The sequence below is a fragment of the Dioscorea cayenensis genome, chromosome 15, assembly GCF_009730915.1.
Source record: "Dioscorea cayenensis subsp. rotundata cultivar TDr96_F1 chromosome 15, TDr96_F1_v2_PseudoChromosome.rev07_lg8_w22 25.fasta, whole genome shotgun sequence".
Taxonomy (NCBI): Eukaryota; Viridiplantae; Streptophyta; class Magnoliopsida; order Dioscoreales; family Dioscoreaceae; genus Dioscorea; species Dioscorea cayenensis.
The window spans coordinates 12850354-12986077 of NC_052485.1; the positions used below are offsets into that span (position 1 = coordinate 12850354).

The following is a 135724-nucleotide window of genomic DNA, read 5'->3' on the forward strand; positions in this document are numbered from 1 at the left end:
ATGTTGGATGGATGAATATCTCTAGCCATAATTTCAATTTGTAAGTCAATATTAAAAATGTGACTAGCTTTAGATTGGTGAGAATCTATTGAATTGAAACCACATCTTGCACTTGTGAATTCTATATATTGGCTATGTAGGAATATTATTAAAACCATGATATAAAAAATTCCACAATTTAAATAAAAAAATCTAATAATTTTTAAGTCAATTTAAAGCTCATTTTAAAAGCATTAGTTACTATATATAAGTAAAATAAAATTTATATTTGAAAAAAAACAATATTTTAAACTATATATTTCACTGAAAATAGTTATAACAACAACAACAACAACAACAATATTTAATAATGATAATTGTTATTATTACTATTATAACTATTTGAGAAAATTATAGTTTTTTAAATTACTATTATTATTTACTTCTCTCAGTTTCGTGGAAAGAAACATGATGTGGAAGTCAATCCTAAAGTGGCCTCACTTCCTATCAAATGAACATATGAAGCGGGAAAGTGGGCACTTCAGAAAAGTGCCACTTCCTCCAAAATGAATACATGAAGTGGGTGGAAGTGATATTACTTCCACCCACTTCACATCCCCCCACTTCCTCCCATTTCCCCACAAGTGAACATGCACTTAGAGTAAGTCACTTCAGAAGGTACCTATTGCATTTGATATCTTTTGCAAGACTCATATTAGTAAAGAAGAAAAAGGTGTTGATTCACAAACACGGGCTGTTTATGTAATTTTCTATCTTTATTTGATATTATTTGATTTACTCACATGTTATATTGTACATATTCTAATTAGCATTATAAGTAATTGTAGGACGCCATACAGAAGATGGTTGAGACTACTTCACAAACATTATTAGATGGTTCATAGCCTTTCCCACCTAATATGGATGCTATATACTTCAAGGCTATTGGTGGAGAACAAAAAATGAGACTTGATGGTCTTGGATCTCAAGCATTCGCTTATATCTAGAGTCATTTTGTGGTGATGCTACATCAACTCCCTCACCACCTTCAGTAGCTACTATTCCCCCAGAGATCATGTCTAAGATGGAGGGTATGAAAAAGAAGATGGTCAAGTTAGAGTAGCAAAATCAGAATTTGATCCAACAGAACCAGAATATGCTCAAATAGATGGGCCGTGAGTGGAGGCATACGAGAATGATGATGCAATATGGATTGCCACCTGATGGACAAGGTCAGAGTTCTCAACATCAAGAGGAGGAGAAGGAGAAGCAGGATTTGGAGGAGGATGATGATGACCTAGACTTATAAATCTACTTTGTCATTTGTATTTGTACATACTGCTATTGTTATTGCCATGTGAGTTATATTTTGTTAAATATAGTAAATTTTTATTTTTATATCTAGATTTTACTTTGTACAAAATTAGAATATCAACATTTAATGTAGCAGGATAAATATTGAAATATTTGAAAATTAATTTTAATATTAAAAACATTGTAAGAGATTTACAACGGACTTTGCAATTGATTCGTTGCAAATTTACAATGTCTTTGCAACAAATATGGAACAGAATGGTTATGAGACTTTGGAATAACAAAGCAATGGATTTGTCACATACAATGTTGCAAATTCATTGTAAAGTTGCAATGAATCTGTCATTGAATTTGCAACGGAGTTGTCACAGATTAAAAAAAACTATTGCAAAGATGTTGTAAATTTGCAACGGATGTGAGACTGATATGTCATAGATCTACAAATTCCGTTACAAAAACATTGCAAATTTACAAAGGTTGTTGCAACAGATTTTGTAATAGATCCGTTGCAACATTTGTTACAAAGACATTACAAGTTAACAACGGATTTGCAATAGAATTGTTCCTAATCTGTTGCAAACTTGATCCGTCACAAAAAAAAATTGCAACGAAGGAAAAATTGGAGGTCGTAGGCCATCACAAAAGTGATTTTGCAATGGATTTGCAACTAATTTTGCGGTTGTAAATCTCTAAAATTTTTGTAGTGTTTAGTAGATGGGCTAAGTAGCAACTTAGTTACAATAGACTTGTAATGCTATATTGGGAAGATGCTAAATTTGGATAATGTAGAAAATCAAGACAGAAGTGAAAGGTTTCAAGAGGAGATTCTTGTGGAGAACTATATAAGTCCCTTCTTAAGAATTTGGGATGGATGATAGAGAGGCCTAAGGAGTAAGCATGGAAGCATCGGTTAGTCTCCTAAAATGGAACTTATTGTCCATGATGATCTTGGCGGAGATCTTAGCGAAGCCATGTCACGTCAATGGGAGGTCTTAATTAATGGTAGGAAGTGGGTTTTCTGAGTGAAGATCTTAGATCGCCACTTACCTCGTGGTGAGGATAATTGTACGAGATCATTTGTACTTGTGTTAACTTTTCTAATAGATTTGATTCTCCAAGCTTGTTCCATAGAAGTAGACATATGTTGCTAAAGTGCATTACCAAACCTCTTATCTTCTTCTCTCTCATTGGTTACGGTGTGTGTGAATTGATAATTGAAAATTTACTAACTAACAATTCCTAATGGAACTAACATTTTGAGGCACCTTGATGGCATCATATACGAGCCATTTTTGGATACGATAAGAAGTGCGGCCTAGTTGTGGTTCATAGCCTACAATTATAGTCTGTAACTTCTTTTAAAAAAAAACTAAGATCTTTAGTAAGTATTTTTTTTTGTCAACAACAAGAAGCAAAATAAAGCTTTCATTAAGCTAATGAATGTGAAGCAGCAAGAGCAAGAGTTTCCGCATTTACATACACAGCTTCTATCTTGAGACCCTTGAGATTATAGAGTCAATTAGACTTTCATTGTGGTTATTGTTATATAAGTAATTCATCAATAATTGATGCTTCTTTTGCTAACTAACTAGTCGAGGGCTAGCAAGTGCACTAGTCATACAATAATATAGTAAATGAATAAGGTTATTGATTCTATTAGAACTGAAAAATACTAGGGCTAACTATTTTTCTATGATCTTACCGATCAATATGAAGGTAAAAACTAAAGAAAAACTAAATTAAGAACTAAAGAAATCAACGGATGCTAGCAGGGTAGCAATCAATCATAAAAAGGAGGTAACAGGATGTGAACTCCCCTAGGATTACAATTGTAAGTAAACTTATACATTGCATTAATTTCAACAGCGTATTGGACCATGGAGACACCTAATTTATGCCCATATCTTTTGCAAGGCCATAGACACCTAATTCCATATGAAGCTAGGTTGGAACCTCGTCCTAGCCTTATTCTTTGTAGGATTGCATTAAACACTTTATGATAAGTGCTCTAATATGCATGTTTTTGTATATTATTTTGGAGCACTTAGCTTGTTCTCAATTCTTTATTTTGTTGTTTTAGTGCTTAGTTTGGTTCTTTTTGTGTGTAGGCCCATATAAGAGCAACATGTATGGAAAAAACGAGTTCAATGCAATTTGGAGGCTAAACTCAAGATAAAAATGATGATCTTTAGAAAGCAACAAGACTCCAAATCAAAGGGTAGCAAAGGTGGAGTTGGTGGAATGAAAAGAAGAAGAAATTACCTAATTCTAAGCTAGGCACACCTCATGTTGTGCCAGGCAAATCTCGTGCTGAACCTATGTTGACCTGTAGACACACTCTGTTCAGAAGCCATGCACATCTACACGCAGATCCCATATCTAGCCTTTTACCCTATATTGAATTATTTTGTCTCTCGAGAACATGACTTATGCAGCCCCTATGTCTACACCCGTGCTTGGGATCAATTAGGGCTAGTGTTTAAGGTTCAAGCTTGACTTTTGGAGGATCTTTTCGAGGGTTTTAGTAACCACCACCAGGATTGATGGCTGGAGAAGTTATTTTCACAAGGTTATGGGAGAGTATCAAAGAAAAGCTTGTAAATATTGGAGGAATTGTTGGAGAAGAGATTCAAGGCGGTAAATCCTTGGTTTACCATTAAGCTTGGACAATTTTCACGAGTCTCATTGTGAAGTTGGAGGGAGCATTTTATGATGTTCCATAGCAACGTTCTAGCATTCTTTATTTGTGTTTTGAACTTATATTTCATGAGTAGCTAAACTTTCCTAGGGTCTCCAATTTGAAGAGCCCTAGGATTAATTTTGTATCACGAATATTAACCTTTCCAAACTAAATAGAGGTGAATTTGTGTGCCATCTATATGTTGTGCAATGAATGCATGGATTCCTAATAGAGGGAGGTAGGATCTATAATTTATTTTTAATTGTTATTGAGAAATCCTTGTGAATAAATCTCCATAGACAAAAGAGGACTGAAAGTGTGGTTATAGATAGATCATCTTCCTCTTTCATTATAGGGTTAATTTTAGGTTAAAAGCCGAGTGCTCATCTTTGAATAAGAAGCCTTGTGCTCACTCTTAGCAAGAAATTCATAGAACATCATGCTTTCATGCTCGATTAGGGCTAGAGAGAGATCTAACCCAATCTTGTATTGATATAGATGCTAGTAGTTTCAAGAGAAGTAATGGCATGATTTTAGAATCTTCATGGCTTAATTTAACCTCGATTTAAGTCCAGAGTTAAGATTTCAATGCTTAAGAAGTCCAAGGGGGAATCAATTCTGGGATGCTAACGATATCTTGATTACCCTCATAACTTTCACACTCATATTTTCTTCTCTTTGATTTCTTAATTAATTCACCTTTGATAAAAACTCATTTAACCTTTGGCTACACAATAGGAAATTAGGTAGTACTAGTTGTTTATATAAAAAAATTAATTAATTGATTATTATGAATAAAAGATACACATATATCAAATACATGCCCTAATTCAAATAAAAATCAAAATTTTAAAATAAGTTTATCTTAACCACATGCAACCGAATCATAATTGAATTAAGATAATATATATGGTTAAGATAAACAAATTTGATGTATTCCAAGATTGCTTAAGAGCACAAATCTCAAAGAGATCTAAAATATTCAAATCTTAGGATCAGCCAAGAGCACAGATCTCGAGGCGATCTAAAATACACAAATCTCAAGATTAGCCAAGAGCACAAATCTCAAGGCAATCTAAAATTTACAAATCATAAGATCAGCTAAGTGCACAAATTTCAAGGTGATCTAAAATATTCAAATCTCAAGATTAGCCAAGAGCACAAATCTCAAGTTAATCTAAAATATACAAATCCTAAGATTGGCTAAAAGCACAGATCACGTAGCGAGCTAAAATATTTAAATCTCAAGATTAGCCAAGAGCACAGATCTCGAGGCAATCTAAAATACACAAATCTCAGGATAAGCCAAGAGCACAAATCTCAAGGTGATTTAAAATATTTAAATCTCAAGATTAGTGAAGAGCACAGATTTGGAGGTAATCTAAAAGACACAAATCTCAAGATCAGCCAAGAGTACAGATCTCAAAATGATTTAAAATACACAAAGCACCAGATAAGTTAAGAGTACAGATCTCAAGGCGATCTAAACTATTCAAATCCCAAGATCAGCCGAAAGCACAGATCTCGAGGTGATAAAAATATTTAAATATTAAGATCAGCCAGTAGCACAGATCTCGAGGTGATCTAAAATATTCAAATCTCAAGATCAACCAAAAGCACAGATCTCAAGGTGGTCTAAAATATATAAATCTCATGATTATCCAAGAGCACAAATCTCAAGGTTATCTGATGTCCTAGATCTCAAGATTACTTGTGAATAGAAATCACGAGGCAAATAAATATACATATATATATATATATATATATATATATATATATATATATATATATATTTATAACCAAATTAGATAAAAAAAAAGTAAACTACCTAGATAGTCCCTAAACTATTGGGTTGTTCCTATTTTGGTCACTAAAGTTTAAAAAATTTCAATTGCATCCCTAAACTATCTATTTTTTTTTCAATCAAGTCCTCTTGACAAATGGCGTTAACGACAAGCTGTCATGGCTCACCATGCCACTAGCAACTTACCAGGTCAGCTTGCCTGAAATGCCACACAGTTTCATCTTTTTAACCTCTACGATGAACCTTTTTACTTTTCCTTTCATCTCACTTTCCCTTTCATTCATCCACGAAGGAAGGACTTGATGAGCATGGAGCTTGGGAAGAGACAGAGCAATTGTCAGAATGGTGTGATGGAGGAGAATAATATTGAGTTAGGTGCCTTTTCCCGAAGCTAGCCCATCATCTTCTCTTTCCCTGCCCTAAAATAACATTGTTGTCTGATTTTGGTGTTGATTTCTGTCAAGTTGTTTTGAAAACCTAAAGAATAAGGTGATTTAAGTATTGATTTTTGTCTCAAGAAATCAAGTTTGGAGGTGACCATTACATGCCTTTTTTTTAGGTCTCTGGGTGATGTAATAGAAATCTAGTTATTTTTATAAGAGTCCTGCAGTCAAATTTAGAGACAATTTTTATTGTGGAAAGAAATTTCTAATCTAGTTGTCTATATTTCCTATGTATTCTCAATATTACTGGGGATATGGTAATTGTTTGGTGAATGGCATTGAATCAAGATAGCTCATCGGTCAACTAGTGAAACTCATTTTAATCTTATTTTAAGGAACATTTAAATACTGGCAGTTTTTAGTTCATCCATTAGTCTATCAAAATCTTACTCGAATAATTTTGATTTTAATCCTTATTAGATCCATGACTCTAGTGTGGCTTGTTCAAATACTACCTGATCTTGCTACTAATTCATACTTAAAAAGTGATTGGGAATGTTAATAATCTATGTCTCAAAGTGCCACCTAACTTTATGTATTATCAAATAAAAAAAATAATGAGGGTGCCTTAATTACATACTTGATTACGTACTTTTAACTAATTAAAGTTACTAAATTTTTGATAAATCAAAGTTATATGACTGTAGCATAACCTTACTTTGTTCTTATACTATTGTGTTTTAAACAAAACAAAAATAATAATCCATGAACACAAGTACTTTTCACATGTACTTATATTCTTAAATTGCCAAATTGTTATTCTTCTATGTTATTTAACTTGGTTTGACAATTGCAAAATTGTTATGAGAGCATTTTCTAAATTAAGTTGTTAAGTTCCTCCTAGTTTTGGTTCCTCTAGAATGACTTGGAGACTAGTTAGAAAGTAAAGTACCAAGGAAGGAATATTTGTATCATTAGTTGTAATTTCTTTCAGTGCATGATAGTGGCATGTGATTAAAAAAAATTACAGGTTGATGCTAGCTGTCTGATTGTGAAGAAGATGAGTGTAATGTAGGTTCTGATCAAGAGATTGGGTCTCACATTGATAGTTTTGACTCTGAATTTCATGAAAGTGATTTTGACATGGAGCATGATGATGACCAAGTGTTTGATATTAATGTTGATCTTGGGATAGAGAAGGATATGGGTGATGTGCAAGAAAATGACAAATCAGATTCCTTACTTGGTGCTATGACAGAAGGACTGCATGAAATTGAAAATTCAGAGGATGATAGTTCACATTCCTTGCATAGTGTGGATGATCCTGATGATGTAGGTTTCTGTTAAAAAAAAAGATGGCCGGAGTTTAACAATGACACTGATATGGAACTAGAAAAATTAAAAAAAAAGGATGATTTTTTCTAGTAGAGAGACACTAAAAGAAGCAATGAGGCAGTATGGTAGAAGGAATGGATCTAATGTCAAGTTTGTTAAGAATGATAAAGACAGAATCAAAGCTATATGTAAGCAGGATTGTCCATGGCCAGTTTGGGGATCAAAAAATGAATCCAAGAGATAATTTGGATAGCACTTGGAAAATAAAAACCTATGTTAGTGAGCACACATGCTCCAAGGTTACGAAGAATAGGAATGTCACCTCAAAATGGATGGCCTCTCACTGGCTACACAAATTTACTAGTTATCAAAATTATTCCATCAGCTCACTACAACAAGATGTGAGAAGAGATTTTAATTTGCTGGTCCCATTGAGTAAATGTTACCTGGCTAAAATAATGGCACTAGAAAAGGTCTGTGAGAATGCAATAGAGCAATATGCAAAGATTTATGACTACTTGCAAGAGCTTAGGAAAACCAATATAGGAACTACAACAATTTGCCACTTGGATTGTAGGTTATTCTTAAGGATGTATGTTTGGTTGCAAGCATGGAAAGATGGGTTTAAATCTGGCTGTAGACAAATCATTAGTCTTGATGCATGTTTTTTGAAAGGTTATTATGGAGGACATCTTATGGTGGCAGTTGGCATTGATGCTAATGATTGCATGTATCCCCCCTAGCCTTTACTACTGTTGAAAGTGAAAATTTTCAATCATGGTGTTGGTTCATTAAGTTGTTGATACAGGATTTTGAGATAGTGAATTCTTACCATTGGTCTTTCATGTCCCGCAAACAGAAGGTATTTTCTTTTGCTTATGTTTTAATTATTATGTAACCTTAACTTGGATATTGGTGATTCTACTACTTATTCAAACTGAAACTCTGGAGGGACTTGTGGATGGTTTAATGGAGTTGGTGACTGATGCTGAACACATGAATTGTGTGAAGCATTTATATAGCAACTTCAAGTCCCAACCAACCAAAAAAAGGAAAGCATTGAAGGATTGTCTGTGGAAATCTACTAGAGCTACATACCTGCAAGAGTATGAAGATGAAATGAAGGAGGTAAGGAGTTTATCTGAGGTTGCCTACAAATGGTCAGAAGGGAAAGACCAAAAGCATTGTTCCAATGCACATTTCTCTACAATGTGTAAGTGTGATATGTTGTTGAACAATCTATGTGAGTGCTTCAACAATATATTTTGGAGGCAAGGGAGATGGTTGTGTTAACTATGATGGAGACTATAAGAACCAAACTAATGGAGAAGTACACAGGAATTCTATGCCCTAAAATTCAAAGGAAGCTTGACAAGATCATTGAAGAGTCTAATAAACATTGGGCAAAGCATGCTAGCAGTGCAAAGTACCAAGTCAGTTGTGGACCAATAGACCAACATGATTTGGAGGCCCATAGTTACTCTTGTAGAAAATGGGATCTCACTGGCATTCCTTGTATTCATGCTGTGGCAGCAATGGTCAATATAGAAGAGAGACCTGAGAAATTTTTCAACTCATGTTACTACAAGGAAACACTTTTGCAAATTTATTCTCATTATATCCAACCAATCAAAGGGGCCAAACAGTGGAGTCATGTGGAGAATATGGAGCCTATTCTATCTCCCATGTTGAGAAGTCCTCCAGGCAGGCAACAAAAGAACAAAAGGAAGGAAGTAGATGAAACAAGTGGAAGCCAATCCAAGATATCTCAACGAGAGTGCAACTAACATGTAGAAAACGTGGGAAAGCAGGGCACAATGTCAGGACATGCAAGGGTGAAGTTGTTGCTAATAGCAGACTTAAAAAATTGGCTGTAAGTATTTTATACTTCATGTTTAGAGCAACTGCAATGTGGATTATGTTATACTAATTGCTAGAGCATTGATATGTTGCTATGAATTCTTTGTAGAATAGGAGAGCTAGTAGAAGCAATGCAAGGCAGACTATAACTACTATTAGGTGGATGCCTGATGCGCATTTGTTGTTTTGGGCCCTTTATGTTTTTTGTTTTATTGATTCTTAAATTAGTGATTTGTGATTTTTGGGCTTCTCTACAGGGTTCTTCACAAACAATAACTGAAGGTGAATTTCGAAGGGTTTAACTAAGTGCAAGTCAAGAGGTATGCCTGCCACTCTATGAAAATAAAGTCTCATGGGATAATAATAGGATATTCTCAAGCTGTGTAATTAATTTATAGGGTTATTCTCAAGCTTCAGTCCAAGAGAGATCTGAAATGTTACATCAGGTTGATGTGCAAGAAGTAAAATTAGTCTTGTTTCATGGTTCACATTTGTCATACACTAATTTTTTTTTTTCTCAATCAAGGTCTTTGTCCACATGTACAAAATAGCTCATCTCAGCTAAAAAATAACTCATTTCAACCACAAAGTCAGAATATTAATCATGAGGTAAAAAATCTGTATTGCTTTCATAGAGTTTTTTTTTAAAATTGTGTAAGATACTAATTCTGATTTCAACAAGTCAGATGCTAAATCCAGCTAGGCAAAATATGTCCACTCAAGCTCATATAGTAATTGTAAGATGGATGTCTGATGTAAGTCTGGTTTGTTATTAATCATTAACAAGTTTTCCTTTCAATGTCTTTTCTACTTTGATGATTTGTGATATTTGGGGTTATATAGGGCACTTCTCAAACTATGAATACACAATAAAGCCAGGTTATAGAAGTTGGTTTTACACATCCAACTAGGCAACAACAAAATCTGCAAGGAAGACAAGTGCCTTCAAGATGTATGGGAGGGTTATCTCAAACAACAAAGTTGAGGCTGGGAAAAAGAAAGATGTGTCAATCTATTGAAAATGCTCAACAACAGACCAAGAAAGACTTATCCAAGGGTGCACATGAGCAAAAGGACTGCTACTAGGGAGGTTGTGCATGATGTGGAAGCTTTGGTTAAGCTTATTTTTTGGATTACAATGCCTAAGTGTTTTTGTTGTTTTTTGTTTGTTTTTGAATCAAACTACAGTTACAAAGGTTCTGTATTAAATAGTTGGAAACAGATCACATGATACTATCACTTTTTGTATGAATGGTTGAAGTTATGTTTAGCTAATATAGATATACATTTTCAAACAAAAACCTATGCTATTAGCCTATGACTTGTGTTGGCCACTAAAGTTTAGAAAATCTCAATTTCATCCCTAAACTATGGGGTTGTTCCTATTTTGGTCACTCAAGTTTATAAAATTGCCAATGAATAAACTATGGGCAAGCTGACGTGGAACGTTTCCGGTGACGTGGCGAGCCACGTCAGCTTGCCGTTAATGCCGTTTGTTAGGACTTGATTGAAAGGAAATAGATAGTTTAGGGATGCAATTGAATTTTTTTTTTAACTTTAGTAACCAAAATAGGAACAACCCCATAGTTTAGAGACTATCTAGGTAGTTTATCCAAAAAAATAATTAAAAATAAAAAATAGTTAGTAAAGTAAAATAATAATAAAATAAAAAGAATCGATAAAGATAATATATATATATTATAGTTAAATAATAATAATAATAATAAAATAATAAAAAATAAAAAATAAAAATTAAGCGTGTTCATTATGGTCACCCTACGATTAATACAATCACCCATGATCAGTAACTACCGACGATTAACCATGACGATGGGAGAAAGGTTTTAAAAAGAAAAGAAAACTAGCCAGAAGGAGGGAGGATTAGCCAGAGAAGAAAAATTTTTGGAGAAGAAAGAAGAAATGAAGGTTTTCTCTCCCTACCAAACGTGTATATATATATATATATAAAAGGTTGTTGCCATTGCTATTACCGCTGCCACTGTCAGTGCCGTTTTCATCGCTGCTTTTCTCCTTGTCCTTGCTTCCAAGACTTTCACCATCATCACCACTGCCATCGTTGCTGCCGAAGCCATGCGCTCCACTTTGCAGAAGCCTGTCTTCCCTATCATTGCCTTTGAAGCTCTCCTCCCGACCTTGCGATGCTGGAGGTTGTGAGGCTTAACTGTGCGGATGGTTCTGGAGAAGGAGAATATGAAAACACCAAATAAGGATGAAGACTTGACAAATTTTCTCAATTCAATCCAATGAAGAAGAAGAAGAAAAAGAAGAAGAAGAAGAAGAAGAAGAAGAAGAAGAAGAAAATGGGAGGCCAACGAGGAAGCCATAGTTGCACACAAGCATTCCTTCTTGGATTTCATGGATCAAGATGTAGGTATTAAAAGATGAGGATGTGTGTGATAGCCAGCTAAGCATAAATTTTGTGGGCTTTCTATTTTTATCATGCTACTACGCAGGCACAATGTACTGGCCCTTGTTCAGCAGGTTTTCAGTCAACATGCCACTCAAGGGCTTTGTAAAAGTTGCAAAACCAAGAAAGTTATCTGTATATAAAAGAAAGAAGTGGCTATAAGATTAAAATATCTTCTCCAACAAAAAGCTTGCTTCCTCCTCTGTCCAAATGTAACCATTTTACATTCCCTGATATTTTTCTCATTTGATCATTCTGCTTTTATATTTAGCTTTACATTTTGTGACATGGTATCAGAGCTATGATGGATCAACTTGATTCAAACCAAACTTCCAACTCAAACAACACTGTTAATTCAAATGCAAATTCTCTTGATCTAACTCATCCAAATAGCCCTTACTATTTTTGAGCAAATGAAAACTCTGGAGCACTCCATGTCATTTAGTTGTTAGATTCAACCAACTACCATGCATGGGCAAGATCAACGAAGAAAGCATAAGGCATCACAAAAACAAACTAGGGCTATGTTGTAATGATATTGTCATCACATAGTCGCAAAATGCTCTTTTGATTAACATAAAATGTGGCACATTTTATGCTGAGACTACCCACCAGCTATGGGTTGAGCTTGAACATCACTACGCTCAACAAAATGCACCAAGAATCTATAAAGTCAAACAAGGAATAGCCAGCATAATGCAGAACAATGCCACTTTAAGTGTTTACTTCTCAAAGTTAAAAGTTCTTTTTGATGAGCTACTGAATTACGAAGCAATCCCATATTATACTTGCGAAGGTTTGAAAGTAGTGGTGGAATACCAGCAAAGTGATTAGGTGCTGAAGTTTCTTATGGGACTCAATGAATCTTACATATAACTCAAAGCACAAATTCTGTTGATCAAGCCTTTCCACACTCTTAATGAGGTGTCTTCTATTGTAAAACAAGAATAACAGCATAGAGATATATCTACAAACACTCAAAATAGTGAAGCTATGGTACTATTGGTGAAGGAACCATACAAGCACATTCATATGCAAGCTTCAATTCCAAACAAAACCAAGTATTATTGTTCTCACTAAAAGAAGCCTGGCTATTCACTTGAGTGTTGCTTTAAGGCAAATACAAATGAACCCATCTGCTCACATTGTCGTGTTTCTGGACACACTAGCGAAGTTTGTTACAAATTGCATGGATATCCAAAGGGACATAGAATCCATAATAAAGCCAAGTTTTCAAGACCATATGCCCACCAAGTATCATCTTCAGCCACACCTAAAAGGGAACAGAGCATCAATACAACTCAAAATATGATAACACAAGAATAATATTCTCATCTGATTAATTTACTGCCACAAAATCAACCTTCAACCCACTCTATGGAATCATCTATCGTGACTACAACAAATATGCAAATTCCAAGATTTTATGGTATGTCTACATGCCTCTCTATTTACTCAAACAAAAAGGAAAACATGGAGGAGACTCCATGGATCATTGACACTGGAGCTTTAGATTACATAATATGTGATGCTTCTTTATATAACTCTATTAGTGCCCAAGTTCATCATTTTCTTAGTTTGCCAAATGATAAAAGGATCAAGGTGACACACACTGGAACTATACAATTGATAGAAAGATTGATTATATATGAAGCTTTGTGTGTACCATCCTTTTCTTTCAATCTTATATCATCCCAAAGACTTGCACAAACACTAAATCACTGCCTTGTCTTCTTACCTAATTCTTGTTTTATTCATGACCTTTTGACTTGGTGGATGATTGCAGCCAGTGAAGTGATGCATGGATTATATCATCTTTTGAAGAAGAAAGTCTCCCCAACAGCATTATCTGAAGTTTTATCTCCATTCATCCAAACACCTCTGCTGTAGCCACAATCACACACAATGAACCTTTTGATCTTTAGCATCATTACCTAGGCCACCCTTCTCTATATAGCTTAAATTTCTTGAATGGTGTTGATGAATCAAAACTCTTTCAAAACAAACCTCGTTTCATTTTTCATTAGCAAAACTGCATAGACTTTCGTTTCCTATCAGTAAACACAAGGCCTTAACTTGTTTTGATCATGTACATTGTGATGTCTGGGTCCATGTAGTTTCATATGATGGTTTTAGATTTTTTTTCTTACCTTAGTTGATGATTTCAGTAGATGTACCTGGGTATATTTACTTAAACATAAGTCAAATGTGAAGATAATACTCCAAAGTATCACACCATGGTTGAAACACAATTTGGTACCAAAATCAAGATAATCCGAATTGATAATGGTGAAGAATTTGAACTTAAGGAATTCTATATCAGGAATGGAATCATCCATCATAGAACTTGTGTTGAAACCCCATAACAGAATGCAATTAGGAAGAGAAAATACCAACATATTCTTAATGTTGCTTGAGCATTAAGGTTTCAAAGTGGATTAGAATTAAAATATTGGAGTGACTGCATCCTAACTACCATGTACCTAATAAATAGAACATCTAGTCTAAAAACCAAAACTCCTTTTGAATTACTTTTTAAGTCTAAGCCTCTCTACAATCGGTTTAGAGTTTTTGGATGTCTTGAATTCAACTCCATCCTCACCCACAACAGACACAAGTTTGATGCCCGAGCTAGAAGATGTTTATTTTTGGGATATTCATTTGGTATAAAAGGATATAAGTTGCTTGAACTAGAGACCAAAAAAATATTTATCTCAAGAAATGTAATCTTTCATGAAATAGTCTTCCCCTGCAAAGCCAACACTAAAAATGTCAACTACATAGATTTTATTAAATTGCTCTTTGTTCAAGGAGTTCCTTTAGATCAAACCATTGTGATACCAAAAACCACACTCCAAAACACCAACCGCCAGAACGTTCAACCTAATAACATAGTTTCTCCCCTTGAAAACCATCATCAACCACACGAAGGTGATTCAGCAAATTAAGTCACAAGGTCACAAGATCAAAGAAATAGCATAAGAATCCCTACTCACTCACAAAGAAGATCCAACAGAAATAGGAAACCACCTTCTTTATCTTGATGATTTCATTTGCCAACATGCCAAGGCTTCACTCATTCACTCATAGAAGTTTGCCAAGAAGAAAGATTATAAAAAACTAGGTAGTCCTCATCCTCTTTGTCATACTTTATCCTATGATAACCTTACTTCCAAATATAAGAGCTTTGTTTCATCAATCACTGCTCAAATTGAACCAAGTTCTTATCATGAGGCATATGAGAACCCCGAATGGAAAAAGGCTATGCAAGATGAGATAAAGGCCTTGGAACAAAATATAACTTGGGTCCTTTGTGATTTGCCGGCAGAGACAATGGTATGTAAAGCTTTCAAAGTTTATTACTCACTATGGGTTTGTTTAATCTAAGGCTGATTATAGTCTATTCACCAAGTTTGAAAATGGTATCTTCACTGCTCTGCTTGTTTATATAGTTGACATTATAGTTGCAAGCAATAGCACAACATCTATCAATCATTTAAAGTCTGTTTTAAATGCTAAGTTCAAGATCAAAGACCTTGGTGATTTGAAATTTTTCTTGGGTTTGGAAGTCCCTAGATCAGAAAAAGCTAACGTATTTGACCTTAACAAGGAATGCTACTTATGGATCAAAATCTCAGGTTGTCAAAGGAAGATGGAGAATTGATAACTAATCCATCCATTTATAGAAGTCTTATAGGAAAGCTAATGTATTTGACCTTAACAAGGCCAGCCTTGTCTTACTTAATGCAATTGTGGAGCAATTTATGGACAATCCACGAGCTACTTACTTAAATGTAACACATAAAGTACTGAGGTATATCAAAATAGCACTTGGTCAAGGTTTATTCTATCCCTCCAATTCATTTATACAACTTAAAGCTTACAGTGACAGTGATTGGGTGCTTATCCAGACACACGAAGATCTGTGATGGGGTACTTGATAACTGCATGTGTATAAGTATTACTAAGTATACTTTTCTTACATTGAGCATTAATTTTATTAGATTATATGGTTCATTCATGTGTATTTGTGTTCTTTTGTGCATTTAGGGTTGTGAAAACAAATTTGGAAGAAAGGAAGCAAAAATAGATCATGGACGTAAATGTTGAGGAAACTCTTGGGCCGAACAAGGATCAAGGCACAAGTTGTGCTCATAGACATGTGGGTGTGTGCCAACCTCCAAAATGTTCAAGTGAATACACAAATTGGAGGAGCACAAAGGCAATCATACTCATATGTGTGCCCAATCATGCGGTCTCGATGAAGAAATTGAAGTCAGGAGTACTGCACCGAAAGTACTGTAGCAAATTACTATAGCAAATCATTGTAGAAAAATTACTATAGCAGCTACTGTTCATAGCACGCAGGAAATGAGAAGCCTGGAAATCCACACGCCCATGTGAAATTTTCACAGGGGCGTCTGGATGTCCGATTTCAGCCATTTAAATACTTCTTCGCAAGTATGGTTAGGGGATCTTTTTCCTATCTTTTGCCAATCTTTTGGGGAGAGTGCGACAAGGGTTTTGAGAGGTTTTTGCTGGGATTTGAGAGAGTTCTTACAGCATTCGACATTGATTTCTTTTGGAAGAGAGTTATTGGGGGGGAGATTTCAACAGCTTTAATTCAGCCGGGTGTGCCCTAGGCTTCACGGAAGAGTATTTGGATAAGACGAGGTGGCTCTTGAAGACTATCGATACAGACAAAAAAGGGTTATCTCTATGGATTGCTTGCACTTATTTTTGATTTCATCTTTAACTTTGTATTGCTCCATGGAGAGCTAAACCCATAGTGGGTGCTTGGACTTGTAAACACTAGGATGATTTTGTTTTATTGACTTCTATTATGTTTCCATAATTGATGTCTTAATTGAGTTTTAATCTTGCATGCTTAGTGTTGTGATTTTCCCTTAGAGTGACATTAGGGTTTAGAATCCATCTAGGTAATCCTTTAAAGGGGTGGCAACTTCACTAGGGTTAGACTTAGCGAGATTGAAGAGGGTTGTGAGGGTGAGTCGAGAGGTAGCGGAACATCCCCTTTCCCTTCCGACGTGATTTATATAACCTCCATGTTCCAAGAGTTCTTTGTGATCATGATAGAGTGAAGTGCTAATATACCTTCTCCATTGGGGCTTAGTTGCATGAGTGATAGAGTGAAGTGTTGAGTTATCCTTAGTGATGGGGCTTAATTATGATTAGGGATCTTTCGCTTGGACCAAAGGGTTAGATCTAAATTAGGAAATAGGGTTTATCACTTGGAGTCTCTCAAACCTCAAGTAGCCCCACACAGTGTGAGGTGTTGAGAGTATCCCTTTCTGCCAGGGCATAGTATAGATGGCTAGTCACGGTTGACCTTAGGTTTGGGACTGTGTGTCTTTGGATATCCATGACTCCGTTAAACTTCAATTAGGAGGCATAATATTAGTTTTGCACTTCAAAACAATAGTCCTAGGGTAAGCATTGTCTGAGTACCCCATTTTACTATCGATAACCTCTCTTTTATTCCTCTTTTTTTCTCTTTTCTCTTTTATTCTATTTTTATTAATCGTTTGAATCACAATCACGAATTGGTTTTCACTCTAGCTAAATAGCAATACTTCTTATTTCTGAACAACTATTCCCTGTGGATTTGACTGCCCACTCACCGGGGTATTTTATTACTTCGATGACCCGTGCACTTGCAGTACACACACACAAGGGGTGCGTCATGTTTTTGGCACCGTTGCCAGGGAATAGGCATTTTAGAAGCATTTGTACTTTGCTATTTTAGCTATTCATCACTTGTTTTATTTCACACTTTCTTATTCTTCCATCATTCTAATTTGTTTTTCTTTCTTTAATTACAGCTCCAAGTTATGACCTGATAAGCGCTTGTGTATTAGAAATACGAAGTATTCTTTTCTTACTATGAGTATTACTTTTCTCAAATTTTATCTCTTATACATGTGTATTTGTATTCTTTTGTGCATGTAGGGTTATGGAGACAAGTTTGAAAGAAAAAAATTGAAGTAGATTGCGAATGCACTTTGTTGATAAAATCTTGAAGAGAACACACGTGAAGACACAAGTCGTGCTCAGAGACATGTGAGTGTGTGCCGGCCTCCATTATATTCAAGGGAATATGCAAATTGGAGGGGCACAAAGGCAGCCACACTCATGTGTTCTGACTTGTGCAACGCTAGCAAGATTATCATCAAATGTGTTTTTATTTGAAGATGCAACGCGATCTACCACATGGAAGTGTGCCCGTTCATGTTGCCTCGATGAAAAGTGTGGATTCGGGAGTATTTTGGAGGAGTACTATAGCAGGTATTGTAGCAAATCACTGTAGCAAATTCTTGCAGATTTACACGGGCGTGTGGAAATTCCACACGCCCATGTGGATGCCCGATTCCAATCTATATAAAGCCATGATTTCAGCCCGTTTAAAGGATCCTTTTTCCCTATCTTTTTCTGATCTTTTCTCCATCTTTGGAGGCGCTCGCGGCTAGGGTATGGAGAGTCTTTGGCAAGGTTTTTGGAGTGGTTCTACGGCCTTCAACGCCACGTTCCGTAGGAAGATAGTTATTGGGGAAGCTTTCGTCGGCATCGATTCGGAGAGGTGTGCTCTAGGCTTGACGAGGGAACCCTTGGAGAAGACGAGGCTGCTCCACAAAACCATCGATATGGACTACAAGGGGGTTTTACTTATGGATAGCATGCTTTTACTTTCGATTTCATTATTGATTATATCTTGCTCCATGGAGAGCTAAATTTCTAGTGTACTTGGACTTGTAAACCCTAGGATGATATTGTTCCTTTGACCTTTCTATTATGCTTCTTTAATTGATGTATTTAATTGAGTTCTAATCTTGAATGCTTGTTGAATGGGTTTTCCCTTAAAGTGACACTAGGGTTGAGAGCCTACATTGGTAATCCTTGTAACTGAGTGACATACCATGAGGGTTAAACAAAGCAAGATTGGAAAGGGTGGAGAGGGTGGATTCAAAAGGTAGCGGAATGCCCCCTTTCCCCTCTAGTGTGATTTATCCTACCTCCAAGTTCCAAGAGTTATTTGCGGTCATAATAGAGTGAAGTAGTAAGAGATGAACTCCGATGGGGCTTAGGTGCGCAAGAAACAGAGTAAAGCGTTGAAGTAATCCTTAGTATCTGGGGCTTAATTGTGACTAGGGGTCTTTCGCCTGGGCCAACGGGTTAGATCTATGTTAGGGAATAGGGTTTATCACTTGGATTCCCTAAAGCTTTAAGCAACTTTGCACAGTGTGAGGTGTTGAGACTGAGCAATTTCTCCGCTGGGGCATAGTATAGGGTTAGTCACGGTTGACCTTAGGTTTGGGACCATGTATTTTAGGATTTCCACGATTCATTAAGCATCAGTTAGGAGACATAATAGTTGGTTTTGCACTTGAAGCAATAGTTCTAGGGGGAGCAATGTCCCGGTGCCCCACTTTCCATCGATTGTCTTTCCTCTCATATTTTATAGCGTCTCTCTTTCTTATTCTTTTTATTTATTTTCATATTGATATTGTTCACACCATTTTTGATCCATTTTCACTTTAGTTAAATAGCAAATCCTTGTGTTTCTGATCACTATTCCCTGTTAATACGACTACCCACTCACTAGAGTATTATTACTTCAACAAACCAGTGCATTTATGGTACACACACCAAGGGTGTTGTAATGACCCGAGGCAACCCTTTGATACTAATTGAAGGTGATCCAGAAATTAGAAGAAGAACTCATGGATGGGGAAAGGAACCTGTACAAGAATAGAGACACTCTCTGTTTATGCAAGACCTGCAATTCTTGGCACGTAGTCCAGTATTATGAGGCCATCGATCACAGCTCAGAATTTTGAGCTCAAGCCAGGCTTCATCCAGATGTTACAGCAGTCAACACAATTTAATGGTTTGGCCGATGATGATCCAATCAACCACATCGAGAATTTCTTGGAAATGTACAACATGCTCAAGATCAATGGGGTCACGGATGATGCCATCAAATTGAGGGCCTTCCCATTTTTGTTAAAGGGGAGAGTAAAACAGTGGTTACATTCATTGCCTCAAGCATCGATCACTACTTGGGAGGAGATGGTAGAAGCTTTCCTAGCCCGATACTTCCCTCCCAGAAAATATGCAAAGCTCAGGAATGAAGTATCCTCTTTTGTGAAAGTAGAATTGGAGTCTCTTTTTGAGACATGGGATAGGTTTAATGATCTCTTGCGGAAATGTCCTCAGCATGGGTTCCCTAAGTGGATAATTATCCATGTTTTCTACAATGGTTTAAACCTAAGCACAAAGTAATTACTTGATGCTGTAGGAGGAGGTACTTTAGGTAATAAAACTCTAGAGGAAGCCCGACAGCTCATTGAAGAAATGACAATGAACAGTTATCAATGGAACACCCGAGACAAGAAGAAGGTAACCATACATCATGAGATAGATGCAGTGACATCACTAGTAGCCCAGGTGGAATCGCTGAGTAAGAAGTTAGACACTCTAACTTCTCCTAGAGCGACAGCAGTAATGAGTTGCATCGGGTGTGTGAGTGGGCATGCTTCATCTGATTGCCCAATTTCTATTGGTAGAACAACTTTAGTGAAACAAGTGGATTTTGTAAAAAATGCAATGAGAGATCAAGGGAATTCGTACAGCAATACCTACAATCTAGGTTGGTGAAACCAAGCAAACCTTTCTTGGGGAAATTAGGGGCAACAGAAGACTTCTGCACCACCGGGTTTCCAACAACAACAAGCCTCAAATGTGGAGAATAGAGTTTTAGGGTTGGAAAACTGGATCACTGATTTGGAGAAGGATTTAACCAAGTTTATTCAAACCTCATACAAGAGATTCCAGTCGGTTGAAGCTAAATTGTGAAGTTACTTTCAGAAATACCTCAAGGGATTTTACCTAGCAACATGGAGACAAATCCAAGAGAACAGTTGAAGGTGATCACTTTGAGGAGTGGTCGTAAAGTTGAGAGTAAGCTCCCTAATGAAAAGTTGATGATTGAGTCACCCAAAGAAGTGGAAGTTGAGGAAAGGGCTAAGGATTAAGAGGTGACACCCCCACCATACAAACCAAGAATTCCTTACCCTCAAGGCTGAAGAATGACTAAATTGATGAGCAGTACAAGAAGTTTTTAGGTCTATTCAAGCAATTGCACATCAACATCCCATTTGTGGTGGCGTTGTCTCAAATACCTTGCTATGCAAAGTTCCTTAAAGACCTCTTAACCAACAAGAGGACCATGGATGAGAGTCCATCTGTGATCTTAGATGCTTCATGTTCGGCGATATTACAAAAGAATATGCCAAACAAGAAGGAAGACTCCAATAACTTTACCATTCCATGCAACATTGGCAACTTGGGTGAAGAGAAGGCATTCACAGATTCAGGGGCTAGCATCAATATCATCCCTTATACATTCTTTCAAAAGCTAGGTTTGGGAGAACCTAGATCGATTAGTTAGATGTTAGAGGGGTATCATTGAGGATGTACTTGTGAAAGTTGACAAGTATATCTTTCCTGCAGACTTTGTGGTCTTAGATGTGGACGAGGATGTCAAGGTTCTGTTGATACTTAGGAGGCCATTCTTGCACACTTCCAAAGCTCTCATTGACAAGGACGGTGGGGAATTGACGCTAAGAGTTGGAGATGATAATTTGACATATCGCCTCACCGAAGCCATGTGATATTCTCATGACTTTGATGGTACTTTATATTTTCTTGACACCACTGATGAGTTGATTGATGACTTTGTGCAGGAAATGTTGTGTCCGGACCCATTGGAGGGGTGGCTAGACTATGAAAAGGAGAATGAAGAAATTTCATCGCTTGGTCTAGAGGACAAAATGCAACTTACTCCGGGAGTAATGAAGAGGATGACAAAAATGCTCAAGAGGACAAGAAGGCGTCACAAGAATCGCCCCAATGCTAGTGAGGGTGACAAACCCTTGTGTAGTAATAAACTCGATCATTCCCCCTCTAACTTGCAAAAATTGTGCTCATCATGCTTTTGAGTTGTAGGCAAGAGAGCAACTTTTATTCGTGAACCCCCGTGAGGTAAGTGCAGGTACATCAAGCTTAGTGACGTTAAACAAGCGCTTCTTGGGAGGCAATCCAAGTCTTTACTATTTTTCTAGGTCTTAGTTTAGTTTTTGAATGAATAAAAGCTTTAGTGTTGGTGTTTTGTACTTAATATGCTATTGATGTGATTTTCTCATGGATCGTTGGTGTTTTATCATGCTTTAATGTGATTGGCAAAGTTTTAGGTTATTTGAGCATATTTTCATGAGTCTCTGGTCAGTTATTCACTGTATTTGCAGTCTCTATAAAGTGTATTGGTGATTGCAGACTTGTTCTACACAGTCTGCATTTTTCATGAGCAATCCAAAGAAGACACACGGCCATGTGTTTCCTTTCAAAGCTCATCTTCTCCATCCCGAGAAGACACAGGGGTATGTAGATGCCCCTGTGAGCGACCCTGTGAAGGACACATGCCCGTGTGGAATTTCCACAAGGGCGTGTGGATCTCTGCAGAGCAAAAATTTTCCATCCCGAGAGCACACAGGGGTTTGTGGCCGCCCCTATGAGTCCTCCTATGAGAAGCCACAGGGGTGTGTAGGTGCCCCTGTAGGTTGGGTACACGGGTGTGGGTAATTTTCACACGCCCGTGTGGATGTTGATAAGTGCTTGTGTGATAAGAATGCGAAGTGTTCTTTCCTTATGGTGAGCATTACTTTTAGTAGGTTTAAGCGCTAATACATGTGTATTTATGTTCTTTTGCGCATGTAGGCTTGTGAAGCTAAGTATTGAGAAAAGAAGCCAAAAGTACATCATAAACGCATTATTTGGTGGAATCTTGGAAGGAACAAACGTGAAGACACAAGTGAGACTCCAAGATACATGAATGTGTGCCAACCTCCATGAATTCAAGTCACTACAATGAGTTGGAGAGGCACAAAGGTAGTCACATTTGCGTATTCCGACTTGTGCATTAATAACAAGACCTCCGCCAATAAAGCTTTTGATTCAAGAATACGTGCGATCTACAGCATAAATGTGTGCCCGTTTATGTTGCCTCGATGAAAAGTGTGGAATTGGGAGTGTTTTGGCTGAGTCTTGTAGTAGGTTAATGTAGCAAAACACTATAATGGTTATTGTTTACAGCCGGCCGAAAACAAGATTTCAAGAGAATCCACACAGGCGTGTGGAAATTCCCCACGCCCGTGTAGAAATTCCACAAGCCTGTGGGAAAAATCCACAGGGGCATGTGGATCTTCTTTTCCCCTTTTCTCCAACTTTCATCCATCTTTCGAGAGGCCATTGGCTAGGGTTTAGAGAGGCGTTTGACACATCTTTGGAGTGGTTCTAAAGATTCAACACCGCGCTCCAATTGGAAGAAGGATATTGGGGGAGCTTTCGTCGGCACCGATCGGGCGAGGTGTGCCCTAGGCTGGATAAGGAGACCTTTAGAGAAGACTTAGCTACTCCACAAGACCATTGACACGATTACCGAGGGGGTTTTCTTATGGAACAATTATTTTTACTTTCAATTTCATTGTTGATTGTATTATGCTCCATGGAGAGCTAAACCCACTAGTGGGTACTTGGATTTTGTAAACCCTAGGATGTTATTGTTTCATTGATCTTTTATTATGCTTTCCTTAATTGATGTTTCAATTGAGTTCCAATCTTGAATACCTGTTGAATGATTTCTCTCTTAGAGTGACACTAGGGTTGAGAGTCCATCTTGGTAACCATTGTAGATGAGTGACACACTACGAGGGTTAGACATTGCTTTATTGGAGAGGGTTGAGAGGGTGATTTGAGAGGTAGCGGAGCATCTCCTTTCCCCTCCAGTGTGATTTATCCTACCTCCATTTCCTTGATTTCTTTGCGGTCACAACAGAGTGAAGTTCTAGAGGATGAACTCCGCTTGTGGATAGTTGCGCGAGTAACAGAGTAAAGCATTGAAATGACTCTAGTGTATGGGGCTTAAATGTGACTAGGGCCTTTCGCCTGGACCAAAGGGTTATAGGTCTATACATAGGAAGAGGGTTTATCACATGAATTCCCTAGAACTCCATGCAACTTTACACAATGTGAGGTGTTGAGATTGAGCAATTTCTCCGCCATGACATAGTGTAGAGTTAGTCACGGTTGACCTTAGATTTGGGACCGTGTGCTTAAGGATTTCCACGACTCATCGAGCATTGATTAGGAAGTATAATAGTTGGTATTGCACTTAAAACATTAATCCTAGGGGGAGCATTGTCCAAGTACCCCACTTCTATCGATTGCCTTACCTCTCACTTACTTGTACCTCTCATTCTTGTTTCTTTTAGCTTTGTTCACATTAGATTTTATCGACACTATCATTGTTCACTTTCACGTGGTTAAGTAGCAATTTAAGTATTTTTACTCTCTACTCCCTGTGGATGCGATACCCTACTCGACAAACCTGTGCACTTGCGGGTTACACGTAAGGGGCATTGTCAGATGTGTTTAGAGGCTAAGATGGCCATCCCTAGAGTACACAGGGGCATGTGGATGCCCCTGTGAAGCTCCACTGTGGAGGCACTCGGGCGTGCGTAATTTTCACACGCCCGTGTGGATGTACAGACCACAAAAGGCCGTGACTTTTCTTTAAAACCTATTCACGCCATTTCAATTCTAAAGTCTTCCACACATAAAGAACGCATCCTCTCATCTCCCCAACTCTCTCTTCATCTATTTACGGAGTTTTTAAGTATTTTTCGGGCCGCATTCACAATTTTTTATTTCTATTTCATTGGTAAGCCTCTTTTCTCTTTTTCTTCGCTAATCTTCTTTCCTTTTATTTGTTTTGGTCAATTTTGCTTGGATTTCATGATTAGATTGATGGTAAATGGATTTAGAATGATTGTAGAAGTATTTGAGATGATTTATATGGATTTTTGGAGTTATTTGTCGCATCTCAAAGATCCACACGGGCGTGTGGAATCTCCACACAAATGTGTGGATTTCTGCAGAATTATTTTTAAAAGTTAATATGATGAATTCTTTTTAATTCTTGTAGGAATGTCTCCCCGATCGAAGAAATTGGATTGAAAGCGCCCACGTGAGCCCTCTCCTGAGCAGCTTGAGTTCGCCATCCCCGAACATCAGGCTCGATTCGAGCGTTTGTCGAAACTCAAGTTCAGGTAGTCTTAATTCCCAGACTTGAGTGCATTGAGGGAGATCCAGTTGGATGATGAGATGGTACAAGAGATGGATAAGTTGCTTTCTGTGGGTAGTTGGTGTCGATTACTATCTATCAAAGAGCCAGCTATCTGTATGCTGACGTTGGAGGTGCTCACTTCATTCAAGTTTGACTGATCCTACAGTAGTTTTGCGATCATCAACGGCATTCAGTTCCATACCTTTGGACAGGATCACAATATGAGTATGATGCAGTTTTTTGTGTTACTTGGGTTATATGATGAGGCTTACATCGACACTGAGGAGAATGAGGAGATACTAACTGCTTATCCTCGTAGTTTGACACTACAGCGAGCATGCAGTATGTTGTGTGGACAAGGTTAGTACGAGCTAGGGGTTTCTAAGGCTACATGCCTTTCTTGGCCAGCCTACAGATATATCCACATCATTCTCAGCCGATCAATGAACAGTCATGGTGATAGTGCTAGAGTTCTCAGTTGACAGGAGCTATTGTATTTGTACTTTATGGTTCAGAGCGAGCCTCTTCACCTGTGACACATCATGGTCGAGTATTTGTGTCACCAGGGCTAGTATGCCAGAATGGGAGTGTTGTTCTCGGGATCGTACATTACCAGACTCATCACGGAGATGGGTTGACTTGACGCGATCAGAGGGGCCGAGAAGATCATCATTTCATCCCCTCTCGGCTTGGAGACTATGAGATTGATGGGTATGGTGCAAAGATATGGACCAAGCACAACTGTGATGATCATGCCTGGTTGATCACCCGCAAGTGTACGGGGTCGCCAAGTAATACCTTGTGCAAAAGCCCAAGGAACATATTCCACGGGGCTAAGGAGCTCCTATTACTCCTCCATCACTCATTTTCTAACCTTACAACTCATGCATGGTATACTACTCTAATACGAGCAAGAATGTAAATAAAACACAGTTATAGTAATTCCAAAGCAAGCAAGAAAATCACATGAGCAATGATGCTAAGAATAGGCCTAGGGATGAGGATTCCCAAGAGGGGTCATCATGATATAAGGATGCATAAAAATAAATGGCAAGGGTGATTTAGACCGATGGACCTCAAAATTAGTTCAACCCCAATTTCTCGACAGCTAAACCCTAATCCTGTACAAATGATGACAAGGATCTCTCCTTAATCATATTCCTATGATTGCAATGAGTACAAGGAGATCACGCGATAAGGATGCACTTAAGCTAAGTTTATCCTCATGGTTCGGAGGGGCTACCTATATCTAATTTCTTGGCATGTTAGTCAAAGATTACCCCTTTTAGTTCATTAACGATCTAGTACACACGAGTAGGTCACATCTACGTATACAACTCAAACAAGAACTAAGGATTTCTCCACATAATAGTTCTAGTCATGAAACACAATGAACCAAACCATAAATCACACCAATGCACTCCAAATGTAAATGTAGCATCCAAAATACATGATGAACCCCCTAGGTTCACCTACATCCGGTGGCCTTGGGGGTTTAGTGTGCCATCATACAAACAAGAATATCAATCTCAACAAAAACAAGAAGTAAATGCATAAATGACACTCCCTAGTCCGAATGATGTTGAAGAAGGAAAAATGCCGGCCGAATGACGCTTCCTCAAGCCCAAGGAAAGCCGAATACTCCTCCTCCTTTGATGATAAAGCTTTCCCCTTGAGATCTAGCCCTTGATCTTCCCAAGCCTCAAGCCAAAACACTCTTCAAAATAATCTCTTCCTTTCCCTTCTTCTTCCCAAGTGCTGGCTACCAAGGATCCTCCAAGTCTCCCCTCCCAATCCTCCTCTATATATCACTCATCCTCCCTCAAAATGGCCTCCATCCCTAGTGGTATACCACTCTCTATGAGTTCAATCTAGGGTGGTATATTCCTCTCTATGAGGACCTCATTCAGGTGGTATACTGGCTCCATGAGGTCCTTATAGAGCTCCTCATTGATACTGTTTGGGGTAGGCAAACTCCACAAATGCACTCGGAATAGTATCTATACTGGCTCAATGAGCACCTCATTGAGCCAGTATGCCTTCAAGCAAAACTTGTTCTCTTCATTTGCTATAGTAATCATCCCGGGCTATATACCGGGCAACATTGAGGCTGTATGCTGTGATTAGATTCCTGACTCGAAAACCCACAAGATGCTACAGTGACAGCTACAGTGCCCTCGCTATTTGTTATGAGATTGCGAGCATCACCAATACCACCAGGATCACCATCAGCAACAGACAACACTGACGCTTGAGGCGTCTTTATTTTTCTGTCTTAGTGATTTGTTATTTTGTTTCATTATTTCATTTTGGACTTGTATTACTCAGAAAGGTTCTATCTTCTAAGTTTATCTTATTGCTTTTCAGTTGTATCAAGTTGTATTTCATTTTCATATCTTTATAGACTCAATTTTATCTTGTTTGTTGGGCTTTACTGAACCTCCTTGTGTATATGTGAAGATGGTCTTGTGAGTCTTAGAATTGAGGAATAGTCATTATCACGGTCATGTGGTAGTTGCATGCGTACATAGAGCAATGTACATCTTAAGTCTGGGGGGAGTTCACTTTACACACATTCTATACTTATATATATTCATTGTTCATGCTCATGTAGCCAATGGTGGCTCACCTTAGTTGCAACAATTGTATTCTTATATTTAAGAGAATTTTGAATATTGAATACCATTATGTTCTAGTTTTACTTGAATTTTAAGGAATTTTGCCCAATTATTTCTTGTTGCACTACTCATTAATTAAACCATGTGAAAACTCAAGTTTAACACTTAAGGGACTATTTTAGCATTGTTTTGTTTTAAATTTGTGAAAAAATGAAGTTGTTTTGCTTGTGCATTGGAGGTGGAAAGAGCTACCACCTATGAAGTAGGAAGCTACTCTCATTAGTCAGATACTAGTTATATCCTAATGAGAGAAAGAGCTATCTAATAGGATGAGTGAAAGCTACTACCATGGTAGAAAGAGCTACCACCTCGAAAGTGTGAAAGCCACCGTGGTGGCAGTCTAGGAAAGGGCTACCTTAGAGGATGTGTGAAGCTACTACCTTCTCTTTTTTTTGTATAAATAAGTCCTTTAATAAGAACTTTGAGGAGTACATGTGGGGTTGATTTGAGTGAGTTTACACAAACTTACACAATATCGGATTTGTTATCCTTTTTTATTTAAGTTTTTAGCTAGAGCAATGATGTCTTCTATCTAATGTTTGAATTTTCGTTGCTTTTAGAATGCCTTTTTTGCATGCTTTTGGTGAACCTAAGGCCACTTTAATGCTTTATTTTTGCTTGAGGACAAGCAAAAGCTTAAGTGAGGGTGAGTTTAATAAGTGCTTGTGTATAAGTATTATTAGGTATACTTTTCTTATATTGAGCATCACTTTTATCAGATTTTATGGCTCATTTGTGTGTATTTGTGTTCTTTTATGCATTTAGGGTTGTGGAAACAAGTTTGGAAGAAAGTAAGCAAAAATAGATCTTGGATGTAATTGCTGAGGAAACTCTTGGGTCGAACAAGGATCAAGGCACAAGTTGTGCTCATAGACATGTGGGTGTGTACCAACCTCCAAAATGTTTAGGTGAATACATAAATTGGAGGGGCACAAAGGCAGTCATACTCATATGTTCCAACTTGTGTAACATTATCAAGAGCTTCGTCAATGTATTTAAAAGTGAAGATGCAACATGATTTATCACATGGATGTGTGCCCAATCACTGTAGCAAAATTATTGTAGCAGTTACTGTTCACAGCGTGCAGGAAATGAGAAGCCTAGAAATCCACACGGCCGTGTGGAATTTCCACAGGGACGTGTGGATGTCCGATTTCAGCCCTTTAAATACTGCTTTGCAAGTTTGTTTTGGGGATCTTCTTCCTATCTTTTGCCTATCTTTTGATGAGAGTGCGGCTAGGGTTTTGAGAGGTTTTTGCTGGGACTTGAGAGAGTTCTTACAGCATTTGACATCGATTTGTTTTGGAAGAAAGTTATTGGGGGGAGCTTTCAACGGCTTTAATTCGGCCGGGTGTGCCCTAGGCTTGATGGAAGAGTATTTGGATAAGATGAGGCGGCTCTTGAAGACTATCGATACGGACGAAAAGGGGTTATCTCTATTGATTGCTTGCAGTTATTTTTGATTTCATCTTTAACTTTGTATTGCTCCATTTAGAGATAAACCCATAGTGGGTGCTTGGACTTGTAAACGCTAGGATGATTTTGTTTTATTTACTTCTATTATGTTTCTATAATTGATGTCTTAATTGAGTTTTAATCTTGCATGCTTAGTGTTGTGATTTTCCCTTAGAGTGACATTAGGGTTGAGAATCCATCTAGGTAACCCTTTAAAGGGGTGACAACTTCACTAGGGTTAGACTTAGCGAGATTGAAGAGGGTTGTGAGGGTGAGTCGAGAGGTAGCGGAACATCCCCTTTCCCTTCCAACGTGATTTATATTACCTCCATGTTCTAAGAGTTCTTTGCAATCATGATAGAGTGAAGTGCTAATAGACCTTCTCCACTGGGGCTTAGTTGCATGAGTGATAGAGTGAAGTGTTGAGTTATCCTTAGTGCTAGGGCTTAATTGTGATTAGGGATCTTTCTCTTGGACTAAAGGGTTAGATCTAAATTAGGGAATAGGTTTTATCACTTGGAGTCTCTCAAACCTCAAGCAGCCCCACACAGTGTGAGGTGTTGAGAGTATCCCTTTCTGCCAGGGCATAGTATAGGGGCTTAGTCACGGTCGACGTTAGGTTTTAGACCGTGTGTCTTTGGATATCCACGGCTCGTTAAACTTCAATTAGGAGGCATAATATTAGTTTTGCACTTGAAACAATAGTTCTAGGGTAAACATTATCCGAGTACCCCATTATATTATCGATTACATCTCTTTATTCCTCTTGCTTTCTCTTTTCTCATTTATTCTATTTTCATTAATTGTTTGAATCACAATCACAAATTGGTTTTCACTCTAGCTAGATAGCAATACTTCTTGTTTCTGAACAACTATTCCCTCTGGATTTGACTACCCACTCACCGAGGTATTTTATTACTTCGATGACCCGTGCACTTGTGATACACACACGCAAGGGGTGTGTCAGTACTGTATCTTTATTGGGTCCTCTCTAATATAATGGAAATCAAAGAAACAACAAACAGTGTCACATTCCTATGTAGAAGCAGAGTATAGGGCCATGGCATCTACTTGTTGTGAACTATCATGGTTGCGGTACTTGTTCACATATTTCAAAGCTTAACATCCTTAAGCTGCAACATTATATTGTAACAACAAAGCAACAATATATATAGTAGCTAATCCAGTGTTTCATGAATGCACCAAACACATATAACTCGACTATCACTTGGTTTGAGAGAAGATACAGGATGGAAGCTTGATTAAACATCATGTTAACAGCACATTACAATTGGCAGATATATTCACAAAACCTCTCCCTAGTTACTTATTTCATTCACATTTGGGCAAGATGGGAGTAGATAACATCTACTCTCCATCTTGTGTGGGGATATTAAAGGATGTGGATTGTGTGATAGCAAGCTAAGCATACAATTCATGCACTTTCTGTTTTTTTTTCATGGCAGCATGCCACTCAAGGGTTTTGTAAAAGCTACAAAACCAAGAAAGTTATTTGTATATATAAGAAAAGAGTCCCTTCTTTCATTCGAACCAGAAAAGCCAAAGAAACTATACTATACTCCAAAGGCCACGAAGTATAAAGTCCTAAGAAAAGTGATACCTGCTAAAGAAATCCCTTCTTTTATCCAAATAGTGGTGGATTAATCAGCTCATAGGCTAATGCAATGGCATATTGCTGATAATAAATGGGATAAATTTGGGGCATATCTTCTAGAGTCAATAAGTGAAAATTTTGATTCAGAAATAGTGAAGCATACAGCATCAGCAATAAGTGCCAAGGACAAATCCATTAATTCAGACATTGAAATTATAAAATACAAGAGAAGAGAGTTTTTTAATCGAGTCATAGAAGAAGGGCTAGACTTACCTAAGCCCAAAAGGCCATGCTTGATGCATTTGGATAGTCACCCAAATTATTTTTCATATCACCGACTTGTGGCTCACACTATAGAAGATTGACAAAATTTTAAAAAATGGCTACAAAAGCAAGTTTCCATGGGAAACTTGAAGTTGACTGATGATTATTTTGAAATGAGAGGTGTTTGTTATGCCATAGCATGTCAAGAAAGTTCTGATGATGAGCTGAATTTTCTAGATGAAGAGGATGAAGTATCCTACCACGTACATCAAATGCAGCTTAGAACTGGCAAGTTACTCCAATCAAGATAGGCTTCCAGCTCTAATGATAAAAATAAAGGGAAGATGATAGAAGAGGAAAATGTTTCACCAAAGAAACCATTGAAGAAATCATATTATAATATCTTGGCACACCTAAAGAAAGCCCCGGCTCTACATAGCATGTATGACTCGCTTGTGATGTTGACAGAAGTCTGGAAATCTTTAATACATGCCCTACAAATCTTAAGGAGTATTAGGCTTATTTTGTTGAAATTAAGGGGTAACTTCACTCGGCGCCTTACCTTCCCTAGCCCATACCATACCCGCGTATAACGCGGCCACGCTTGAATTGTTGCGCCGAGATGGTCTCCGTCTTCTCCGTGCCCGCATAACAGAAGCTCTTTACCCAACACATACACTTTCATTATCATTCACTGATGAAGACTTATTACTTGGAAGTACAGAGCATAATAGACTATTGTATGTGACAGGGTCTTGTGACAGGATAAAGAACAATCAAATTCTAGTTCATCCAGGGTCTTCCTTAAACCTATGAACCTCAATACTCTTCAGTATTTAGCTTTGGAAATATGCCATTTATCTCCATGAAGGATCATTATTCAAGGCTTTAATCAGCATAGTCAAAAGCATTGGAATCTATCATTATCTTGATTAAGTTTGGAAAGATCGTATCTGATGTGAAGTTCCATGTAATTGATGCTAATGCCTCATACAAAGCCTTGTTGGGTAAGGCATGGATCCATGAAAACTGGATCGTCCCTTTAACCCTTCATCAGTGCATAAAATATATGATGAATGGAGAAGATTAAAGAATTGATGGTGAAGTTCAACCTTTTGGTGTCCATGAAATACATTATGAGGATGTTAAATACAATATTGGTGTCTCCAAAGGAGACTAAACACCAAACTTAACGGAAAAGTCTTTGGCAAAACCATCTAATGCTATCCCAGTATCGAAAAGAAAGAATCAACATTGCCTCATTATGGTAGTGATACTAAATCTTCAAAAGATGAAAGTGACACAAGTCAAACCAAAGGGTCTGCCTGAGAAAGCACATTGCATATCACAACGATTCCAGATGGTCTCTACAAATCCCTAGATGATTTGATTGTTGATACAATTGAGCATTTGAAGACATTCTATGTGCCAGCTCGACATGAGAAGGAAAGAGGTATCCTCTTCTACCAAGTTAAAAATAAAAAAATTTCAAATGATGATATTATACACATTGAACAAGAAGGAATAGTAAAGCCCAACCTATAAAATTCCCAAGCCATTACCCTAATAAACTCAGGAGGATTGTTGAAGAGTTTGGGGGGCAAAATAAACAGGTCAAAGAAGTCATATCAAGCTTTTCATCAATTATGAAAAATACACCACCTGAATTGCAGGATGGTGGTCAAGCAACAATTGATGAGTTAATTGAAATCAACTTGGGAAGTGATGAAGACCCGAAGCCAACTTTCTTAAATGCACAACTAACAGAATAACAAAAAGAATCTTTCAAAACTCTTTTGAAAGAATATATTGACTGTTTCGCCTGGAATTACAATAAGATGCCAAGGTTGGAGATGAAGGTAACTATTCACATATTGGCTATTGTATCCCAATTTTACTCCAATTAAGCAGGCACCAAGAAAGATGAAATTTGATTTAAAAGAGAAATTAATAGAAGAAACAAAGATGTTGATAAAAGCAAATTTTATCAGGGAGGGAAAATATGCAGATTGGGTAGATAGTATAGTACTTGTGAAGAAAAAGAATGGCCAAATACAAATATGCACTGATTTTAGAGATTTGAACAAAGCATGTCATAAAGAAGATTTTCCTTTACTAGTCATGGAGATCATGATCGACAACACCTCAAGGTATGAGATGTTCTCCTTTATGGATGAATACTCAAGATATAATCAGATTAAGATGCACCCAGATGGTGAGAAACACACTACCTTCTGAACACCTATGGGCATATATTCTTACAGGGTAATGTTGTTTGGCTTGAAAAATGAGGGGCAACATATCAAAGAGCTATAACCAGAATATTTGACAATTTGATTCATAATGTTGTTGAATACTATGTAGATGATCTGGTAGTGAAAACAAATTCAAAAGATAAACATCTTGAAGATTTGAGGACCATTTTCATATGCCTTAGAGATTATAAATTGAAAATGAACCCAATGAAATGCGCCTTTGGAGTCCTATCAAGAAAGTTTTTGGGTTTCATTATAAGATATCGAGGGATAGAAGTAGATCCTTCTAAGATAAAGGCAATTTTAGAAATGCCGCATCCACAGCCATTAAAGTAGTTGCGGTCTTTTCAAGGACGTTTAGCATATATCTGAAGATTCATTTCCAACTTATCAAGAAGATGCAAGCCTTTTTTCCAAGTTGGTCAAGAAAAATACACCCTTTAAGTGGGATGCTGAATGTCGGAAAGTTTTGAAGATATAAAGCAGTATTTACTGAATCCACCAGTATTAGTGGCCCTGATTTTAGGAAAGCCACTAATTCTATATACTACTGCCTTAGAAGGGTTATTTGGATCTATGCATTATATTATTCTCATATCCAAAACAATGAAGACGTCAAAGAAAATGCATTATATTATTCTCATGTCCAAAATTGAGAAGCATTGCGTAGCCTTGGTGTTTGCAGTAAAGAAATTGAGACACTACCTGCTGACACATAAAATTATTCTCATATCCAAAATTGATCCTCTCAAATATCTTATGACAAGGACATTACTCATAGGAAGACTTGCAAAAGGGGCACTGATCTTAATGGAGTTTGATATAACATACACTCTATAGAAGGCTATCAATGGGCAAATGCTAGTAGATTTCTTAGCGGCACATCCTCTCTCCGATGATTCACCCCTTAACTATGATCTCCGTAATGAAGAGATGCTTACAGTAGGTGAAGCAAAATGGTGACTATGCCTTGATGGAGTATCATCCACAAAGCCGACACTCAAGCAAAATGGTGACTGTGCAAAAATAGAGAAGGAGCTGGCAAATCTAAATCATGATGAAATTCAAATCACTTTAAGGAATAGAAGACCCATAAGTACAATCTTTAGCGATGTCGAAGAAGAAAATACTAAAGGCAGCATGGAAGTCTTCACCCTCGAGATGCTAGAGGAAGATTGGAGGCAAACATTTATGGAATATTTGAAATATGATAAATTGCAGGGGATAAATCAAAAGGCCTTCAAATAAAACAAAGAGCTTTAAGATTTACCGTCATTAATGACACATTGTACCACAGGTCATACGATCAACTACTCCTTCGATGTCTTTCATATAAAGAAGCCAAAGAAGTCATGCATGATGTACATTCTGGGATATGTGGTGCACACCAATCCGGACCCAATATATGACTTAAAATTAAACGCATTTGATATTATTGGCCAACCATGGTCAGAGATTGCATTGAATACTCCAAAAAATGCCATCTATGTCAAATTCATGGGGATTTTATTGACCAACATCTGAATCCCTTGCGTCCCACAGACCCCTCATGGCCTTTTGAGATATGGGGAACAAGATGCGATCGGTCCCATTGAGCCTCCATCATATTTAGGGCATCAATTCATATTGGCTACAACAGACTATTTCCCTAGATGGGCAGAGGTTATTCCTTTAAGAGAAGTAAAGAGTGAGAACATCATTGAATTCTTCAGGGAAAACATTCTATACATGTTTGGGAATCCAAGAAGAATTATGTCAGATAATGGCCCCACTTTCAAAAGCTTTAAAATTGGGAGATTTGCACAACATCACAAAATAGACTGGAGGTATACCTCCATCTATAATGCGATAGCAAATGTGTTGGCGGAAGCATTTATCAAAACTCTCTCAAAATTGATAAAGAAAGTTATGTCCAAAAATAAAAGGGAATGGCATGATAGACTTCCTGAGATGCTATGGGCTTATCGTACCATGCATAGGACTCCAACATAATGCACACCATACTCTTTAGTATTTGGAACTAAAGCAGTCCTACCCCTTGAAATTCAAATACATTCATTAAGGATGGCATTCCAGAATGAAATAACAAATGAAGATAATGTTCAACTTCACCTAGATGAGTTAGTCTCTCTTGATGAAAAAAAGGATAAAAGTGCAGTAGAATCTTGAAGTTTACAAAGTAAAGATGTCTTAAGCTTATAATAAGTTAGCCAGATTTCGGACATTTACTAAATGAGAAATGGTTCTTGTCCTCAGAAGATCTATCATCACTAACAAGCTGGTCGAAGGAAAGTTAAAAGAAAATTGGAAAGGTTCATATGTCATGGAGATCGTCTACGAATGAGGCACATACCAACTCACTGATGCTAATTTAGAATGACGGATAATGTAAAATATGTGTCTATGATGGAATGTCTGGTCCCATATAAAAAAGGTAGACTGGTCATGTACTATTGTGCGTACTTCATTAAATTTTGTGTACTTTTGTATATGATGAAATGCATGGAATGTTATCTCAAAGTTTCATTTTCATGAATCAAGACATTAAATTTTGGTTGTTTTTCTTGATTCAATAAAAAAAAAGGAGCAATGTAATCACATTGCTTTAATTCCATCATTGAATGAATAGTCTTCAAAGCCAATCACCAAAGCATATATATATATATATATATATATATATTAATAACAAATGGAGAGAAATTAAATCATATTAAAGAAAATTTTTATGTTCATAGCAAATGTCTCAAAACGAACTACTAAAGCAATTATATACTCAAGACTATTAATGAAACCAAAATAAAAAATAAATAATAATAACAATAAATAAATAAATAAAAGTACGGTTGTGAAGGAGCAAAGCCTAAAGCAACAGATGATTTCCTATATGTGAAACTCTTTAGCAATACTTATCTCCGGTAACTAAAACAACTCATTCTTCACAGTTGAGATCTCCAACAACAACAGAGGAGGAAGAGTTTACTTCAATAATGTCAACATTACTATTTACATTGTTGAAGTCAATGCTGGAAATACCATCAAAGACATGAAATAACTACAACAATTATAAGAGGTGCTAAGATTGACGTGCTACATGGGAATTTAGAGTTAAAGGTTGGCTTGGTCACCAAAGTGATGTATAAGATATGGCTTAAAAAAAACATTGCATGGGATGGACGTGGTGGCCACTTGGCCTCTTGGTAGAGATTTGTTTTTGGAAGGAGAGCAAAAGCCAAAGAAAGAACAAGAACTACAAAGGAAACATAAATTTAAAAGTGCAAATTTCGTCTGCTGCAAAGATCATCTAACCAGAAAGGTCGGTCGATTCCACACACAAGCAAACAGAGAAGGTTGCAGATTAAGTCTTCCACGAACAACCAATTCATCAGCTAGATTATTTTCATCTCTTGAGATCATAGTGTTTAAAATATTGGGAAACACTTGGATCAGCTTCTTTAGAGATGAAGTTATAGAGCAAGAACACCAGGCAATGCATGGATGACGATTACTAATTAATTGAGCAATGACAAGGCAGTCACAACAAACTCTATCCAGGGTCCAACCTCTATCTTTGCAAGCTATAAAAGCTTAAGTTATGGCATCAATTTCAACTATAATTGGAGAAGAGTGTTTGGCTCCCATTGATCCTGCAAGCATGACCAAATCATGATTAGCAATTATAATAAAACCAATTCCAAAGTCAGATGAGTTTGGGTGCCAAGAAGCATCGGTATAAAAAATAATAGAGTTTAAATGGTTTGAAGTTTTAATATACTCCCTGTAAGATATTCCTGAAGCCATGAAGAGGTCTAAGGAGAGGTTAATGGCTTTTTAGACAATATAGCCAAGCCTTGGCTTGATGTTTGATAAGTGCTTGTGCGATATGAATGTGAAGTGTTCATTCCTTATGTTGAGTATTACTTTTCTCAGGTTTTTACACTAATATGTGTGTTTTTAAGTTACTTTTATGCAAGTACGGTTGTGAGGCAGAGTATGAAGGAAATAGGCAAATGTGGATCATAATGCACCTATTTTGGAGGAAATCTCGCTAAGGTTCAAACGCGAAGACATAGGTCAGGTGTGAGATGCTAGAGTGTGTGCCAACCTCCTAGTATTCGAGTCAGCACATCCATTTGGAGGGGGACAAAGGCAGTCACACTCGAGCATTCCGATTTATGCACATAAGAACGAGAGCTCCACCAACATGTATATCATTGAAGAAGCAAGTGATTCACGACGTAAACGTGTGCCCGTTTGCATTACCCCGATGAAAATATGGAATTGGGAAGTTATTCAGGTCGAAGACTGTAGCATAGCAACGTAGCAATACTGTAGCAGCACTGTTCACAGTCGGCCGAGAAATCAGAGAAACAGAGAATCCACACGGGCGTGTGGAAATTATCCACGGCCATGTGGAAATTCCTCACGGGCGCGTGTACCGTCCACGCCCGTGGAGTCGCCCGATTCCATCCCTATTTAAAGCCGATTCAGCCCCGATTTTGGTATTCTTTTCTCCATCTTTTCCCCAACTTGCGAGAGGGCTTCGGCTAGGGTTTTGAGGGGTATTGGCTAGGTTTTTAGAGAGGTTCTACGGCTCCAACATCGCGCATCGTTTGGAAGAAGGTTATTGGGAGAGCTTTCGTCGGCATCGATCCGGCGAGGTGTATCCTAGGCCGGACAAAGGATCCCTTGCGACGAGCAGAGGACTCTCCACAAGACCATCGACACGACCATCGAGGGGGTTTCTTTATAGATTCATTGCTTTTACATTCAATTTCTTTGATTGTACTTAGCTCCATGGAGAGCTAAATCCCTAGTGGGTACTTGGGTGATTGTGAACCCTAGGATGTATTCGGTTCTTTGAACTTCTTTATTATGCTTTCAATAAATTGATGTTTATTGTGAGTTCCAACCTTGAATCCTTGATTGTATGAACATTTCCCCTAGAGTGACACTAGGGTTGAGAGTTCTTATTGGTAACCTTGTGAGTGAGTGACACACCACGAGCGTTAGACAAAGCTAGGTTGGAGAGGGTTTAGAGGGTGAGTCGAGAGGTACAAGAGCGTCCACTTTCCCCTCCGACATGATAGATTCTAATTCCATTCCTCGAGTTCTTTGCGGCCATAATAGAGTGAATGGTCTAAGGGATGAATCTCCGCTGGGGCTTAGTTGCGCGTGCAACGGAGTGAAGCATTGAGGGGATCTTAGTATCTAGGGCTTAATTGTGGTTAGGGACCTTCCGCCTGGACCAAAGGGTTAGGTCTATAATTAGGAAGAGATTTATCACCTGGAATCCCTAGAGCTCATTGTAACTTTATTCGAGTGCGAGGTTGAGAGATTATTTAATCTCTCCTCCGGGACATGAATAGAGTTAGGCATAGTTGACCTTAGATTTGGGACTATGTATGTAAGGACTTCCATGACTCACCATTGCATTGATTAGGAAGCATAATAGAGAGTTCTTGTACTTGAAGCGATTATCCTAGGTGAAGCATCATCCGAGTATCCCATCTTTATCGATTGCCTTACCTCCTCCTTACTTTTGCTCTCTTACTTGTTGCTTTTAATTGTTGAGAATTGAATCATTGTCACACTTATCATTGTTGATATTCCACATAGCTAAGAAATGAATTAAGTGTCTTTACTCCCTACTCCCTATGGATTCGATACCCGCTCACCCGGGATTATTACTTCGACAAACCCATGCACTTGCGGGATATACGCAAGGGGATCTTGTCAATGTTCTTGAAAATCAAGGTTGCACCTCTCTTTCTAAATGAGCCAAGCAGCAGAAGCAATGATTTCTATAGCCTAGGAATTTCCAGTTCTTGAATTGAAATTATAAGAAAGCCAATTTCTAGAAAGAAGGATATGAAAATCATTTGGCAACATGCCAAGCAGAGAAAACATGTTTATCCAGTGGTGTCTTACTTTGATGCAGATCCATATAAGATGCTCTGAAGTTTCCTCCTCTAAACTACAAAAAGGGCAATAAGTAAAAGGACCAATGTTCAAGCTATAAAGAAGTGCCCCTGTGGTTATCTTGCCTAAAGCAAGTTTCCAAATAAAAGTTTTAATTCAAGGCAAGACATTAATCTTCCAGATTAAGCTCAAACTATTCCAGGAATCAAAATGTATATCCTTTAATATGAAATAATCATAGAAAGTTGCAAAAATTGATACTTTATGCTTAGGAGAGCCCCAGCCCCAAAAGTTGTTTGCAGAATTATCAATCTTGATGTTATTGATCCAATCTAAATCCAAATGATTTCCAAACAAGTTTACCAAAGAGGGGTAATGGAAGCCATTATCAACAAGAAGATGTCAGAAACCAATGTCCTCAAAGGGGATGTCAATGTTGAGATAAGTCGCTTATGATTGATAGGGATATCCAAAAGACAAGGATCTCTCATCAGGTCCAAAATTTCTGGAATGGTAGAGATAATTCTAAGCTCAAATTTAAGAAAATTTGTAGAATTTGAAATAGATATAAAAAACCAAGAAGAGCTGTGAAGTTTAACCAGATTCCAAGGATTCCAATCTTTGTATTTATCTTTGAAAATATCCACCCAAGTTTTGTTTTTAGAGTTAGGAATTGCAAAAAATGATTTTCGCCATAAGAGCATGCTTGACAATTCTGTGATTCCTATGTTCTAGGCCTTCTGCAAATTTATTAAGAGTAGTAAGAGTCCAACCAATCAAATGAAAGCCACTACAATTGCCGCCTCGACCCCAGAGACATTCCCAAGTTTAGAAATGTCATCCAGATTAATATTGGGGAGATTCATAACCAAAAGAAGGTAGTTGGGAATGGCAAAGATTATGCTATTGAGAAAAACAACACGAGCAGCTAAAGAAATATTAGAATGATTCCAAGAATGAATAGCTGACTTAACTTTTTGGGGAAGAAAATTAAGCTAATTTACCAAAAGTTTCCTTGGAGAGATAGGAGCTCCCAGGTAGGTGAAAGGGAATTAACATATCTTGATACCAAGGATCTTAGAAATGGCTTTGGCAACATGTATATCACACTAAGAAGGCAGAAAAATAGAAGATTTATGAAGATTTGGTTTCTGAATTATAATGTTGTGGTAGAGCTTAAGGCAAAACAGAAAATTTTTAGCAATTTTTCTAGAGGCCATAGAAACAAGAATGAGATCGTCTGCAAACATAAGATGATTGAAGTTTCTAGTGAGATTGGAATTGAACCCCAAGACTAGATTTAGAGAAATAGCCTTATTAAGGATAGCAGTGAGAGTTTGAGAAGTGAGAAGGAAAAGCAAGGGTGAAAGAGGATCACCTTACCTAACTCCCCGACTACTAGAAATCCAAGTGGGATGTTGCCTATTGATGATAAAGGAGAAAGAGGCTGAGGAAAGAGAAAACTGAATCCAGGCAATCCATTTGTCAGGAAAATTCATTCTCCGAAGGGTCACAAGAATAGTTATCCACTCAGCAGTATCAAATTCTTTTTCAATATCTATTTTTAGAATCATCCTAGGGAAGGCTGGGGAATCAGATTCTAAGCTATGGGCTATTTCCTGGGCTGCGATTGTGTTATCATAAGCACCACACCCTGGAAGAAACCCATTCTTCTTAAGGCAAACTAAATTGTGACTAACAAAACGTAAGTGATTTGCTAAAACTTTTGCAATAACTTTATCGCAAACATTGCAGAGAGAAATTGGCCAAAACTCCACAACAGAAACTGAGTTTTCTTTTTTAGGAATTAAAGTGACAAAGGCCTCTTGGCAGAGATGGCATACTCAAGATCAAGAAAGCAAAGATGCATAGAAGACACGTGGTAATTTCTAAAAAAACAAAAAAAGGACACATGGCAAGTTGAATCAAGAGAGAACTTCATTTGCAGTTCATGTTAAATTGGTGGTTTCTCTTTGGTTTATGTTTTGTAAATAAAGACTATTTATTTCCAAAGAAGTATGAGGGGAGAATTTATGTGGTAAAAAATTATTTTAAGATGCAATAAATGAAAAAATTAACACTCTTATGTAAAGTTGATGACAAAAATACCCATCCCAAAGCAATTAAATAAATGCTCATCTCGAGGCAGTGGCAAAAAATTGTTTTAGAAAATATACAAATTTCAAGATGGTAATGAGATATATATCACAAGGTGGCAACAAGGCATGCAACATGGTGACGAGGCACAGGCAGCGATATATAAGATATATATATATATATATATATGAAAGTTATATGTTCACATTTAAATGTAATAAATAAATATATATATATAATAAATAATTTTTACAATTCATAATTTTCTTGTCTTTACTTGTACTTGAGCCCTTAATCGTAGGTTCTAAAGATTTTAGTCTAGGGTAATTAATAATAGAGGCTTACCTCTATTAGGAATGGAAAAGGCCACAAAAAAAATGAATAAATAAAATAACATTTGTGATTCGATATATTGCTTGGTGTCTATTCACCGACACGATGCCAGGACGGGTATTTTTGATCCCACACTAGTACTTACATTCCTCATGGGATTCGACATCTTGCGTTTTATACACACACTTTGACTACTAGAATGATCTGTACACTGCAATAGATAGAACACCTATTCTTATCTTTGAATTCATGCATGTACACAAAGATGCTCACTTTATGAGCCCCTCTATTAGGTTTTACCCCAATCAAGACAATTTGAGACATCTATCTCTAAATACACCTACAATCATTTTCACCAAATATAGAGATTTATATGCAATCAAATTTCTTGATCACATTCACATTAATATAGGCACAAATTAGAGCTTTGGCTATAATTAATTCAAAGCATGAACACTTCCTTGAAATTCAAGCTTTCCCTAGTTGATAGAATTCCTTCAAAGGACACTTGATCCCTCTTTTCAATCATCTAGTATATAGCTCTGCTAAGGATCTCTCCTTTGCTCAGAGCATCAAGCAAACCTTCAAGAAGTTTCACAAAAAAAACCCTGTCAAACCATCTAGTAAAATTCTCCAATAAAAATTCCTCCTCCCCCTTCCTCTCCAATCTCCAATAAAGCCCATTTATAGGTCCATAATTAGTGTTAAACATAGGGTCTACATGGGGGTATTCTAGTCCATGTTCTTACACTTGAAGCAATACCATAAAAGTACCTAGGAGAAACATGGCCTTGACATAGCTTAACATGGGGCATGTTGATTAACACCAGAATATGTTCTAGGAGATGTTGATCTATAGAATTTTTCTCTCTTGAGCACAGAATCAACACTAGGGCATGTTGAATCTGTGTTTCCTCCTAGAGCTTCAATACTTGATCAACTTTGGCTCAAAATTGCTCTAAAGTTTTTTTTTTTTTTTACTTCACACATATAATTTGTGACCTAAATATGAGAAAGAAACAAATTAATTACCAAAAATTCTTAAATTGCTCAAAAGGACAAGTATGTGCTTCAATTTATAGTATAAAAATATGTAAAGTTAAGAATTTATTAATATTCATTATAGATATCTATGTCCAAGAATTGGCTTAAAGACTTGGCTAAGCTCTAAACTAAAGTAGAGAATTACACCAATACCTAAAAGATCAAAACAACAAAATGAGTGTAGATGATGCTAAAAACAAAAAGAGAAAATTAATTAGGAAATGCAAAAGCACTTTAAGAAGCTGAAACCTCAGATCAAGGATAGGTATACGAATAATATTCTTCTCTGATTCCATAATTATATTCCTCTAAGATGATGAGAAAATCTTATGCAATTCTAAATCAACAAATTATAAAATGATCTTTTATAGGCTGGAGGAATATATGAGAGTACTATCATTTTCACTATGAGAAAAGGAAATGACATGGAGGAGTACGAACATTTTAAAAATGAAATCAATTATCTAATCCAATGTAGACATCTTTATAAGTAGGTTGGGAAGGATTCTCAAAAGGAAGCTCCATGATCTCTAAATGAAAGCTAACCTTTTTTGTTGAATTATTTACTTTGTCATCAAAAGTTTGGCTTATGTGTGAGAAACAACATTTGGCCTGAAAGTTATGCCAAGATGTCAACACAAATTGATCTATCGAGTAAGAGAACACAAATTGGTCAATCTATTACTTTCATTGAAAACAACCTCAAAGGGTTCCATCTTTCTCATTATAATGCTCTTGTAGTTGCAATGATGATGGCTAATCTTGATGGCAATCATATTTTTATAGATATCAGGAGCTTAGCTAACATCTTATTTTGGGGACCTTGTAAGTAGATAGACTTAAGTTAAGAGAAACTTAGCTCAGTCAGTCACCTCTTGTTAATTTTACTAAAGAAGTATTATAATAAGTAGGCATAATTATTCCTCCATTTATTAAAGGAAGTTCTCAAGAAGCTATTGCAATAGTAAGTTTCTTAGTAAATAATATATTATTACACCAACAATGTTATTATTGGAAGACTAACTCTCAATGCCTTAGGGATGGTTGACTGACAACGCACGGATATGCGTGTAAATCCCAAGTGCACGAGTATCAAAGTAATAAATCCCAGGTGAGTGAGTATCGTATCCACAGGGAATAGTAAATAGAAACACAACGATTGCTATCTAACTATGATGAGAATAAATCAGTGGTATGATGAACGAGATTGATATAAAAAGAGATAAAAGAAATAAGAACGAGAGGCACAATAAAATTGAGAGGTAAGGCAATCGATAGAAGTGGGGTACTCAGACAATGCTCCCCCTAGGATTAATGTTTCAAGTGCAAGGCCAACTATTATGCTTCATAATCAATGCTCAATGAGTCGTGGAAATCCTTAAGCACACGGTCCCAAATCTAAGGTCAACCGTGACTAACTCTACATTATGTCCTGGCGGAGAAATCTCTCAGTCTCAACACCTCACACTGTGTAAAGTTGCATGGAGTTCTAAGGAATCCAAGTGATAACCCCTCTTCCTATCTATAGACCTAACCTTTTGGTCCAGGTGAAAGGTCCCTAGTCACAATTAAGCCCCAGATACTAAAGTCACTTCAATGCTTCACTCTGTTACTCGCCCAACTAAGCCCTAGCGGAGTTCATCCTTTCTCACTTCACTTTATTGTGACCGCAAAGAACTCTAGGAAATGGAGGTAGGATAAATCACACAGAAGGGGAAAGGGGACGCTCCGCTACCTCTCGACTCACCCTCTTAATTCTCTCCAATCTAGTATTGTCTAACCCTCATGGTGTGTCACTCATCCACAAAGGCTACCAAGATGAACTCTCAACCCTAGTGTCACTCTAAGGGAGAAATCATTCAACAAGCATTCAAGATTGGAACTCAATTAAAGACATCAATTAAGGAAAGCATAATAAAAGGTCAATGAAACAATAACATCCTAGGGTTTACAAAATCCAAGTACCCACTAGGGGGTTTAGCTCTCCATAGAGCACAATACAATCAACAATAAAATCGAAAGTAAAAAAACAAGTGTTCCATAAGAAAACCCCTTCGGTATTCGTGTCGATGGTCTTGTGGAGTGGCATCATCCTCTTCAAAGGTCCCCTTGTCAAGACTAGGACACACTTCGCCGAATCGGTGCCAACGAAAGCTCCCCCAATAACTATCTTCCAAGAGAATCGCAGTGTTGAAGCAGGAGAACCACTCCAAATGCCTTGCGAAAACCCCTCTAAACCCTAGCCGCAAGCCTCTCAAAAGATGGAGAAAAGATGGGGAAAAAGATACTGAAATCGGGCTGAAAAACGGCTTTCAATAGGCTGGAATCGAGCATCCACACAGGCCTGTGGATGTTCCACACGCCCCTATGGAATTTCTACACGGGCCTGTGGAATTTCCACACGCCCATGTGCATTCTCTGGAATTCTGATTTTCGGCCGGCTGTGAACAGTAACTGCTACAGTAAATTACTACAATGATTTGCTACAGTAACCTGCTACAACACTCCCGAATCTACTTTTCATCAAGGCAACATAAATGGGCACAGGTTTATGCCGTAGATTGCATCACTTCTTCAATAAACGGGTTCATTGGTGAAGATCTTGCTATCATTGCACAAGTTGGGATACGCAAATGTGACTGCCTTCGTGCCCCTCCAACTCATTGTAATGGCTTAAATACATGGAGGTTGGCACACATTCACGTATCTTAGAGCCCCACTTGTGTCTTCGCATTTGTTGCTTCCAAAATTCCACCAAATAGTGCGTTCACGATCTACTTTTGGCTTCTTTTCTTAATACTTAGCTTCACAACCCTACATGCGCAAAAGAACACAAATACACATGTATTAGCACTTAAACCTAATAAAAGTCGTGCTCATTGTAAGGAAAAAATACTTCGCATTCTTAACACACAAGCACTTATCATTGACTCAACTTATTATCTCATTGTGAAGTTTTCTAAATTGCATGGATGTAAAACTTTGTAGGAAGATTAGTCGACAATTTAGTAATGTTGTATTACCTTACCTTTTAGTAAGATATAAGATCTCTAATAGTTGGGATTCAAGAGTATTCTTGTAGGAAACTTGCCTTGAAAGCCACTAATTTGATGCGATTTATTGAGACCCTTTTAGATGGAAACCAATCAAATCTAGTTATCTATATTGAGGCAAAGTTGCAAGTAAGAAAAGGAAGAATATGATAGTATTTCTATGTGCTAATTTTTACATCTTCTCATGGTTCCATGAAAATTTGCTAAGAATGTATTGGATGATTGTTGAACAACATTTGAATTTAAGTTCATATTATAAGCAAAATTAATACCACTTTACTGTAAAATGATAGTATGGAATTAATGAGGAAATTGAAAAGCTTTTGAAAGTAGGTTTTACTTGAGAGATTCAATTCCTAGAGTGGCTCGCAAATATAGTGTTTGTGAAGGAAAATGGTAAATGACACTTGTGCATTGGCTTCACCAATCTCAATAAAAGCCTACTTGAATGATAGTTTCCTTTATTAATGATTGGCAAGTTTATAAACTTCGTTATTGGACATGTGATTTTAAGATTTCTTGATATTTCTTTTTATACAATCAAATCAAAAGGGTAGAATTAGCTGATGACAAGGCTTCCTTTATCGCCAATAAGGTAATTTATTATCATAATATTATTCTTTCTGGTTGAAGAATGTTGGAGCTACCTTCTAAAGGTTAGCAATCATGAGTAGATTAAAGGAAATATAGAAACCTATATAGATGATATGCGTTTAAAAAGCATAAAAGTGTACAAACTTGTAGCCAATTTGGATGAGACCTTTCAATTTTTTTATGAATTTGACATGCGCCCCAATCTTGAGAAATGTGCTTCAATCCAACTTTTTTGGTTTGGGTTCATGGTAACATAGAAATGGATTGAAGCAAACCTAAAAAAAATCAAGGCAATAATACTAGACATGTTTTCTGGTACTATTAGAGATATATATCCTTGAATGATTAATCAGGCCATTTCATCTTAAAATTTGGGATAAGAATATCTTTTCTTTTGGGCTCTTTCAAATTGCTAAAGGTTGAGTAGACCGAGGAATGAAAAAAGGGTAGTCAGTGATTAAAAGGATATATGAGCTCCCTATTATTACTTATGAACCCTAAGATTGGGGATGAGTGTTTGTTTTCTTGGCCTTGACAGCTCATGTGATTAGCTTGGTCTTACTGAAGGATGAAGGTAAGATCTAAAGACCAATTTATTACACTAGTTTGGTCATCAAATGCAAAGACTAGATACTACTAGAAAAGTTGGTATATACATTTGTTACCTTGGTTTGTTAACTGAGACCTTATATTCAAGAACATTGTATTACTGGTTTTACTAACCAGCTCTTAAATCAAGTCTTGCTTTACACATCAGTGAAACTAATTAAATGGGTGATTAACTTAGGTGAGTTTAACATAGCATATAGTCATTAACCAAAATTTAAGGCTTAGACTTTAATAGACATTTTCATAAAGACTACACTTCCAGAGGCTACAATGCTAGATTATATAAAAGTCAAATAGGAGTAGTTGATGCAGTGTAATGTTTAGAATCTTAATGTTGATGGGTTATTTATAGAAAATAGAATATTTACTAGCTTAGTTTTAAGGTATTCCAAAGGGTAAAAGACCAGTATTACACTAAAGTTTGGATTTAGAGCTAGCAATATTTTTGCAAGATTATTGTCAGCACACTCTAGCAAAAGATATAATAGCTCTTATATAGAGATAAAAGGCATGTCAATATCACTCTTGAGTTTAATATTGATTTGTGACACAAGTTAAATCTATTGTAAGCCTGTAACCAAATATTATTTGTCAATAGATACTTTTGATCCATTTCCTATAAACATGTGATAAGTGAAATTTCTTATGGTAGCCATTAGTTACTTTGCCAACACGGTAGAAGCTATGTCCTTGGCTAACTTAAGAAATTATTTAGAAGTTTTCATTTGCTAGTTCGACATTACCTTGTTACCATTATAGATAATGGGTGACAATTTGATAATATAAAGTTTAGAAATTTTTATAAGTTGCAGGGATTGAGGCAAGATTGACATTGAATACACAAGTTTAGGCTAATAGATAAATTAAGGTCAAAATGGGACCATTCTTCAAATTTTGAATATAAAAGTCTTAGAAGTAAAGTCTAATTAGGTAGATGGATTACCCAATACTTTGTAGACTTATTGCATGAGTATTAGAATAACAAGAAGAGAACCTATTTGGCTTTATCAATGGGCTAGAAGTAGTGATTTCAATAAAGGTCAAGATGCTTATTTATCAAACATAAGCTTTTGATCAAGAAGCTAATGAGGAAACCTTCTAAGGAGATTTATATCTGTTAGAGGAAAAAAAGAGATAGGACAATGATTTTTTTTTTTTTGGTGAAAGTGGGGGAGGGGGGTAAGATAGTGGGTTTTAATAGTGAGTGACAATTTACAATATGATGGTCTAAGATGCCATGTTTTAACTTAGCCACGTAGAAAATGAAGGTTGGATAGGAACACTCACTCCTAACGGGAGGTTTTGTACATAATTACGGGGACTATTTGACTTGGCAGTTATAGGATAACTTATTTGACATATAGGGAGTGTTTGGTTCATGGAGGTGGGAGAGAAGTGGGGAAGTCTGAAAGTCTCACTTCTCTAGGAATCTCACTTCATGATGGAAGTGTCACTATGTGGTGTTTGGTTGCACATTGAAGTTAAGACACTTTTCTGTCACTTCCATTGTTTGGTTCATAGAAGTGATGATTATTAAGCCTAACTGCAACACTTCCATGTGTTTGGTTAACATGTGTACAATTACCATTTTCAAGTGATGGTGAGATTACCACCTATAACATGTAGTTACAAAATTGTGATTATTATGGATAAATAATTGTTATCTTTTAAATACTTATACATATTAAAAGCATTATCTAGATTATTTTTATACAATTTGATATTTATATATATATATTAAAAGCATTAAATCAATTACGGATAAATAATTTTATTTGGTTATATATTTAGATATATTATACATGGAATTATTGGTAAATAAATTAATTAACCAATACAACTTGGTTAATAAATTAATTAACAACAAATATACCTAAATAATATTTGTAATCCTTTTATTTATAATTAATGGGAGAGAAAGGGAGCATGTGCAAATTATTTGTATCCCTAGTTGTTTGTTTATAATCCAAACAACAACTGCCATCATCGTGAATGCTGCATCATACACATTTGCTTTTCGGTCTGAGATTCAACCACCCATCTATATTGAAAGCAATTGTTTGGAAATAAAAACTCAATTCAATAATTTGAAGTTATCTATACATAAGGAATGAAAAATCCCAATGGCCACATCAAAGCAATAAGAAACTTAGATTAGTGGACTAACTTGCAACTCAAGAATTGTGAATTCAACGACTCTATCTTTAATCGTTCTCTTTTTCATGCATACTATAAGTTTAGCTTAGTAAAGAGATCATAAAAACAAAGCTAGTAATTGCATGTTGTGTTGGTTGATATATAGGGCATGTGTGCATGTTTTATAGGATCATATATAATGCATGAGAGACTGCTAGAACTCTTGCATGTGGCTACTTAATTACTTGCATATATAGCTTATGCTTATATTAAAAGACAATAAGGGCAGAATCACCATACTAGAGGATCTAAAAGAAAAAGCCACCATTTGCTGCAAACCTCTTTATTAAAAGACAAAACGAGAATAGGTTACATATCATTGTAGGAACAATAAATGAGAAATATTAGCAAGATGCTCATAAAATGAAATAAGCAACACACTTAGGGCCTGTTTGGGTGCAAAATAAAAAATTATGACATAATTTTATTATGTAGGAATGACAAGTGATTATTACATAAATTATAGTATATTTTATCCCTACAGAATGGGTGTTTGGGTAACAAAATAATAAATATTACATAAATTATTACATTTTTTTTTATAGAAAGTGTTTTTTTTTTGCATAATAAATAAAGAATAGAGAAAGCAGCAGCAGCAACATTGTATTCGCTGGCCCCAACCACAAACAAGCGTATCAAGATGCAGAGGCCTCACACCCTCCTGAGTAGGCCCCACAAACACACATACACACAAAACACATAACCAACCATACAACATGTTGACAATTTTACCTCTGCTACGTACCTCCCTCCCCAGTCCATCCAATAAAAAAGAAAAGCAAAAGCTTCACAGTAATCAATCCAGAATTCAGAACACTTCTAAACAAAACATTGCAATGCTAAATCAACACATCCAGAAAAGAAGCAAAACACAGATCACTAATCCTACAGATATTACTTACAATTCGAAAGAAAAACACACATATGTCGTTCATTGAAGCATAAGCAATAAAACTGCCAAAGTAAATTAAATTTGAAGATATAATTAAATCAGAAAATTAAAAACAATGCAGGTTAACTTACAGGACAAAGATTTCCTATACACACACACACACACACAACTCAAGCCAAAGAAAAAGGATTTCATCAAAGCTTGTCTCATAGTTCCATGAATGCATCCAAACACACACCCATGAAGAATTCTCAAACTATTAAGTAAAGGATTAAAGAAAATGATAAAAATAAACAAAATTAAGGAGTGATGGAAATTAGGAGAGTCGACATACACATCAAACAATTACAATCAATGAAATCCTTGTAGAATTTGCATCATAACAATAAGATCGATAAAAAAAAATTCATATATTCGAGATAAAAAATCAACACCTACAAGATTATGCCCCATGATTTGAAATCAAATCTAAGAACTAAAAATTCACCATTAAGGCAGTAAATCCACAAAGCACCATGTCTCAAAATCCCAGATTTAGCACATAAATTCAATAAAATCATCGAATAAATAATTTAGAATACGAGATCAAGAGCAATACCTCCACCTTGAATAATGCCAAGCCGAAACCCTAAACCTCCACACCGCTCATGATCTAAGAACAACGTCGTCGTCTTTGCTTCTCTCCCAAAAGAAATGGATTTGGCTTGGCATGCGACTTGGCTTGGCAAGCGTAGTTGTTTGGGCTCGGCAGTGGCAACACAGCAGTCGGAGGTGGGAGGAAGCTCTGGATCTCAGACGCCTCCTCTGGATCCTGGTGATTTTTTTTTAGAAGAGAGAGCGAATGAGAGACACCCAAGAGCCAAGAAATTCATAATAAAAAAATATTCCACTTGCACTGGAATATTTTTTTTATGCCAGAATTCCCACATTGTGGCATAATTTTGTAGTGTAAATTAGGTACCCAAACGACTATTATGGCATTAATCTTTGAAAATATTATATTATGCCATAATGTAGGGATTATGTAGGATTTCTGGGCTATCCAAACAAGGCCTTACACACAAAGCTAACCCCACCATTTTTAGAAATACTTTCAATAAGAAAGAGAACAAAATTATATTCACCTCAATTAACCAACATCAAATGAAAACCAAATCAAGTGCATCATATAATGCAAGAATCAACAAGCAAGCAACTCCAAACTAAAATTCTAACACTTACCAATGAAACTCTATTTCACCTCCAAACAAGAAGAAAAAACTGGAAATAAATACGAGAACCAAACCACAGTAACCTCCAAATCAGAACCCCAATATGGACCTCCACATCAAAACCCATTCAAGAAACAAGCAAACAAAACTAATGCAAGAACTAACACAACCAACGTCAAAATAAACTTTGCCATTCTACTCATCCTTCAGAGAAAAAGCAAATTAAGAAAACTTTCTTCACTTCACCTGATTTCAAACACAATGCACAAGTCAAACCACATCAACCTCTAAATCAGAACCCTCATATTGTATAAGACCGTTTGCATCAAAACCAGTTCAAGTAACAAGAAAACCAATACATCCAACTAAACCAATACTGAACACAATTATTTCCATGAATTAATCCCCATAAAACAATCAAAAAATCAAGATGTTCAAATTCTCAAGGTGACATAGATGCATACCTTTGTTAACTAGTTTGTCACCTCCAATCTAGCGATCCAGTGACCTTGGAACAGCTCCAACAACAATGAGCCCTAACCAAAATGTAAGAAAATCATATAGAAGAAAGAGAGATCGGGGAGAGACGTAAGAAGTATAGAGTGAAACCCTAAATTTGAGAAAGAAAACAAGAGATTGGGGAGAGATGGGAAGGGAGCATGATACATTCAACAACAAAATAAAGAACAAAGAGAAATCCTATTTGGAAATTGTACATACCTTAAAAATTTGGTAACACGGAGACGGATAACGATGATTCGGCGATCCAGTGAGATGGAGGCTGTCAACATTCTGGCGATCCGGTAAGATCTGGCGAGATCGGGCGATGCGTTGAGATATAGCAAGATTAAGAGGATTTGGTGAGATGGATGATGATGCATCGGAGATTTGTCGAGACGGAGATCAGAGATTCAGCGAGACAGACTAAAGCGGGTGAGGCGAACTAGATTTGGTGAGATGGCAAATGCAACCTTTGTTCAAATGATGGGTAAGGAGAGAGAGAAGGAGGAGGACGCTATCAAAAATGATATGGAACTCACCGAAGTCAGCTTTCTAATTTTTGGCGAAAGTGTGACTTTCTGGAATTTTTCATGGAAGTCAAAAATAGGAAGTGAGAGAGTTTTGAAAGTGGGACTTCCAATTTTTGCTTTCACTTCGGGGAACCAAACAGACAAAACTCATGGAAATGAGCCCAGTTCCATCACTTCCAGGCTCACTTCCATAAATCAAACACCCTTATAATAGCTCAAGAGGCCACTTAAAAATGGACACTTGAGAATGTATTACTAGTAAGAATTTTAAAAATCTTCTAGGATTTTTGGCATACTTATATGAAAAGGGATCTTGTCGGAGACTAGATAATTAAGAGTAATTCTTGAAAATTTGTGATTTTGGACTTGTTACCATCATGATGATTGAGAGGATATCCTCCTTTCCATATTCTAGGTTATAGTTGATGGAGAGTTGATTGTTTCACCCTTTTCAGGGTTTAAAGAGATAGGGTTACTAAAGCCCCAATAATCACCTTATCTCTATCCTTTTCAGGGTTCAAAGAGACAAAATTACTGCCAACGACCTTTGGGTCTATTGGTACACGGGTCACCGATAGAGCTCTCATCGAGTAGTGAGAGTTCGATTCTCGGCTGAGAGCACATTTCTGGGAGTTGTGAATAGTGATTGTGTACGGGTGGTTCCAGCGCCCATGTCAGCGCGGCCCCATCCCCACTTGTTCCACCGAGGCTTGTGCACGTCCCTGGGGTCTCTAGTGGGTTCGCCTCGCTCCTCTTCCAAAAAAAGAGACAAAATTACTTGTGTTGTAGAAAATCGCATTATCTTTACCATTTCATGGTTCATTGAGATATAGATCTCATCATTTTTACCTTTTTTTAGGGTTCAAAGAGATGTTGTTACCATAGTCTAGCAATTACCTCATCTCCATCTTCAAAGGGTCAGAGGAGAATTCCTAGGGAATGGATCATCTCAACATTTTAAGATGAAAAATTTCAAGGTTCAAAAAGATGGGTTATTAGCACCGTAGAAGATCATATCACTTCGACCAATTTTAAGATGAACTCATAATCTCCAATCTTTTCAGGGTTTAAATATACAATATTATTAGAGCCTTAATGATCACTTCATCTCCACCCTAAACAAGATTTAAAGAAATGAGTCATTAGAGCCCGAATAGGCACCCTATCTTCACTTTGGCTAGATCCTAAGAAATAACCCATAAAAAATAATGAGCTAATTCATAATCAGTTTTATGAGATTAATTCTATTATTTTATTCAGTAGTCAAAGATATGAGTCTATAAAGTTCAGGAGGTTGCTATATTTGGATGAGAGTTTGAGTAGATGACTTGGTTTTCCCAGAAGCCGGACCAAGAATATAAATAAGTGATAACTGGTGGGAAGTGTTCACTCAAAAATCGAGCAAAATTGAAACAACATCCCAAAATCACAATAGAAGCATTATTGAACAAAAGGTTTTTTTTAATTTTTTTAAGCATAGAGCTCTGCTTGGTAAGATGATGACAATTTAAGAGACAAAAGAATTTCATTGCAAAACAAAATTGCAACCACATGAAAGACTTGGTAAAATGAAAATATCATGAATTTCATAGTCGAAGGAAGAGGTCGTGATAATCATCCACTCTCTTTTCACCCTGGAGCGGTTATTCTCATTGCAGGTTGATCATGAACATCTCCTATAGTTTTTTTTTCCCCAAGTATGAGTAAGTAAATTCAAAATGAGTACCAAGATAAAGAAGGCGGACTAAAATATTCTTTCCATCTGCTTTGTGATTCATGTAATAGTTCTCAAAATCCCTATAGCAAAATTCTTTGTGCTTCATTCTAAAGATCCTTACAATCAACAAACAAAGGTAACGAGGTTAATCTAAGTCTCATGATTGAGAACAACTCTAATGTCCAAGTCTGCTAGGGACTTTCTTCAAGAGAAGGAGAAAGGAAACAAGAAGATGGGGTTTAGCATTCAATGGTGGTGGAGTCATGATACCCTTATTTTGGCAACGATGATCCCCACTTATAGGTTGTTGGTTTCGTTAATTTATTTCTATACCACATGTAGAAAATTCAATCTCCTCATTTGATCCAATGACTCAGATCGGGCCACATGTAGTAACTCAAATAATGCCTTTTGTCCAAATATTTTCATATGTAAAAAAAAATCTATAAAACATAAATAAAGTCAGTTTCACAAATTTCAAAAGCACTAGTAAATAAAAGCTAAATACATAGCTCACCAAACACATTTTCTCTACAATTTTTAATAATATCACAAAATCACCTAACATTTTTTCCCCCTCTCCAATTATGATATTTAGTTTTAAATTACAACGCAAAATAATGCTCAAATGGTTTTACTTATCGCCACGAGGATGTAGGCAGAAATAGATGGAAAGCAAAATATCTTACTGTACAAATATGGGACTATTAATTTTTGGCTAGACTCTGTGCCGGCTAAATGTTCTTGATTCTTTAGGGGTCTTTGTAAATCAGCAGCTTTTATTAAATATCATTGCAAAATTAACAAAGTTAACCCTTTGAGAACATCCCTGCTCTGGGATCCCTGGTTATATGATATTCCTGTTGCTTTAAAACCCACTTTTCTTAATATGGAAGTCGATTTTGATGCTATTTCTTTCTCTGATATCATTACTAATGAACAATGGTCTGTTCTGGATATGAATCATATTTTTGGTACCAATGCTGGGGATTTACTGTGTTCTCCTACTCCTATTGCTATTGATTACAACTCTGAGAATCATTGGACCTGGTTTTCTGTTGAATCTCACACTAAAATATCTTCTGCTGTTTATCATACTTTGAACAAGCATTCTGTTTGTTCTGATGATTGGGATGGTTGGAACATTGTTTGGCATATTCCAGTTGCTCCTAGAATTAAACACTTTATCTGGCTATGCTTGAGAGGTAGGCTTTCTACATCTGCTTTTCTTCACAGCATTCACCTTGGTCCTGATAGCTCTTGTGTTTTTTGTGGTTTACATCGTGAGACTACTGATCACCTGTTATGCCAGTGTGATAGAATCCAAGCAATTTGGGATCAGGTTAATCGTCTGGTTAATTTATCTATTACATTCATTAATGGTTTTTCCTCAGGCATTTGGGTTACTGATTACAGGCACTCTGCATATACTTTAGCATTAATTGCTGCCTGTGCTTGGTTCATTTGGTTGTGCCGTTGCGATCACATCTTCAGGGACATTCGTCCCATTTTCCCTAACATTGTTCTCAAGGCTGCTGCCCATGTGGATGAGTTCTACTGGAGCAATTATGTTCTCATGGGTAGAAAATTATTACTGTCTAATTTCTCCTCTGCCGATGACAACTTCTTGTTCACTCATTCAACAACAAATCACACTCTTAAGGTAAATTCGGTTGGCTTTTTCTTTTCCTCTGCTAACTATAAAATCTCTTTTGCTGGCAGCTCCTCCCGCCAACTCTTGGACAGCATCTTCGCCCCGATCCTTGCCATTGAAGTTGCTCTCCAGATTGCCTTGGATCTTCATATCCCTGTGAAACACATTCTCTGCGACCACGCTGCAGTCATTCATCTTCTCCAATGCTTTGATCACGTCTCGTCTTGGAGAATTGAAGCACAAGTTAACAATTTGAAATTCCTTCTTGACATGTGCGGGCATCCTCACATTCATATCATCCCCTCATTTGTCGATTATCCGGCAGCGAATCTTGCTTCGTTTGGCACGCTTCATCAACACCTTAATTTGTTTTTGTTCGGCAAAGACCTTCCTTGGATTATGAAATCGTTTAGAAAGTTTGGTTTTTTCTTTTAAATTGTTTCTAGTTTTTCCTCAACCTGTAGCCTTGTTCTTCTTGAGTTTCTTTCAATAAATTAGCTTCTCCTTTTGGAGAGGTTCTTCCCAAAAAAAAAATAAAAAAATGTTCAAAACAAAGCTTAAGAATTTGTGCAAATTCGTGTGTCTGTTACTGTTTCCCAAAAAAAAAAAAGGACAATAATGACAACAGTTGAGGTAACACTGTCTTACAATGGGCTAGACAAAGAAATAAGATTTACAATTAAATGAAGAAAAATGCATCATTCAATTTGACTTTTGTTTCCCTTCCTCAAACCAAAAGCAAACAATGATCAATTGTCCAAAGTGAAAAAAAAATACATATATATATATATATATTTATATATATGTATATACCTTAAAAATTATTCATCAAAGGCACTCAATATGATATCAGTGAGCCCAGAAAATAATCATGCTTATTACAAGAAGAGAAAAAAGAGAACTATCAGATGATCAATAGTCAATGAAACATATGAAACTGATGCATCCTTCAATACACTGAATATCCAAGATTGATAACTGACATCAAAATATTCATGCTAATTGACGTCGAAAAATCATAATATCAGGCATTGGTAAAGATGGGTTTAAGTAACTCAACTATCATATCTGCTATTGAATATAATACCCGATGTTATAAAAATTACAAATTTCCATGATTTGATGATCACCAGAATGAACAAAATGGATATCTTACATGGGTATAACTCCGAAAATCAATCTCCACTACAAGGTATATGTATGAGCCTCCGAAATGTAAATTCTCATTCAACTGACCAAAAAAATCTACATTTCAACACCAACCCGCAAAATTTGAATAGCAGCAGAAGATCCCTGAATGCCAATTTGGTACGGTGTCAAACTTCCACTGAAACTAGGGCCGTTAGCCTTTCTTGTAAACTAGAGAAATGTGCCTTCTGAACTTGCAAAATCAAGATGCAGAATGCATCATAACAGCAGCGCAAGAAGCTGGATAACAATCAAGCTTTTAATGAGATATTTTATTAGAGGTGTTCATTTAAGATAAAGCTGGCAAAAGTGCAAGAAGGAATGTGATGTATAGAATTTGGAAAGTCATACCCATTCTTGGCAGCTCAGCCTTCATCTTTGGATGAGAAGGTTCCTTTAAAAAAGAAGTTTGTTACCCGCCCAATGAGGAGCTCTTTTAGTGATTCTGGAATTTGAGGAATAAAGTCCCTCTTGGCATCCTTGATCAACCGTTCCCTGTATTACAACAAACTACAGATATAAGTATAAGCATGCAAAATTAAATGCATTGGAAAAAAATTTCCTATATCTCATTTGAGCATTTATCAGGGCTACCACAAAATTAAATTGCTTGTGAGCAATTTAAATAGAGTTCAGTAATCAACGAAATGAGCAACCTGCAAATAAGCAAGAGGTTGCTTGAGCTTGTTTCAAGTAGGTTTAGTTTGGATTCTAGTAATGATTTATTAAAGCTGTTCTAAGAAATTAATCTATCCTAATTTCTAAATTGCTACTTAATGAACGGTGGCAGTGATTTAAATATATTCCTTTTCCTTCATAATGTTAGTTGAATCAGATTTCAACTAAGTCACAATGGTTTAAGCCATTCAAATGGCTCATCTTTGCTTGAATTAATATATATATATATATATAATAAAATAAAATAAAAACATAGGCAACTTATGTTTCAAACTAGATTCTTTCTAGGGGTAGAGTTGTCTGCAATCTTTCCAAGCCAAAGGCATTACAACTGATCAGATTCCATTTACACCATCGGCATTTACACTCATCAACAATAAAGGACAAATTGAAGTCTTTGACCTATGAGATAAATGTGGTGCAAAAACATATGCTAACTCAAAGGTTTTCATCAGAATGCATCTTCAAGACTAGAGAAGTACAGCATCAAAAATCTATCTCCCTAATCTCAATTTCACCAAGTCACAGCGTTAAAGAGCGCAAGAGCCTAATGGAGCTAGGGAATAAAGAGAATAAAATGAGGGGTGATATAAGGACAAGGAGGCCCAGGGAGATCCTATTTCTGTTTTTGATGGTATCCATAAATTTAAGCTTTGGTAAGCTAATGCCAATTCCTTCACAAACCAACACCTTAACAACCTTTTGGATTAGAGAATTAAATCTTGACAATATTGCAATTTTCATGCATGATGAGCAAAATCTTTCCCATCAAGTTTATAAATGATGTCATATAAACTATCTGGTATGCAGGAAGGTCACTAGTATAATTCTAGCAGCATCCAATGCAGTTCATCACATGACTGAAGGTTACTATTTTTCATAGGTTTGTCACCATTTTAAGGACTTACATTTTAACACACCTCTGTATGTTTTTAAGTTAGGCAGTATTTTCATGGCATCTACTTTAGGGATGCTGGCGTCATTAGGTGAAGCAAAAGAGGCACTGTAATTTTTGCTTTTTGTGCTTAAATTAGCCACTTATTTATTGGTATGTAACATGCCTGGTAATACAATGCCTGTGATGGTACCTAACAAGCTGCTTCTAGTGTCTGAGCAATCTGTTAGTTATACAAGATGAGGAAGGCACTGATCCAAACCAAGGTCCTACAACATTCTATGAACAAGTCAGTGAGTCCATGGAGGCTAGAATGAGGGGAGTGCAATAGCAGGCACCTCGTGCCCAAAGCATGAAACACACACGCGCACACACATATCTCTATATGCAAATCTGCAAGCATATTCACATATATATATGCATATACAAATGAACACAACCACTTACACATGCATATCTATTATAATAAAATATAAACATGTAATATACGCATACAATCATAATCCACACACACTGACAGATGGATACCTTTTATAAAGGTAAATTTACATGAATATCACACAAAACTCACTAAAGTAAATATATATATATATACATATATCATTTTTAAATGATATTCCATGTCGTAAACTAAAACTAACACGGGAAAGAGTAGGAACTGCTAAGTTGATGTTTTCATCAAAATGAAAACTGATACTATGAAACATACAAAAGAAGAAAATGTCAGATATTATATTTTTTTTCAAAATAATTTACAATTAACATTTAATTTCTTGTTTGTTAATATAGTTATTTTTTGAGCCATACCATATATCTAATAAAAATTATCCCAAATGTTGCTGGCTCCAACTTAGGAAATTTCCTGAACCATTTCCAAATTAAAGCTTAATAAATTGCTAAACATGTCACTTCATAATGACATCCCAAACTGCAAACTGATGTTCACCAAATGCACAAGCAAAAGCCAAACCCCCAACCCAGCGCAGGCAGCCGACCCATTTTCATTCCAAAATGCAAGGACAACTACCACAGATATCAGAATAATGATTAAAGGTGTGGGAGGCAACAAATAATTAACACTGAGTTCTAACATCCTAATTGGGCTAGAATAGGACTCAAAAGCATTTCCCTATTTTGACCTTTCATTTATTAGACCTAAAAATTCATCCTTCATTCTCATCAGAATAAGGAACAGAAGACATGAAACCAGGACAGAAAAGTTAGGTTGAATAAGACCTAGAACAATTAATCAATTTTGTGGTGTCTTACTTTTTTTTTAAGAAAAAAAAAGACCCATTCTTTATAAAAATGTAAAGATTAAAAAGGCATCGTAAAATTTTGATAAATTGTTCAACTGCTTGCATTAATTTTCTGAGAATTTCATAAACCAAATGCTAACATTACATTCCAATTTAATTTTAGCATTGCCTCATGCAGCATATACAACAATTTTGAAAAAGTTATGATTTTGAAAGTAATGAAATCACCTGATATCAAGAAACCTGATCTTAACCTGAGGTAAGAGATCAGATCAAATATACTAGAGTAAACTAGAACTGTCTATTCAAACTACATCAGTTTTTGCTGTGCCTGGTCTCTGAAGACATTGAGACGGCTTTTATCATGTCAACCATCTTATCTTTTCATTAATGTTTTTTCCCTCTTTATCAAAATCCTTATGTTTTCTTTAGATTTTATACCAGGATACTCTACACAGAAGCAAGAAGGTTATCACCTATCTTTGAATTTCTATTAATAACGAATTCTTTCTCTTTATTATTCTGATCTATTCTGATCAGCATTAAATACAACTTCTGAAATATTTTACTACATTTCCACGTTGACAGACTATTTGTTCAATTAAAAATATTAAAAATATGGTTTTCAAGAAGAATAATGTGGAAAAGTTGGACAAAATTGGTCTGATATTTAGGTGTCCTTTTATGGTAAAATATGAGCATATTCTTAGGAATATTTTCTCTTCTTATTCTATCCAATCTATGGCAGACCATTATAATCCAAATCAGGAAAATCTTCCTGTAATCCACTCCTACTCCACTCCCCCTCATCTCACTCCTATTCCAATCCTCCCCCAATCCACTCCTAACAACCAAACACTCCCTTAATCAATAAAAACTTCAGGAAGTTCTTCATGGTATCAGAGCAGGTTTGAAACTTTGAATCATTTCCCTTCTTCATGCCTGTTGTCATACTCAAATGACAAACTTCATCAGATCTGCCATGGCAAGTGAATCCAAGAGTGGCACATTCAACCTAAACTCCAGCCAAATGGCCAACCCCACTCTTGCTACCAATATCTCAGAAAATAGCTTGATGCCAATTAATGGGCACAAGATTAATGGCCATAATTTCAATTTATGGTCTCAATCCGTAATGATTTTTGTGTGCGGCAAAGGAAAGAAATATTATCTTACTGGCGTTGCAGTTCAACCACAAGAGGACAACCCTGCCTATCGAACTTGGAAGGTGAAAAATAACCTCGTGATGTCGTGGCTGCTAAACTCCATGACCAATGAGACGGGTGAAAACTTCATGTATTACAAGACAGCAAAAGAAATACACATACTCAAACAAAGAAACTTCTGTTGTGTTTGAAATCAAGGGAATCCTAGGCGATCTGAGGCAAGGAGAGTCATCAGTCATAGAATATTTCAATCAATTGATGCGGTGATGGCAACAATTGGACATCTTGGAGAATGTCTCATGGAACTGCGTTGCAGATGGCAAACGATATAAGCAAATCCAAGAGAAGGAAAGGATTTATAAGTTTTTATTGGGGCTAAATCAGGAACTTGATGAGGTTCGTGGACGGATTCTTAACACCAAACCTATGCCTAGTGTCCGTGAGTCGTTTGCAGAAATAAGGAGGGAGGAGACTCGGAAGAAGATAATACTGGGAATGACAACAGGAGAGCCAAATACAGAAGGATCAGCCCTTGCAGTAAAGGGACAATTCTTGAACTCTTTCTGCGGAGGACATCAACATCAACATGGCAGCAATACAACCCAAAGGCGAGGCAACTGTCCATGGTGCGAGCACTGTAAAAAGCTGGGGCATACGAAAGAAGTGTGTTGGAAAATACACGGTAAACCAGCAAATTGGCAACCTTCTTCCACTCGATCATTTCAAGCAAGCCACGGGAATGTTGCAGCAACTGAAAATCAGAAATCTGAAGGAACTAATCCATTCAACCAAGAACAAATAGAAGCCTTAAGAAAAATGATGCAAAGCACAATCCAGAGTGCACTTAAATCAAGTGAAGGCAATACAGCAACTGTGGCACAGAAAGGTAATTTCTATACTGCTCTAAGTGAAAAGAAAAATCCTACATAGTGGATCGTTGATTCTGGAGCGTCAGATCACATGACAGGAGATATTACAACCTTTACTGATTTCAAATCTACCACAAATGGAACATCTGTCAAAATTGCCGACGAAACACTCAGAAGTGACCGGTATAGGTTCAGTTATCATTTCAAAGGAGATCACTCTGAAATCAGTCCTATTTGTGCCTGATTTAGACTACAATTTGTTGTCTATTAGTAAACTTACAAAGGATCTTAATTGTGTTACTAAATTCTCTTCTACCTTGTATGAATTTCAGGCTTTGAGCTCTAGGAGGACGATTGGCAATGCTAAAATGAGTGCAGGACTCTATCTCTTGAGGACCGAAGCTCCTGGATGTCTCCCACAAAAAATTTCATGTTCTGCCTCATCTCAAAATAGAGAAAGTGCTTTGCTATGGCATTATAGGTTAGGCCATCCAAGCTTTATATATTTGAAAATGTCGTTTCCAAATCTGATTAATAAAAGTCTTGTCTTTCAATGTGAAATCTGTCAGTTATCTAAACATCCTAGAAATTCCTTTCCTATTCAGCCATACAAAAAATCTCATCCTTTTTATATGATCCATAGTGATATTTGGGGACCATCAAGAATCAAAAATATTTCGGGACATCGATGGCTTGTCACATTCATAGATGATCATACCCATATCACTTGGCTCTTTTTAATGAAGGAAAATCAGAAGTAGGGCAAATTTTTCAGAATTTTCAAAGAATGATTGAAAACCAGTTTCGCACCAAAATCCAAATCTTGAAAACTGATAATGCTAGAGAATTCTTTAACTCCGTCCTTGGGACATATCTTAGTAAACATGGTATTATTCACCTTAGTTCTTGTGTTGATACGCCACAACAAAATGGTATAGCTGAACGGAAAAATAAACACTTGTTGGAAGTTACACGTTCTCTAATGTTGACAAATCATGTCCCAAAACTTTTCTGGGGGGAAGCAGTAATGACTGCTACATATTTGATTAATCGAATGCCTTCTTGTATCCTAAAATTTCAAACTCCATATCAATCTCTCATCACCATCTATCCTCACATTCGGTTTATGACTCTAATTTACCACTCAAAATCTTTAGTTGTACGTCATTTGTCCATGTTCATCATCCTAGTAGCAAGCTTGACTCTAGGTCCATTAAGTGTATTTTCCTAGGATTTCATCAAATCAAAGTGGGTACAAATGTTACTCTCCAGTCACAAAAAGGTTCTACAACCCCACGGGCGTTACATTCTTTGAAGAACAACCATTCTATCCCAAATCCGATATTCAGGAGGAGAATCCTATAGAGGAATATCAGATTCGTTCTATGGTTCCTAATGTGTCTATGTTTCCTAGTGTGTCTAGTCAGATTGCTCCAAACTTGCCTCCAAATATGTCTAGCCCAATTGAATCCAATCCTAATCCTAATTTGTTTCAAGCATCTCCTGTCCATGATCCTCATTTTTCTCCTATCCCAAATGTATAAGAGAATCTAAAAGAAAAAGAGCTGATTGTCAATTCTAGGAGGCAAAAAGACCAAAATGAGATTGAAAATTGCACCCATCCACAGTATTGTCAAGAAACTTCATCAAGCCCACAGCACCACACAGGTAATGATTCCTCTACCTTTGATTGCCCTAATGATTTGGATCTGCCAATTGCTTTGTGAAAAGAGAAGCGAACATGCACTTCATATCCAATTGGAAACTTTCTTTCTTATGACAACTTATCTTCTGGATACAAAGCATTTGCTTCGTCTTTGAGTGATATACAGATCCCAAGAAATGTTTAAAAAGCTCTAGAACAGCCTAGCTGGAAGGAAGCAGTTGTGGAGAAAATAAATGCTCTTAAAAAGAACAATACCTGGGAGTATACAGAATTACCTATTGGAAAGAAGGTAGTTGGGTGCAAGTGGGTATTTGCATTCAAGTACAACACAGATGGAAGCATAAATCGATTCAAGGCCAGACTTGTCGCCAAGGGTTTTACACAGTCTTACAGTATCGATTACGAGGAGACCTTTGCTCCTGTTGCAAAACTCAACTCAATCCGTGTTCTTCTCTCTCTTGTAGCAAATCAAGAATGGCCACTACAACAACTAGACATAAAAAATGCCTTCTTAAACGGTGATCTAGAAGAAGAAGTACATATGGAAGTCCCACCCGGACTTGATACTCATGAAAACTTTGGAAAGGTATGCAAGCTAAGGAAGTCATTGTATGGCCTTAAGCAGTCACATCGAGCATGGTTTGGCAGACAAAGGAAGATATCAAACGGAAATATACCCTGGATCTTCTAAAGGAGACAGGCATGTTGAACTGCAAACCAGTCTTCACTCCTATAGAACCCACCGCTAAGCACTTAATGGAAGAAGAAGCAAGTTTGGCAGACAAAGGAAGATATCAAAGACTAGTGGGAAGACTAATCTATCTCTCACATACTCGGCCAGATATAAGTTTTGCTGTGGGGATGGTGAGTAGATACATGAATCAACCAACAGAGAAGCACTTGGAGGCTGTTTTTCACATTTTACGATACCTAAGACAAAGTCCAGGTAATGGTCTCTTCTTTGGGAAATCAACAGATCGAGAAGTAAGCATTTTCACCGATGCTGATTGGGCAAGTTCTTTAACTGACCACAGATCTACAACAGGGTATTGTACATATGTTTGGGGAAATATGGTTACTTGGAGAAGTAAAAAACAAGTTGTAGTTGCAAGAAGCAGTGCTGAGGCAGAATTCAGAGCAATGTGCCATGGGATTTGCGAAGGAATTTGGCTTAGAAGAATGCTAGAAGAACTTAGAGCAATCAAGCCGATTCCAATGATGTTGCAGAGTGACAACAAGGCTGTCATTGAGATAGCAAGGAATCCAGTTCATCATGATAGAACCAAGCATGTCGAGATTGATCGCCACTTTATCAAAGAAAAAATTGAACAAGGCATACTCAAGCTCTCCTATGTCCCAAGTAAGCAGCAGACAGCAGACATATTCACAAAAGCATTACCTAGACACAATTTTGAAGACTTGAATTCCAAACTGGGTATGATTGACATCCATCACCCAGCTTGAGGGAGAGTGTGGAAAAGTTGGACAAAATTGGTCTGATATTTAGGTGTCCTTTTATGGTAAAATATGAGCATATCTTAGGAATATTTTATGTTCTTATTCTCCCCAATTTATGGCAGGCCATTATAATCCAAATCAAGAAAATCTTCCTGTAATCAAGGAAATAATCCTGGCTGATTTAGGTTGATTGGGTTCTTCCTAATAATGTGTAATCATGAGGTATACCTCTTGGTTCTGTTTAAATAGGCCAATAAGGCTGTTGTTTTGATTTAAGTTTAATTAATAAAAACTTCAGGAAGTTCTTCAAATACCAGACACCTAACTACAGCTTCTAAAATTTAATGACTTCTATAAAGTCTACATTAGGATAATTTTATGAAAATGGAGAAGAAGAGGATTGCCTACCGTTTCATAATAAATTTATTAGAAGTTAGTCAAATATATTCTTCCTTCAAACTCTTTCTTGGAGTTAGCCTTATATTGATTGATTGGTTAATTCCAAACCACAAATTATTACACAGTTACACCATCCTTTCAATGTGCTTTTAAAATATTTGGGAAGATCCCATAGAAGCAGATTTACTCTAACAAATACTTAGAAAAATACGGACAAGAGTAGTACAAACATGAGCAAACATATGAAGCACATTGACATAGTGACAATTCTCTTTTGGTCGACAGCATCGCAAGCAACTGACATATTTGACAAAGTTAGTGTGCTAACTCAATAGTTATATATTCAAATGAAGCAGATTCCAAGAAAGAAAGCCTCCAATGGCATATTATCTTCTAAATTTGGAAGTAAAATGAAAATCAAGTGAAACATTGAATAAACAGAAATACTGGTTATTTATGGCACATCAGGAAACCTTGTGCATTCTCACAAATCAAGGTTATATTGTTAATCATGAATGTTGCGGACAACAAACAAGGCAGGGTCTAAAGGAATTGCTTTGAGTTTGGACACCAAGGAGAATGCAGAAAGAGAAATGTAACTATTAATACACAACACCAGAAAGAGAAGTGAAATTCATAATATCAAAATTAAATCCAAATTGTTCTCAAATGGCTTTATCCACTGGTGGCAACTATATAGGGTTGCCTTGCTAGAGAGGTCAGTTTTCAAAGTTAATGCTGCTGCCTATGCTGCGAAAAAAAATGGAAAAGCCAACTTTTGGTACTCATATCACACCAGGTAGTGTAAGAAGATTAACATGGAAAAAAAGAAATTTTCTGGAAAGTGATTCCTTTCACTTGGTGTTAATATACAGGGATCATCAAGTACAACCATCTCCAGCTGTAGGACAGCTATTACTAACTATGCATTAATTCTCTTATACCCAAATTAATGTATAAAAGCCCATCATGTCACTGAGTGGTAATACTAAATGTTCATTGGCCTGCTACAAGTTACAGGGGATTCTCTTATACACAATCAAGGGAAATATTAAATGGCCATGACGATGAAGAAGCTTCAACATAACGGCTTGTCTTGGATGAGGTGATATACAAGACAAATACAATTCTCCACCAAAGAGTAGCTGGGGCAGAAGGAAGGATTCCTCAAGATGAACATACTCAGATGACAGGTGCACATAACTGAAATTCGTCTTTTGAGCACAACAATAAAGCGTGCATCGTAACTGCCACAATAATAGACTAAAAACAACCCAATGTTTTTGCATTGGTTCTGCAATATTTCATAATAAAATGCTTAATGAATATAAGGGCCCTTGACCCTTGTCAGTATAATAATTAAAATCTACACTTAACAGATTTCTGAATGAAATGGATAAAGTCAGATGTGCTATTGAACTAGGACAATGACGGAGAGGACAAACTAAAATTTCATTCTCAATTCATCCTGTAATTTGATATGACAATCAGGAAACTAGAAGCCAATGCTATCCTATTTACAAAACATAGAGGTGCATAGGGACTTCTAATTAATGTGGCACATGTAATATAGGGAATACATCCATCCAAAGAATATTAAATTGCAAAGTCCAGTTTTAGGGGGCATAGCCCAATCCTAAGCTGCGCAACAGATATCTACCACTTCACATGCCATTATTTCCATCTTCCATACTTGTAGATCAGTTGGTGCACATTGAGGGTGAATGTTAAAACTCAATAGAAAACTAACAAGTTATACTGGCCTAGAAGAGAAACAAGTGTGCCAAAACAAGCTACTTCAGTCTCCCAAAAAAACCAGGACAATTTAAAAAGTCCCAAAAATAAGCAAGCGCATATAACAAAAATTAGAATGATGGAATCTACTGACCTTAATTCGTTATCACTACAAAGGTTGCCCATTGTTGATCTACATAACTTTTTTCTGGCGCTCATGAAAGCATCTACTTTATCCACCCAACCACAGGATTGCAAATCTGCACGAACCCCTCCAGCAAGCCTGAAAGCCAGCAATCTAATTCAGAGGAAACAATATAATAGTGAAACCAAAACAAAATGCATTCGAGTTTGTAATCATCGTTTATCGTAACATGGGGAATTATACTTCATAATATAAGCACAAGAACAGAGGGTCACTTTATATTAGTGTAACGAATACACAGACACAGCATAAATACAAAGGGTTTATTTTCCCATAATAAAACATGTGGAGACATTCTCAATATCAAATGAGGAAAAAAAGAATAAATCATGAGACTGAGCTCAAATTAAACAAACACATACCCAATTGCAATGAAGAATGAGTTCAAATTGAAAGGAAAAAATTAAACTTACACTTCTTTTAGTTTCTCAAGTTCCTCAGGAGAATGCTTATTGGGGTATGAGTTTTGCAATTGGCTATTTTTCCCCGTCAAATTGCAAGACTTCTCGCTAGGTTGCAATGAGGTGTCAGACCTTTCCTCATTGTATAATTTTCTCTTCATACCAGCATTGCATGTGCCAACCATGTTGGAAGATGCATGCTCACTCTCATTTTCACCTCTTGAAATAACCATAGTATGAGTTCTGTTGGTGTCATATTCTTTTAACTTAACCTGATCCTTTGTTAAAGTGCCATTTGAGCCTGATGATGTCAGCTGTTTACTATGGTCTACCACACTAGATGAAACACTCCCATTAATACCATTTAGGTTCTTTGTCCTTTGCACTATTCTAGATTCATCCACACCGCAGCCTACAGGTTGAACTTTTTTCTTTTTGTCAGTGCGTGCTTCTTCGAGAACATTAGACCTTCCATTAGGCCCACTAAGATGAATGTGGTTGCCATTTCCATTTGCAGCAGCACTTTTTGTCTCAAAATTATTCAAGCTAGAAATCTTGCTTTGTGTACTTGGAGTTGGAGGCTGTTTACTAGTCTTTACAAAGGTTGAAACAGCCTTCACAGGAAAGCCACCATTCTGTTTTATAGCTGATTTGGAAATTTCATTCGGCTTCTGCACTGTAGTCTTCAGGCATGGAGGTAAATCATTTCGATTGCAATCAGACGACTTCCCAGCACTGCTTGATAAACTAGGTTTACCAGAAATTGGGTTTTGGTTACTACGTATGTAGAAAAGTATGTAAACCTTCTCTGACAAAACTTCCTGTGAGCTTGAGGGTGAAACATAAGTATCATTGCAGCAATACCAGCGACCTGAAGCATCCTACAGAACAAAATTTGTAATCAGAAACAAGAAAAATGTGTCAACAGAAGTATCATGATTCCAAGATCCTGGAATCAATTAAAAGCACAAACTTGTGAAAGACAGCAAGGAAACCTTGACATATGCATAATAATGTCCAGACTCGCGTGAATAACCTGAATGCACAATGCTGCCAAAAAGATTATACTCAGGTTGTGGATCCTGCATTCGATGTAATAATGAATTAGATGACATGAGAAATAGAAACCTTTAAAAACTTTGATATAGTAACATAACCATACCTAACACTCTAATAGAAAGCCAGCAAGTAAAACACCAATAATTTGCAAACCATATGGCACTAGACAAAACCCCAAAATTTTGAACATCGTTCTCTGTTTTACGCAAAATATCTTGTGTATGACATAAGACAAGAACCAAATTCAGCATTCAGTATTTATGTGAACGGGTCCACATAAATAAGCAGCCAATATAAGTTTCTATCTACACAAGACAACCGACAAAAGATATCTTCATTTAAAGGAAGAAAACAATGTTTGAAGTCCACACTTAGAGAAATATGCTGTGAAGGAAAAGTGGTTGGGCATGAGAAAAAGTTCTGCCTGTTCCTAGACACACATAGTTGACTAGTTACAACACTCATTTTGAATATATGCAGTATGTGTAAATCAGCTGTTGATTCTCAATATGTATATATATATATATATATATTCTTTTTTTGGGTACCTTCACAGGATCTAAAAAGTTTATAAAAAGGGAAAAACTATAACTTGGTTACTAAAACACATAATATACAAAAAGAAGTATCTAACTGGACAAATAATTTCAGACTAGTTCACCTCTGATCAATATTCACAATCTATAGAAATTTCCTCAGGTAAGAAAGCAGAGGGTTAGAATAAGAAAACAAATGCATCTTAGATACAACTATAGTGTTACACTATGTTTGCTTAAGGCTGGGAGTGATTTTTCATCCATCAATAACAATTAACAATTGTTAAACTCTTGAAAATTTACATAATTCAATTGATTTAGTCAAATTTTATATAGCAAAAGAAGGAAGATTATATGTTCAGTTATTCAACTCCAAAAAGCACAATGATCTACGCCAGGAGAGGACTGCAAAATCAAGCAAATAAATGATTCAACCATTTCAAAGATCAGAGTAATCAATTCACAGGTTAAAAAAAGTTTCTAAAGAGTTCATCTCCAAGATAACAGATGAAATAATAATTAACTTGCTGGATTATTTCTAGATATATCCATAATCCATATACAGTTATATATGCATGTGTTACCCAAATAAGAACCTACTGAAATCCTTGAATAATTGCACTAGACGCACCTGACTTCGAGTAGACATAAATCTTGAAAGTACCAACCCCTCTTGAAAGTCAATATTCCTGTTGATCTTCCCACCATTTATAGCTTCAAATCTCTAAACAGATTTGCAATACAAAATTAATAAAATTAGTATGGGTACCAAAACAAAAACAAAAACAAAAACAAAAGAACCACAAGGACAGAATCTACCTTAAGCTGAATAACAAGAACATTGGGAGCACGGAGTATAAACATCTGCTTCCTGGCCACTGTAAGCTTCTTGCAACTAAACACAGTAAAAGATGCAGCATAATGATGACCTCGTTATTGAAGTAAACCAAAAAAAAAAAAATCTCACTACTGTGATATCTAAATGCTTACTTGCTACAGCTGTACTTATTGTTTCCATCAAGAACCTCAGATTGGAAGAATCGGCCGAGGGCATCATTGAGAGAGGAGCACTGAAAAAGGTCAAGGCTGACATCCATCATCTCATCGGTCTTGTTAGACTCCCCCTTGCAGGAAAGGCATTTCACCTGGCTAAGCAACGCTCCACCAAAAATCTCCTTCATCACAGTGTTTGCTCCAGAGCCCACGGGACATGCATTCTCCTTTCCAGGCACCGATTTGGTGAGAAGCTTCAAGCATGAGTTGTGGCAAGCGTCAATAACATAACGGAGGAACTCATGGGCGTCTTCCTGGCGGCCCCAGCGAAAGGAATCAGCAAAGAGGGTAAGACACTTGTGGATCTTAGAGGGGGCTTCGCTTGGCCCCTCAAAGCTCAGGCACCGCGTGATCTGCCGCTCCAAGATGCAAAAAGGGCACTCCTTTTCCCCACCAACAGCCCAGTTCTTACCTGCCAGGCAATCAAATCAATCAAATCCCAAATCCTCGAAAATCAAAAGGGCAAACAAGAAAAAACCATTGAAGCAAAAGCCAAGAAGCCCTTACAACGAGATGAATGCTGAGAAGAGAGACAGAACTGCCCTAACGGAGGTGTGTAACAAAGGCACTGTAGGACGCTATTGAGGTAACAGGAGTTGCCGAGATTCTTAAGCCCAAGTGGAGCCTTCCGGCGTTGCTGATTCGGCTGCTGCCAGGACATCTGCAGAGCCATCAGTGACCGCCGGAGCCTGAGCCGGCGCAACTCCTTCCTCTCTTCTCCACCTCCTCGTCCCCCTCCTCTTCATCCGATCGCATCCTCCGCTAAGGCTTCCGCCGTCCCGTCTCCTCCTCCTCCTCCAGCTCCCTCGCAGAGATCAAACCAAGAACAGGGAAAGAACGCGCGAGTAAGCGAGAGAGAGAGAGAGAGGGAAAGAAGAAGGAAAGATCGGGAGAAGGAATGGAAGAAGAGAGGGTGTGCGCGTGAAAGAAAGGCTTTGCTTTCTAATTCTGGGCCTGTTCAGGTTCGTTGTGGGTGTTATTTTGGCCGCCCCCAAATGAATGTTATTTGGATATGGTCGTATTACTTCGCCTAAAATCACATTCATTACCCTCACCTTCTCACACAATTATTACATACAATTATTACATACTGCTCTGCTCTGCTTTGCATTCTTATGGGTTGAGTTTTGCATTCTTATGGGTTGAGTTTTTGTGGTGATCAACCCCTGTATTTTATCTTTCTTTTAAATTAAAAATTATTATTTTAAATTATTATTTTTACAAGAATGAAGGAATCTGAATGGAGTGATCTGTCTCTAGAGTTGTACTTTCTATTTTTAGAATGTGTTATATATATATATATATTATAATTATATATATATATTATAAAGTAATTTAAATCGGTACGGAGAGTTGTACTATCTATTTTTAGAATATATATAATAAAGTAATTTAAATCGGTATGGAGAGTTGTACTATCTATTTTTAGAATGTGTTATATATATATATATAAAGTGGATAAACTAAGCTTTATTAAAATAAAACCAACATGATACAACGAAGACTCAAGTGACTATAATAACGATAAGGGAATAAGATCATGGCACACAAAGGAAGAACAGTTAAGAAATTAGCTAAAAGGAAACAAACGCACAACAAGGATGATACTCCTGAGTATAATGACGCACCGCATATGACAACAGATACGAGAAGCCCACTAGGGGTGGAAACAATAAAGCAACATGAACAAGTAGGACAGGAAAATGACAAAGGAGCAAGTTAAAGAGCTTCTATGTAGTGATGGAGATCTTCCATGGTGTTGGCGCCATACAAGCTGCCTTGCCTTTCAGAGTCTTGGTCAAGGTTATTCACAAAAGCCAGGCTTCTTCTTATAGCCAAAGACAACTCCTCCTAGATAGCTTTAGTAGCCTCTAGAGCTACAAAGATCCAAGTAAGAAGCATGTAATCGGTTATCTGGATGAGAGAAAGAAAAGGCATGCAATTGCTTGAAAATTCAATTGTTCCTCTCTGTCCAAATATTTTAACATATCGCGCTAATTAATAGACACCCTAGGTCCCTTAAATTTTGAGTGCAACCCATGCACCATATCGACCAGGTGTCTTTAATGCTTGTCGATAAGTTGAGAAAGTTGAGTATATGCTGGAAATGGTCCCATTTTAGAATGTTAACTATTATTTTGTGTTTTGTCTTTTATATATTATATTTGGAGTATTTTGTTCTTGGTTCTGTTTATCTTAAGAGGCTTTCACGATTTTTGTATTGTTATCTAATAAATAACATATTAGTTATCAAGACAGAACTTTCAATGTCATCATCCACTTATGTCTTCTTTTATTTTCATTATTATCTTTGTTCCCTTTTTACTATGTACCAGTTGAATTCTAACATAATCTCATCTTTTTTTCCCTTTAATGTAAGAAACGAATTATAAGTAATATTTATCCCTTAATTTGAGGTTGATATTTATATTCTTATGATTAGTTAAAACATTAATTTAAGTTTACTTTTAATTTTATTTAATTGAAAAATGAAATCTTGTTTATTTAGATACATATGTAGTTAATAATTGAATATGTGTTCTTTTAAATATATAATATGAGTTCATGTTCATTAATATTATTATGTATGATGCCTTCATTAGAAATGTTAGTATTTTATTGATATATTAATCAATAACATGATCATATGAATATAAGTATTAGATATGGTTACCCACAAAGCTTTCACTAAAAACCTGTTTGGTTACCTGTAGGTAATTATAAATAGTTGTCACGTAAGTAGTTTTATGACATATAAAATGTTGATTGGTTTGTTGTGATATAATTTTTACATGTAAAGAGGTTTATAATTTGGACTATTTTTGCAGCATTTCAACTTACAACAAAATGTGCTATGAGTTAAAATTCTACAAAACATTTGAATTAAAAACCTGTTACTCACCATTTTCTACACTTTACATCAAAAAGCATGGTGAAGCTTACCAATGCCACGCATTGCTTAGCAAGCCCAACTTGCCCTCCCACCAGCCTCACCCTCCGCTTCGCTAAAAACTCTCTTTCTTGCTAAAAACTCCTTATCCTACCTCTACTGCAATCTAGACCTCTCTCCATCCTTCTCTTCTTTGCAATACCTAAAGCCCTTAAGGCTGTCATCCAACAACGAGCAACTATTATATCTCCTCAAGAACCTTAAAATTCGAGGATCAGATCCCCTTCTCAACCTCTTTTTCCTGATTCTTATGCAAAATCCTGTTAATTGTTGAAATCTGAAGAATTCCTTCCTTTTATGTGATTCTCTAATATGTTCATACTTTTGAGGTCTCTAATAAATTAGTTATATATAAGTTTGTGATATTCCATGTCATAAAGTTTAACCTTAATTATTGCCAATTAAACATCACTGCAATCTTCAATTAATAGAGCCATTTGCATCTTTCATTAATCACTTCAAATTGTTAGCCTACTAATGTTTGCAAATGCATTCCTTGCTTGTTTTTAGTTTGTTTCACCTGGCTATCTCTTCATTAAGCAATAATAGTTGAGCATTCTCTAGCCAAATACTTCGTCATTCTCTTATTTATTTTTTTGCAATGGTTATTTGCAATGTTAAATTCTTGTAGCATTTTTTTTTTTTGACAATTTGTTCTTTAATTGTATCTAGATTATCAAGAATGCGGTACTTTTGCAAACTCTTTATTATCGGTTCCAAGGATTGCAACTAAACAAGAAGTGAGTTTATATTTCACACATGATATTTTATATGTCCTGTAATTAGTCATTGCATGTTCTTTATTTCTTTTTCATATTCACTTGTACGCATGTATGATTTATAAAGGGGCCTAGTTACGGCAAATGATTTTTTGGGTTTAAATAGAATTAACAGGCTATGTAGACTTGAAGGATTAATCTAAATTCTAGTTAGCTTTCTTTTTTTTTCTTTAGTTTAAATCCTTGTTTGTTTGACTATTTACTTGTTAATTTGCACCATGGATTGGTTTTTCAACCTATTGTGCTAGATGGATACAATTACTTTTTTCTATCTGCATTTGATTGTCTTTTGATAGTTGTTGCGATTTTTCTACTGCAATATCCAATATGATTATTTGCTTCAAAATATTCCTCTAGCAACAAGATTTATGAAAAAAAACCCATACAGTTAGATGTATTTTGATGGATAAGTTTATTATACAATTGAAGGGTGGTTGTTAGGCATGAATTGTTGAAACACTATCTGGTGATATTATATATTTGTGTCATGTTGGACTTTGTCTTATTGAATTTAGCATGATGTTTGTTATATTTGGAATGATGTATTATGGATGATGTTATAATTTGTTGGTATATTATGGATAATGCCTTATGCAAGTTACTATGATGTATTTTGGAATGATGCATAACATATTATGGAATATGTATTACGGATGATATTTCTTAGATTTTGATAATATTTTTTCATGTTGAATTTAGTATGATATTTTTTAATATTTGAAATGATGTATAATAGATGATGCCTTAAGCAATTTACTATGATGTATTTTAACATGATGCATTATGCATGGCACATTATGGATGATGTTGTATGCAATTTATTATGGCATATTATGCAGTGGAAATTGCTAAAAACACCTCCAAAGTTTGCAATGTGCACAGATTCTCCCCCTAAATTTGAATATCCATAAAACCCCCTTTCCTTTTGATTATAATAATTTTTTAAACCCCCAAGCATCTAACAGTGATTGATAGAGTTAATTTGAATTTTTTTTTGGACGAAATTGTCCCTTGCGTGGGAAGTTGTGGCAAGTGTGACATAGTTTGGCCATAATGCCCTTGGGTGCAATGAGTTTCTATTTAAAGCATGAGGCTTCTGTTTAAAATATGAGGTTCTGTTTAAAAACTAAGTTTTCTGTTTAAGAAATAAGTACATGCATTATTCTTCATGCTAACCTAAATTCTTTTGTTTGTAGTTATAATGTATTCATGCTAACCTAAAAATCTTTTCCAGAAACTTATTAAATTTTTAATGTAAATATCGTTATCTCCATATAATAAAGAACGACAGTCTTTATGCTTAGTTGTCTTTATTTAACTATCGATGTTTTTGTTTAATATATTGTGTTTACATTTAAAAAAGTGTTTAAATATCATTGTTTCTATTTAAATATGTAAGAGTGACCAAGATTAATTGGTTTTTATACCCAAGATTAATTTGTCACGTAAATATTGGTTTTTCTGTTTAAATATCAATGTTTCTGTTTAAAAAATGAGTTTTCTGTTTAAGAAATGAGTTTTCTGTTTAAGAAAATGAGTTCTCTGTTTAAGAAATAAGGTTTCTGTTTAAAAAAATGAGTTCTCTGTTTAAGAAATGAGTACATGCATTACTCTTCATGCTAACCTAAATTCTTTTGTTTGTAGTTATAAGTTTGTTTGTAGTTATAATGTAATCATGCTAACCTAAATTCTTTTCCACAAACTTATTAAATTTTTAATATAAATATCGTTATCTCCATATAATAAAGAATGGCCGTCTTTATGCTTGGTTGTCTTTATTTAACTATCGATGTTTTTGTTTATTATATTGTGTTTACATTTAAAAAAATGCTTAAATATCATTGTTTATTTTTAAATATGTACGAGAGGTCAAGATTAATTGGTTTTTATACCCAAGATTAATTTGTCACGTAAATATTGGTTTTTCTGTTCAAATATCAATGTTCCTTTTTAAAAAAAAATGAGTTTTCTGTTTAAAAAATGAGGTTTCTGTTTAAGAAAGAGTTTTCTATTTAAGAAATGAGGTTTCTGTTTAAAAAAATAAGTTCTCTATTTAAAAAATGAGGTTTCTGTTTAAAAAAATGAGTTCTCTATTTAAGAAATAAGGTTTCTATTTAAAAAAATGAGTTCTCTGCTTAATATATTCTTTTGTTTCTATTTCTATTTAACAAAACGGAATGCAAAAAAGAATGAAAAAATGTATATAAAAAGGTTTAACATGATATGATTAGGCGGTTGTTTTCCCACCATTTTTAAGGGCAACGATGGAATTTCATAACATGGAGCCAGTCCTAATGACCTGTAGGGGCAAAAAGGAAGTGAAACGATAAAGGAAGGGTTGTCTGAGATATTCAAAACTCACAGGGGCTGTTTGGGAAGTTTTGAAATTCTTGATGGGTAAACAGTAATTTTCCCTTATTAATACTGGTTAGATTTTGAAAAATATTTACATATTTATAATCAACACAATAATGTGATTGAGCATATCATAATTTATAAATATATTAAATAAAATTCAATAAACATATCAAAAATTTTAAAACAATACCACACTAATTCAACAACCAAATAATCTTTTTTTTATAATTTATAAATATTAATTTAATATCTTAAATAAAATCCAATAAACATGTCATGATAATTTAATATAATTTAAAATATAAATTCAAGAAAAACACAACATTAAAAAATAAAAAATAAATTTTATACATAACCCCCGGTTGACTTAGTTCGACCAAACCAATTCAACCAAGTACAACAAAATCAATTCCCTATGTTGGGTTTTAATATGACCCAACCTGTTGACATGGCAGGGTCCAGTCAAACTGGTTTTCAAAACATTTGTAATAATAGAAAATCAGGGTAACCTTACCATCTCACTTACATGGTAATTATATTTCTCAACTTACATCAAACCAAACAATAAAAACATAAATACAACATTTACAATTTACATCAAACCAAACAATATTGATATAATTTGAAATATAGCATTTTCACTTAGATGTCATTTCACTTATATTGCAATTTCACTTATAGCAAACCAAATAGCCTCTTAGCATAAAACCCACAAACACACATCCTACCCTTAAACTTTTTAATCTTAATAACTTTGAAGAATTGATGTCTTATCTTGATTCAAGTAACTAATATGAATATTAAGGGGGGTTTTTTTTTTGGTAGTAGTTTTTTGATAGGATCATGTTTAGTGCTTATTGATTTTAATAATTACAATCATACACATCAAACAAATTGCATTTTATCCAAAGATTTAGAGATGTTTATATATACGACTAAATATAATATTTACATATAAGTCTATCTATTAATAAATTATCCATATAAGTAGGTATGACTATATCACTAATGGTACTATTAATCCTCGCTAATATGTGTGTCTCCAAATTATATTAGAGATAAAATAATTCTAAAAACATTTATAATCATTTATATTTTTATGTAATAAAATACTTTCAAAATTAATCCACTTGTTTTCCATACAACATATATGAAATATAAATCTATATTATTCTCTTCTACAATTGGAATGATAATTAATCTTATCTTGAATGACTACAAACCTTTTATGTATTCATTATATAACCCATCATGTCAATATATAGCCCCCATATTAGAATCACTTGCTAACAACATTAAATTAATATATTTCATATATAAGATTTAATCATACCTTCATGTCATGAGGACCTTTTGTAACCAAAATCACTCTTTCTCTTTTTGGTAATGTTTGATTTAAGAGTTATGCAATGATTCATTTTAATATTTGTTAATTTCAAATATTCACAATGTTACAAAGAGTTACAACTCTAATAGTTAAGATATATTATTTTATCACATGTAGTAGTAAAAATAAGTATAAAAATCATATTTTATCTGATAGGTTGTGAGGTATTTTAAGATTATAAGGAACAAAGAAAATCATGTATCAATTTATCATTAATCTTTTCTATATACAATGCAAATGAAGAACAAAATATACCATCAAATATGAATAGTATAAGAATTATAATTATGCATGCAATAAATGAAAACTAATTTATTGTTAAAAAATATCTAACATTATGTTTTTAGGGCATACTAGTTTTTCAATTTAGTGTATTAGATAATATTATTTTTTAAAAAACATTGTGTAGTTAGAATTAAGTGATTCTATATTATCACATGTGGAAGTGTTTGGATGGATGTAGAAGATTTTAATATAAATTTTAGTCTGATACTTCTTTGTGTTCTTTCATCCATGGCCCAATAGCTCCATCCTTATTATTGGGACTGAAAGGGAATTTTGGAAGAGCTTAAAAAAACGAGAAAAAGAGAAATGTTAGGCTTAGTTGAAGGTTTCATCCTCCATCATGGCTTTCCAAACCAGAGAACAAAAAAAAACATTGCTTATTGTTGTAGATGATGGGTGCTTCAATTTCCTTTAAGAATACTTGTATTTTTGGAGTTGAATCTTGCTTGAATTGTGAAGGAATTCTTGGGTTTACTATAGAGGTACTGTAGCAACCGGAACTAGGGTTTGTATTGGTTAATTAAGATGATGATGATGGTTGGAAATGTGTTGGTTGAGTTTAGGGCTTAATCAAATCAAGTTAAGTGGGTTAAGGATTGATTTGGGCTTGGTTGAGATTATGGGTCAATGATTTTGGAGTGAACCAATTCAATGAGATTTGGGGTTCGTTGAACCAAGACGGTTTAAGAGATTTTGTTTAAAAATTGGAATTGATTCAAGGCTGGTTGGTTCAATTGAACTTGGTTCAATGAAATTGAGGTTTGTTCAAGTTAGTTTAAGAGGGTTTAATCCAAATCAAATTGGTCTAAGTGCAAGTTGGAGGCTAGTTTGATTATGCAAGGTCGAGTTTGAACCGGTTGGATTGAGTAAGCCCATTTAGAGAGTCGGCTATTATTTCTTGTATTTTCTTTTGGATTCAATTCTGTCATTAGTTTGTCTTATTTATTTTGGATTCTCTCCTCTAATGTCTAGTAGAACAATAATTGGTTGGTAGAATAATCACTGAACAAGAATAAAAAGATAAGGGTGAAAGATCAGGTAGACTAGGATCGAGCTTTCAACAACAATAAAGCAATGCCCCGGGATGATTCCTATGTGCTATAGTGTATTGACTCACTCCTAATGTCTACCAGGTATATCCTAAGATCCTTGTGGGGGCTCTAAAGCAATGTTACATCTACAACTATCAAATACACCAAGTTCTGCAAGTGTAACTACGGGCTTCATACACGCCAAGTTTTGCAACTATACTAGGTAATCGCAACTACGGTAATTGACACTCACCAAGTTTTACACAAGCATCTATGAAAATCAAGCATGCCAAGTTATGCAAACACATGAATAAACATAAGAATGCAATAGAACTCCGTAGACATTAAAAACAAGTAGTCAAAGTATACTAAACAACACAGTTCAATCCCAAGGCACCGTGGAAGGGTTAGCCCCTCATGAATTCATACAGCTAAGAAGAAGAATTGAAAGTACTAAGGTAAGAAAAAAAATGATTTTCCCTTTCACAAATTCCTCTTAGTTGTGCTTCAAAAGCTTCATGGATGAACTAACTCTACTTCCCTTGTGCCTCCAACTCAACCTTGATCCCCTTAGACAGTGTGGTGAAGCTTGATCATCCTCTTGAGAGTCTCTCCCATTGTAGAAGAAAACCCCCGAACAAAAAATGAGGAGAAACCCTAAATTTGAGAGTTAAAAAAAGACTTTTGGGCTTGATATGGTCTGAGCACAATTGTGCTGAGACTGTGCTCTTTAGTGGGACTTCTGAGTGAATCGGCTAACTGTCTACTAAAGATAATCGCGGGGAGAGCACGACCGTGCTCTGCCCGTGCTTCACTTGAGTAGGACCGTGCAAGGATCATGCTGGTCGTGCTTCCCTGTGGGCAGAAAGTGCTTCAATTCAGAGAAAATTACCGAGAAGGAGCACAACCGTTCGCCGAATGTGCTTAGCTTGCAAGAACCCCCTTGCATGGTCAGCTACTCAAGCTTCTTCAGACAGTGAAAATTATGGGGACAGAGCACAATCGTGCTCTGCCTATGCTTGGTTTGGATACTTAGAAAAATCTCCATTCTTTGCTTGTTTTGTCCTCGATTTCACTCCTAATTACATTGAACCCTAAATTCCCACACCATGAATAATTATACCCATAATAGTATCAAATATATCCAGAATGTTCTAAAAGACAAGCAAACGAATGAATTGGGAGTAAGAAAAACAAGATATGAATTGCACTCATCAGTGGGGTTCAAGCTTGGGAGAGAGTTTCAGTTCTAATGAGAAACACAAGGGAGGGCAGGTGAATTGATAGTGGCTACTATTTTGAAATAATTACATAATGGTTAGTATTTTGAAATAATTGTTTAATTATTTCATTTTATTATGTTTAATAATTTATAGTCTTAAAGGATACTTAAATTTATTTGTAGTTTGCTATGCTATAGCAATCATATTAATACATCAGGTTTTGTATAATTATATGTAGTTTCAAATATGGCAAACATCTGTATATATGATTTAATTATTCATTTAAGGTATTTATTTTAATGGTTACGTATGCCTGGACTTTGAAATGATTTGTGAAACTTTGTGTGCTTATTGATATGCTTTTACCATCAATGCTTGTGGAAAATGTTTTCATTCTTGGTATAGGGATGGTGTTCTAGATCTGGACTTTGCGGGTATTATGCATATATTATACTATTGTGATTCCATAGGTTTGATGGTGGTATCCTACTACAGTAGACGATCTTCACAACCAGCCTTTTGAGATGGCTTGGTAGACTGGCTGATCTCTTTTCGTCCAATTCATGAGGAGGTGTAGGACCTTGATTGGACAGTCATCGGGGAGCTGGAGACACCATATATTGAATTGATGGGTTAATGTCAAGGACATGAGTCCCTTGATGGCTCTCAACCTAGTTGCGATAACGGCTAAGTCGAGGAGTGTTTTTAGGCTATTGTTTGAGAACGGTTTTGTAGTTCAGTCATGCAAAACTTGTTATTTTGGATTGTAATGAGGAGGTGAAACCCAGCTATTGCTCTTAGGAGGGCAACCTCTCAGAAAAAATTATGTTCCTTGGAAAAATTGATTTGATGATAAAGCGCGACAAGTTTTATGTTTTAATGCTTTTAAAACTTGTAGTTGCCAAATTTTGGTAATTGTGAGAATTGGATACTTTATTTAAACAATTGGTCTTTATATACTTTATATTATTTTTATTTGAAATTATTGGGCCACTATCAACCAACTGAAATGTGTTACAGTTGCAGGAGCACGACCCTACTAGATTGTTTGTGCAAGTATAGAGCTAGTCAGGGTTGAACCCCGGGTTACAATGGGTCCCTTTCCTTTCTATTTGTTTGTGTCATGGTCTTGTAGTATATGTACCCGCATACATGAGTATTTAGGTTTCTGGTATGCATATATTTGAACTTGTAGTTTGTGTAAAAGTTGTTAGTCGTGTTTTGTAAGTATGATTTTATTTTACAGGGGATGTCAGTTTCCAGTTAAAATGAGTTTTTAGCTTATGGGTGTCACATTTACTTCGGTAAAAGGGGTGGGTATCACATTGTTAGTTGTTGGTGTCCATGTAAATTCTGTATTCCTTGTATATTAGTTTTATTTTCTTATATATTAACTCTTTAGGCTCTTTTTTCACAAAAAAAATTTTTTTTAAAAAATTGCCCCTTTGTGTCTAACCCTGCATGCCTCATGCTTGACCCTGAATATCCTGCATCCTCACTCACCATGCAAGCCTCATGTGCACAACACACACATCTAGCTGACTAGCCCCAATAGCTCCACTAAGGCTTCCTTTCGATTAGTACCTGCTTTAATTGTTTGCCATATTTGATTCGAACGAATCGAGAACAAATCAGGGTTTTCAATTAGGTATATTTTTTACTTAACAATGGTAAAAACTACCAAGGATATAATGCATCTAATCATAAAATCCTTAGTAGTTTGAATTAACAGTAATGGGCTTTACCCATGTGTAAGTTTTCTAATAGACACGATTTTGTTATATCATTCTAGAGAACATATAACATATGCTCTTTATTTAGATCAAAAGGACACCAACACTTTTGCTGATCGTTTTGAAGAATGGGCTAACATCAAATATTGCATTCAAACATGATTTCATAATTATTCAATTTCCTTTGTCACCCTCCATGTTAGACAATTTGAATTGGCCAAAAATGTATGTGCATGGGATTCGTTGACACTCGATATAAAAAGGCTAATTTTGCTCATTAACATCAAATCATGAACACCAGGTTAGAGTATTGATGATTTTTATTCTAAAATGAGCTATAAATTTAATTTGTTGGTTGTGTAAAAACTTTAGTTGCAAAATGGCATCATATTGAGTTAATTTTAAATATGCAAATTTCTATTATATATATACACTTCTGTTATTTATTAGATCTCACCTTAACAATACAAAGCAAAGTTTGGTTAAAACAAATTAGTAACATTATATGTTATATTAGGCTTGTTTTGCTTGTATACCTTTACAAAAATTTGTTTTTGCATGTTATTACTGATAAAATTGAAACTACTTGTATAGCCTATTCATAATCATGGTTAACCAACACAATAAAAAAATTAATTAAACAAAATCCCTATCCATCCTTTCTCTTCTCTCCCTCTTTCTATCTTCCCTGACCTTTATAATTATTTATATTTTAATTTTAAATAAATATTAAAATATCAAAAAAATTATTCTACAAGCATTTTATATCGAGTGTGTGACTAAAATAATATGACTAAAATGGCAACTCAATTGTTTAAATAAAATTGTAAAATAATATTTAAAATAAAAAATATGTGACAAAATTCACAAAAACATTTGAGATAGCTGCCATTGCTCTTATAGGCAATTCATATGGTCATTTTCTTATCCTAGCTGATGTGGGACTAAATGTAAGTAGTATAAAATACATCTATTGTTTATATCTTTTAGTAAAGATACAATATCAACTCAAAATAAATTGATGGATTGGTTAGAGTGATGTTGATATAAGTGTGTTGGTGTTATGAGGCCATGGGTTCAAACCTAAATTAAAGTTTTAAAATTTTTAAAATACTTATCATAATTTCAAATAAATTAAAATAATTAAAAACTTTTGTAGTTATTGATTTATTTTATTAAAAACTTATTATATAGTGTTTTAATAACATTTTTAAAACAGGATATTAGTTGATGGGGATTAAATTTAAATATGTTAGATAATCATTAATTTTGTTTTTAATATTATAAAATAGCTAAATATAGAAATGATAAATCTAACAAATTTTAAAATATTAATGGTTATGTTATAATATGACAATTGTTAATATAATCTTATAATTAATATTTTTATCCTAATGTAAATTTTTTTTATTAAAATATATTGTTAATATGAAGATTAATAAAAATTTATAGTCAAAAATTTTATTTTTATAAACTATGTTGTAGGAAAAAAAAATTATTGATATGTTAAAATTTTAATTTAATTATTTATTAATCAAGATTGAGTATTATGATTTTAACTTAATAATATGTTTAGGATTTTGGAGGTTATATTAAAAGAAATACATATAATTGTTGTAGAAGGAATTATACATAATTATGGTTTAACCACCTAATTATAGAAACCAAATAGGATTATGGTTGAAGATTTTAGAGATAACATTACAAAGATAATAATATAATAACATGATGATGCTCAATATTTACTGATATCAATTATAAGATTTTAAGTTATATTTACTTTACTGCATGGACAAAATACAAAAAATATGTTTTAATTAATTAATGTTCACTAGTTATATATGTATATATATATATGATTATAATAAGCCAACATCAAATCTGGATGAGTTGGTTAAAGCATATCTTTCTCAAGGAAAGGCCGCCGATTCGAATCCTCTAAAGATTGGGAATTTTAATAAAATTTTTGCGAAAAAATTAAAAAAAAATTGTCAACCCGCCGGGTTGGACTCGGGTGACTCGGCGGGTCGCCGGGTTGGAAAAACCCAACCCGTAACCAGACCCGCTACAGTGCGGGCCAGTTACTGGTTGCCAGCCCGGCCCTCCGGGTCAGCTGACCCGGCGGGTTTCGCCGGGCCAAAAGTCGGCCCGTGCCCCCCTCTACTCACTACCTCAACTCCCATGGCATTTCTTGCCCTCAAACCTATCAATGAAATGAAGTCACTGTTGTCTACCTCATCAATCTCCTTTCCATTCCTATCCTTCAAAATAAATCTCCAAATGAAGTGCTTTTTCTCACTCCACCTAGGCTTTCTCACCTTTGTGTCTTTAGAGGTATTTGTTTTCCTTTTTTAAGCTCCATCCTCACTAATAAATTCACACCAAAGTCAACCATATGTGTTTTTCTTGATTATTTTCTTTGTAAAAAAGGATATCACTGTCTTGATCCTTTTACTTCCAACCTCTATATTTCTGCCATGTTCATTTCCTTAAGATGGACTTTCTATAAGCTAAAAACTCCATCCACCCTTATTCCTCCCTATCTCCTTTAGTTATGATTCTTTTAAATGTTGCCCCTACCTCATTATCCCACATCACCATCACTCCATCTCCATCAACTCTAACTACAACACAAATACCAACTCCTCTACCCAAACATCCTACAATCACTCATGCGTGTGATCACACCCGTGTTCCTCATAAGTTCAGTGACTATGTTACTTACAACACAACCACTCATAACTCACTAGATCTCGATGCCACTTCCTTCACACAAGCTAACAAATATCCACACTAGTGATAAGCTATGCTTGGTAAATTTAATACTCTTCATCAAAATCAAACTAGGGCTTTCGTTCCTCACCACCTATGCCAACATTATCAGATGTAAATGAGTCTTTCGAACAAAAAGAAAATCCAATGAAATCCAAAACTTTAGGATCTCATCTTTACTCCCTCTAAAACTGATACTTCACTCTTAATACAATCCATTTCCTCTCATGCTACCTTTATCTTGGTTATATGGATGATGTTCTCATTGTATGTTCACCAACCTTCATTTCGTTACTAATACATGACATTAACACCACTTTTTCAATAAAAGACCTTGGCTTATTCAGTATTTCCTTGGTATTGACGCTACACTAGCACCATTTGGACTAGTACTCCTCACCCAAACTAAGTACACTAGTGACATTCACTATACCCATCTTGACACATGTAAACCTATGCCTACACCCATCATTTTATTCTACAACAATCTAAAAATCATGAAGCCCTTGTCTCTAATCCTACTAGATACTATAGCATAGTTGTGCTCTTTAGTACCTTTATCTTAATCACCCTGATATATAATTTGTCATAAATAAAGTATCCCAATCCCGCCATTGCCCTATTGATGCTTACTGAACAGTAGATAAACAGATTCTATAATACTTGTGACCAAAACCACCTCACTCACTCTTACTGACTAGTGTTGACTATTCTAATGATCATTGCTCTACCTTTGGCTATTGTATTTTTCTACGTTCTAGCCTTATTTCATGGAGTGCTAAGAAACAACCTGTTAGTTCCGGTGGAGTAGGTGCTTGTAAAGTTTTTAGCTCAACTCTCTAGTAATGAAGGCAGACACACACAATCAACCATGCAAGAAAGAGACACAATATGATCACCCAGTTCGGAAAAACCCTTGCCTACATCTGGGGGCATAGCTCAAAGAAACAATTCACTAAAGCAGGTTAGGTAATGATAATACAAACACATCCTCTCACCCTTACATTGACAAACAAAACCCTCTTAAGATTGCCGGATGCTTACACTCCTCAACCTTCACCAAAGGGTCTCTCTCTCGTGGCTTATCCTAAATCTTCAAACTGGGTATCTTATATAGACGCACCAACATCTCAATAGATCCTCCTCTTTTAGACTTCTCCGTGACTTTCTAACTTGGGCACTTTCCAAAGTTAAATATTGTAGCACCCAGTCGCAACACTGCCCACCTTGCACGCTTAACATGGCTAAGTTCTAGCCTAGTTGCAACTGAACTTGCACACCTTCAACCTCCCGGTTCCTTCAGTTCGCTTCATAGTAGTTGACTCATTCTTGTTCCTCCTACTTGCAACCGTTTCCTTCCTCACGTCATTTCAGCAAGTCTCCTCTCCCGAGGGTCGTACCCACCAAGACGCGAACAACCATCTCACCAAAGATGGCTACAAAAGATCTCTCGATCTTCATTCCAAACTTGGCCCAAGTTTGGTCTTCCCATATGATCTTCGTTTGTATCATGGATATATTGTTACTAAACTTGATCTCCTCTTATCCAAGTTTAGCCTTCAATATCTTCCAAGCATGATCTCCAATCATCCATGCTTGGATCTTCAAATCTTCAATCAATCCTCAATCTTCAATCAATGTCCTTGAATAGCTCCATCCATAATTAGCCTTCTTACTATCTTGTACTCCATAATGATCTTCTCTCAATAAAGAATAATTTCTCTCTCTTTAAAATAGATCTTTCATAAAAGGAATTTATCAAAGATATGATTTATCATCCCAAATCTTACCAAGGATAGATAAAATCATACCTAAGATAAAACTTATCCTTCTTTGATGAGAACCCTTTATCTTGATGCTCTTCCCAAAAATATTTATTCATCAATGAAACCAATGAGAGAAAAATCTCTAAACAAAAATACTTCATCATGATCTTCTAGGCCATCATGCGTTTAGCCACATCATCTTCCTTGCCACTTTTCCTTTTTGCCAAGTCATCATTGCCACGTCATATTTCTTTGCCAAGTCATCTCTTGGCTAGTGCCAATCCAAGTCTTCAGACCTAACACAACCAATTGTTGCTTGTTCTAATATAGAAGTTAAATATAGAAGCATTGCCCTTGCCGATGCTGACTTTATTGGATCACTTTACTACTTAGCGATATTAGTTTATCCAACCTCAAGCCCACTCTATAGTGTGATAATCTAGGTGCTACTTTTCTTGCTATAGATTCCGTTTCACATATTCAAACAAAGCATATTAAAATCGATATCCATTTAGTTTGTGATCTAGTTGTTAAGGAGACTTTGTTTATCTATCATATATCTACTTTTTTTTGTACCTAGTGTTTTTGTTCTTGGGTTTCTCTTTACTCTAGATCCAATTTAGCATGTTACTATTTTACTATAGGAGATTACTGTTGAGTGATTACTGTAGTAACTCAAGGGGTTTCTTAGAAGCCTTTGGTTTTTTTTCTTTCTTTTTCTTCACTTTCACATGAGAGTTTGCCCTAGGAGAGCTTTCTTCCTCTTTTTTCTCTAATTTTGAGCTTATGTATGTTAATTTCAAACACCTTTCTTTCCTTTAAATTCTTGGGATTTTATTAGCGTCTTTGAAGCTTTAATTTCCTTGGTTGTTGAGTTTTTATGGATCTTCTAAATTCCTTAAATTTTAGATGAATTTATTTTTGGACTTCTGCATGAGTTCTTTTAGCTTCTGGCTTGATATTATTGCATAATTGGGTGTGATTTTGGTGATCCTTGAAGAATGCCATTAGACTTAGATTGGTTGTTATTAAGTAGGGGAATGGGTATTGAATTGTTATTGCTTAATTTCTTTATACATTATAGGGGGTTCATAGCACCCTTGAATTTTATTTCCGAATGTTCTTCTAATTGGTGAATGAATCCATTGATCTATAGCTTGATGTTTTGGAAGCTTGAGATGTTGTTTTAAACCTTAGGTGTGTGATGATATTGATTTATTTAGATGTTCATAATGTATTTAAATGAGCTAAAAGAACTTGGTGAATTGCTAAGAATTAGCAAGTTTTAATGTTGAAGAATTAAACTTTTCATTGTTGCTAGCGCACTGGGAGATGTTAGAATTTGGTTGCTTTTTGGGATGAAAGAAGTATAGGTGATTTATGTTTTAGTCTTCATTTGATTTTGCATGAATTCTATGGGTTTCCTAGATTTGATTTACATAAAAGTGTGGGATGGGAAATAGTATGACTTCATATGTATTATACTAGGAAATTTATTTAATCTATGGAAACTTGTGAAATAGTTTAGAATGGTTTTGCATATCTTGTATATGTTAGTAGTTGGTATAGGTGTAGTATGCTAATTTGGGTGTTTGATTGATGCCCGTAAGATAATCGGCATAATGCCGCTAAAAGTTGTAGCCTTTGAGTTAGTAGTATTTTATTCTATACTTTTAAGATTTCATAGTTCAAATTTAGAAAAATGTTTTGGTATTGTGTGGTTTAGGTTATCAATTTAGAATGTGAGAGGATTGGAGTAGATGGGCTTAATTTAGTTATTTTGCACTAGTCCTACTAGGCTTAATTGACTTGAATTAATTTAGTTCAATTTAATTGAGCTTGACTAGTCTAGTTGAGGTGAACCAACCTAGGAATGGGGGTGGGGCGGGGAATCCCCGTTCCCCGCGGAGCCCCGCCCCGACGGGGCGGGGATTCCCCGAAATATCCCCCCGCAGGGCGGGGAGCGGGGAAAAATTCCTCCCCGCCTAGCAGGGCGGGGGCGGGGAATGGTCTCCCCGCCCCACGGGGATCCCCGCCCGATCCCCGCGGGGATTCTCCAAAAGAATATATTATATATTTTTAATATACTTATTAAACATTATTTCAACATTAACATAATATTATATATATATATAATCAATAATATTTATTTGTTAATATTTTTAGTTATTATTATGGAACTCACAATTATTTCATACAACTTATTAACTATTTAAATTTATATATTTCATTAAAACATATTTATTTAATAAAATCTTAAATTATTTTAATAAAATTATTATATAATAAATCTACAAAATTAAAATTCAAACTTCTAATTTTCAAATTTCTAATATTCATAAAAACTAATTATTTATTTAATTTAAATGAATTGGATAATTAGGTAATTGTAATTTGTCTAGATTTTTTTTATTCAAATATCCATGTGTTGCTACATATAAGCATTATTTTTTTTTATTCAAATATCCATTTGTCAAAATTTTTTCATCATACATTATATTTTTTATTTTCAATTGTATATAGCATCTTTAGCATGTGTAATATAAATGCATTAGAAATATTATAGTTATTTATAGAAAATTTTTCCCCCGCGGGGAATTTTAACCGGGGAATATTATAGTTAGAAATATTAGTAGTTATTTATGAATGCATTAGTTATGTCTCTCATGTGAGGACTTTGTGAATTTCATATTTTATAGGCCACAAGATCTCAATCAAGGGTAAAAAAACCTGCAGAGAAATAGGAGCCAAGTTCCTCAATTAGCTAGTAAGGTATGTGAATAGATTATTTTTTTTCAAAAGTTGTTTGAAAGTGGATTGCAAACTGTATTTAAATAATTTTATTTATGTTCTTTTTTATTTAAATAAACCCTTTTATGTTGTTATAAGCATGCTATGACATTCATTATCTTCTTTTACAAGGACTATTAACTTGTTTTATATCCCGACCTACAAATGGAATTTTGTTGACTCTCTTTATATTATTATTCTTGCGATATGATTTTTAAAAGTATTTACGTGCAAATGTGAATGCTGGTTTTTGGAGCATGTATGAATGACATCCATACTATTATAAATTTTCTTTATTAAGAAGGCACGGAGATCACCTAATAAAGAATTTGCGGGACACCTCTAGGTGAACAGAAACATCGTAATTCACGACATGTGTGAACTCAAAGATCAACGCTAAGGTGATCTAAATTTATTTTATATGACCTTAGAATGCACAAAATTTGGCATTGGCGAACCCTGAGTTAGCCTCGACCATTGCTAGTTTTAGGCTAATTTCTTGACAAACCCATTGAATTGATTTATGTTGTAAATGTCATAAACATTATCTATAAAATATGTATATTAAGGGTTAATTAGATTTCAAAACTTTCCTTCTTAACCATCTTTTATTTTACTTAGTTCTCTATCTCCTCACTAAGTAACTAAAAATTACTTGTTATGTTCCTAATCCATATTTTTCCTGGTTTAATTTCGTAGTTTGGCTATGCACTAGGTACTATTGTGCTGAGTGCCGTCAATGGGTTCCATACGCCTTGCATTTTATAGGTTTGGTTTTTTTAATCCAGTCTTGTATTAGTGAGGGATGCACTGTGTGAGCCTTAGATGTTTCTATAAACTTTTATTGTATGCATCTTGTATGTTTCAAAGTACTAAGCATGTTTCTGTACATTTTACATAGATTCAATGGTTTGGAAAACTTTTTTCTTAAACTGTGAACAAGATATCAATATGCTTGTGATATTTTGAAGTAAGTGGATATGAAAGATATGTACGTTGTTTATTTCCGGATATCTTAGAGATTGCCACGTGCTAAGCCTTGGGTCAAGACATGACAACTTCTTGACAAAATTATTGAAGTTCTAACCAAAACTTCGGTAGTCACATCTTTCCAAAACTTTGGTTGTCACATCCTTTCAACGACTTTGTGGCAATCTCATGGTTTTTGCACCCATGAGTTTGAGGGATGATATTATAGAATATTGTTGGATAATTTTTTTTAACTATTTTTGAGGAATTTAACTGTATATTTCAAGGCATAATTATGTTACAAATACTCTCTTCAATTACAGTTTCCGTTACTTAATATGAACAAAATATTTGCATGTAAATAAGCCTATAGTTGTATCACAAATACTACAATTAATCAAGTACCTTTTTACAACTTTTTCACAACAACTATTCTCTTCATTGTATATTAACTAAAATTAGAAACCATATATTTGACTGAAATGTTTGTATCTTTTATTAACTTGTAGAGTCTATGTTTACATAGATTCAATGTATATTAACAAAATTATATAATTTATATGATATCAAAGACTATTTTTATATATTCCATAATAACTTGTATATGAAATCTTACATACATAGAAAAACTATATTTACTCCATTGCCTAGCTGACAAAAATGATGTGTTATTTTCATTTGGCTCCTCCTTTTATCATGTAGACAATGAATATTACTTCCAAAGTAATAAAAAAGTCAGATAGGCTAAATAATCATATGAAATATTCGTAGTATAGTTATGCAAACAAAGAAGATTTTAGGGAAGCATAGGTAGAACAATAAGCTTCCTAAATTGAATAAATTCCAGATTAAAACATATAACAATCATTTTTTCGACAAATTCAATGGTGACAGACATTTTTGCCATGTCAACGAAAGCCAAACATCAAGATCTCTCTGAAGAACAACAGAAATATATACCAAGATATATTAAAATTCAACAAAGAATGATAACCTTACAAGTTTGGCAGAAACCATGGCCATGTTCAAATCTCTAGTGAAGCATCAGGACCATGGCCATGGAGCATCTCTCCATATACACCACCGATTTCCTTTGTCCTTGTCTCGAGTAGAACTTGAGAGGTTAGCTTCAGTTTGTCTATATCTAGAGCAGCAAAGTTCTTGATCACGCTTTAAAGCATCGGCCCTGTACATTGAGTTAGTGTACTTTGGATGACTTTGAAAAGCAACAGTTTTCCACCAAAGTTCGAGAGCCTAGGCAGGAGAAATTCAGTAACTGAACATCAGAACAAAGGGCAATATAAAGAATGCCATGTTATTCCAGGAAGAAAGATGCCCATAGTACCAATACACACTGTAAATAGATCTTTGAGGAAAAGTGAAAATTGCTGCATGAAAGCTTGCAGAGAAAAAAAGGGGAAGGCAGGAAAAGATCATAGTAAGTTTGAGAAGACTAATGCTTGGCCGAAAGGAAAATGAACAGAATGTTCAATGAAGCTAAACCAGAACATGCATTATTATATACTCAAAAATCAAAAAATGCTATTTGTATTAACAAAGTCAAAATAAATGTAAAATGAATGAAAAGAAAATTTAGTATATCAAGAGCTATACCTTAGCTAATCTAATTAAGAAACATATTGTTGATCTTGCAACAAATATGCTAAAAAAGATATAAATTTTCATGCTGTATTTACAATGCAAAGGATGCATGATAAATTACAAATATAGATATAGATGGGTTATTGGTTATTTAAACGGCACAGATCAACAACACTGTGTATGACAAATGTATGCAGAAGTGCTCTAGCTACGAATAGTTAAAAGCATTTTGAGAACAGTAGAAAATATATTTATCAGAAATCATTTACCTGCCAATATATCCACATGGCAACCTTATGAGGCATCAGCCAAAAATAGATTGCCAACTCAAGGGTACCAGAAGAAGAATTGATTCTCTTGGCACTGAGAGTAGCAGTGAAGTAAGTCCCAAGTGAGGGATGCTGAACTAAAATTCTAATGAAAAGTTCATCTCCTGGTGAATTAGCATGGATATTCCAATTTCCTAGCATATCCTGCAATTAATTTCAAAGAATCCAATGGCTCAAAAAAAATTAACACAAAGAAAGTTTTAAATGCTAGTTTGAAGAAGGAGACAGTATACATAAGTAAGCCATAGAAGATAAATATAAAAATCAGAATATTAGCAAGACTGGAACTAATTGAGAGATGCTTGCAACACCATAGCAAGCAATCAATGCTGTTAGTGGGCAAAATAATTAAGAAAGGTATGGGCACAATTGAACACAATAAAGTGATACTTGATAGCACAATCATCAAACCAGGAAAAAAGTAACTTAAGACACTAAGGTAGAGTTTAGTAGCATGAATAGAACAATGCAGACAAGACATGACAGGCCAATTTTATTGTTCTTAGAGGTGTTTGGTAGAGTATGGACAGAACAACATACAAAGCACCTCATTCATACCCCTACTATATTATACATTTCTCTCCATTCTTTCATGTTTGAAAACCATGATTTTGGCTTAATTTATTTATTAATTTTTAATCTTAAAAGCCCGGGAAACCAGTCAGAAAAGCCATTATCCCTAGCATTGTTAGCTAAGAACTTTTGTAATCTCAAAGAAAGCTCTTCTGAAAGTGTAGATGCACAAAACCAAAATTGCTTTATGCACCAAAAGTTTTATAATACTAAAAGATAGGATGAAAGAAATAGATTATGCAAAGTTCATTGATAAATATAATTACTTTGGCCATGACCAAGAGCCAAAATGTACACATCCCACTTGTGATAATGCAAGACTATTTGCGTCAGAGAAGATTTTTTAAATTCTTCCTCTTTAATTTTTTCATTTCAACTCTTAAACATTTACAGCTATCATTTGCTTTTTTATTATTCTATATCACACTCTATTTTTCAAAACAAGTGTGAGGGATTCCCAAGCCATCTGATGGATGAGTTCTAATCATGCAATTTATACACTTTACCTGGAGTAGTGCTACATTAACTCATCTTCCTAATTCATTTCCATTGTTCTTGTCCTTCTTTGATAAGAAAATAGTAACTATCAAGGCCTCTAGACCAGGTATATCTTGAACCTAGAAAATTTCGAATTCACATTATTGCATCATTTGGTATCCAATCAAGCAAATGAAAACAATTTCACAAATTTTGAAAGATAAGTAAATTTCATATATCTATGTCACACGGAGAAGCTCCAATACTGCCATAAGAGATTAAATTTAGATCAAGACAGGGAAAACTTGAGTCTGTTCCTTCCTTTTTTCTCCTCCACCCATGTCAAATGACACCTATCCCCCTCACCTATGCTTCTTCCTCTACCACCCATGAGACGAAAAACCTTTCGCCATAGTTTCTATCTTCTCAGATTCACTAAGCTATGTTTCCATTCTGAAACACATTAGCTTAATCCTGCTAACCACCATGATAGCCGGACAACAGTTTCCCCTAATCACCGCCATTCTAGGTCCAATAATACCATGAAAGAAAACTTGATTAGGTTATGAGTCTATATGAATCCTGTTCATGAGTATCATTGTTGGATTAAGCTAAAAAAAAGGAGCCAAACCACATATTTAGCTTACATTTGAGTCAACATGTAACCGCAGGCACATAAAGGACCCTCCAAATCGCTTTTTTTAGTAGATTACTTATCATTGCATTCCAAGTTAATACTTTCTCAGATAGAATTTCACATGGTTTAGATTACATGCTAAAGTAAAGAGCCAAAATTAAAAAAGGTTAAGGTTTTTCATAATTCCCTCTAAAACTGTAATGGTTATTGCATGTCTTCGCCTTTTCAGTGCCATTGAAGGATATGAATGAAATTGAGCAAAAAATATCTAATGCCCCCTTGCTGAGAAGTTATATAGATGAGCACAAAGCTAACAAAAGGAACAACATACCATGAATGGGCTGACATGCAAGGGCTTGGCAACCAAATCTGAACGCGGATTAAAACTAAACAATACTCTCTCCCCCCATGGCGTGTTTGTCACCTGCTTACCCAAAAACCATGAAATACAAGATTAACACAGACGAATTTGTAGAAATCACAAAGCATCAACCATCACTCACCTCAGCAATGCACATCTTGAGCTGGCGAGAAGACTCCTCCTCCTCCTCCTCCTCCTCCTCCTCATAGCAGTAGTAAACACTGAGTGGGTTCTGGTCATACCCCACACTAGCAGGGATTGTCAGCAAGAGCCTGAAAGTCATGAAATTCCCATCAATCACTTGTAAATCCAAACATAGGAAACTCATGGATAGGAATTTGAAGAAAAATTTAAATGGAATTACACTGGACCGGTAGTTTGAGCGACCTCGCGGGCTTGATCGGCGGAAAGTCGGGAGGGCTGGAAGTGCGGCGCACGGTCGAGATCGATGAGGGCGTAGCGGACGGGGTAGTCAAAGGCATGGTGAACGGGGCGGAGGCGAACGTGGTGCACGCGGCCGTCGTAGAGCTGCACGGCATCATCAGGTAGGGGAGTTGGCGGAGCGGAGGGTGGTGCCGGAGGGAAGAGGAAGTGAGGAAGGGATCGGACGGCGAGAGCGAGGGAGAGTAGCGCAGACTTGGCCAATGTGGAGGCAATGGAGCCCAGCAGGTAAAAGGCTTCCATTTCCTCCCTATCTTTCTCCTTCTCCACCGGCCTCTTGATATGAGTCAACACTTTTAACAAAGTCGGGATTTTGTTTTTGGAGGACCAAAATGCTGCTCAGAGTCAATACAGACAGGATTTTATGCAATTTCTTAAGGTGTTTTTTTTTTTCTTTGGGAAACATAAAGGCTTTGTTTGGTTGGGGGATATCCCAATATGGGATAACATGGGATATCCATATATGGGATTAGATTTCAAAAATTTTCAAATATGTTTTGGAGGGAATAAGGTGAATACTTGGTTATCATCTTATCCTTTTTTTACTAGAAAAGTAATGATATTGTATAAAGAAAATGACCGTAATACCCTCACTTCTCTTCGGGTAATATCTATCATGTGTTTAATATAATAATTAAAAAAAATATAAATTAGTTATTAGTTATTACCTTCATTAATAATTATTAATTCAAAAATAAATAAATAAATAAAATTAAAGACAAATTTTTGCACTTTCTTAATAATGAAAACTTTTAAAACATAGAATACACGGCATATTAGGATAACCACAATTGTCGAGCTATACTATCTCGGACTGACTGACTTGTGCCACGTCCACCATCACTGCTTTGATGTGGTCTTCCCACATTCGGATAGCTACCTTCATCGACATGACGGTTCTGATCTTGCTCCAAGTTGGGATCACAGATGGTGTGCTTGCATAAATAATTGTGGATTACAGCGCATGCGATGACAATGTCGCGTTGCGTTTCTACTGAGAAAGGTGCCGGAACACGCAAGATCTTGAAACGACGCTTAAGAAGACCAAAAGCCCTCTCGACAACATTCCTTAGACGAGCATGACTATGGTTAAATTTATCCTTCATATTACGATATTGTGTCCGGCCACTAGTAAACTGAGCAAGGTGGTATCTCTCTCCCCTGTATGGTGCAAGAAGGCCTGTGGTGTTGGCATAGCCCGCATCAACAAGATAATACTTCCCTACAAGGCACATGCAAGTTTTGATTTTGGCACGGTTCACTAACTACAAATGTATTATGTATGACTGATTCATCCATAACATTACCTTCCGGGATTGAGAAACTTCTATCGTCCAAGCAAGACTGCATTACTCTCATGTCTGCTGCCGATCCCTCCCAACCTGCACAAAGGAACTGGAAGTGCATATCGAAGGACACAACATCCATTACATTTTGACTAATCCATCCATGCCTGTTACGAAATCTCTCTTGTATTTCTTTGGGAACAATAACCGGCACATGGGTTCCATCTATTGCTCCAAGAGCGTCCTACAAGCATTTAAATTTGCTTAAGTGGTGACACACAATTTCAAATATACAACACACACTCATGTTACCATAAACGGGGTATTGCGGACCCGTGGATGAGCCGGTTCATCTCCACCAGGCATTTGGATCATCTCATTAGCCAAACTGTTAATAGCACAAAGTACCATGTGGAAATAACGGCTGATGGTCTCAGAGCTATGCTGGAACTGCTCGCATGCTACTCTATTTGGTGCTGCATGTCCCACAACAGTCATGAAAATTGCCAGTTGTTCCTCAACAGATACAGTTCGGCTACTGCGTAGTAGGCTGCGTGACTCAAGTAATGCCGCAAGTTCCCTAAATACGTGTGGCTCCATTCGAAACACGTTATATGCCCTTCTTGGGTGTCCGTCCAAAATGTCTCTAACCAATGTAGAACCTGCGAATGGTCGAGTGTGTTGTGGTTGCCTCATCCTTATGTGGGTTTCGCTGATAATGCCAAGAAAAAATTTGAACATTAACATGGGATATATAATTAAAAGTTTTAAATTTCTTACCATTTATCCCATTTGAGATAGAAAAATAAAATATAATTAAAAATTGTTTATATTTTTTCATATTAACAAAAAAAACTATTTAACAAAAAAAAACTATTCATAAATCTTGAATGGTTCATATAAAAATATAAAAAATATAGAACTGTACAAATCATAATTTTTCTACATGAGACTCTAGATAAGGCTATACGTGTAATTTCATGTTTTTTTGGAATTATATATAGTTTTTAAATCTCAACCATAATTTATATATAACTAAGTTTTTTTTTTAAGAAATGATATTTTAAAAATATCATTTCTTCAAAAATAAAAAAAATCTTAGTTAATAATTTTTATATATATCAATCTAATCCAAGAACATCATTGTTGAAGTGTCAAATCAACAGGACCACAACTCATATGAATCTTTATATCAGAATAATTAATTTTGAAATTATAATATGAAAAATCTCCAAAATAATCAATTAAAAAATGATAAAAAAAAGTTTATTTAATCATGCATTTAATAATAACGACGACATAAATATGATCAAATAAGTAATTCTAAGACAGCTAATTAATTAATCACAGACACTGTTTTCACATTATTAAAAATATATATTCTTCAAAGTAAAGAAATTGGTGGATTGTAAATTGGGATAATTTGTTATAAATATTCAAGTTATTCAATAAATGATTTTAAATTTTAGAAATTAAAATAAATAATCATTTATATTTATATTTATATTTTCCTGATATTTCTTAAATTAAAAATATGGGAAAAATCTAATTTTAGATTTTAGTAAATTTTTTTTTTTTAACAAAGAAATGGTCTCCACCAGGCAGTGATTTCATGATTTATTGGCAACAAGTCCATGTATAGGGTGTTAGTATTATATTTACAAAGTAGGTTTAAACCTTATCTAATACAAAAATTGTGTATACACTAACAAAAATTAAAAGGTCTTTAAAAATGAAAACCCTTTTTGAACTACTTTCTTTATTAGCCACCTTGGGAGATCCATTAATTAATGATAAATAGATTATGCATGTTTTCATTTTTGCTTTGGACTGCTCATATCTTATCAATTCTATTCCAATCTATAATGAACATCATTTGAGAACTTTCAGATTATACTTACGTTTAAGACTTGAGTATAATAAACCCATAACTAGTTCAATGAAAACCACAATCATGTTGAGAGTAAGTAAATAGTTAGTTCATTAATTTACAATGGAAGCAAGAAGAATGGGAGATCATGTAATAGCTACTTAACTTTGTTAATCACAAGCAAGCTTAATTAATGTACTAACAAACGAAGAAGAAGACATTAGTTTTAGTGAAACAAACTTTTCATTCGCCAAGCTGTCCCGCAACAAACGGATTATCATGCCTAACTCCACCTCTTCCTCTTCAAACTCCTCCTCCCATGGCCTCTCCATCATCTATGCTGCGCATTCACATTTCTAGAATTGCTTCATATTTATTCCTTCTTGTTGCTTCACATTCCAAACAGAGATAAAGATAGAAAATGCATTCATCATGTCCTGTTGATTCACATTACTCCTGCACATCTGTTTCAGTACAAGCTATGCCCACAATAGCAAGCTATGCTCCAAATTTTGATGTCATCCTGTAACAACTTTGAAGAGGCAACTGTACAATATATATTACACACACAAAATTGAGAACCAATAATTTCCCATCTCAAATAATTGTGCCATCCATTTAAATACTCCACAACAAACAATGCATATCAGAGTACCCAATTGTAGTTGTTACATAAGCATAATTCATTATTCAAAAGTTCAGAACATACATATCAATTAGTTCATTACAAACTGCATTTACAAGAATTCATGAAATACAACAAATGCACTAGCATTTGTTATATAGATAATGTCCATACAGAACATATATTCTCAGCTTTTGAAACATCAACCCGTCCAAGAACTTCGAGCATAACTTGGAAACTACTCCTGAATTGGGTTTAAAATCATTAGTAAAAGCAACTGCACATAATTTGGAAACACATGCATATATTTCAAAAGCACAGTCTTAAATATTTACAATTAATCCTAACCAAAACCAATTGCATATAAAAACCAAATGGAAACACATGCATATCTCCATGTGAAGACAATTTTTGTTGGCAAGAATACATGTCTATAGAATTGAATATGTATGATTGATATGTCTAAAACTAAAATTAAGTTTAGCACAAAAAACCTAAACAAAAAGTTGTTGGTGAGAGAATAAAAAGTGCATAAAATAAGATGAATGGAAAGGTGAGGCTTTTGCTATAACTCTTGCAAACCAAGTAATGCATGTACATAGCTTGAATAACCAAATTAAATAGAATAGGTACAAATTAATATACAGTGTTTCATTATATTGTTCTTATATAGAAAACTCATGAATTATAAGTAAAATTCTACCACTACCTGCTGACGGAATTCCTTCATACGTAGACTCAACCAACAATCTATAACCGATTATCGCATAGTCATGAAGAAAATCCTATTTTCACGCGATTTCAATGCCTCGGCCGCAACACATACCTCCACATCACTGACTCCCGGCATAGAGGACAATTTCTCCATGCAAGTCTTAAAGGAGAAACTATCATCCTCTTCCTTGCTTTGTTCCATGATCTTGCTTCTACGATCACTCAAAGATATTAATCGATTTAGCGCTTCCACTGTGTGGTCGAACTTTTCTTCTTTGACACACTAGGATTTGGATGATCTAATTGTTTCCTTTTTAGTCATGGATGAGGCATTGTTGTAAGAAACTTTCTTGCCCGTTGAATGCGATGGGATTGTGTCCTTGTCAACATGAAGAACAGGACTATCCGATGAACCGGATCCCTCGTCCAAGTTAACAACAAGATCATCGGCTCTCACCGAGCCACCCGTGTGGCTAGCGTATTGCCCATTTGCGGTGGATGAAGCCACAAGATCATGGATCTTCAAAAACAATGGGAAAGGCTTATCTCGGCAAACTTTGTATTCCTTGTTGAGCTACATGATAGCTTGCAATTATGGCTTAATGTAGGAAGGGCGAATACTTGACTTGGTCATGTAATAGTGACTCAGAGAATATATTCAATTAGGTACAAGCAAAATGATTAGGATCTCTACTGCTGGGCTTCATTTTTTTGGTGATATAAAAGATTAGGATCTCTTTAAAAGAAATGAAACACTTGGATTTAATAAGTGGGCTTTTGTTATCAAACCCATCTTGCATCTTATGAACCACATTTGTATGGCTAACAAAAATCAAGAGGCACGGTTTTTCATATGCATTTTAGGGTGGTTAAAGTAATGCAAGCTAATAATTATCGAAGATTGATCACAATTCCATGATGTTGTATAACCTAACTTTCTACGTGGCTTCTCCTATGAATTGTTGTTTTGCTTATGCTTTGAGATTTTTATCTTCGACTCAGTCCAAATGGCTTATCAAATTTACGAATTCTTATTTGTTTTATGCATGTTTGAGATTCCATTATTGCCAAAAACCTATCATTGCAAGAGAAGATACAAATGATGCTTACCTTAATAATCTCCTCCCACACCATTGGACAACCAGGGGTTGGTCTTTGAGTGTCAAAAATCCCATGACCATCCACTCTTACCAACCAATGACGAATGCAACTTGTATAGCTTCTTCAAAGTCTTCCATCTACCTTTCAACTGGGGGCAAAGTGGTGTCTTCTCTGGTCCTTTTTTTGGTACTCATTCCATATTCTGAACCATGCTTCGGGTCGAAAGGAACCTCGAACACACACCAGGCTGCTTGCTTTCCTCCAACAATAGGTCAACTAGTGCTTCATCACTAGAAATCGCCCAGCTTATTCCTCGCGGCAACCTCTCGCACATCTTGATAGGAACCTACATGTTCGGGATTCCCTCCGGACACTCGGGTTGGCTCCCTTGTCCCTGTGCCCTCCATTAAAAATTGGCTTCGCATGATACACTAGCAAGTAACAAAAAGAAAGGATGAGAAACAAGGTACAAAATTGAATAAGTTATCTTTGGAGACAATAATTTATAAAAAAAAAAACAATTAAATCAGAGAAGAGAAATCTTTTGACGGAGGATTTCCATAAGCATACCTTCACCCAAGCTTTTGCTTGTCGACGGTGTCACTCCCATCCGAGAATCGGTCCGTCGAAGCAAGCTAGACAGTGCAACACAAGAGGGTGGAGAGGAGGAGAGGTGGGATAATATTTCTTTGTGTAGATTGGGAGATGGAGAAGAGAGGGATCGGGAGAGAGTCACAATGGTCTGCAGGTGATGTAGCAAAGGGAAAGCGATGAAGGTAGGAATTTAATTTGGTTTCTTTTGTTAATCATGTATTTCAACGGTCAAGATTTTAAAGCATTTGTTTGTGTTAATGGGTAGGTCCTGATGAGCATGTGCCTTCGATAGTGATCCATTTCAATTCATAAGTCAACAATGGGGGCTCAAAGCATCTCAACCATTCATGGATTTAAAAATCCGAACACATGGGTTCGAGTTAATAATTGGGTGAGGGTTATTGTGGTCTTTTCATTTTGGAACAATTAATACTAACTATTGTTTTAAATTAGGTTTAAAATGAATTATTATTTTAAATTCATAATTAATACGAGCATGTCTTGTCAAACTTTGGGAATAGTTAAATTGGGGATATCCCTAGGGATATCTTCAACCAAACAGTGCCTTTGGGTGTAACAAATGGAATGACCGTTTAGTTCACGGTAATAAATGAAATGATCCTTTAAGGACCGTTTGGTTTGTGATAATGATATATAGTGAAAATATCACCGCTTGTTATGTGTTATGTGGTAATTATTTCAAATTATTACATTTTAATTCGTAGTAGTGGTAATATTAATAGTAACTTGTGATTACCAATCTTAAAATATTACCAAAGAACTTGGTAATCCCATTATCACAAAAATAGGTGGTTATATTGGTGATACTATATTAGATTATCAAGTTGATGGTAATCTAATTTTTTTTTTGACAGATATACATTTTGTTTAAAAATAATAATTTTCATATTTTATTTGTTAGATAAAAAAATTAATTTTGGATAACTTTATTTTGGAAATATCTAAATTTATTTAATTTTTATTTTAATTATTTTTTCATGTAAAAATTTTATTTTATCTTAACTTTATATTTGTTCAAAATTTTAGATATAAAAGTATTTTGGAAAAGATGTGCAAAAATTAATCTTTGATGTTATAATTTAATTATTTTTATCCCAAATTTTATTTTACTTTAAATTTAAACTTGCACAAAATTGTAGATACAAGGGTATTTTGGAATATTACCAAGTTGATTATTATCTAATATGAGTTTCGAACAAAACATGATTATCATAAATTATCACAACATTCCTGGGCATATAGTATTCTCAATCACATTACCAAGGTAATCTCATTACGTGATAATATATCATTATCGCGAAACAAACGAGCCCCTTATAGCTTTATCTTGTGTCAAACTATGAGTCATTTGAGTTTTCTTTAAATTATTTATTTCTTTTTTTTCTCCATAAAGACCACTTGGACACTCTCATAATCTAGGTAGTCAGAATCGGACTGGATCTTTAAACCGAAGAACGCCAAGGTTCAAGGGTCAAGAGGTCCTATCGCGGTCGAATCGGGTCGAACCGGATTTAATAAATAAAAATATAAATAAAATATATTAAATATTATATTAATTTTTAAATCAAATAGACAACATATATTAATTTTCAAATCAAATACACAACCTATTAAACAAAACAAGTATTTATTCCATATTCAGAACACAACATTTAACAACATTTAATTAAACTAAATCGATATGAAACACTAAGTAATATTAATCTCATCAAGTTATTCAAACATTGAAATCAAATCCATAAAATTAAATCCATATGAAATTCTAAATAAAATGAACTCATAATTCTCAACAAAGATACATTTAGATAATGTATGCAATAAACATGGTAAGAATCAAAATGCATTGTTTGATTAGTTTCATACACAAAAAGCTTTTCACATTGAAATAAAATCCACACAACATATTAAATAGGAAATTTTCACTAGAAAGCTCCTTCTTAAGCAAAATCCACAAATCATGGTGGATATTATGGCCAACCCTCATTGTCATCTCTTTGCCCCAAGTATTCTTGTTGATCAAATGCATCATCATAGCTTGCATTATCAAATAATTTAAAATCCACTTCTTCTTTATTCACATCCACATCATCTAGTGGCAAAAAAACAATCCAAAAATAGAGAAGGTTAATAATGTTAAAAAATTACATCATGTTAAAAACTTAAAACAAAATTTTATGTAATTATAAATTAACTTAAAATCTTATCATTAACCTTGATTGTGGCTTTCATCCAAAGTTGGAATAGCATCTTCTTCATATATTGCTTCTACCATATCTCCATCTACTAATTCTTCTTCTTCTTCTTCAGCTATCCAAAAGTCCATTTTATCAATGCAATCATAATCAATTGGATCATAACTTCTCATTTTTATATTGATGCCTACACCAAAGAAAATTATATAAGATGTAAGATAAGAACTTAATGAACATTAAAAATAAAATTTAACATGTTCTTTATAAAATTTATGTAATACCTGCACTTCAGACGAAGATTATAATTCACAAATACAAGATCACTAAGCCTTTGATGCTCCAATCTATTTCTTTTTTTGGTGTGAATTCGCTCAAAAACACTCCAATTGCACTCATATCCTGCAGAAGATGATGTTTGACTGAGGAGTCGAATAGCAACTTTCTGCAACTGAGGAGCGCTATATCCAAACAATCTCCACCATTCATCTAAAATAAATTTATATAATGAAGTGTTAAAAATCTAGAACCACACACAATTAGTAAAAATGAAAGTAAAATATAAAATATATCAATTATTATTGTTACTCACCGGGTTGCATTTTATTAGCAGAAGAAAAAGTTGATTCACGATTAAAACTTTCCAATCGATCCCGGTAAAATCTTATCTCCCTCATTGCTTTTGCACTATCACTGTATATGCTTCTCTTTTCAAGTAGATCTAACAAGCCTTACGACACTTCTGGATTCTCAGAAAATGCTTCTTTATCAAAGAGAAAAGCGGGATTCAAAAAATTAGCAACTGCATGAAGATTTCGATGTAAATGCTTATCCCATCTGTCATCAATAATTTTAATGTAGGAACCATACATTGTAGACTTGTTTATGAAGATATACATAATTGTTTTCCGAATCCTGATCATGCCTTTATAAACATAACCAAGTGAAGGTTTCTCATCAGCATCAACAACACATAAAAGCCTTATGATGGGAGCTGCAATCTTCACCATAAATAAATATTCTTCCCAAAATTTTCCATCCAAGATAATAGAAGTAACTGTTTTACCTACTGGACTTTTAGATAACTTATGGCTTGTGTAATACTTATCTGTCACCAATGCTTGCAAGTCATGTTTATGATCAAAGATACTTTTCAAAGTAATGAATGTAGTAGTAAACCGTGTTGGTCCTGGACGCATAATCTCTTTCCATCCAGATCTTTTTCTCAACCAAGATAGTATGTATATATGATTGTAGACAAAAATAGTCACCTTGGAAGCACATGATACAAGCTCCGTTACATGATCTCTTTTGCCAATACATTTCAGAATCAAATTCAAACAATGTGTAGCACAAGGAGACCAATAGATGTGATCATATTTTTCATGTATTAACCTTCCCACTGCAACATAATTGCTTGCATTATCAGTCACCAAATGAACCACATTATCCGGTCCAACCCACTCAATAATCTCAATGACTAAATTACATAAATTGGTGGCATCTTTCAAAATATCTAAGGCATCAACAAATTTCACAAATGATATTTCAATAGGTCAATACACCAAAAAGTTAATCAAAGTTCTTTGCCTTTGATCAGTCCAGCCATCACCTATAATTGTGCATGTACAATTAGCCCATTGGCTTCTGTAGCTATCAATAAGCAACTTGCATTCTTTCTTGCAATCCCGCAATAAATTAATTCGCATGTCATTATAAGAAGGAGCTTTATATCCAACACCAATACTCCCAATAGCATCTACCATTGGTTGAAAATAAGGTGACCGCATAGCATTAAAAAGAATGCAAGCATCAAAACATCATCTAGCAAATGCCATATTTGCCTTATGGATTGCTTGCTTGCCATTGACCTCTTGATTCCTGGTTGAGATAGTGTAGTTGGCTTTGATGTTATAAAATTTTCTAGAGAGCCTTTTGCTTACCTTTTTCCATATTTCATGGTAGGATTTAACTCTTGTTCTTCAACCTCTTGTACTTCTTCATATGCTTCTTTAACTAATTCCTTCTCTTTTGATTTGGAAGATGTGGAGTTAGTGATATATTCTTTGTTGCTTGCTCGAACATCAGGAGGGACTTTCCCACAAGGAAGTATGTTGCCACTTTTTCCAGTTAAATGTTCCTTCATTCTATAAATTTCCCTCCTTGATATATTTTTTTTCCATAATAGAGGCAATGGTAAACCTTTGTTCCTTTATTATTAATAGATAATGTGAGGTGCTCCCATGCTGGATCGGTCTTAGAACGAACATTACCACTTAAGGTTGATTATTGCACATTATTTATCTCCATTGACTACAAAAAACATTAATTAATGGCTTAATATACACCTCTGGGTACAAAGTCAAGTTAGTCAACTAAAAAGAATTCATGATAATTGAATGAAATTTACAAATAAAACATTCATATTTGTTACAGGGCATTTGCAACTAAAACCATTCAAATTCAAGTAACAAATAATAGGCCATTTGAAGCTAAAAACATTCAAACTGAAGCAACACAAATTCAGAAACAAATATGACAAATAGTGAACTCATTCTCCAACAAGAAAAAATATTACACACACACACACACACACACACACTCAGGTATTATAGTCAAACTAAAACCATTCATGCCATTACAGTCAATTTATACATTCAAATTCAGGTATGGATTTACAAAAAGTATATGCATTCAAACTAAAACCATTCATTCCATTATAGATATCATATTATATACATTCAAACTAAAAGTCTAAAACCATTCATGCCATTACAGTTAATTTAAATAGCCTTTAATACACACACTTAGGTATGGCATACTGTCACACATCGCACAAACAATATAGCAAGAAAAAGCTGGGCTTTAAAGTTTTAACACATTCAATTCAGCAATAGAATGAATGACTAGTAAGAAGGGCAACAAACAGAAGTTACAGAACACAACTGGATTATGAAATAGAAGCAAAGGATTGACTGCACAACATGCAAGTTATGGTCATCCTTTGTGTGATAACTGATAAATGAAATAGAAATACCCAAAAACACTAACCTTGAATCTTGTTAACATTCTTGAATCTTGATAAGTGAACAGAGAGGCTTGATTTGGGATTTATGGTGGCGGCGGTGGTGATGGGTAGTGTCGGTGCTTGATAGGAGAGATGAGGGGTGATACCAGTGCTTGATAGGAGGGAGCTCCGGTGCTTGACAGCCGGTGCCGCCACTTGACAGAGGAGAAATCCACAGATGGTATTTTGGTTTTGGGTGAAGAGGCTGAAGATCTAACTCACGAGTGGAGAAGAGAAGATCCTTGAATCAATGATTGATAACTAAATATTAGGCTGATTTATTAATGATTAATAAGAATCATTAATCTGATCATAAGACAATAAATATTTCATATTAGGCTGGTTTATTAACTTTATTTTTATTTTTTAAATTAAGTGTTAAAACCGGGTGAACTGGTCCGGTTCATGATTGAACCGGCCAGTTCATGCAGTTCAAGGCTAGGTTTTCCTTTACCCATTTTTTTTGGCTGAACCGGACCGGCCTAGTGCTCGGGTCCGGTCCAACCCTGGTAGATCGGCCGGTCTAGTCCGGTTCTGACTACCTAGCTCATAATTTTGAATTTATGGGGCCGTTTAGTTCTTGGATTGGGAATGAGAAAGAGTTAAATAGAAATGGAAATGAGGGGGAGTGAAGTAGGAATAGAACAAAAAAAAAATGTGTTTGGTTAACAAGGTATAAAAGCGTAATTCTTTAGGAATGGAAAACGTAAAAAAAAAATGGGGTGATATTTTTTTATACCTTTAATACATGTTAATAAGTAGGTTAGATAATAGTTATTTTTATTATAAATAATATTTATTTTTTATTTATAAAATATTTTGACTATTATTACTGTCATCTAACTAAATATTTCACTTTAATTATTATTTATTATTAAAATTATCTATTTAATTATTATTTGAATAGATTATTATCTTTAATTATTAGTTATTTTTATTTCATATTAATCATTATTTATTGTCAAAATTATTTATTTAATTATTATTTGAATTAGATTATTATCTTTAATTATCACTTATTATTACTTTCACATTAATTATTATTTATTATTCAAATTACAGGAAAGTATTGAAACATCCCTCCCAAGTTTGCACTTTCCCTCTAAATCCCTGCAATTTTCCTATTTCCTTTAGTCCCTCCTCTATTGGGCATTTTTTTCAGCCCTTATTCCCCAAACGGAGTTAGTTGGGGTGTTAAATAGCTATGGAAGTTACCATACTGCCTTTCATGTGTGGAGAAAGTTCCCAGGGGGCGTGAAATAATGAGTATGCCCTTGAATATCTTGGTAACCGCGCACAGTTGGAAGGTTGGATTTGTGAAGAGTTGGGATCCGTGGCTGTTTTTCTCTAATGGTGGTGCAACTGTTCGTCTTCTATACATCATGGTGAAGCCGGTGGAGAACCCTTTCCTAACAGTCATCTTCCTCGCAAGTGTTAGCTTTCATCTTCTCCGAATCTATTGTTCTCCAGTTGAAGGCCGGCCATTGAAGAAGTTTCTCAAAGAAAATCGCAACCGAGAGGTGAGAAAAAGGGCCTTCAAACAGGTGGACGATAGTGCTATGCGTGGTGTTTAGATGTTGTAACATTGCTTCGTTTGTGTGTGAAATACGATATTATTATGATGATGCATATTTGCTTCAGATTGTCATTTAGTTTGTGCATCTTATTGTGTAATATTTGAGTTCTTGTGTAACATAAGGTGTTCCTGTGTACAATACCATCTTCGTGTGTAAAATAAGTACACTCGTGTTTAAGATACTGATGTATTTTTCAGCTTTTATTTCCATAACAGATGATGGCAACAACGTTTGTAAATGCACGATGTTACCTAGCTCCTATTGTAGAACTGATCTCCGTATTGAGGAAGAAGATGAACAGGCGGCACTGGGAGATAATCCGAGGTACTCTTTTTGCACATTTCATGGATATCGCACCCATCATGTAGGCGGGAGAGAGGTGATTGATGCGCTACTGCAGGTGGATATTGATTGCACCTAGCGCTTTGAGATAGGAGAAATCATGTTGTTATTCAGCCAAGAAGATGTGACACTCATTCTCGGTCTCCGTTGCGAAGGGGATATCGTATTGTTCAGGCATGAGAAGGTCCAATGCGAGATTGAGGAGACATTCTTCTGTAAAATGCATAATCGTCACCATGACACAATTAAAGACAACCTATGCACGTTCATGCAAAGGAAAAGCGGTAACGTGGAGACATTTATGAAGCTTCTGGTGGTCTACTTCATGGATACCATCTTCTTCCTCATCACTTCTCTTAACGCGCCAATATTCACGGCCAGGTACGCGATCTTTCCTCACATGGCCATTATATTTGGGTCCATGCCATTCACAGGTGGCTAATGGTTGATCTCCCAACAACGGCGGGACGTGTACAGATGCGATGCAAAGGAAACTACACCACCGCAGGTTACTTGAAAGGGTACACCGTCGCCCTCATCATTTAGTTCTACGAGGTAACTGGCAATGTGAAGAAACAACGATTAGGAAGGACACCCCATATAATGTGTTATGGGGAAACCAATTACATCAAGGCGACTTCAGTCGCTCCTCTATTGAAGTCGCTTAAAGGGAGAGAAGTAAGTTTGTGATCTACCTGTGTGAAATTCTTGCAAAATATGTGACTTGCGTTATTACCTGTGTATAAACATTTTTTCCATATGTATAATAATTTCTACATGTGGAGTAATATATTTTCCTGTACATAATAAAGATTACCTCTGTAAGAAAACATATTCATGTGTAAATTAAATATTTTCAAGTGTATAATAAGGGTTAAACTGTGTAATATCTGACTAATTTTGCAATTCAACAAACTTATTCCAGCTAATGATGAGGAGACTAAAATGATTAGTATTGGAAGACGGGAAACCAAAAAGAAAGGTTATGAGAGATCGTTTGAAGTGGTCGACAGAAAGAAAAGGGCCAGATGATGCTCCCCGCCAACGAGGTCTGTAGAAAGAAAACATGCCCCTAAAGGAATCCACTACAAAACCAAGCAAACAGTCAGCAAGGAAGCAATCCAGGGAGGATTCTCCCCCTGATAACTCATTAAAATTCTCTCAACGTCAATCACAGAGAGATGACGATGATGTACGCAACCTCTTGTAGCTGGTATTAGAGTAATTTCATGAAATGCGTGCTCGTTTGGACGAGTGCGATGCGAATGATGAAAGGCGGCGGAGGGCCATATCAAGGTCACCGCCATCGAATAGTAACATACAGCAGGAATCAATGGATCCTTCTCCTCCTTTTTCTTCAGGTAGGAGATTAAAGCGAGTAGTACGGTCTTTTAGAGGCCGGTCTGGCCTGACTCTGCGAAGGGGCACTTCAGAAACAGTCCTTGGGATTCCTGATGCTGATGACACACGAGAACCCCATGTTGCAGAGTCTGCACTGACAAATAAAAATACCAATCTTGAAGGCCCAATGTCTTTCCCCATTGCAGAGACTACACTTGTTGCCGAACCTGCCCTTGTTACATTGCATGTACCTGTTGTAGCAACTTCCATCACCGAAGGTGGTAAAGTTGATATACGGCCAAGGCGCGTAATGCACTGTGCAGCTAAGGCAAACATATCTGAAGCTGTCCCACCCAAACTATCACCGAAGAGGGTTCCACCCAAGAAAGCTCCAGTCAGAGCCCCGAAGAGGAATGCCCCACTGAAGAGAACTTCGCCAAAAAATCCTACATCCAAGAAAGCCGCACGAAAGGAAACACGAAGCACAAGAACACATGGTCCAAAAAACCAACCGTCGAAGAGAATGTTCCCACTTGATTCCTCTTCAATTGACGCAACAAATACCAACCTAGAGGCCTTACGAGAAGTGGATGCACTTGTAGAATCCTTGATTGGACTAAAGAATAGAATAGAGGAAAACAATTCTCTTGCAATAGTGCCATACGAGGGTCCACCAACAGAGATGACTCCAGAAGTGAAGACCCCACTTGGTTTCTCCCACACAAAAAGAAGTACGTAGGCATCAGGAGGCTGAACCTGTTGGAACAGACAACTATTATGCATTACTTGAACACCCGAGTGGACAGGTAATATATGTTGACTGTGTATAATTCTTGCTTTCATGTCTATTATAAGTACTAGTTGTGTAAAATTAGGCTACATGTGTGTAAATTACATTATACATGTGTAAATTAAATTTTTAGTGTGTAATATTCTATATATATATGTGTAATATACGTTGTACCTGTTTAACTTATATTATATGTGTGTAATATATGATTAACGTTGAACTTTTCTTGTCATATTTTTTTCAGTTCGGTAGTGTGGAGGAACAAAAATGCTGACATTATCCTAATCCCAATCGTATTCAATGGCCATCATCATTTGCTGATGCTTGACTTGGAGAAGTCAAAATACATGCACTACTCTTCACTTCAGTCGTCTATATATGACTCGGATGCCGTTGACATGGTAAGTCCTTCTCAAATGCTTAGCATTCCTCTTTTAATATACTCCTTAATAATGATAGAATATGATGCTTCAGCGGGATCTTTTTGAACTGTGTCTGGAGATTAATTTGGGTCATAACAGATTCAGAGATATACCTTTGGAGCATGTGCATGACTACCCCAACAACCCCTTAGAAGTAATGATTGTCTAACATTTTACGTACAATACATGGAGCAAATTTTGAATGGAGGACGATTGGAGATACCGTGGGGGGACATCTTGTATTTGAGACTGTGTTACGTGTCATGGATATTGCTTGATGGAATCTGGAGAAAAATTATTTCTGACACAGTCGAGGATGCCGGCGGGGAGAAGGATGATGGGACGGATGGGGAGATGTAGATAACGATCGCTAAAGCTACCGGAGAGATTGAAGTGACCACTGAACCTACCTCGGAGACTGCCTAGTACGCTAAACTTATCGTGGAGTTTGCAGCGGACATAGAACCTACCCTGGAGACTGCTGATGATGCTGAACCTGCTCAGGTTGTTGAACCTTCCATAGAGGCCGCAGCGGACGCAAAATCTGCCGTGGAGAACATCAAAGATGCCGAAGAAACTATATATGCAGATAAAGGCAAAGATGGTAACTATTTAGAACATTTTCATAATATGGAACTAAATATGCAAATGATTGTACTTAAATCATTTATAAATCCAACTTAGTAGGATTTTAACAATCTCTGCTAATACAAATCCAACTTAATCGGATTTTACAGAGTAGTTCCAATTTTATACACAATAACACACTTCAGTACATAGAAAATTATCGTTTTACACATTAGAGTAGTTTTTATAAACAATAACGTTAAACATTAGACAGGAAAAAATGTTTATACATAGAAAATTGATTAACCACACAATTACAACTAAAATTAAATATGAGCGAATATGATTGTCAGTATACACATAGAAGACACATGCTTCCCTACATGTGAAGCTATACTTGCACACTCTAAATTTGTGACAAAAGGTAAAATAACTGCATAAAGGAGTTTTCATAGCTAGTCCACAATGGCTGCATTACAAGATCGTCGATTATGTCCACTTTGGTGACACCTTCCACAATGTAAATCACGCACATCAAAGGCCTGTGACTCGATTTGTTTCCTTCACAGACGGCCGGGTCATTTCTTTGCTATAGGTGACCACATTTTGAGTTGACAGGTGTCATCGGATGGCTTATCACTGTTAGGGATCGGGTATATTGGTTCGGCATATGCATGAAGATACGATTCGACTGTAAAAAATTCGTTAACATAGTAGTGTGCATTTGTGTCTGCTTACATAATCGTGGCAGTTGCATGCTTATATGGGAGTCCATGTACTTCCCATCTCCTGTAGGAGCACTTCTGTACACATAGGTTGACAGCACTATTGTGACCGTCAACCACTTCGTAAGTGTCATCGCTTGATTGACCCACCCGCGAATACTGACTGCTTTCAATGATTTGTTCAACCTTCTTGTGTATCTCAGGGCAAAGATATGTGTCCCACATGGCTGATACTTCGTGCCACTCACTCAGCATGTTCATAAGTTTAAACCTACGTGTTAACATGTGTGACGCAAGTTAAGAGTTAGTAATGAACATAAACATAATTTGCTATACACGAGTTTGTAATCATACATAGCATTTCACGATTTTAACCACTAATGTTAAATACTACACAGTATTTTGAAATAGTACACATGTACTTAAAATTATACATTATAGACTATTATTTTACACACTAACATCAATTATTAAACATGTATTTAAACTATTGTACATTAACTAGTATTTCTACGCATGACCATTATCAACTACACAGGAAAAGATGGTTTTACACAATAATGGCAATTGTTACGCTGTATTGTCGATTACTACACATTAAACATTGAACTGTAGATTAATCTTACTGTATATTATCGACCATGCTCATTACCGGTAGATGCCTTGCCTCTTTGATCCAGGCATTGAAAGACTTCGCTACATTGGAGTACATCTCGCACCACCACATACCCTTTAACAAATAGTTACACCAATGATCAATGTCGGACTTGTGTAACAACCAATCATGTGCATCGGTCGATATAACTACAAGTTCACTGCCTACATCGTCAAACTCTTTAGACATATACGCGTATGCAATTTTCACAATTACTGGCCAGCATTGTTCTTTCAATGATTTCCCAAGGCTGCCGTCAGCTTTTATGAAGTAGACTTCGAAATGGTACAGGAAATAACCATACGACAATGATGGGAACACACATGTGACTGCATTAACAAGACCCTTCGACCGATCCAAGATAAATGTAATAACTTCATCGTAATTATCTTCACCATACAATGCCTCCCTGAGGATAGTAAGAAATAAAGTCCAATTATCATCTGTTTCGTTGTCAACCACAGCGAATGCTACATGGAAGATATCCTTATTGCCATCTTTGACATTTGTACTTAATAGAATCCCGCCATACTTACCAAGCAAGTGAGTTCTGTCAACAAAAAGTAATGGCCTGCACCCTAACTTGAACCTCCACAAACATGCCCGAAACGACAAAAAAATGCATTTAAATCACTCACCGTCATTCTCAACGATTACAAAACTACAGGCATTCGTCTCAGCCACTTTGTCCATATACCAGAGAAGCAAATCGTAGCTACTAACCTCCTTGCCATGAATGGCGGCCCGTGCAATCTCTTTCCCCATCCAAGCACACTTACATGGTAGGCGAACTCCATGGTCCTGTAATATATCTTTCTGAATGTTGACAGCTCTATATAATAGCCGATCCTTGAGTTCCTGCATTACATGTTGAGAGACCCATTTTTTGCTTGCTTTAGGGTGCACTGTTGTACCAATGCCTCTACTACAACTGTGTGTTGCTTGTATTTGCCTTCACACGGAAGATGTCAACATTTCCCACTGGCAATCTAGAGTAGTGTATCATTTTTTATAAATGTAAAATCAAAATTTTATCTTATGGCTTTGCTGCGTAGGCAATCTTTGAACTCCTCTGCATTGTTAAAGCGTTGTCCCACTTTTAAGGTCAACCCATCAAGTGTTTGTAAAGACTGCTCAATACTGAGCGTCTCCGTTGGAGGATGTTGAGATAGATATGTCTCGACATCTGCATTTATACTTGCTGAGAAGGCATTCCTGCATGACAAAGCATAACATAGACTATATCAATACCATGGGTTATTACACAAAAACCTTCAAACCTACACAATAATAAGTAATGTTACATAGTAAAGCATAATTTTACACACAAACACATAATATTACACAGAACAAAGGTTTATTACGGTATAATCACCAAAATAGTTCCTGTACTTTTCTCTCTCTTCCCTTTTGGTCCCTCTACTCAGAAATGCTCCCGACTAGTCCCTCTACTTTTGAAAATGTGCCCACTTAGTTAAAAATGCTCCCAACTAGTCCCTCTACTTTTAGAAATGTCCCCACTTAGTCCCTCTAAGTGGGCACATTTTTAAAAGTAGAGGGAATGGTTGGGAGCATTTTTAACTAAGTGGGCACATTTTCAAAAGTAGAGGGACTAGTCGGGAGCATTTCTGAGTAGAGGGACCAAAAGGGAAGAGAGAGAAAAGTAGAGTGACCAACTCGGGTATTATACCGTTTATTACACAGAGAAACTATTGTAATACACATGAGGCCAATTTAATAAACATGTATACGATGAATTACACAGTAACACATAATTGAAAAGTAACCGGCAATAATTATCATTGTAAATATGATGGAATCATTGAGCCCGAGTTGCCATCTGTTGACCCACTCGCGTTCTCGATGGTGATGTCGACAACAGTCTTGTTGAAAGTATGATGTATATGGCACATGCGTTGAAAGTCAGCATCCGACTCAATTGGGCAAAGCTTCTTGTATGAGTTAGGTGTCATAAACTTCACCCTAACCCTAGAACCGTCCAATGCCCACCGCTCACTTATATCACCCATTATTGTTTCCCATGAACTTAATATGGTAAATTGAAGCATACGTCCTTCTACTTTGTATCGTGCCACGATACAAAAGATTTCCATTGATTATGAACACCTACATGGAATTTGAAAAAGTTATAAAGCTTATCATCTGTTACTTAGTATTAAAGATGAAAACATAAAAAACCTCAAAAGCTTTCCCCACGGCCTCGGCCTCTATAGGATGGAGAATAAAAAACGAGACAATGACGAACCTAACAAAGCTCTTTTCCTAGCCACAAGAAGGTGCACAAATATAAAGAGGACAAAAAAGAATCGAAGAGGACAAAAAAATGGAAGGGTTCAGCACGAAGATGAAGAAGAAGAAGAAGAAGAAGAAGAAGAAGAAGAAGACTTACAGAAAGAAAAATGAAAAGGGTCTGACATTGGTAGCTTCTTTGGGATTACCTTTTTACTTTTCTCCAAAAGGTGATTTGACATGGAGGGAAAAAGCCCTCTAATGTTTGCTTTTGAGACAAGGGTAAGCTTGCCATTTCACAGCCCCATAACTGACGGCTTTGACAGCAAGGGTTGAAGAGGAATGCAAACATTAAAGGATTGACTTTTGTGAAAATGAAAAAGTCAGAGAGATTGAACAGGAAGATTGAAACTTCTCAGGGACTAAAAAGTAATTTTCCCTTCAAATTATCTAACTAATTATTATTTAAATTAAATTATTATTTTATTTATTAGTTATTATTATTTCACTTTAATCATTATTTATTATTAAAATTATATATTTAAACTAGATTATTATCTTTAATTATTAAATAAGATGGGCAAATTTGACATTTTTCCACAATGAATGAGCAAGGAATGAGGGCGGATCGCTCACTCCTCACTCATTACTCACTCACTCCTCTCTCACTCCCATGCATGGTCATCCAAAAAAGGTATTGGGGGGCATTTGGTTGCATGGAGTGGTGCGGAGAGGAGTGGAAGAGTAATGAGAACGAGGGAGATTGGAAAAGGAATGTGAATGAAAACTATGTTTGCTTGGAAGGATTGAAGAGGTAGTTTACTTGGAATGAGAAAAGTAAAAAAAAAAAAAGGAAAATGTGATAAATGACTATTATGCCCCAAATGAGTTGTGAGAATTGTATTTTTAAAAATATTTAAGCATTAAAGTAAATTAATTGTTATAAATAAATATGTAATTTTAATAAGTTACCAAATCTCAAAATTTTTGTTAATATCAATAATTAGCAAGTAATTAACTATAATAAATAACTATTTACCAATTTAAATATATTTTTAATTAAATTTATTATGAACCATTATAATTACTTTTTTTGCCGTTGATACTGATTAATGTCCAAATTTGTTATTAATATTATAATAAACAATTAATCAGCTAATCAAAATAACTAATTACAATTTGGTTAATGTCCAAAAATAATAATAATAAATAAATAAGTGGTGGTCTAAAATAAATGAAAAAATTCATTGAACATATTGCAATTAAATATTGTTGAAATGAAGTCCAACTTCTTCTTTAGAACCATCCATTCAAATTACAACATTCATTCAACATACAAACATCAAAATATTTATAACCATAAGATCAAATTACAACAAACATCATTCAATATTCATTTATTCATTCAACATTAACTAAACATTCATTTAACATTCATTCAACTTTTATTCAACATACAGACATCAAAATTTTTATAATCATCCAATCAAATTACAACAAACATCATTCAACATTTATTCAATGTACAAACATCAAAATATTTATAACCATCCGATCAAATTACAACAAACATCATTTAACATACAAACATGAAATTATTCATAACCATCCGATCAAATTACAACAAACATCATTCAACATTCATCCAACATACAAACATGAAAATATTCATAACCATCCGATCAAATTACAACAAACATCATTCAAAATTTATTCAACATACAAACATCAAAATATTTATAACCATCCGATCAAATTACAACAAACATCATTCAACATTCATTTAACATTCATTCAACATACAAACATAAAAATATTTATAACCATCCGATCAAATTACAACAAATCAAAGAGATTACATATTAGTTGGGGTAAAGCCCAACCTTAATAACAACACACAATAAAAACGCAACTTCTTGTTGTCAGGCAACTCCAAAAAAATTTTCATTTGATCATCATCCTTAGGCAAAACCTATAAGCAACCTTGCATCATTGTCATAAACCATTTTAAACGACAAAGGAATGGAATAAGAAATAATTAGTGAGCTACAAAACTACTTGTAGGATGAACATCGTCTCATCATTTGAAAGACCTTCAATTTCAAAAATTACTTGAGGCAGTAATTGTTTCCTTTGTTCAATTTCAGCAAGAACAGTCTCACGGGCTTTCTCACAAGCTTCGAGGGCCACCTCACAAGCTTTATCGCGTTTCACCTCACGAGCTATGGCTTAAACTAGTGTCTTAAACCTTGCACTAATAATTTTCACAAAATTTTGAAAATTTTGAGATATGTTATCCACTAATGGATCCACGGGAGTTTTTCTTTCCAGACGTCCTCTTGAGATGCCTGTCTCTAATCCTATAGGCAATGGCCAGATTGGGTTCTTCTGTAGGCATGTAAAACTCATCACTCGCCATTTGAAAGAAGCTTGTATAGTCATCCAAAGTGACATTCTCATGTGAGTCACATGCTCTACATCATCCCCAATATCCCCTCTTGCACTTCCTTGAGCTCTATCTCTTACGAAGACTACGATCAAGTCATTAAAGAAAGGAAAAGCTTTGCTGTACATACCACTTGCTTCCTTATAATTCTACATTACATTAGAAATAAGTTAATAATACAATATCATGCATAGTTCATTTATAATCACCAAATAAAATTATGTGCACCTTAACATACTGATCATATGCTCTTTTTCACATTCGATAGTACATCCCTCATAGTTCCAACTGAAGCCACTTATCTATAGAATATCAGCAATTGTAGTAGTTTTTCTTCCAAACAATTTTACCCGAGACTTAATGTTGGGAAATGCTTTCAAGGTGCTCATTGAAATATTTTCTTTGACCATTCTTTCCAATTGGCCAAGGTAACCATTTCTAAACCCATTCTGCACCAACTATAATGGATTTGCAGATAGCTCAACTAACACATTAGTAAGGGCTTTGCCTTCTTCCACGGTCCAATAATGCTTGTTTTGTCACGACCCCTTGGCTGTGAATCTGACTCTATACTACATAAAGAAAGAAATGCAATGTTCAACATTGAACCATAGATTATTTCAATAGATGTTAATAGGATAACATGTCAAGTAGACAACATTTCAAATAACATAAATTCTTTAACCAAAAACAGAAATGGGATTACACAAAATGAAATCAAAATGAAATTTCTATTTCACTTCACAAGATTACACAATATGATGTTCACACCAAACTCATCCAAAAAAAAAACATACAAGTCAAAATACATAAGTAACATATGTGAGTTCACATCAAACTCATCAATACAAAATGATTTTTTTTTTAAAACAATCAAGTTCAATACCAAGTGTTAAACATGTCGACAGCCATGTTATGCCTAAATTGTATCCAATGGTTTGTTGGATCGATGGTCATAATGTTTTCTACATCATCTTCTACGTTTTCGTCTAGTGTTAGATTGCCAACTTCATCTACTGTAGTGTCTTCTACCATCTCTCTTCTAATAAAGTTATGGAGTAGACAACAAGCATTAATGATGCACCGTTGGGTGACTATGCTATAAAAACTTGGACTTGATAAAATTTTCCAATGGCTCTTTAGAAGACCGAATGTCCTCTCGATTACGTTTCTTGCACTAGCGTGTTTTATGTTGAAAAATTCTTGACGTGAAAGGGGTTGATGCCCATCAGCCCAATAACTTAAGTGATAGCATTGCCCTCAAAAAGGCGCATGAAAACTAGGGCAATTTCATATCCAACATCCACTAAGTAGTAAAAACCTAGTAAATAGACAAAAATTATTAGTAAAAGGTTTATGGCCAATTTATTTGTAGGACTTGAGAACCAATTAAAAAATAATTCTTTTGTTTACCATTTGTAACATTTAATCCATTAAGCTTGGTTACAGCATCCCTAAGGATCCAACCATCATAAGCTGATCCTTCCCAAACAGACAAGACATATATAAATTGCATGTCTTAACAACAAACGGCAAGGACATTAGTAGTTATTTTGGATTTTATTGATCTATATCTTGGACAATCAACTTTAGGTACATTCGCACGTATATGTGTCCCATCTAATGCCCCAAGACAATTCTGCATTGAGTAAAAAATAAATTGTTAGTTATCGAATATCGATGAGTAGTAAAAGGCCTAGTTTATTACCTTAAACCACTTCCATTTAAAATTATTTGAATTTTCTAGTACAGGTTCTAGTTTCTTCAAAAGAACAGAATGACTGACTTTAACACAACATGAAAATGCCGACTAACTGTCTCGCTCGATCGGAGAAAATCAAATTTAATTACTCTATTCTTAACATGGTGAACAAGAATATTTATAAACATTGTAATCATCTCGTGGATAGCTATGTTTATTGTGCCACGTAATCCACCAGTCGTAGTTAACAATTGGCACAAGTTATGAAAACAATGTCAATCCATGTGTAGCTTGTCAATGCACTTAACATCATTTTCGAAAACTATACGGTGTAGGTACTCATGTTGTTTATTGCGTCTAGTAGATGTCGATGATATCTCATGTTGAATCATTCTATGTCTTTCATTATGTCATTTCATCAAACATGTAATGATCATGATTGTCATTACGTACAAATAGCATATGATCATAACGCAATATAGCCGAAGTTGTTTAAGCTTGGTCATATTGTCAAAATCTAAAAGTTAACAATAACACATATATTAATTCTCCTCATCTTAACTAAAAAAATGAAGGTGACATGAAAGAAAATTAAAAAAACTTTTTTTTTAAAAAAAATCATATAAATTACCATGACTATGGATCATGTAAATATGCAATTAAACATTAGATATATTATGAGGATATCATGAGATTATATCATGTAAAGCAGCCAACAATGTAAAGAGACCACAACCCACTTAGGAATACAATTTGCCACTACTGAAGATAGTAACTACTGAAGATTTGCCACCAATCCAAACTTAGGATCACCAAAATAAAGTATGAGGGAACATGTTTTGGTCATAATTAAATAGGAGATTAAAGAACTTCTCAAGCGTATTATTTAATTAATTAGACATCAATTTAAATGGGGAATAAAGTTCTAGTAGGATTTAATTAATATTATCCCCCTCAACAATATTTGATAATTCAAGACTCTGCGTTACTTAAAGTCATCACATAACTAGTCATGGCACTTAATATTAGCTGTTGATCAGTTAATTCAATTTTCTCTATCATAAAATGTACTTTAATTTTTACTAATTAAAAAAAAAAAAACAAACTAGTCATCTTCGTATTCAAGTGAATTGTGTACAGTTTTTTCATATTCTAATTAAAGGTTGAGAGTTCAAAACATATATATGCCACATGGTTTGGTGGTCTTTAATATATATAGATACATATGTAGATATACACATATGTAATTTATAAAGAGTCATGATAAAGTGTGATAATGAGAGATGATACATATGTGGATATACACATGTAGTTTGTAAAGAGTGATGATAAAGAGTGATGATACATATGTGGGTTATTTTACTATAGTGTAGGTATATTTATTTACTCATTATTCATTAATAGTAGAGAAAAAAATTAACTTTGCCCTCTCTACACATACATCTTGATTTACCTACAAAAGGTAAATTTAGTACACAATATGAAATGAAATCACATAGAATTTGCTAATGAAACCTTGATAATGTTTCAAATAACAAATAATATGCAAAATAATCTTCAATGACTTTACAACAAAAGTTGGCATTCTACACTTTGTTGGATTATAGTAAACATTGTACACATAAATAGGCAAAAGTCAACTTACCACACTGTCAATTGAAACACCCAAAATTTCTGTGATTAATTTTTCAAAATCTGAATATCTATCATTGAAGGTAGTGATTTTTGTCATAGTGAAAACAAAAAATTAGATCAGAAAAATCATGAAGATGAACATTATAGAGATCTTAGCTCAATAATTACCACTCGGGCAGACAAATGTGAAAAACATAAGAGATAGATTTATATATTCATATTGAAAAGTACCAAATTAAATACTAAAACATAGATTTCTTGGCATTTGAAGACAAGAATGTAAGGGTGAAGCATCACTGCCTTATAAAAACAAAGAATAGAATTAAGAGACTGTAAATCAACAAAAAAACAAGATAAACTATACCCCATGCTTTCTTCAGAAAATGGATAACATCAAAGTCATTAATTTTCTCAAAGTAGAATTAAACTGAGCTTTCTATCAAAAAGAACATAGAATCAATGAATGGCCACTTCCAAACATTATCGGAATGCTGCCAGAACACTGCTGGGATGCTATCAAACATTGCCGAAATGCTACCAAACACTGCTAACTACTGCCAGAAAGATGGAGATCAACCACCCCAAACTTTGCCCTAACGCCCAAAAAGCTAAACAATGGAGATAGTCAGCCAATTTTTTTAAACAAGGGTAATATTGTAATTTTCCTGTTCAGGAATGAAGAATCCCCTCAAAATTCAAGTGAGTGTGAATCCTTCTCTACAACCTCCTCACTCCTTCATCACACCTCTCTCACTCCCATTACTCCACATCCAAACAAGGGTTTCCCTAATGTCAGTAATGACTCCCATTCCTTTTCTTCAAACCAAACACCCTCTGGAATCACAAAGTAATGATTCCCTCTCCATGCCTTACAACCAAACACCCAGTATGAAGCCCGATGACATTTTAGGGCCAACACGTTTTTTTAAACAACCCTATGAAATGTTGGGGAAAATGATGTTATTGTACAAATATAGTGATCATGAGATTGTCTTGCACATAATGAAAGCATTATTTAATGACAATTTGATTGTTTGGTTGTGCCCTAACTACAATTTGGGAAAAAACAAGGTTTTTAGATTTTTTTTAAATTATTTTGTTGTATTTTTTGTAATGAATATGGGATTGTTACTATTGATTCACAATTAATCTCTTGGATTGTTACAAAAAAGAATTGTACATGAAGACATGAATTCAATGTTTGGGACCAAAACCCATAATTTGAAATTGTACATATCAAATGTCCTTGTGCCATATGCCAATTTATGAAACTGCCTTTTTTTGTTGCATGTATATTCATCTTTGTAGACATTGTCTATATGAACCACGTTGTAGTAAATTTGCACAAAATTTGTTGATTTTAATTATAGAACTTGTTCATTTACTACTAGTACTTGGTTAGATCTCCGTACATAACAACATATTTGTTTACTATTTGAATAATTTGAGTTATGCACGCTAATGTTTAACACATTTTTTATTAGCTCTCTTCATAATTCATTTGACAATAATCACATGCATCTAGTACTCCCTGACGGTAATCATACTTTGCCATTTTCTTTATTTTTATGTAATGTGATGGTTTGTCAACCTTCCATGGATGACATACTATTTTCCTAATATCCATGTAGAAGACTTACTTTTAATATTACTATGGTGCATTGTAGACTATTTGTTTCCTATATAGGTTTTCCCTATAAAATAGCATTGACTAAATAAAATATGTTTTTTTTATCAACATTCCATGAAACTGTGTGCTATCATGACTAATTTGTTAACTAATTTCTCTACTTTTTTGAGTTAAGAGGAATATTGTTAATCTTTTGGGAATCTGATGGAGCGAGTGCGTAACAAGCTAAAAAGCTAGCACGCGACTCCCCAGCCGCAGGTGCACGGGTCATCAAGTAATAACATCTCACACGAGCACAAGAGGGTTGTATTCCCAAGGGCCTCGAGATCTACTATTACTTCCTTTTGGGGGTCATTGTCTAGTCGATTGAAACAGGGTTGTTGTTTTGCAATTGTAAAAACTAAAGAAAATAAAACAAAAAAGAAAATAAAAATAATAACAAGCTAACAACTCGATCCGAACAAGAATGAGGATGAAGAAACCAAATATTAAGGAAGGCCTCCGGCGAGGATTCCCCTGGGAGAAGACTAGGTACGGATGAAGATAAAACCTTAAGGATAAGGTTGGCTTGGTTTTGGTCCGCTAGACTCGGATGTCGACTACCCCGAAACCTCCATGGTGTAGCCCTAATCCAGTATAAGTTCCTTCATCCAGACGATACCCCTACGATGTCATTGGGAACAAGGAGTCTTGGTTAGGGTTATTCTAATGCACACTTTCAGCTAAAACAACCCTAACCACGCCGGAGGCTACCAATACCAAGAACCTCCGGTGTATTAATACAATGAATCCCCCTTTAATCATCACATGACCTAATACAAGATAGCATCCTGCCAAACAAGTATTTTTCAAAATCAATTCTACAGAATCTTTCCATTGTAGAATGAAGAAGATAATGATAGATTAAAACCAACAACACAAGCCACACACATTCATTTATAAAACAATAATGTCATCCATACAATGTCTCCTCCCAAGGTTTATCGGGAGCCCGATGGCCTTGGGAGTCTAGTTTGACATAACAAGGTAAAAGAGTTCGCAATACATGAAGATCATGATTCAAATAATGAATAAAATCCCCTCAAAATGTCGTCTAGAAAGCAATGATAAGAACTCATCGGATCCGCGCTGCCGAGCCCTTTGATGCTTCCCTTTGTTCTCCCATTCTTCTCTCCTTCAATCCTTGTCAAAACAACCTCCAAAGATGATGAGAAGTACTTGGATGTGCTTGGAGGTCGGATGAGAGCCACCCCCCTTCAAAACCATAACAAGGGTTTTATATACTCGAATGGGTGTGTGGGTGGTTGTGTGGGTGAAAACGAGGTCACACATGCTTCAATTGGGTCAACAACATCAACTCTCAACCCTTAGGAACCCTCTATTATTCCATTCATTGTCTCGATTATCATATTGATGAATATAATTTCCATTCAATATATAGACCTTCATTAACTCAAAATGAATTAAATTTGAATTATTTTGAACCAATTTTACTCCTAATCTTATTGTTATTGCATTGTAGGAAAGAAAGAAAATGACTTGAAGGAAGAACATGTAAAAAGCACAAAATTGGAGAAAGAAGAACACAATTTCAACAAAGAGGGAACAAGAAAAACAGAAAATCTAGCGCCTAGGTGCTACAACATTAAGAGGTGCAAAACAGAAACTATAGCACCTAGGCACTACAATCTTTGGCACCTAGGTGCTACCCCGATTTCTATGTTATAAATGGGGCTAGGGTTGAGACGAAAAGGGGAGAAGAATTTTGGAGATCAAGAGTCCGTGAGCGAAGATTCAACACGGATTCATTGCCAGGCTTTAGTTTCTAGTTTTTCTTTGTTTATTTGATTATGAACCTTATTCATATCAACAACTTTGCAATTATTATGTTATAAATGCTTTTTCTAGGGCTATGATGTAGCCATACTATGAAAACCTAGATTCATCTTTGTTTAATTTAATTGATGCTTGTTTCAAGACTATGTTGGATATTTTAATCTATGCTTAATGCTTGTGATTGTTTGATCACCAATTGCATGATTAGTAATTTGATTTGAGACCGAGAGGTGAAATATCATACAATCATCATAAGATAGAGATATTTATGAGGTTGTTTGCATCATTATAAATTTCTAGAACTTAATGAGTTCCATAGGTTCACAGTTATCTCAGAGATGATGTTAACTTATCTAGTGGAATATGCTATTGATGCTTGAGTAAGATCAATATGTAATTTAGAGAAATTTGATGATAACATAAGAAACAAACATTGATTGATTTAATTAGATGATCTAGGTGGAATTAGTCTACGTGAACTCGGAAACCCTAGAATTTTTTGACATTGATTTCTCCTTCTCTCTCTCTCTCTCTCTCTAGTCCTTGAATTAGATTTCTAAATTAAACCTCTTCAATCTCATTAATCAAGTAGAATTAGGGTTAGTAATTTTGGTAATTAATAAGCTCAATTCTCGTGGGAATGATACTCTCTTATCATTATATTACTTGTTTGCGATAGTGTATACTTGCATTATATAAATCACACCAACAAGTTTTTGGCGCCGTAGCCGGGGATTGTGTTCTTTATTAATATCAAGATAAAAAAAACTCTGGGTTTACTTCATTATTCATTGTTCTTAATTTTTTTTGTTTTAATCAAAATTGTTAAAATTGAATGTGAAAATTTGGTACTGAAAGACTCATACCTTTTTTGACTCTGAAATAGAATGTACGTGTCACAGGAATAGGAAGGAAAAAGACTTACAAATAATTAGTCACCAGAAGCCATGGATGATCCTGAGGAAGCAAGAGTTAGGGACAATGAAACAGCAAATGAGCAAGTATTTAATAATCCAATGGTGGTCAGTCAACCAATGGTTTTGTGTGATTATGCAATGTCATCAACTGGCATTAAATCTGCGATTAGGCTGCCAGTCATTCAGGCAAACAACTTTGAGCTGAAGCCAGTGACTCTTCAAATGATTCAAGCAATTCAGTTCAGTGAGCTACCTAATAAAGACCCCAATCTTCATATCACGAAATTTCTTGAAGTTTGTGATACAGTTAAGTATAATGGAGTGGACGATGAAGCAGTTCGCCTACGTCTATTTCCTTTCTCTTTGAGGGACAAAGCAAAAACTGGTTGAATTCATTGCCACCAGATTCCATTGTTACATGGGATGATCTTGTTCATAAATTCCTTGCCAAATTCTTTCCACCAGCCGAAACAGCAAAGATGCGGATTGAAATCAATAATTTTGCTCAATATGAAGGCGAAACTTTATATGAGGCATGGGAAAGATACAAGGAATTATTAAGGAAATGTCCTCATCATAGGTTACATAAGTGGATCTAAATTCAAAACTTTTACCAAGGCCTGAACAACACCACCAAAACACTAGTGGATGCATCAGCAGGTGGAGCTTTAATGAAAAAAACTATTGATGAGGCATATGAATTGCTATAAGATATGGCTGCTAACAACTATCAATGGCCTAATGAGCGAAACATGCCAAGGAAGGTGGCTGGAGTACATGAGATCGATGCCATTACCAACCTCTCAGCCTAAATAGCAACTCTCTCAAAGCAGTAATAGAATAGTAATTTGGCAGCAAATGCAGTAAAGACTACCTCTCTGGCTTGTGAAATGTGTCATGGGCCTCATCAAAGCTTTGAATGTCCAGCTAGTAGCTCTTTTTCACAAATGACAGCAGAGCAAGCTCAATATGTGGGGAATTTTAACAGACAACAAGATAACCCCTACTCCAATAGGTACAATCTAGGATGGCGGAATCATCCTAACCTATCTTGGAAAAATAACTCAACCCTGCATGAATAAAGAAATCCACCACAAGAGAAGAAAATAAATATGGAGGAAGCAATGACTCAGTTGGCTACAACTCAAACACAATTCATGAATGAAACTCGCACTACTCTACAAAATCAGTCTGCACAAATCAGGAATTTGGAGGTTTAGTTAAGTCAAATGGCAGGTATGCTAACAGAGAGACAACAGGGAAGCTTGCCTAGCACATCTGAGGTAAATCCAAGAAAGAGTGCAATGAACAATGCAATGCAATCACTTTGAGGAATGGAAAGGACTTAAAGATGCCAGAGAAAAAGTCTGAGTCTGTAGATCAAAAGCATGATCAAGATAACCAAGAACACAACAAGTCTGAAGCTCAGATTGAAGCATCATTACCACAAGATAGATTTACCAGAATCCCTTTTCCTCAACGTTTGAGAAAGAATAAGCTTGACCAACAGTTTGCTAAATTCTTGGATGTATTCAAGAAGCTTCACATTAATATCCCATTTGCTGAAGCTCTTGAACAAATGCCTGCTAAATTCTTGGATGTATTCAAGAAGCTTCACATTAATATCCCATTTGTTAAAGCTCTTGAACAAATGCCGAGCTATGTGAAGTTTATGAAAGAAATTCTTTCAAACAAAAGGAAGATTAAGGATTATGAGAGGGTCACACTTACTGAAGAGTGTAGTACAATCTTACAAAAGAAGTTGCCACCCAAACTCAAGGATTCGGGTAGTTTCACCATCCCATGCTCGATTGGGAATGTGGTGTTTGAGAGGGCATTATGTGATTTGGGAGCAAGTATCAATTTAATGCCCTTATCAATCTTCAAGAAGCTTAACTAGGGAGAAGCATGGCCTACTACAGTCACATTGCAACTAGCAGATTGTTCATTGAAGCATCCCAGGGGAGTAATAGAAGATGTTCTTATCAAGATAGATAAGTTCATATTTCCAGCTGATTTCATTGTACTTGACATAGAAGAAGACAAATACATACCAATTATATTAGGCAAACCATTTTTGGCTACCGGGAGAGCGATTATTGATGTGCAAAAGGGAGAATTACGTCTTCGGCTCCAAGAGGAAGAAATGACTTTTAACGTTTTTGATGCTATAAAATATCCTCAAGCAAGTGAATGTTACTTTCATATTGATGAGAAAAATCTTTTGCAATTGAATGAGTTTGATGAGTTTCGGAATGAAGCTTATAAAATGTCAGAACTTATGAAAAGAAAACAAATGCTAGGCATGGAAAATTCAAGCTGAAGTGGTGTGGACCATTCACAATCAATAAGATGTTACCATATGTTGTTGCAGAAGTCATTCATCTAGAGAAAGGAACTCTCAAAATTAATGGGTAGTGGATGAAGCCATATTTTTGGGTGGAGTTTTGACAAGGGTAAAAGGAAAATCATCTTGAACCCACCATGACAAAGGAGTCGTCAAGCTGAGGACGTTAAACAAAGCGCTAGCAGGGAGACAACCCATGCATTTTTAACATTTTATTTTATTTTATTTTTCTTATCTTATTTTGTTTTATTTTGTAGTTCACCTCTCATAAGCTCCAACCTTCCAAGAACACCCACCACCAAAGAATGACAGTGAAGAGATGCAAATCAAGACATTCAGGGGAATTTTTATTCTTATTTTATGCATTTTATTTATTTATTTATTTATTTCTCTTTGCTCACATTGAGGACAATGTTTTCTTCTAAGTTTGGGGGTGTGGTGGTGTTTAAAAAAAATGAAAAAAAAATTGAAAAAAAAGTTATTTAGTTTGTGAAACAATGATGGCCTATGATAAAAATTCAAGTGACTTTTCTAATCCATGAAAAACAATAGATGTGTCTCTCTTTTGACTATAGTGCTTGTGTTGCTCTATTTTTGGTTCCTTTACACTCTTAGCGCACCCAGTTATGCTTACTAAGTTGTCTAAATGCTTAGAGATCATTTATGCAAATTAGGAGCTTACTAAAGCCTTAAAAGACCCTAGAATTAGTTAGTTAGGTCATTTGTTTCAAAGAAAAAAAAACAGAAAAAGCTACCACCTTTGATGTGTGAAGCCACTTCTGAAAAGTCAAATACTAAGTATGCCATATTGGTAGAAAGGGCTACCTCAAAGGATGTGTTAAAGCTACCGTTTTAGATATATATATATATGTATATATATATATATATAAATTGATGATGAAATGAAGAAAAAAAAAAGTGAAAAAAATGAAGAAATATATATAAGTAAATAAGTTTGGGGGTTCAATTAAAGGTTAGGTGGGTTCTTTTTTTTTGCATAAACAAACAAGAGTTCAAGGATAGCGAAGTAGCAAAGACTGGATACACACACACATGGAACCTTAAATGGAGTAAGATTTGCCCTCTAGTTGAAATTGTAGACCGTGCTTAAAATTTCTTTTTATGGGTTTGAAAAATCTAACTTCGAGGCCAGAGTTCCACTTAATGTTGCCATTAATCATATTTGATGAGTATAATTTGCATTCAATATATAGACCTTCTTTAACTCATAATGAATTAAATTTGAATTGTTTTGAACCAATTTTACTCCTAATCTTATTGTTATTGCATTGTAGGAAAGAAAGAAAATGATTTGAAGGAAGAACATGTAAAAAGCACAAAATTGAAAAAAGAAGAGCAAAGTTTCAACAAAGAGGGAACAAGCAACATAGAAAATCTAGCACCTAGGCGCTAGCATGTAGCGCTTAGGCACTACAACATTAAGAGGTGCAAAACAGAAACTATAGCGCCTAGGCACTACAATCTTTGGCGCCTAGGCGCTACCCTGATTTTTATGTTATAAAAGGGGCTAGGGTTGAGACGAAAAGGGAGGAGAATTTTGGAGATCAAGAGTTCGGGAGCGAAGATTCAGCGTGGATTCATTGCCAGGCTTTAGTTTCTAGTTTTTCTTTGTTTATTTGATTATGAACCTTATTCATATCAACAACTTTGCAATTATTATTTTCTAAATACTTTTTCTAGGGCTACGATGCAGCCAGACTATGAAAACCTAGATTCATCTTTGTTTAATTTAATTGATACTTGTTTCAAGACTATGTTGGATATTTTAATCTATGCTTAATGCTTGTGATTGCTTGATCATCAATTGCATGATTAGTAATTTGATTTGAGACCGAGAGATGATAATTGAATTAGGTCTTGGTTGAAATATCATACAATCATCATAAGATAGAGATATTTATGAGGTTGTATGCATCATTATAAATTTCTAGAACTTAATGAGTTCTATAGGTTCACAGTTATCTCAGAGATGATGTTAACTTATCTAGTGGAATATGCTATTGATGCTTGAGAAAGATCAATATGTAATTTAGGAAAATTTGATGACAACATAAGAAACAAACATTGATTGATTAAATTAGATGATCTAGGTGGAAGTAGTCTAGGTGAACTCGGAAACCCTAGAATTTCTTGACATTGATTTCTCCTTATATATCTCTCTCTCTAGTCCTTGAATTAGATTTTCTAAATTAAACCTCTTCAATCTCATTAATCAAGTAGAACTAGGGTTAGTAATTTTGGTAATTAATAAGCTCAATCCTCATGGGAAAGATACTCTCTTATCATTATATTACTTGTTTACAATAGCGCATACTTGCGTTATATAAATCACACCAACACAATTCCACCATATTCTTTTTGAACATATACTGGATAGTACACATCCATTGAAAGACACCTTGAGAGTCAATGGAAGGTATTGTCTTATGATAAGTTTGAATTAAAGACTTCACTCTCATATAAAGAACTAGACCCCAACATTTGCTTATTTCATTCAAATACCGATTCCTATGCCATCTGAGATCAACAGCCATAGCCACATTAAAACACACTTCGATAATGTATCACATAGATTGAGATCTTGGCTAATAAGGCAACAAAGGTATCTTCTATTCTAGTGGTGCTTAAACATGGGCCATAGAGAACATGAAGAATGGTGGAGTGGAGAAGAAGTTAGTGAGGTACAATGGGAAAAAATAGAGAAAAGAAGTAAGGTGCCTTCTTATACAAGATAAAATGACAACCTATGTATGTGTTGAGAAGACCTGGTGGCAACCATCCCCAACAAAGGCACCTAAGGGGTAATTTGGGTATATTATCAATGTCTCATGGTGTGGGTTTACAACAAGGACAAATATGTATGAAAGTTAAACCAGTATATTAAATTATCAGAGGGACTAATTGGGATCATAGAAAAGTCAAAGTGACTAATAAATAATTTTCTCTTATTTTTATTTTAAAAAAATATTTAAATGAGAGATGTTTGGCTGTGGGATAAAAGAATGAAATCAAACAAAATAAATATTTACTTAAAAAATTAAAATACCTTTATAATATGTTATAAAATATTTTGATAGGGAATAGTGTCCATCCATAATCATACATATGGTCTAGGATTAGCATATGACGTTTTATTAAAGAAACATAAATAATAATTTCATTATTATTTTACACTAAATAGTTTAGTATTGATATATCTTATTAATTTGATAAAGGGAAAAGAAAATAAATTCTTATCTTATGTAACATAATACTTAGGTAGAAATAGACTTAATACACTAAAAATGTATTAAAAAAACCAAATTAGGTACATAAGGTTACCGAGCAACCCAACATGGTTGCCAATCTCTACCTCGGTGTAACAAGTAAGTAAAAAGCAAGCATATAAACTTCAACAAAGATAGGTAGCCAAATTTAGGCCTTGTTTGGATTAGATCTGGGAAGCCCAGTAGCGTTTTTTAATAAGTTAAGCGCTTCTAGGCAAAAAAAAAAGTTGTTTTAATTAGCTTCTCTGCGAAAGAAAAAGTTGCAAAAAAGTAGGAATACTATTTTTTTTTTTCAAAAACTGGTCATGTGATGCTTCCGAAAAAAAAAACAGTTTTTCAAAAGCAGTTTCGTGGTTACACAAATACTTAGCTGCCCTTATGAAAGAAAGAAATGACATAGGTTCATAAGGTTTCTCTCCAAGATTTTTGCATCCCCATTCAATCTTCTCTACCTCCAAGATCTAAAGGCTCCCTTCCTGTCTGCTCCTGCCCCCGCCCTCGTGTTACTAATTCATAATAATGGGGTATTATGATAATTCAATGAATACTCATTTTAGTAATTTGTTACTAAAAAATTTTATTTACGAATGCACATCCAAACAACTTCACAAATACAAAAGTACTTCTACATTAACAAATCCAAATACAAAATACAGAGAAGCATTTAACTTACTCTGAGAAGCACTTTTTTCCAAATTCTTTCTATCAACTGAAAAAAGCACTTTTTTAAAAGCCAATCCAAACAAGGCCTTAGATTTATATTGTTCAAATACTCAATGCTTTATAACTCAAGCCGAAGACCCTTTTGATTGGTTAAGTTAAAAGAGCTATTCAACAATTGATCAGAGTACACCCTCATGAACATAAGATAACTACACATGCCAACTCTCACACATGTCCCGAATGTACCCAAATTCTTTCAAGCCTTGCAACTAATAATCACTTGCGCCACATCTTGATCATGCACTCATGTCTTGCCCAAGTCTAACTCCCATGTGTTATCATTGGCCATACGTGCCTCCGTATTAACACATGTCTTTGATCAAGTCTTGCTTCTAGGTTCAACACCTTGCCTGCCTACTTTGATCTAATCCTTATTTCCTTGTGCATCACCATGCTTTCATGTCTTGATTAAGTATTGGTCCCTTTGTGCAGCATTGCGCTTGTACATCTCAATTAAGTCTGACTTCAACGCATAGTGCATCTTGATCAACCTAGGCTACCATAATAATGTGATTTTTTAGAGTGAATTAGTAAGTGCACTAGCCATTTCAAGTAATATAAAGATGAGTAGAGTGTCAAATCCTAGGATGACTATGGTAATCAATGATAACAAGTAATACTAATGTTGTCATTATTTGAGAAATCTAAAGAACGAATGGTCAATAATATCAAAACTTAGAAAATAAATAAAAAATGAACTGAAGATCATTTTGGGAGAGTTTCAATATCAAAAAGATGTTATGGTTTTAGTCTCTCTTGTGCTTGCAAATGATCAGATTATTAGAGTGAGGATCGATGAGTTTCTAGACTTTTAAATGGTTTCAACTAAACTAAAGTTCTTTCCTCCAAGCAATCATAGCCAGTTATAAATTAAGGGTCTAAAATAGAATTCAAATCAAGCTATATGACTTCCTAAATATTATTCTTTTCATGTATCTCTACTCTTGGCACGACTAATATGAATTCAAAAGATAAAGACCAATCTTGTGACTAGAACCTTAGATTCTCTACTCCAAGCAACCTAGTTAACCTCATAACCTCTTCTATAGAAGTTTAGAACCTTACTTTAGGCTACCTGAACTTGTAAAAGACTTACAATTAATCTTATGAGCCATCCTACCCTAAAATCTCTACTTTGAGCATCCTAAATCAAAGCACTATGCCTATGTAGTTAAAGTCGAGTGAGATACATCTAGATTAAATTCTAGGATTTCTACTTTGGGTATCCAAGATCATTCTAAAAATGAGTTAGAACATTAGATGCCCTCTTCGAGGAAACCCAATAACAAATCCAATATGAATTCAAAAGATATACTAGAATAAAAGAGAAATTTATGATTGATACTGTCAGTTAAAAGCCGTTAATTCATTAACCCATATGCTTAAACAATGGCTCACCAAACCATCTACTTAAAGCAACGTCTTAATCAAATGGCGCCCATAAATTAAAGGATGAAGACAAGCTGGGGTTGGAGAAAAGCAAGCTTTTCTTCTCCTATAAATAAGTGCATTGAAGCTCTCATTCAAACAACTCAAGAGAGCATGAAAGTGAGAGTGAGGAAATTAGAGAGATAAGAAGAATGAGTAAAATATTTTTTGAGAGAGTTAGTATTTCTCCTAGTATAAGAGAGAATAGTAGTTTTCTCCTTGTTATTAGAGAAAGTTTGCAACGCCTGAAATTTTTCCACTTATTAAATTCTTCTATCCTTGCCAGTGGTTTTTACCATAATTATTTAGAGATTTTAAATGTAATATCTTTGTATCATTTACTTTTTAGCATTAGTTTTATTTATTTTGTTGTGGTACTGCTCTTTTTGATCCTACATTTCACAATAAGTTATGTCAGAGCTAGATTTGGGTGTATATATATATATATATATATATATATATATATATATATATATATATCTATATATCTACTTATCGTATGCTCTGTGGCTGTCACTATAAGTGGATCCTCCACATTAGAAAATAAGTTAAATTATTATTCACCATTTGAAAGATTGATTATTGCTCTTGAAGCAATTTTTAATAAAAGCAATGGCAGCAAAATACGAGATTGAAAAATTCAGTGGGAGTAATTTCTCACAGTGGAAGCTTAAGTTGAAGGCAATCCTGAGGAAGAACAACTGCTTGGGGGCCATCAACTAAATGCTAGCTGAGTTCAAAGATAACAAATGGAATGAGATGGATGGGAACGGGGTTGCCAAACTTCACGTGGTACTTGCTGATGGAGTTCTATCAAGCATAGTAAAGAAGAAGATGGTGAAGGAGATCTAGGATCACCTCACTAACTTGTATGAGGCCAAGTCACTCCACAACAAGATTTTTCTTAACATGAGACTCTAAACTTTGCGTATGGCAGAATCTACTTCAGTGACGGAATACACGAACACACTGAATGCTCTATTTTTCCAACTCACATCATTTGGACATATAATAGAGTAAGGTAAATGTGTGGAGACGGAACACACGAACACACTGAATGCTCTATTTTCCCAACTCACATCATTTGGACATATAATAGAGTAAGGTAAATGTGTGGAGATTCTACTCCAATGTCTACCAGATTCATATGATCAACTCGTCATCAACTTAACAAATAATGTCTCAATAGATATTCTAGTCTTCGACAATATTGCAGCTGCTATTTTGGAGGAAGAAAGTTGGCACAAGAACAAAGAAGACAAGTTGGCAAGTTCGCAACAAGCGGAGGCCTTGATGGTGATGAGAAGAAGACCAACTAAACATGGCCCCAGTGGGAGCTACAATCATAAATCAAAGTCAAGGAGTAAGAAGGCATTTAAGTGCTACCACTGTGGCAAGAAAGGTCACTTGAAGAAAGATTATTGGAGTCTAATAAAAAAGATTCCAATCTTGAAGGGAATGTTGCAAACATTTCAGATGATGGAGATGCATGGTGTGTGAAGCAGCAACTACAACAAGTAAAAGATTTGTTGATAAATGGCTTCTTGATTCAACAACCACTTTTCACATAACTTCCCGAAGAGAATGGTTCCATCACTATAAACCTATCTCTTGGGGATTTGTGTACAGCTGCAATGATCAAGCCTTGAAGATTGTTGGTATTGGCATCATCAAAATAAAGATGTATGATGGCACAGTTCGGACCATACAAGAAGTCTGATATATGGAGGGCCTCAAGAAGAATGTGTTTCGATAGTACAACTTGATGATCTTGGTTGCATATTAAAGTTTAGAACAAGATCATGAAGGAAATTTGAGGTGCGCCTGTATACATGAAGGGAGAGGAGATAGCTACAAATTTATACATACTGAAGTGAGAAACTTTACAAGAAGGAGAAACTTTAGTTGCCACAAGTATTGTAAGTGAAAGATGCACAATGACATGGCACAGGTAACTTGGACACATGTCCAAGAAAGGAATGAAGATTCTTACAGAGAGAAATCTACTTGAAGGTCTCACAAAGGTAATACTACACTTTTTGAACATTGCATTGTGAACAAGAGCATCGACTGAAGTTCAACACATTTAATTCTAGAAGTAAAGCAATTCTAGAATTAGTTCACTATGATGTGTGGCAAGCACCAGTTATGTCTTTAGGAGGAGCAAATTGTATAGTTTATTGATGACTATTCTAGGAGATGTTGGCTGTATTCTATCAATAGAAAGACAGATGTGTTTCAAGGCTTCAAATTTTACAATGCGCGGGTGGAACTTAAATCTGGTGAGAAGAACAAATGCTTGAGGGTTGATAATGAAGGAGAACACACTAGCAAAGAATTTGATGAATTCTGCAAGCAAGAAGGCAGTGCAGTACAACATACACTCCCCAATAAAATGGAGTGGCAAAGCAAATAAACAGGACTCTGTTGGAAAGAACAAGAGCTATGATGGGAGTTACAAGCTTAGATAAGAAGTTCTAGGCAGAAGTAGTCAGCACCACCTATTATGTGGTAAACCAGGCTACATCAACTGTAATCGAGTTGAAGACACTGATAGAGATGTGGACTGGTAAGCTAGTTGACTATTTAAACCTTCATATATTTGGAAGTCCTATGTATGTAATGTACAATACCTAAAAAACTACAAAGCTAGATCCAAAATCTAAAAAATGTATATTCTTAGGATATGCTGATAGAGTTAAAGGGTACCGCCTGTGGAATGCCACTGCTCATAAGGTTGTAATCAGCAGAGATGTTATCTTCATAGAAGATAAAGAACAAGAGCAAATGGATGGCAAAAGCACTTTAAAAGAAAGCACAAAGACTACAACAGTATCGGTAGAAAAAGAAGCTAAATCTACACTAGAGCACGAGGTACAAGAGCTAGCTGAATCTGAAGTTCCAGAAGTTCGGTGGTCAACTCACACAAAAAAAGGCACCACGTTGGCATTCTTACTATATTATGGAGGGTAACATTACGAACTGTCTTCTAATTGAGGATGGAGAG

At 35.4% G+C, this 135724-nt stretch overlaps 5 protein-coding genes, 1 long non-coding RNA gene and 2 other non-coding genes across 9 annotated transcripts; 1 reads left to right on the forward strand and 7 right to left on the reverse strand.

Moving 5' to 3' along the window:
* Positions 1–19919: 19919 nt before the first annotated feature.
* Positions 19920–20026, reverse strand: LOC120278274. The gene has a single exon (XR_005541613.1). It is a non-coding gene; the product is annotated as a small nucleolar RNA R71 (small nucleolar RNA).
* A 36583-nt stretch (positions 20027–56609) lies between these two features.
* LOC120277278 (ubiquitin carboxyl-terminal hydrolase 25) lies at positions 56610–71153 on the reverse strand. Of its 2 annotated transcripts, XM_039284053.1 has the most exons (9): positions 70675–71153; positions 70105–70579; positions 69934–70009; positions 69746–69838; positions 68515–68601; positions 67532–68400; positions 67068–67196; positions 57141–57284; positions 56610–57029 (listed from the first exon to the last, which is right to left on the reverse strand). In XM_039284053.1, the coding sequence occupies exons 1-8, from the start codon at positions 70838–70840 to the stop codon at positions 57155–57157; spliced, it is 2025 nt and encodes a 674-aa protein (XP_039139987.1). In that variant the 5' UTR covers positions 70841–71153; the 3' UTR covers positions 56610–57029; positions 57141–57154. The 2 variants fall into 2 exon arrangements, with proteins under 2 accessions (XP_039139987.1, XP_039139988.1); XM_039284054.1 differs by lacking the exons at positions 56610–57029; positions 57141–57284 and adding an exon at positions 66131–66473.
* Positions 71154–90999: 19846 nt separating this feature from the next.
* LOC120276983 lies at positions 91000–94961 on the reverse strand. The gene is made up of 5 exons (XM_039283721.1): positions 94554–94961; positions 94332–94461; positions 94160–94252; positions 92082–92285; positions 91000–91464 (listed from the first exon to the last, which is right to left on the reverse strand). The coding sequence occupies exons 1-5, from the start codon at positions 94871–94873 to the stop codon at positions 91255–91257; spliced, it is 957 nt and encodes a 318-aa protein (XP_039139655.1). The 5' UTR covers positions 94874–94961; the 3' UTR covers positions 91000–91254.
* A 445-nt stretch (positions 94962–95406) lies between these two features.
* Positions 95407–96516, reverse strand: LOC120277702. Its single transcript, XM_039284557.1, has 3 exons — positions 96229–96516; positions 95938–96160; positions 95407–95852 (listed from the first exon to the last, which is right to left on the reverse strand). Exons 1-3 carry the CDS (start codon positions 96514–96516, stop codon positions 95407–95409), a joined length of 957 nt encoding a protein of 318 aa, XP_039140491.1.
* Positions 96517–98374: 1858 nt separating this feature from the next.
* Positions 98375–99381, reverse strand: LOC120277014. Its single transcript, XR_005541432.1, has 2 exons — positions 99121–99381; positions 98375–98655 (listed from the first exon to the last, which is right to left on the reverse strand). It is a non-coding gene; the product is annotated as an uncharacterized LOC120277014 (long non-coding RNA).
* A 4380-nt stretch (positions 99382–103761) lies between these two features.
* Positions 103762–104796, reverse strand: LOC120277704. Its single transcript, XM_039284558.1, has 3 exons — positions 104661–104796; positions 104426–104546; positions 103762–104338 (listed from the first exon to the last, which is right to left on the reverse strand). The coding sequence occupies exons 1-3, from the start codon at positions 104794–104796 to the stop codon at positions 103762–103764; spliced, it is 834 nt and encodes a 277-aa protein (XP_039140492.1).
* A 20612-nt stretch (positions 104797–125408) lies between these two features.
* On the reverse strand, positions 125409–125515 carry LOC120278362. The gene has a single exon (XR_005541694.1). It is a non-coding gene; the product is annotated as a small nucleolar RNA R71 (small nucleolar RNA).
* A 768-nt stretch (positions 125516–126283) lies between these two features.
* Positions 126284–126832, forward strand: LOC120277705. Its single transcript, XM_039284559.1, has one exon. The coding sequence runs from the start codon at positions 126284–126286 to the stop codon at positions 126830–126832; it is 549 nt and encodes a 182-aa protein (XP_039140493.1).
* The last annotated feature ends 8892 nt before the right edge of the window (positions 126833–135724 follow it).

Excerpts from the sequence above, each read along its gene's own strand:
- LOC120277704 (XM_039284558.1), bottom strand. The coding sequence starts at position 104,796 with ATGGTAGATGCTATTGGGAGTATTGGTGTTGGATATAAAGCTCCTTCT. Across the intron at positions 104,547-104,660 it reads CAGAAGCCAATGGGCTAATT|ATATTTTGAAAGATGCCACC; the intron begins GTACATGCACAA and ends TTGATGCCTTAG. Across the intron at positions 104,339-104,425 it reads AATTATGTTGCAGTGGGAAG|AGATCATGTAACGGAGCTTG; the intron begins GTTAATACATGA and ends TATTGGCAAAAG.
- LOC120277705 (XM_039284559.1), top strand. The coding sequence starts at position 126,284 with ATGCCAGAGAAAAAGTCTGAGTCTGTAGATCAAAAGCATGATCAAGAT.
- LOC120276983 (XM_039283721.1), bottom strand. The coding sequence starts at position 94,873 with ATGGAAGCCTTTTACCTGCTGGGCTCCATTGCCTCCACATTGGCCAAG. Across the intron at positions 92,286-94,159 it reads TGCATGTCAGCCCATTCATG|GATATGCTAGGAAATTGGAA; the intron begins GTATGTTGTTCC and ends AATTAATTGCAG. Across the intron at positions 91,465-92,081 it reads CCATGTGGATATATTGGCAG|GCTCTCGAACTTTGGTGGAA; the intron begins GTAAATGATTTC and ends TCTCCTGCCTAG.
- LOC120277702 (XM_039284557.1), bottom strand. The coding sequence starts at position 96,516 with ATGGAGCCACACGTATTTAGGGAACTTGCGGCATTACTTGAGTCACGC. Across the intron at positions 96,161-96,228 it reads TCCGCAATACCCCGTTTATG|GACGCTCTTGGAGCAATAGA; the intron begins GTAACATGAGTG and ends AAATGCTTGTAG. Across the intron at positions 95,853-95,937 it reads AAGTTTCTCAATCCCGGAAG|GGAAGTATTATCTTGTTGAT; the intron begins GTAATGTTATGG and ends TGTGCCTTGTAG.
- LOC120277278 (XM_039284053.1), bottom strand. The coding sequence starts at position 70,840 with ATGGCTCTGCAGATGTCCTGGCAGCAGCCGAATCAGCAACGCCGGAAG. Across the intron at positions 70,010-70,104 it reads AATAAGTACAGCTGTAGCAA|TTGCAAGAAGCTTACAGTGG; the intron begins GTAAGCATTTAG and ends TACTGTGTTTAG. Across the intron at positions 67,197-67,531 it reads CTTGAGAAACTAAAAGAAGT|GCTTGCTGGAGGGGTTCGTG; the intron begins GTAAGTTTAATT and ends GCTGGCTTTCAG.